The sequence below is a fragment of the Achroia grisella genome, unplaced genomic scaffold (assembly GCF_030625045.1).
Source record: "Achroia grisella isolate CSIRO2021 unplaced genomic scaffold, CSIRO_AGI_Agris_v1 utg777, whole genome shotgun sequence".
NCBI lineage: Eukaryota > Metazoa > Arthropoda > Insecta > Lepidoptera > Pyralidae > Achroia > Achroia grisella.
Genome location: NW_026713017.1, coordinates 1 through 101,078, shown reverse-complemented (window position 1 = coordinate 101,078; position 101,078 = coordinate 1). Strand labels below are relative to the sequence as shown.

The following is a 101,078-nucleotide window of genomic DNA, read 5'->3' as shown; positions in this document are numbered from 1 at the left end:
TGTTAATTAACTGGCGTAGACTTTGTACGAAGTCATCTCCCTATTTATAAAGGTATAAAGACGCTGTCTCACCTATTTCTACCACCAAATACTTTGCTTTGCAAGCTATATTACTTGAAAGGATAGACATCGCTGTGCAATTACATGATATCTAAGTCCTCAGGAATGCAGCCCCCGATCTAGGGGAAAGCAACACGGGGCCTATGCCCTAGACGGCAAGTTCTAAGGGCGGCACGTTAGAACTTGGTAGATAAATATACAATCATCATTTTTCACACACCTTTGACACCTTGACCACTGACAGACGTCAAGAAAACTATCTGTGTTCAATGCAAATTGCAAAATTGAAAATGTACTGTTAATATAGCCACTGTAATTAACAGAAATACTAATTGGACAAATTATATATTGGAAAAACATTATATGAATATTGTAAAAATGTTGGCCGTAGGGGAGGGCGGAATTTTAGGGTATCGGAATTTTTTTGTTTTCGCGCCCCGCCTTGTTACAAAGATCCTTAAGATATGAAGGTAGCAAGAATGATAAATAATTAACTTCTTCTCAATCTTCATGATTTCTCTCTTATCAATTTAAGCAGTCTGCTGAACAAACACGGGCGTCCCATGACTATGTGATATCCGTAATAAGTAAGTTTGTCATCAGATAGGATTGCCTTTCCGGTTACACAAAAAAAGGTTATTTCATTTAACGGTTTTTTTATTTCATTAATTAGTAGGAGACTCGAGAAGCTCTCGAATAAATATCGAAAGGCGTCGATTGCTTATTAATATTCATGACTTATTAATGATTTCTAATCGCTTCCATCATACCAGTGGCATATCTACTGTAAAGGTTAACATTCGACGATAAGATTATGACGGAATTAATTGGACGTTCATCAAACTCAATTTGAGTTTATGCATATTTTTTACTAGCTGTTTACCGAAGTTTCGTTCACACTAATCTTTTGTTCCCGTTGGAAGTTCAGAAATTTCGTAGTCAATCGTAGGTGTTAGTCATCCAATAACATTTTAATAAAATACAAATCAAAGCAAGTCTAGTAATCCCATAAATTGAACTGGCTTGTTCACGACAGCAAAATAGGCTGTTTGGACTAAAATTGAAATGGGTATAATCTACCTTCGTATTATGTACTCTCCTGGCTACTTTGTGTCTGGCAAAATCGGATAATCCTGTCAGATAAAGAGATTTTCATCAATACCTAATCGCTAGACCGTTGTGGTTTAGTAGTTTGCTACTAAACCAGCGGCGTAGATCCTGAAGATCGTGACTTTGAATATGAACCATATTAATAACTTTGTGTATCATTTTCTATTTTTGATTGTCTCTGGTAATGAAGAATCGAATTCAAATTGAAATAAACCGAAAAACGGCGATAGACTCATCATCTGTTGTTGGTTTTAGATAGCCTACCCTAGACTAGACCTAGCGGAACGTAGGGCAGGAATACAATAAATGATAATGTTTATGGCAAGCTTAGATTAACTTAGAAGATTAAAATTTGTGACGGTTATATTATTTTATTACACAAATTTTCACAATCTTCTCGTTCTATAATTCTATTCCTATTGAATTTTTTTTCTATTAAAAATCCATTTAAAATACTGTACCTAAGGCTGGCAACGTTTTACGATAGGGATGATCAACCACGGTGAATAAACATCAATTTTTATAGGGAAAATGTGGATGTTAATAAACATTAATATTTTCGATACCTACTCGATAGCATCGACAAAATAAAGATAATATCGATATAGCTTAGCCTATAAAAAACAGATTGAAAAGATAATTTCTGAGAAAGTGACTTCTAATGTTCTTGTTATGTCCTCCAAACATACTATGAGAGAGACGAACTTAGCTTTCCATAGATTCGCTGTCTGAATATTGAGTACATCGTGTAGTAAGGAGATGACATCTGAACAGATCCCAAGACTTGTGACACGGGTTTTAAACCTACACCCGTGTCACAAGTCTTGGTATATGCTTACTTACTTTTTTTGCAGTGTCTACAGCAAATACTGGAAATTTACTATTCTAACTTAACTTAACTATTCCTAAATAATTATTTTTTATAATGAATGTATATATACTATGTATATCTATTTTACGATTTCAAAATCATTATTTTTCTAATGTCGTACAACCCTATTTCTCAATTTCAAATACTTCTGAAGGAATAAAACTGAAGTGGTTTAACAGCCCCATAAAATTCAAGTTTCCAATATTTTCTTCCAATGCGATTATCAAAGGCAAACAATTAAGTAATCTTTATACAATTTTATTCGAAAAGAGACAAACTGTTTATCTTTTTAACGACGAAAACGAGTGAAATCGAGCATTACAACGATACAATTCTACGAAACGGCTTTAACTATTTGGATGGTTTGTACGTTAATAATGTTTTACTGTTCCAGTTTATTTACACAAGTGCCTGGCTTGAAAGAGAGAGACTTTAGTAGGAAAACATGATTATTGTTATTTTCTATTGTTTATGCTAAACTGTATACATGATTAATTCATACATTCTTTCTACGGATCATAATGGAATGGTGCAGCCGCTTGCACTAACGGTATATGCTGGCAGAGTAGGTACTTACCAAATAATAGGAATAAAAAAATATGGCAATAAGGATAAACAAAAATAATTCCCCACTGCTATTATAGAGTCTTGTCTAGGTCAATTTATTTATCTTAATATAAGTGTCCCCATTTTTTAATATTGTATTTGCAAGCCTACCACTAGTTCTTTCATTATAATTTTATCGATTTATTATCGACATTTTCTATCAGCTCAACATTAGTCAGAAATATAAATATTCATACAAAGTTTTTCAGTGTCGACTAGTTATACATTCACATCACTTAGACGTCGGGATACCCACGATGCTTACAGAAAAGAATAGAATTACAATTAAAATTAAATATTAAAATTATTAAAGTATAAATATTTAGAAACCGTCAAACCAAATAGCTGCCCGAGGGCAAGAAGTGTTCCATAATTAGCATACACTGAAATAATACCTCAATACAATTTTATTCGTTTATAAGAGCAAAAGCACTTCGCTCTTTTCATGAAATTATTCGTTATATTTAGGCTAATAAAAGTGTACTAATCGCAAAATATCTATAACTATAATTAAAAAATTGTCTAGTATAATATTCCATAAATATATTTATTAATTAAAAAAATATTAAGTTATTGCCATCGAGTTTCTAGTAGTACTAGTAATAGCATGTCAAGTCGATCCTCACGTTAGCGTACCACTCCATATTCATCCAAAAAAATTGTTTATAACCCTCCCCAATAACAGGGCTATTAAATTTAAAAAGGATTTTCCATAGATTAGGAAATTAAAATAGTTCTTTGAAGTTTTCATAAGTGTAGATAGAATTAATTCCGTATTCAAATATATATTTTTCAGTTTTATTTGACGATCCTAGATGCAAGTTCTTTAGAACTCTCAAATAAATAAATTATTCGAAATTCAAAGTGCATTTATGCACGGTGCATCAGCCAAAAAGTCCCCAAAGACAAGATTACGTGCTGCGAATAATTATAGGGCAAACTTGACAGCATAGGTGTACCACCCGAAATCTGTATGCAAACGCTAAAAGCATATTGGAGAATCTTCAACTAAACAGATTCTCGAAGCTTCCTATTTTTGAGAAATTGGGAGATTTAATTTTCAATTTTCAACCAAGGACGAGCCAATTCCGTGTTTATGTGTCAAGGTGTTCCTTTACAGTATCGGTTCCAGGAAATGAACTATATCTCTTATTTCTCTTATAATTGTTTACTTTGATTTTTATGTTTTATTTACCAAATTATTTTTTAATTAATAACTATATACCTATATATTGTGTACGTATACTCATATAGAATCGATCTTAAATAATACAAATTAGCGAGGAGCAATCCCGCCACCTACAGAATTTAAGGTTAGCCGCTGGACCGTCGAGATTGTCAAATACTTCCATAGTTTCAGTAGTAAAATCAATACTGCAAGTGTTACACCTACCTACATACTAAACATTTATGACGTTAGAAACAAAAGTCATTTTAATAGACGTAGAAAAGCGCTTCATAATAAACTGGAAGTACTGAGTAGCGCGGTGTAGAGGTGTAAAGATCGACGCACATTACCGTCAATATTAACGTAACTTTTATATAACTGGAAGGATAAGTGGCACCCTTCGCTTATACACATATGCGATGGCTACTATTTATGCTACGATGGTGGCAAACATGCATACGGCCCACCTGGTATAATACGCCATATGGTAAATGGTTACCGTAACCTATGGACGTATGTGACACCAGGGATGTCACGTGCGCGATGCCGACCATTCCAGAAAGAAGCAGCTGGCTTATAAGATATGTTTCGATGATAAGTTTAGTGAAATTTCAGGTATAACTTCTTAGTTCTTAAATAGCAACGCATGAGTGGTATCACAGGCGTAACATAATGAAGTGACTATTAATATAGTAAATCAGGCTTTAATACTAATAAGTTTATGAAAAATAAAAATATTTAACTCCCTGGATGTTTCGACTAGCTTGCACTAGCTGATGTCACGAGCTGACTGGAGTACAGCAATGTCAATATCGATAGGATAGCAGTTTTTTCTACTACCGTCACTTCATTGTCCAATGAAATATATGCAACATTCTACGCAGATGATAATTTTATGTATCCGGTTGTAATAGGATATTTTTTTAATTTCTGTTGCCTCCCGTACCATTGTCAATAACAATGGAGATCGTTAAAGACTTTAGGCGCATGCAACTCAACCTAGTGTTTTATTTCAGCATTCAACATCTTGATGATCTTTATTTTATCATGAGGTGGTCCGTCCGACGGAAGCTTGCTTGCCATTCACATTACATAACAATTGTAAACATGTCAATTCTTGCATCTCGTTTATATCGCCACAAAGAATATTTTTTTCTAGAAAATTTTAATTATATTAAGAATTTGTTCATGTAAGTGTTCAATTTGAACATAAAATAATTACAAATATTTTGTAGCATATAATTTTCTTTGTAACAGCAATAATAAGACAATATTAAAAGTTTTATTCAAACTGACTTGTTCTCTCTTTCTGTTTCTAACTGTTAAGCTATAAAATATGTACTCCTGTAATCATTATCATTACATAGTATAAAACAAAGTCGCTGTCGCTGTCTGTCCGTCCCTATGTATGCTTAAATCTTTGAAACCACGCAACGGATTTTGAAGCGTTCTTTTTAATAGATAGAGTAATTCAAGAGGAAGGTTTATGTGTATAATACATGTACACCCGTGCCAAGCCGGGGTGAGTAGCTAGTTTAATTATAAAACATACAGTTCAATAGAAATTAAAGTTAAAGTAAAAGTAAAATTTGTTTTAATTATCCAACGTAGGTACTCTCTATTATTTCGAGATTCTTTTTACCTGACATAAATGCCAACGTCGGCGTAGTAAATGTTAAATAATAATTTTTAGGACGCTGACATTTTATGATGAAATCTCGTTTGAACCTTCGTCACTAGTTTCTCAGACCCATCTCAGGTTAGGTAACTTTAAGTAAAAACAAGGATCGTATGACAGAATAGATGACAATCTCCTTTTTATACAATCTGTTAGACGACCTCTAGACTTTTACATTATACATATATAGTGAACTAATTTCTCCCGGCGACTTTGTTCGTATAACTAGGATATTTGATTGGGTTGATTATACAGTAGCTTATGTCTTTTTCATCTCAAAGACTATAGTTATAGCAAATATCGTTAATATTCATTAAACACCAGCTGAAGCATATGTTAACAAGCATAAATGCTAACTTATTTCAACACTATAGGTGTTAAATAAATTTAGCTTTTGTTTTCGAACTATTCTAGTGCAGGGAAGGAAGAACCTGCGAAAGAACTTATGAAAAAGGGTCTGAAGAGCACCTCTTGTCTAAGCAATGCGACTTTGTTACGAATGATGAAACCATATCAAGTTCATTAATTTCCCGTACATGGTTATAAAGTATTAACCCTGAATACTGTTTACGATATAATAATAATAACCCACGACAATTCACGCAGCGCCATACAGTCCCAAGCTTAACTGATGTGCACTAGACCACCAACAGAAATACTTAATACATTTTTTTAGTAAATACATATATAATATACACAGAAAATAACAACACAAACGATGAATATGATTATATTCAAGAATACAAATGATTGTACGTGCGAGGAATCAAATCCGCGACCATCAAGAAGGAAAACAGTGTGGTGAAGATCATTGAGAACGTCAGGTGTATCTAAGCTATTTTTCTTGTAGATTTATCTAGATGTGCAGTGCGGAAAATAGTTACAACACGGAAATGAATGTACGATATAAAAATTTTTACCAAAAGTTCCGGTAGTAAAATCACATTGCGGCGACGTGGCTTGTTACTTATATAAAACAGAATTAAGTAACTGGTTTACTGTAACGGGGAAAAATTTCCCGTTCTGTAACCCTTTTATGAAACTAGGAAGTAGTAATACTCAAAGGTAAATGAAATTTTTATAGTGTTAATCGTATTTATGGAAACACTATTCCAGATAACGTCCTGTGGAAGACTGTACGAAGTCATTTGCTTGGATACTTTTGTTTCACCTACTCCAGCCACGAAGCAGATTGCTCCTTAAGATATATTTCGGTTAAAAGGTAAGAGAAGGCAGGTTGGAGGCGGGGCATTTTACTCTTCTAGAAATTGAAGACGTTTAGTCTTCTAGAAGTTGAAGGCGTTGAGTACACGTCATATATAACGTGTTCTCATTCGTACTAACCATTTACTATTTACTATCAAATAGGTCGTAATTTTCTTTGCTATTCAATTAAAAAGTAAATACCCTCATCTAAGAAGGTAGAAGATTGTTATAGGCATTACTGCTGCCAAAAATCTGGAATCAAAAATCTGACAAATACACAAACTGCATTAATAATGTAAGTGTCTCAAACTGCTTCTAGAAATTGCTATTAGGCGAGAATTTGTTCTGGTAAAATGATGAGCAGGATCAGCAATAAAGAAAATATTCTACAAGAATCTATAAAGATTCTGCTTTATTCTTTTAATTACAAATACTTGACATTTATGGAAGCGCTTTTCTCTTAAAATTAAATACCAAGACGACATTTTTTGTACTTTTATTAAATACATAATAGTAGACACCTAAAGAAAAATAATTAATTATGCAACAAGATTCTCATTGAACTTTATATTTTATTATTATAAAAGTATTTGAAAGTTCAAAAGCAAAATATGAGGTACACGTAAAATATTTCCGCATATCTCGAGCTATATAGCTCGAGTAATGCAATATTATATACAATACATTTACATATATAAATGTCGTAAGTATTGTATCTAATATTGTTATCAATTGCCACTGTAATAATCCCTTTTGATTTAAAAGGTATGATGTTATAGAAATTTATCTTTGTAATAAAGAATAACAAAACAAATTAAAATAATATTATAGTAGTAGTCAAATGTAGTCGTAGTAATATGTATGTGTACAGAATACTTTTAATAAACTAATTATTTTATTTGTAATTCATTTTAGAGTTTTTCTAATAAGCTTTCTCCTATCTTTTCTATCTACAAATAAAATGTAATTTATTTTACCATTTGTTATTTTAATTTATTTATTCCCAATATCATTTCTACTATCAATGTAAGGCAAGGCTTCATTGATTGCGTACCTTTTTCACCTTGAAACTAACACAGAACTGCGCTCTGCGAAGCCCAGATGGTTTCATTAAGAAAGTTTCGCATCCCGACCAACAATTCAATAATTCCACACTTACTCGTATTCTATATGGTATAGAGTTTAGTATACATATGTAGATACACAAAAAAAAACAGCGTACAAATAAAAACTAATTTAAATTATGACAAAATTAGTATACTGATTGCTTCGACAAGGAAGGGTTTACATTAATTGTTTTTTTTATACCACAAAGATAGCAAACACATACGGTCCATATGATGGTAAACGGTTACCGTATCCTATGGACACCTGAAACACCAGGGGTAAGCGTTGCCGACTCTTAAGAAGCCCTATGCTGTAGTCTCTTGAGAAAACTTCGGCAGATAGTTCGTTCTACAATCTAAGTGTATGCGGGAGTAAGCTCCTCTGAAACCGCACTGTCCGAGACCACTTATGTTTCAGCGTGTGGGGATGAATTCCCTGTCCATAGCGAGCGGTGGATCTTGAAACAATAGTACCTAATTTTATACCAGTCGAAGTAGTTACTTTTGAAGTAATTACTTTGTGAGATAAAAGATAGGCTCTGTCGATTATATAATATATGAATAATTAAAATATAATATATAAATTTTAATCTGTAAGGTACTTCAAGCCAAATTTCATTAAGAACTGTTTTGCTGTTTAGTTGTAGAACAGAAACAAACTGATGTACAGATACACTAGCAAGTTTTAATATTAATATAGATATAATTAATCTTTATCTATACGCCCTTTGGCAAATCATAAACAAGGTTTATTATAAGAAGTATATTTTCTTTGTTTATGTATTGTACGCTTCGGGCGGAGCGAAGGTAGTGACCCTACCTCCTTTGATAAAATATCTTGTTCTAATTATACCAACTTATAGCACCTACCTAGTTAACTAATATTACACAAAATAGAAAACAGTTAGTTTAAATATAAACAGTGTAATTTATTTTTATAATTTAAAAAAAAATCTTCGTTTTAATTCCAATTCGTTTATATGTTAATAATAAATAAGTGTCTATTTCTCAAATTTATATTATGGGTATTAGAAAACTGATAGATATACTAAAATACACTTTTTTGTAAATACCTACCAATTATACAAATAAAACATCCAGACCAATGCTAAAAATCATACTCAGGAATACAAATGTTACAAACATTTGTGCAAGTTGAACCCGCGATCATCGGAAGTAAAGTGGTGTGCTAAATCGCTAGACCATCAAGGTCGTCAGGTATGTTTCATATATACCTGACTATATATATGATATAACAAGGTATCAATCTTATTAGAGCAATTGATACTGGAATACTGGAATCCAGAATACTGGAAAAAAAAATTAAGATGCATTTTCTGCTGAAGCAGCGAAACTTCACAAGGTACACTTAAACTTAACAAGGAAGCAAGTTGCAAGTCGATATATTTGCTTGTTCACGTCAATGTACGAAGGCCGCGCGTCCTTCGGGGTGGATATTTATAGAACGTAATAAGGGAACAAACAGCCTTCTGCGTGGGAAGCCGTATATTTTTAGTGATGGCAATTGTCGATGAAAATGAACAGTTTTATTAGCCATTTAATTTTTCATGATGATTTTTAGCAACAAAATAAGAAAAATTCCGCTGAATTTTCCGAGTTGGGTAAAATATTTTTTTTACTGTGTTATTTTATTATCTATCTTGTATTTCAGCTGACTACCAACAGATTTACATTTTGTATGCTTTAATTGTGTGTATATAAAACTCAATATCTTCAACAAAACGGTAGCTATTATGATGTAGTCTTTTTTTACAGTCTATAGTTTTCACTGTGTTTATTTTATAGAATATGTTATGAAGTTTTTTCTTGTAGTGTATTTTTTGTATATTCTCTGTAAAGCTAGTTATGTTAACACGATATCAAAACTGAATAGATTTTTATTGTTAGTGTTGCTATGTTAGACCTACAATGAGAGTCACTGGCAATTTTTATATGTATATTCTTTTTATCCATATTCAAAATATGATGTTCTTTATATAATTTATATTTTATAATACTTCTGTCACTGCGCTCTGCAATAAAAGACGTCTGTTAAAACATCTATTTTCATTAATTTTTACTGGTTATGGGCAAAAATGCTTCAACCTAATACCCAATCTATGGAATCTCAACGCGCGAATTCATAGGGGTCATCATGCTCGCTGGCTTACCAGAGGAATACAAACCCCTAATCATGGCACTAGAACATTCGGGAGCACGGATCACGTCAGATTCAGTCGCTACAATGCTTCTCAAAGAAGACCAGAAGCGTGCAACAGCTGGCGAATCCTCAACAAATGCCCTGATGTCACAGATGTCAAAGAAAACGTTAAAATTACAGTGCAAGTTTTGTAAGAAATTCGGTCACGTTATATCTAATTGTAGAAAACGCAAACAACATATTAAAAATAAAAACAATGTAATTACATCACAAATTAATACAATTACAGATATAACATTTTCATCTTCTTCGTCATTTCACGCTCATCCCTCAGGTTCCCATTCCAAGGTTTCGTGGTTACTGGACTCCGGAGCAACTTCACACATGTGCAACAACAAAAACTGCTTCCTGGAAATGTCCACAATTTCGAAGCCAGTCTATACTGCCAACAACGATCACATTCCTTGTGAAGGCACAGGTACTGTCAGTTTGCCTCTATCTAACGATCTTAGTTCTATTTCGAATGTATTATATGTTCCAAACTTAGCGACGAATTTATTGTCAGTCAGCAGTTTAGTAAGTAACGACTTAGTTACTGTATTCTCCAAACGTGGTGCAACAATTTTACGTCGACAGGATTGTAAAGTATCAGGACATATAGTAGCAACAGCTTCTAATTATAATAATTTATATAAACTTGATATGCCCTGTCAGACAAATTTAATAAATAAAACAAACAGCGTTACTATGGCATCGACATCTTGGACATTTAAATGCCAAATCCTTAAATATTCTTAAAAATAGAAAAGTAGGCATAGAGTTTTCTGATAGGTTTAATGAAACCTGCATACCGTGCTTACAGGGGAAATTAACAAAAAGACCATTTCCGAACTCATTTAGTAAGTCGAGTGAATTACTGCAGTTAGTCCATTCTGACTTATGTGGACCAATGAGTACACACTCATGGGGTGGAGCCCTATATTTACTTACTTTTATAGACGACTTTAGTAGAAAAACTTTTGGATATTTTTTAAAATCGAAAAACGAAGTTTTTGCAAAGTTTGTCGAGTTCAAACATTTGGTAGAAAACCAATCAGGTCACAAAATAAAAATTCTACGCACAGATAACGGTCGCGAATACGTGAATCATGAAATGAGCACCTTTCTGAAGGAAAACGGTATTGTGCACCAAACCACAGTCCCGTTGAGGCGTATACGGGAAAATGGAGTCTCTGAACGTGCGAATAGAACCATCATCGAAAAAGCGAGATCTATGCTTGAAGATTCCAAGCTTCCAAAAGCATACTGGGGAGAAGCTGTAAATACAGCCATTTATCTCAAGAACTGTTCGCCTACACAAGCCTTAAATAACAAGATTCCTGAAGAATTGTGGACAGGTACAAAAATTAACCTTTCTCACTTAAGAATATTTGGTTGTGAAGCCCACATTCTCATTCCTAAAGAAAAACGGACAAAACTGGAATCAAAAACTCAATCTTGTATTTTTATAGGATATGCTACAGAAAGCAAAGACTATCGTCTTGTAGATCCCCTAAATCCTAGAAAAATTATAATTTCTAGAGATGTTGTCTTTGTCGAGGACATAAAACTAGCACACAACAACACGTATCATGCACGCACAAAGCATATAGACATTAAACACCACTTCATTCGAGATTCACTAACATCTCATAATCTCATTCTCAAATACATACCTACTACTGACATGATCGCTGACATTTTAACGAAACCTTTAATGAAACTAAAACACTGTAAATGTACCCATTCATTAGGTTTAGGTTAGCTATCTGTATATTGTCTTAGGTTAGGTATTGTATATAGGAATTTGTTAGTGATCTATGTATATATTATTGGTGTTAGGCTTTTGTGTATAGTGTTTAGTTTTACTGTGTACAGTTTTAAGTTTTGATATCATTTTACTTCTACAGAGTGTTCTCATTGCGGGGGAGTGTTAGACCTACAATGAGAGTCACTGGCAGTTTTTATATGTATATTCTTTTTATCCATATTCAAAATATGATGTTCTTTATATAATTTATATTTTATAATACTTCTGTCACTGCGCTCTGCAATAAAAGACGTCTGTTAAAACATCTAACTATTTTCATTAATTTTTACTCTATCGACAAAATTCCCTGACATCCTGAGGTCATATTAATATTATTACAATCGATATCTAGTTGGTATTTTGTGGGAAAAAATTGTCTTATTATCGGTAATTGTTATTATAGATGTGAGTATAACTAACCTTCGATTTTTCTAATAAAATCAATTAGTCGCTCTTCGGTAGTACTCATCAATTGTCAGTGGATATATTAGTTATGTGTATATAATAAATATAATATTGTAGCAAGTTATAGTGTAATATGTAGATGGTACGGAGTACGGGCGCCTAACATCTTTGTTCTCGGGATGACAATGACGTCACATGACTCCTAATGTTCTTTGTACAGTTCTATGCATATAATGTGTCACTACCGTCAGTTCGCTTATAATTCCAGTTACAAAAAAAGTAATAAAAATATAATATCTAAGGAAACTGACACAGCACCTTCTAGTCCCAAGCCAAGTAGAACTTGTGTTATGGGTACTAGACAACTGATTAAATAACAAAGCCAGATGGATACAAACAGTCATACCCATGAATACAAATATTTGTACCAAGCGAGGAATCGAAGCCGCGACCATCAGAAGTAAGGCACTGTGCTAAATTTTGACCACCCAAGCCGTCTATATCATATTAAGATTAATATTAAGATATAATCTAAAATTCCATAACAATATTCATAAAACTGCCCAAATTTTGCATGATGATTATGAAGTATTAAAAATTGTTTCCGTATTTCCAGCATACTCCCCAAAAGAAAGTTTTTTATAAACACATTCCTATATATATATTATCCTATCCACGTATTTTGATTGTATTGAACTATGGGGAGGGGATTGTTGGTAATTGGGTACTTAGCTATCAATTTCCTTGTAAAGAACATCCACGTGATCGTGATCGGTCCCCTTTGTGTAAACAATTCTGGTGAATTCTTCATTATATCCTACTTATGTAGGCTACTACTACTTACGTTACGGCTACTAATTACGTAGTATATAATGAAGAATTGCTGATTTTATTTACTCTTCCGTACTTCACTGGCATGGGCGGTACTGTGCTGTTGGCCGATGCAGAATGATCATTGGATCATCAATTCAATTAAATTGGTCGTACGTCTAGTTCATGTGCATATGCTCATTCTGCATGTAACATACGAGTATATGCAGAATTAAACAACTACATGCCTGCCATCATGCCACCATCCCAGTTAGTATACTAAATTATACATACTAATATCATAAATTTAAAACTGGTTCTATGTTTACTTATTTTCTTTCAAGTTTCCTCAGATCTTAAAGATTATTGACAGAAGGAAACCATAGCTTTTATATAGTACCCATAATACAAGTTTTGCTTACCTTGAGACTAGGTGGCACTGTGTGAATTGTAAAAGCTTATTATTATTATATCCAAAAAAGCAAACGAAGTCTCGGGAAACTGCCAGTATCATCATGTATCACTTTTTTTATGGAATATACTATCGTTGTTTATTCATTCAAGGACATACTCTATGGCTCGGGACCGCAATAACAAAAGCTCAGGAAACTTCATGGTCACTTCACACTTGTTATTTTTGTCGTGTTTGGTTTTAGCCACAAAGTTTGGGCGTACTTTTTCATGGTTGATCTCATGTATTTCATTATATCGTTCTCTGAGTATCTTTTACAATTTATCTTTATACGTTTTTAAATTTCTTAGCTAATGAGAAAAACATAGAAACAGAAATAATCTGTATTCAAATAAACTTAAGTACAAGTACTTTTGAATAGTCACATTTCTTTTCATTCTACCAATCATTCGGAACGCAGACTCATCAAAAGAAGATGAATGTATTTAAAATTAAAAATAATATATATATATTAGAAACATGAAAACAGAAACTTCAGCATAGTAACAAAACACACACACATCTATGGTATTACATAAATTATTTGTAATATTTACACGTGTTTCGCATTACACGTGTTTAAATATTAGAGGTTAATTTCATTTTCCTAAACAATGAATCCTTTCCAATTTGGCGAACACATATAAGTGCCCAAGCAAATTATTTACCTTCATTGATTTAATAAAAACATAGTAAATAATGCGGAAATTAAGATAAACAATGAATAAAAAACATACGATGAGAAAGAACATTCTCATCGTATGTTTTTTATTCACATATTCATTTTATTTTATCTAAATATTATGGATAGGTATATACACTCCTTAGTAAGTAGATATTCTCTATCACATTGTTATATTGTTGTAAAATGCATAATTGCTATTTTTCGGTAAATAATAAGAAATATTAATAAATAATAATTGTTAATACCAAAAAAAAAATATTTTAAAGGGTGAAATTCACAAAATGTTAAATTAATAATTAAAGTATAAACTATCTATGTCCATACTAATGATATTAATGAGAAACTTTGTCTGTACGTTAATTACCATTTTATGACAAAATTGATGAATGGAGTTTAATGAAATTTGTTGCGAAGATGAATTGAAAGAAGAAAGGATATAAAACTTTATCTCAAAAACATCTGGAAGCACACAAAGTCAGGGATAACTGCTAGTAATATATAAAACAAAATACTGTTCGAGAAAAGCATTAAACATAAATAATTACATTCAAAGTTACTCAATTGGAAGGTCGCAAACAAATAAATTCAATATTTATTACATTAACGACCCCAAGAAGGGTTGGTAAAGGTATTCCATTCCTTCAGTTAATCGATTTACGAGGTCGTAAATTCAATTCTTAGTCATTAAAAGAGGGACGGGCAAGGGTATTAAGAAAGAAAAGTTAAAGATCAGAATTCAAATTTATTGTTAATACAAGCCTCTGCCTGTGACTTCATACGGACGACACGATATAAAGTAGCGCTCTTTAACTATATCAGGGATGTTACTGACATGGCAGTAAAATTAGAGGGTACGTGTAAGTCCTCCAGAATGGCAACTAAAGAGTTTTAATGTCCAAAATGTATGTCTATAAATATATATTTTTTATACATAAATATACGTATACTTAAGTAATATAGACATATACAATATTAATGATAAGAATACGTATTTCTTTATTGTTTTTTTTTAGAATCGATTCACCGATCGATCATCCGATCGATCAATCCTCCTTGTCTCATACAAACGAGAATCGAATTCACGATATCTTGAACCGAGGTTCAACCTGTTCATGATACCAAACGCAATCAAATCAAATATTTATTCATATAGTACCTTTCGTCTTCTCATTCCTCGTTTTTCTATTCTATTCATGAACGTTATATTTTTTTATTTCTATCCCTACCTTAAGAGTTCAATTGAGAAGAACTAGTCATAAACTCAACTGGTACATTTTTTTTTGTTACTATTTTTTTATTGTCAATCTTTAAATATTACATGTATCAGTAAACGAATAAATAATTAAGTGTTCATGTATTACATGTTATAAATAACACATGAATATTCGTTTACAGATAAATTTTATTTAATATCACACCTTTGCAGCCCGTAATATCACCGCTATGTTTTACCCATCCTAAAACTTACTGAAAACTCAGCTTACAAAGCAAGCTAATTGCAGCTGAAATACTTGTAGGTGAGATAAAGGCAACTATGCTGACAACTACTTTAGAATAGAATCGAAATAATCTTTATTAAACTAAACTTAATATATTCACTTTTGATAGTTATATTTTTTTTTATTTTACCACTCATTAGGAACGCAGACTAATCACAAGAAGAATATAAACATACATGTTGCTCTTTTAAATAAATGTTGTTTAGAATTACATTTATTATTTATTATTGTATTAGAATTACTATTTTAATTATTTTGTTCGAATACAGTGTGTATTGTATTCAATTCAGTTGTATTACCAAATATCAAAGATGATATAAATATTTAAATAGTTACTTGAGTAACAAAATAAATGAGTCATAGTTATCAGAGCAGTCCCAGTTTGCTAGACTTAGTCGAGATACTGTAGAACACTATACCAACAATTTATTGAGTCAAGTGAGCTTTCAATTAAAGATTACAATGTAATTGTAATTATATATTCTAATTATTTAATATTCCTACCATTAAGAATTGATAAATCTTAAGGATTGCTGTATCTACGCAACGGTTGAAAATACTGGAAATAAAAATTGGAGGCATAAGGAAAGCAAACTGATCTGCTCGCTTGTTCTAAATTCATCTTTATTATTTCAGCATTATGAAGTAAATTCCAATGTTTCGAGCAGTATGAGAGGACCCTAAATAAGACAAATACAACATATCCTGTTACCCGGTCCCCTTGTTAGGTACAACTCTGGTGTCAAAGTGTTCATTACTCTTAGCGAAAGATGTTTCTTGTTAGATGAGAGTAGGGTAACCAGGCCACAAGTATTTTCCTAACGTAATTCCGGATTGTTTTAATGGAAAATAGTAACTATATTTATCCGGTCATAAATATATTCCATTTCATTAAAATTTGTTGAATTTTAAATGATAATTTCCAAATTTTAGTCTACAACATAATATTGTTAGTTGCACTAGTGTTACTTACTCGCTAGCTGTACCACGCTGTCAGGTTGACCGGGAGAGATCTCTTTTAGAGATAAGTCCACGTTTGCTCACTTTGTCTATATTTAAATTTACTACTGTATTTCAGAGTGCAAAATATACATATAAATAGAATAGAAAATCATTTATTCAAATAAACTTAATTTAAGCACTTTTGAATAGTCATAACAATTTGTTTTTTTATCTACCACTCGTTCGGAAAGCTGTCTCATCACAAGAAGAACGAGCAAGAAACTTGTGTGTTGCTCTTTTAAATAATCCTTGTAAGTTTACATTTACAAGTCGAAACGTGTGAATACAAACTACCAACAAGCACTAATTTTTGGGTCAAATATAAATATGCAATAAGATTAAATCAGTCGTAGTGATAAGAGCAGACCAGTCCCTACAAGCAGCACTCGTTCACGAGTATGACGGATGAGCCAGCCATCACTGCGCTCGACCATATTTTAGGGAGCCCATTAACCCGGCCCACCACGCCGCCACATGTCTGGACATTTTAGTGAGCATGACTACTCATTCCACACGACCACGTCACAGCTACAAAAATTACTATATGGTAGTTACAGTATTCGCACTTTACATAAGGATGCATGCGGCAATCAATACAAAAGCCGCTACGCTATCATATATCAAGAAAGCAGTATGAAAATTAAAATTATAACGTTGTCCGCAAATAAACTTATTCTTGCTATATATTGCTATCATCTATAAATTCATCTATCTTATAATAGGCTTTTTTACATAACATTTGTTTAATATAAGATTTGAATTGCCTCTCTGTAAGATTTAGCGTAGACTCTGGCAGTTTATTATAGAATCTTACGCAATTACCATAAAATGAATTACTAACTTTGTGTAGACGGCATTTAGGTAAAATTAGCTTATTTTTATTGCGTAAGTTTCTACTTGTACAGTCTTTAAGTTTCTTGAATATAAAAAATATTGATTTGGCCAATTTATAATTAAGAATGATTAATTAATAGAGATATAATGAAGATTATACCTCGATGCGTAATATTTACATAAATGTGATAGCAGATATAAATTGTTACATAGTTGTGAGTAAAAAATCGTATGGCATGATATTTTCTTCATATTGTGACATTTTTTAGTTAATTTAAATTTTTAATAACTACTTTTTAACACAAAAAATTTATATAAATGTAAGAGACAAACAGGAAATGTCATTATTTATATGGTTACCGTAGTCGAGATGGACAAAGTTGGGAAAAAACAGGTCGTTTACGGTGTCGCGCTTTAATTGGAAAGTGAAGTTTGTTTGATCTTGTAAACTAACATTTTGAGTTTAACTGGAGCGATATTATGATTAAACATTAATTAATATTTATTTATTTATTTGCTTATTAGAATTATATTACTTACAACACTTACTACTGAAGTCTTTTTTACGAAAACATTAGTACATACAGTAGTATAGTATCTTTTAATATTTATTGTTGCTACTGTAATAACGTACTTACCGTTATTACTAAAATTGATTACACACGACTTTAAAAATTAAGGAAATTAATGTGTATTTTTATGTATTTTTTTTGTATTTTCTTCGTGAAACGGTTTTCAATATTCTTTCTTTTATTGAACATTGTTAGTTCTTGTGTAATCCCATATTTTAATCAAGATCTGGCATGAAGTGGTAGTATTTGAGTTATCATTAATAATGTGACTCTGAATACTTGTTTCTGAGCTTTTATGTAGATAATACTTATTAAGCTCAGTTATTATTATACCTGTGGTATTATACTGTGTACCTGTATAATACACTACACTGTCAGCTGCTTCCATTTGTCCGCATTTAAATCCGAGCAGACTGAATCATCGGCGATCAGCGTCTTTGTTACTGACTACCTATTATTGCATATTGTACAATATCTACCGTATATATCATGGAGAGTATTCAGAGGAATTGTTAAGATTAATGCAAGTTACCTTTAGTTATGTGATGTGATAGCAAATAGTTATGTGATGGACTATTATAAGGAATTGTTAATATAATGCTAGATGCGGAATTTCAACATCACATAACCAGTTAGAAATAAAGTTACCATCCTGATAATCTGAATGAATGGCGGTTCTTCGTCTACGAACTACTGCTCTAGCAGTATTGCAGAAACCTTTTGCCACGCACAATAACATTATAGAATCACTTTTCAGCAATAGTATCGATATGAAATTGAAATCTTCAATACCCCTGCTGCTTGATACACTTTACCTTATAATTTGATCTAAACGAGAAAAACTTTCAGTTCAATTGCCTTGAGGTTTATTTCGCCTCTTATGTAAAAATAAATGCAGTATGTTAAATTCCCGGTCAATTTATCATAATGGGCTGAATGACCTGACGTATTACCCATTTTGTCATCCACCAACAATTCTAAGAAGAAATGTAAGTAAGTTGATTCAGTAGAGTTAAAAACCACTAGATTTGTCTATAATCGAAGGTTTGAGAGAGTTCCTTCATACCAACAATTTTCAAGATTTTGATTTTGTTCATATAAACATATGTCTCATAAAAAGCTTAATTGGAAATAATTACTGCCCTTCAACCGGTTTCTGTTTGTATCCAATGGATAGCTGGTAGAGAATGTTATGTGGCATTAAGCTCGCCAATTGTAGGTACATTTGTTTTAGATAATACCATAAAGAATAAATAATAAATAAATAAGAAATAAAGTAATAATCTGACAAACGTTATTAATTGTATTTCACAATTTTTTTTTTACTAAATCGAAGTTAAGTATATTTCCAAAAACGAAACTGTACCAATACTTGTTGGTCCTATACAAGAACCAAAACTTCGGACATTCCAAACAATGTCAATGAACATTATTCCTTTGATTTAATGATCTCTTGAAATGAAAATTAATGATCTCTTGAAACTATAACAAGAATTATGTTTTCAATTTTAAGTTTAAATATTGACGAACATGTTTTGAATATTATGTTTATTAATTTATTCTCTTTTAAACTCTTTAAATAATAATTAAGATGCAAGTTTTAAAATTACTTGCAACGATACGATAGTTTTATGAATTAGTGTAATAATATTTTTATATATTTACACTATTACTTAAGGTCGTCGAGTTTATGTTGAATACATACATGTTCCGATCCGCGATTCCGTCGTAGATTCCTGTAAAAGCGTCGCACTTCCCTCTGCAAATCTAGTCAAAATTATTAATTCCTAATACAGAATATCGAAATTATATTAAATGCGATAATTATAAAGTTATCGTTCTCGATCTGAGGGGATAGGTAAGTAATAATGATCTAACGTATAGTTTGCTATGGAGTTTACTTGATAATGAAGCTGAAGGTCTGTTTTGGGTAATGTACTCATATACCTAAGGATTATATGACATATATTTTAATAACGGTAATACGCCTTCACCATCTTGATAAATATTATATTAATATTTGAAGCAAATACTTTGTATGGGGTATGTTCTTCGTGCAATTTTCGTAAAAAAGAAAAAAATCGCACACTTCTAATTCGTATAGAGAAGGAGTGCAGAATACTCTATTACTATTAATACTACTATTTTTTTAAATTATTTATAAAAAATACAATAATTAAATGAAAAAAACATTACATACACTACCATTTATACTAATATATATCTCAAAACAATTCACCCAGTATCATCTAGTCTCAAGCTAAGCAGAGCTTGTGTTATGGCGAAACAAGTGAAATAAATACATAGATACATTTTTTTGTAAATACATACATAATACACACCAAAACACCCAGACCAATACAACTATACTCATGAATACCAATGTTCATACCGTGTGAGGAATCGAATCCGTGATCATCGGAAGTAAGGCAGAGCAGCAACCGCTAGACCACCAAGGCTTATCTTGAAGGTGGATGAATTAGTAAATTATTGAAGAAAATATTTTTTTTTTTCTTCAATAATCTCTTAATTCATCCACCACATTATTTTGCATATTCACTAATTACGTCAGCCCCCAAGCAAATGACTTTATTACATGTTTCGGTTGAAGGTTAAATATGACAGATAAATTATAGGGTACGGAGGTATGACATCTTTTTTCTCCGGAATGACAATGCATGACGCCTATGTATACATATATATATATATATATACATAGGCATCTTGTTGCCATATACCATCAACTTGGTTAACATAAAATAAAATAACATTCAACTTGTCTTTATTTGTTATTGCTATACCTTTTTTTTAATTGTAATATAGTAAACGACTCGTAGAATAGACTATAGACGAAAAGCAGTAGTACTTTATAATATGCTTAACATATGACGCTAAAAGATAAATAAAAGAAATAGATAAAAATGTTAACATTTTATTCGTAAATCAGTATAATGTAACTTACATTGACTTATTTAGTGTTACAGTATAAAGAACATTATATTAAGTACAACTGTTACCCTATTCTCATACAAAAATATTACATCTCATGCAATGCAACCAACTCTTGTACTTTCATTTTCTTTAATTCAATTGTCAATTCTAAGAAATGATTTAAATTGAATAAATATATGTAACTATAGAAATTGCACAATATAAAACGAACATATTTAATATGAAGCCTCCTTTACACGATAACAAGTTTGCATAACCAATATTTTGTGGCCAGCAACAGGGGGTCTAATCTGGAATTACGAATCCTAATGTTCAAATCCGAGCGACACTTTACGAGTACTTGCGTCATTAAACTCAAATTATTAGACTAACTGAAATTGTTTGATGAAGGGTAGAGTAGTGACACTTTAAAATGTTATATAAGGTCTAATCGAAACGGTGCTCAATAATTTAAGACTCCAACGAGTAAATCATAAGGTACATTTTATAAAAATGTAATACAGATGTATATTGTATTATTTCTTTCTATTTGAATATTTAATTATCATTATAGATTACTTCTTTATTACTTATTAAATTTAAATTAAAAATTACAAACGGGTGTTTTACTGCTATTAATACCAAAGAGAAATATCTATATCATTTATCGACACAGTTTATACATAAGAAAACAGAGCATAAAATACTCAGTACTAAGCATATATAATTTTCACTATATCGACTAGACCATATATATATTAGTAACATTAGGTATAAAAAATAATTCAAATCTAGAAAATTATTACAATTATTTCTAATAAAAGCGTTCAAATTTTCGCATGAAATTCAATTCAGATTTGTTATTTCATAGTAGACCCCCAGTATCCTAGCAAACCACAGGCTATTAATTTATACGTTAGTGGTTTCAGCACCAGTCAATTGTGTTGTAAGTTTCGATTACCACAGAGTAACAAACACGCCCAAGTTACTGGCGTCAGTAAGCAGGCAAGTGCGCTTCATCAGCGACTGCATGTTATAATCAAAAGTCATCAGACGTCAAAAGATTACTTTACAGTTCTTTAGCCAGCATATTGGTAGCGCAAAACCGTCATTGTGTAAATCTGACATTATCAATACAAATTACGGTAACATAGTTAATATTTGTAACATATAGATTTAGTTATAAATTGTATTTGTTCAAACTATATAACCTTCATAATCATATATCATTATATAATATATTTTAGATTTTTAATATAATGTTTCTCCCATAATAATAGGTCAAAATTTAATCCTCCAGAACAGAACTAAACTCATGTTTCTTGGATTTTCACTCTGCTCCAGCTCTCTGATGTTCTAGAAAATCGAATATTAAGAATAAAGGTAACAATAAGAATCTTATTTTTCATTCTACAAATAAATTGAAAATATTGTTAAAATACAGATGTTACCAATCAGTAATAGAATAAGTTTTTTTCATTACAGCTATTAATTAATTTTATATTTTTTTTAGAAAAGAATGATGACAGTTCGCAGCTTTTAGAAAATTCTTAGTACGTAATACGAAAGACGTATATTTAATGTTATAAGTACAATTAAGGGTTCAATTATTTTTTTTATTATTTTCTTTTAAATTGTACTTAATATTTAGCTCATTTTATTATTTTGCTAAACGTCAGAAGAGTAATACAATTAATTATATCTCAACTCACCGTTCATCACAATTTTCTTTTTAAATAATTCATTAATCCCATTTCCTTTGAATCTAAAACGACCTAATCAGAATATTATCCATACAGAATATTATTCTAATTAAATGTGGTAATTTAATTATCCTCTTCATTATTTTGTAAAATGTACTCTTGTGGAAACCTTTTAAGATATCGATAAAAGTAAATATTAATTATAACAACTCTGTAACGTACAGATATTTATCAGCATTTTAACTACCTTTCAATCAGTACAATCTACAATAACTGCAATTAAAGTATTTAAATAAATAAGTTATAAATTGCTAATTAAAATAAATTACATATATTCATTAAATTGATAACTAAAATTATTTTAGTCACAAAATTGTATGGTAATAATATTTTGTAATTGCAAGCAAATAAAATGCGATATACAATATTAATTACAATAACAGCTTACATCTGAGTATATATTCGATATTTTTTTTATATTATATTAAATTTTAACACGATTTAAAGCTTCCATTTTATATTACAAAACATGTAATATATTTAACGAATTACATTCATCGTATTGTGCAATTAATTAAAATTAATTAAAAAATAATTTATTTCTGTTCATAAATACACAATTTGTTGCGACCATATATATCGCTGAATTTTTTTATAATAAATATGTATTTCTTTATTCAAAGCCCGCATTCATTATTGTCCGACACTAAACTGAATACATAAGATACATTAGATTTTTTTTTGTTTTTTTTAATACATGCAAAAGTAGTTCAGATTTGAATATTCATAAAATGCATTTCACAGTTTGTAATACTTAGTTAGTTGATATGACGCTTATCTCAAAAGTACAGTAGCGACTAGGTAATAATTTATTTTTTATACCAAATACATTGTAAAAGACAACAACTATTATACAACATTTACGATAATTATGTATGTACATGACACGATCAAGTCTTGAATTTGAAATGTGCGTATTTAGATATATAAGTATAATATAAATATAAAGTGTATAGAAGTAACAGTGTATATAGAGGTATAGGTAGTAACAAAAATGGGAGATTAGTGAAATGTTATAAAGGTAGTCAATGATTCATGATTAATTACTACTATTGGATATAACCAAATGCTACACCTATGAGAAACCATACACAATCTCATAAGGTGGATTTAGACCAAGCAAACGCATCAACACTCTATCTAAAATCCTCAAATTTTAGAGTATACATGCTCAGAAATAGCCAACAGTACTCTAAGAGCTTTAAAACATTTACTTACCCAAAAGTATACGCAAACAATTTCGTAGATGCTTGCTCCATTACTCCATTAGTCTAAACCTACCTGGTCCAATTTCCTAGCTCTTTTTCGGTGCTCACCCTTACATAGTCTATATCCACCTTTAAACAAATTTCTAAGGAGTAAATTCTTTTCTCTACTTCAACATATATAATAGTCTAGTCTAGATTTAAATCTCTACTTGCAATATCACGTAACATTCATTTTGAATCGTCTACAATAAATGGACATACAACCATTATCTCCTAGTCACATTTAGTTATATTTTGGCATCTTGAGAGCATCTAAGCGATGACATCTACTAGTATCACCTTGATTTTAACCAACAAGATACTTCGCGTACTGGTAATCGTATAACACTTTACATATTTTCCTTTCCGTCTCTTCATCTGAAATAGAAAGAAGATGATGAGCAAACGCTGAAACATTTCAAAGTGAATTTAGGGGATGTGGCCTTAACTTCTCTAACATTAATAGCAATTATTTCAGCATACAACACAATAATTAATATGACGAGAATTTTAAACATAGCAATATAAATAGAAATACATATATATGTATTATATATAAAGGTATACTGTATAGAAAAACTGCAATGGAAAAAAATACTATAGTCTGTGGTTAAGTCTGCTTATACTACAACAAAGTTCTAAAATGTACCATATATTTTACCTGCCTGACCTAACCACAGGGTATAGTAATTTTTCCTATTGCAGTTTTTCTGTGCTTAAAATATCACATAATTCCTATGTCTACTAATCCAAATAATTCTCTATAAAAACACCACATAATTCATACTCGTTGTAAAAATGCAGTAGCAAACTATAAAACCGGGCGCGTACAAATAAAAAAGAAATCTCAATCAAATTAAACCCGAGCATTTTTTTAATTACATTAATGGCTGCGAGAGCTGTTATTCTATAATTTTTATATCAAAGAAAATCTTAAAAAGACAAAGATAAAAAACAGCTTGTTATTTCAGGAAGATTAAAGTGTTGAGCAATTAACATTTTCCTTAAAAACAGGTCACTGTCATTTGTTAAAAGATAAAATAAAGCCTTTCGGAACTGTCGACTCATTAGCCACTTTAAGATAAATGAAACAGGTTAGAAGCAGAACGGTTCTCAAAGTTGGTTTTATGTTGACGGTTACGCCTACTTTATTTTTTTTAATAATAAGGTTAAAGTTATTCTATTAAATCATTATCATTACATTGTATAAAACAAAGTTAAATCTTTATAACTACGCAACGGATTTTAAAGCGGTTTTTTTTAAATAGATAGGTGATTCAAGAGGAAGGTTTATATATATAATACATGTACACCCGTGCGAAACTAGGGTGGGTAGCTCGTTATTTATAAAACGAATTATCAAATCAAGCAACTAAATTTCGTTCTAGTAATAGAGAGACTAGAAATTAATTAATTAATTAATACGACTTGTAAAACGTATTCTATAAATTACAAATGAATCATAAACGTCGATAAAGTATTATCGACATTTTATTTTGTATGAAACATTATATTTCATCTAACTAAATACCACCATTATGGAGTTGACTGAAAATTGAGAAGGACAAGGCCAATCATGATTATGTATACTCCCAGATTAACAAAAGAGTCAAGAGGGGACACTAAACTACGATTTTGTTCTAAAACATATGAGATAGTCAAGTATTACCATCATATCATTACGATTGATATTAATTATCAATGTCACAAGTAATGCCATAATAATTAATTCAATTCTGTCATGTTTTTATTTATTAACATCGATTTCGCCACTTTATTTACCTAAAAACGAATATGGTTTTAATTTTGACGAACAATTGAAAAAAGTTTACCAATTGATAAAGTAATTTTTACATGTACAAGGTTTTTTTCGAAGTATTCTAATGCTGTGGCTGTAGCTGGCATTCATCGAGCGACACTAGGGGCGAGTGCAGAAGGGCACTCCAAAGCCGTGGAAGTAGATTCTTATGTAACGGCTGAAGGCCTATTCTGACGGATAAGAACAAGTATAAGTGAGTGTGTTTGCTTAATGTATACAATACATTTTCACTGTACAACTTCCATTTTTAAATAAAGTTCCCTCTTGACGTTTTTGTTACTCTGTGTATAGGGTAAACATCGCTCTCATTACGTTGGTATATTAATTATTTAATATTCTTTGACGTATATTGATTACACCATTAATTATCCATACAATATCGACACGTAATGAATCGAGTCCTCGTACAATATAGATAATAGATTTAAATCCACGTGATTTATTAATATTTCATACTAATTAAAGCAGATTATTATTTGGAATAATTGGCACGTGTAACAAAATGTTTGTTAGATTAATTTCGAATCAATAAGGAAAATGAAATATGAACCTAAAAACAATACTTTTAATAAAGTCTTATGATGAGTTAGATATCTTTGGAAAAGAATGAAGAAAAGAAATGGGACAATTATCATAAAATCATTAAAAATCATCTACAAAACAAGTTTATTAAAGGATCTGAAATTCCTAATTATAACAACAACTAGCTTCGTTTAGCATGTAGTATTTCCTACAGATATTACAGATTTTTGCGTCATTATATGTTGTAGTTACTAATACATACATACATATATTATATTTATTTATTATTATTTATATCGGTAGACTCGCCCCCAGCGATTAACATATCCGAAATATGATTATGCCAATTGTTTCGTTCACCACAACATCGACAGTTGATAATGTATGTAACTGGCGAAAAGGGGATTCTTAGTATGAATCACCTGTCTGCCTCTATGCGGTTCCCCCTGGAAACCAAGTCATTTCATCAGGTTGAGCTAACTAACCTGACCTCATTTTCATTTTATCACCCTTCACTGGTGCCCCGCCAGCGTATACTGTTTGCGAGACGAATGCCCCAATCGATTGTCAATCATTAAAAAATGTATGTAACTACATACCTTTTTTATCTTTATGTTTCTCTGCCCAAAGGAAGAGGTTGCTTACCGATAAAACCCCCTTTTAAATCAGTCTATGTAAACATATTATTATTATTATTAATTAATTTCTGTATCTGGTATAATAAACTTTATAAACAAATAAACTCGTGACGTATACCGTCACGACTATTATCCTGTATGAGGTAGACAGAGACGTAATAATTTATGTATTTACATTATTTTTTATATGAGGCTTAGACACCCTATTCCGGGTGACTATAATTTTTTTAAATAGTCGTACCTTCCATTTAAGCAGTTCAGTGCTACACTCTGCTGATCGTTCGATGGTAGCGCGACGTTTGCTGGTGGGCTCTTGTTCAAAGGATACCACTGGGCAACTGGCTTACGAGGATTGTCCAACATCTCAAGCCAGTGGTCGCGGCCTATTCCAATCAGACTTGACCCTATAGCCGTGCAGCCTATGAGTTCATTTGGACTGATCCTGTTAAAAAAACATGTTAAATATCAATTAAAAACGTATTTATTTTTTGCTAAAATTATCTAATCGTTGATTTTACTTCTTTATATATCTAGAATTAAAGATATGCTAATGTTCAATTGCAGTTCTTAATTGTATGTTTTAATTATATTTTTAAATTTTGATATAGAAAATTGTTTATATTTTATGTCTGTTTATTACGACATTACTTGGTCTAATATAAATGTAACAATCTCTTCGCCTCTCTCTCCGTACTATTACTATAAATGCTAAAATATGTCTGTCTGTCTGTTATCTTTTTACAATGCAATTTTACGTGAAGCACGATTGTACACCATTGTAGACTAGGATAGACATATGCTATCTCAAAAAAGCAAGTCCAAGGTAGATAAATATTAGTAACTATAATGACTACTAAGTGATCATATCATCTTTGAATATTACATAAATGATCTTAAAATATTGATAGAAACAATCTCATTTAAGTCTTTTAATGCCCTTCACTCGCTTCAAAACTTCACTAATGGATATTTCAAAGAAACAATAGTCTGACAATGATTGATTTACGTACCGTTTAGTACAACATTACGAAACCAATGAACATGAATACAGTTTTCTTATCTATACGCGTTCTCTATGAACACTATATTAATGTACTATTTATGGAAATTTAAGATGTATTTTACTTGATCATCGATATTAAGTGGCTTATAAGTTTTGTGAGCTTTAAAAGCTTTGACTACACAAGTTTCGCAACTTGTATATTATCTGTCAGTTTTTTATGTTATTGTAATGGTAAATAAGCTCACGGCTCAGCTGATGGTAAGTGACAACCGTCATTTACCATCATTACGTACCACCTACCCTTAATGCTATTATGCAATGCAATATATTATGCAATTCTGAACCAGAGATAGACTATAAAAACTCGTCTGCGTATCTCAGTCCTACCTATTTCAGCATTTCAGCGGCTGCTAAAAGAAGCAGCTGGCTTTGAAAACTTGTTTCCGTTGTACGGATTAGGCGATTACACATTGAAAATATTGGATAAGAGCCATAATAGGATATTTTATTCTTCTAGAATGACAACGCATGAGTGGTATATAAGTGTTGTATGATAACGTGATGTCCCAACGGACATAAGGGATGTATCATCATCGTATTCATGTACATAGACGAAGGTTACCAATTACCACCACCAGCTTGTAAGTCATTTCAATTACATAAAAAAGTATCTAAGGTATCATGCCTTAAAGTATACCCTGTAATTACACTGCCACATCCATTTATGTATTGAGTAATACTACACACTTGTCATTAGCAGAGATTACAATAAATTAAGTCACTTGTCTTACTTTACGGCTTCTTTTAATTCTTTTTATATCTATACACATGTAAAATATAATTACTTTGAAGCTATTTACTGTATGCTATAATTCTGACTTCTCAAATATTTTCTTTTATCACATAGGGAGACATAGATTAAGGAGCAGCAAGTGCCTACCTGATGGTAAATAATTACCACCGCCCATGAGCACTCTCAATATGAACAATACCAAATATTTTGCATTAGCTTTCTATTTTCAGATATCGTTATTTAATATTAAATTTTTCTAATCGCATAAGTTTCTTATTAGCTAATATTAGATTATTATTGTCTAATCACTAGTAAAGAAGTTATTGCGTCGTTAAAGAGATATTCATCTTACTCCAAATGCCGCTGCAGCCGTGTTTTAATCAATAGATATTTCCAAGCCAATATTTCTTTTGATCATATCTTATATATCCACATAATGGTAATATTTAACTTATCTATGTGAAGGAAATTGTTTTAATATCCTACCAGAGAATACTTCTCTTCATTTTAATATTACCTAGAAATGGAATATGGCGTCAACATTAATTTCCGGTTGGCATTGTTTGTGTTATAGAGTTTCGTGTAAATCTAATTCTAATAAATATGCAAATATTATTTTGCACTCACTGGCTGTAATGCATTTTGTAAATATATTTCTGAAATTGAGTGTTTTATTTTTATTGAGAACAATAACAGCTACTTAAGGTTTTATTTCAAATACACGATCTGCTCTTTTATTACAAATTCGAAGAACTTTAGTATTATTTTCATATCCATAATATAATATAACATAGAGGTAGAATGAAAGAATTAACATTTGATTATTTATTCAAAATAAAAATATCATCTATAAATCTGAATAGAATTTTTAAAAATATATTATAAAAAAAATCCTATTAATAATCTTGACTATAAGATTATTTTCAAGTATGCTTTGGAGGTACCGGGGAAGAAAATAAACTGACTCAACTTGTACTTAGGTTATGTAGTGATAGAGGAGTAAAGAGTAATTAGCATAAAATATAAAATGTTCATTTAAAAAATGTGTAATTATTTTTATATATACTGTGTTTGATTATATAAAGATAGCTAAAGATCTTTTCTTGGTAAAAATCGAGTATTGAAATACTTGAGGGTAAACAAACTATGTTTAAGTATTTTATTTAAACATAGTTTGTTTTAGAATTACACGTTAAACGTTGGTATTAGTTGCCTTATCCTTTGGACAAAATTTCGTCCAGTTTGATAGAATACTGGAAAATGGATGAATGGAAGCCAAGTCAAGTAATCATTCAGCAATGCCTACATTTCGCTGGAATGCGACGTGGCAGGGGACGAGCCATCATTTAGTCATTTCTTGTATTATTTTTTTTATTTTATATTGGTGTTTCCTTTACAAATATTATTAATAATATAAGGTGAGATTATAATAAAAATGGACACAAACTTTTTGGTTTCGGCCAAATTTGAATTCACGTAATATGGGTGCAATTTAGAATAGTAAACCACCAATAGTAAACCAAAGCGTCACTACGCTCAGAGTAGTGACGCACAGGCTGTATTATTTAATTATTAATATATTATATTTAAAGATAACGAATTGTAGTAAACTGTGTCCTTGTCTGCCCGTCTGGATTGTGGTCCCAGATGGTATGTTCTCTAATTCTACAAGAAGCTATATAACATAATAAAGTTATTAGCGTTCATTGTTATATTATCTACAATCTATTTCTTTTATATACCTACTACACAGGTTTATAATGGCGGTTTTTTTTATCTAATACGTTACGTAAAAACTTTGTACATTTTTACGAAAATTGAGCGGACGGAGGAGTATGAAATATAATAATTATATTTATTTATATAGACCATTGGGTGACCACTATTAAATAAAGTAATGTAATTATCAAGACTATTTCGTACCAGTACCAGATGACCGATACCAAAGTAAATCGCGTTAAGTCATATAGACTGACTTTGCGGTGATGCAAACACCGGTATCAAACAAAATTACACAGAATCCCTCCTAGGACAACAGTAGTGTTACTTTTTATGTAATTGGAATAATAAACAAGCAAGACGGCACACTTGATGGTAAATGGTAACCGTCATAAATCCATGAACGCCGCCACGGACACTGCAATTCTCATTTGTTACCATTTCAGATGACTAATAGCTCCGTTTCCTGTAATTTTACTGCTTTATTTCACCCTTCAACCGAAAAACATGTTGCAAACTGTTTAATAGGTGACACAAAAGAACCCTCGCAGACGACATCGTACAAAATTTGCCTAAACAACAAAATATTATAAAAAAAAAACCAAAATCCTACTCACATGTCATAATCAATAACTTTAACAAGCAGAGTCACGTCAAACACATTGTCCGCAGGCAAATCGAAGACCAAAGCCTCGTTGTAGACAGGGCAGAGTGTATTCTTCTTTACTGTAGTCTTCTTCTTCTTGATGCGCTTGCCTTGGCAAATGAGGCAGATCTTCACGTACGGATCTAGAGCAAAAAAAACTGTTTAGAATACAATATTTTTGTTTATGTTCAACTTTTTTGTTTACAAACCGATTGGAATAAAATATACATGTTTCAAGTGAAGAATACCACGAATATTTTGATGAGAACCGAGACTAAAACACAGACTAACAGACAAAAATACTAACAATTGTTCTTTATGTTCAATTATATTGATAAAATCACCTAGTAGTTATCTATTACAATCTGTCAGACAAGAGTTGGCCTTCAGCCGCTCCATAAGTCCATCCTATCATTCGGTGAAGCTGTAAAGGCTAACTGCGGACAAAGACTAGTCTTGTTCGAAAAAAAATAGGTATTTAATGTACAGACAGCGAACAGTTTAACATACATATATATGTACATATATTATATTATAATACAAAATACAAAAATACAGTCAAATTAAAAATCTCTTCAGGCTGTGGGTTGAAAATATTACAAACAAAAGTATGACGAGCCGTAGGAGTTGAAAAGGCCATAACTGTCTTAAAAATAATAGAATAACAACGCCATAAATTAACATTCAAACCCAAATATAATATATTGTACACTAATTATATAGATTACAATAAAAACAAGAACAATAAGATGAGTATCCCGGGTCGTAGGAGTTCAAAAAGGTAAGAACCCACGGCCGTCCACGCATTTCAAACGACAAGCATAAGTAGTATTAGTATGATTCACGATACAACAGACATTAGTATTAAATATTAGTTATTACATGTTGTTACTCAGGAGGACTAAAATATTATACTATGCCTATATACCACATGTCATTATAATTTTACTGCCAGATCTCACAAACATACCACCAACATAATCTCCAATGAGCAGGATATTGTCGACTGCATACGGACCAGTAGTAACCTAATAATGAGGGTGGTACAGCTGAAATCAAGTCACATAGCTTGTTTCAAGGCATTGTGGACCAACATGCTACATTCATAAAGGAGGATTACTGACCAAAGGGCGTAGTGTATCGGAGCTACCATGGCAGATTGACGTCGCCAATGCCGTGACTATAGAGGCAATTTGTATTTATACTATTATTTCAAATATATATTAGTTTAAAAGATATGTATTATATAATATCGGCCATTAATAGCCTGAATAAACAAAAAAAGCAATGAAATTTAAATAAGTGTGGCAAAAGTACCTCACCTATACAGTCTACATTATTGAAGGTCTCGGTGGTCTTGCGGTTTAGAAAACCTTTTTAGTTCCGACGGGGTGATAGGATTGCGGGTTCGATTCCTTGCACGATACCAACATTTATATTGATGATTGTTTGTATCTGTTTGGGTGTTCTCTTTGTACACATCTATATAATACGTATTTATAAAAAAAAGTATCTATGTCCTTATATCAGTTGTTTAGTACCCATAACACAAGCGCTGCTAAGCTTGGGACTAGATGGCGCTGTGTGTTGTCCAGGGATATATATTATTATATCTATATTATTAGAAATACTATAGCAGTCTATGTATATACTGTTATGGTATTTCTGAATATAAGTAAAATAAGTAATTTGTGAGTTTCACTCTGAATTCAATATAACATTTTCAATACTTTTTTATATTAAAATTCAAGTCTACTTTCTCCAAAGGCATAATAGCACAATGAGTTGAAAGATGCAAATCGTTTTTCCTCTGCGATACAACAATACGCTGTAAACACAATAGGAATGTAACGGTTTAGTCCGTTTTTTAACAGACTGTAGCAATCATACGGTCGATGTATCAAAGCCAAAATGCTACGTCAAAGGTATCTCATTTTTTATATCCATTTGTATATATCTATACTTCAACAAAAAATACTATGTCAGCGAGCCAGTCAGTTTGACTAAAAGTTTCTGAATAAAAAATATGAAAATGTTGGTTTTCTAGTGATGGTTACATTCACACGTGTATCAATGGCTGGAATAATTATTACCCCGGAAGACTTTGTAAAAGGTCGTCTTTATGCCTTTGTCTCGCTCATTTCAGCCGCCAAGCAGCTTGCTTTGAGAGATATTTTTCAGATAAGGCACTAAATTAAGGCGTATCCTTTATCAGGCATGACAAAAATTATATGCCTCAGTGTCCTTATGCGTCAATCACTCACAAGTGACTGAAATTGACGTTTATGTGTATATTTTTTACGTTATCATAAGAAAATAACAAAATTTATATCTTACTGAAAATGGCAATCTCACTGAAAACTCATATGAGCATCAATAGGATAAAATAACACGAATTCTACGCTCTTGATTAAATATTTGTACAAATTCGAAGAGCAATTAAGGTTTGTTTATATCGCCTCATTATATTTACTGAAAACGGTAAAACAACATTACTTTTACAATAATTAAAAACAATGCTAACAGGAAAACTCTATAGAGTTTAGAAGATAATTTAATTACGGAATAAGTAATTTAAATTCTCTTATATTACGAACGACTTTAGTGTTTTTATGTAACTGCAAATAACCTGACGTTCTCCCTAATACTTAGTTGTCACTGACTACTCGTCACCAAGTTATACATGAACGGCCATTATATCATCTTGTGGGGCAGGGGCATTCATGCGTTAGCTTTCGAAAGGACTAAGGTCATGCCTCAATAACCATATCACTGCCTCATCTCACATTCCTCCGAAATACATCTTACAGTCGATAAATTGTTAATTCGTGCATAAAAACGACTTTAATTTTGACTTATTGCTATAGTATCTAAGAGAAGTACCGCTTTTTAAGACCGTGCTTATAAGAACAAAACTTACATTTAATCTATACTAATCTTTTTTTTTTATAACACAGGGGACAAACGAGCATGCGGCTCACTGTATCGTGTTTATTAAACTATAATGCGACGAAATCTTTATTATACAATTAAGCATTATACATTTTTTAATACTCAAAGTAAATACAACATTCGTTACAAAAAACTACTTTCTTCGTAAACATTTTATCGCAAATGAACACTTGTATACTTTTGTATATGCACAGAATTATTATATTACCAGTGTCTTGGTCCTTGCTTTCAATTCTATTCATAAATTATCGAAAAGCCATCGCCCTTTTGCATTGCTGTAAATTTACAAGCATTTTCATTTGCGATAAAATGTTTATGAAATTCTGCACCCAGTTTCAAAGATTGACTTCTAACCTTTATCGTATTATTCAGTCATACAATACGGAACCATTTTCAGGGTTCCCTGCTTAAAATACGGCTATTAGCCATAATTTATAGGGATAATATTATTCCAATAACGCAGGCATTCGCCCCACTTGTGTGACATTAAAAGGCCGTTTGTCACGTCTGCATTCGCAACCAAGAAAAGTAATTTCCTTCTCAAGCGACTTCAAAACGTGTATGTTACGTGATTATACTCGTATCGTGTTTTACTGAGCAGGAGATTAGCAATTACCAATTATATATTTCTCTTATGGATAATGGCGTCAAAAAATATTCGTTTACATATTTTCTATACCCAGTATCTTTAATCACTAAAGATTTAGGTATAATAAATACCGAGCATAGCGTAACGTGAATCATAACATAGGATTCCCCGGAGTTAGGTGAAGCAACGACATACGTAGCGTTCTGGGTAATGATTAGATTAGAAGGGCGGATGATCGGGCCCAGTGCCATTCCTTGGGAAAGAACTATGTCCAACAGTGGACTGCAAGCTGATTATGATGATTATAAATACTGAGCAAATTATCAAAAATGTATGTACAATAAAAATGTAACTGATAATATAAATAACATGAGAAAAACTATTACTGAGGGACTTTCATGAACGTATGAATTAGTACGACACGAAGTCATGACTCAGCTAGTTATTGAATACGATATTTTTCTATTCTAAATGGGTATCAACTTTATAACTAAAATATATACAAATTTTCTTGCACATAGTTTTGGAAAAAGAAAAAAAGTTTAGTAAAATGAAACGATATCTTGGTACCAAAAGTTAAAAATCTAACGTACCTGATGAACCATTGATGTCCATTGCCTTCAGGTTTCTACCTTTAATCACGGTCACGGTAAGCCGCCCAGCCGTGGGCAAATAACACAGTGACAACATCAACTCGCCGAGGTCTTTCTTTTCCTAAGGACAAAGTCAAATAACATTCAAACAATATAAAATTTTACATAATTAATTAATAAAAATTTGAGCATGTCAAGTTTTTATAATGTTATTTATTTATTATTTATATTACGAATGAAATGGAATTCTGCATCCGCATGCGCAATCGTATGTATAAAAGTTCTACTCTTCCGATATTCGTTATTAGATTGTTCCGTTCGTAAAAAAAATTAAAACAATACATACTATTGCGGCGGAGCCCCTGATAATAAAGCCCCTAAGCCTTCTCTGTCCTGGTAAATCCGGGCCCGATTGAGAGTAATTTTTTTTAACTTAAAATCCATATGTAAAATTAAATTCTTTAAAATACGTCCTAAATGATTGATATCCTGATAAAAAGCTAGAAGGTAAGAACTGTATAAATCATTCAATGAAAATTGTTACCCTAACGACTAAGGTCACATAATATTCATCTTGACGAAGGTCTATTTCAGAAATCTGACCCGAAGGGATTTATAAAAGGCATCCGCAAACGAGGGACGGGAATGCTCAATATTCGATGTAAAATTTTTGATTAATGATATGTTCATTCAAAATATCGATTCAAAATAACCGACAATACAAATTCTTGCGTATTTTAATCAAATTTGACACAAATATATATATAGACTCCGAAGACAGACATCGTCTATACTAAATCTCAAAAAAATCAACTTGTATTTTTATAAGTCCGCGTTAATAAAATTTTGCACATAAATTCTGAAAATAAATGCAGAAGAAACTGATGTAGTTTCTTACCTGTGGTGCAGCTAAGATATTCATTGTATATTCGATCTCCTGGTGCAGATCAGCTGACTCCAGGAGACCTTTCAGCACCACGTGGCCAATCAGGTCATGACGGCTGAACCGGTCGAAGTCATATACGGAGAACTGAAGATAGCGTTGGCGAAGTTCTTCATAGGGTACGCTGTGGAGGTAGACACAAGTTAGATATATTTTCATAACCCTCTATATGGATTTGATGAAGTCTTGGCCGTACGTTAACTTCTAAGCTTCAGAGCTCATGTGGTCGAATCTGGCCGACATATTAACTACTTCAATGCATAAATACACAAATAAAGATGGACATGGCGCACTTAACACCCCGAGGCATTACTCGCCCTCCCGTTCTACAAGGGTTGAATTATGCAATAATATTTTTCTATCCTCGAAGAAGTAGCAAATTTGTCCATTCAAGTGCTTTACAATTGGCATTTGCATGCATAGCATCAGTTGAGAAAAGTTAGCTAAACTTAAACGTAACTATGAAATAAATAATCATTTAACACAGATACATAATTGAAACAATTTCAATATTCATTGAATGTGTTGCCAACATTATGAAGTCTGTTGATTCATATCATAGCATTATATATTATACGCGATAGTTACCAATTTTCCTCAAAGAAGCCTACAGATGTTTTTCCATTCCAAAACGTATGAAAAAAGTAATATTAAGAAAGTTTACTTTGGGTCTTTCATTCTCACAATTTAGATCGTTTGTAGGTGAATGAACTTTCATTAGAACTTCTAAAGACCTGCCGGTGACAATCGGGTATATTTATGGTTTTAATATTCAAATCAGTTTCTGTTCTCATTTCAATAGAAAAACTTCAAATTGTTTCTTTTTAATTAAAACAATCACAAATTTGCCGACGTTGTATATCTTAAGCGAAAATGGGAAAAAATCAATGTGCAGCCTCCACATTAATTATTCTACGACTAATAAAGTTATAAAATGTAGTCGTGGTTCAGCGATTTACTTTCCACATTTAAACTCCAAAAGTCATGCATTAGAAATTTTTCCATACGAATGTCGATCATGATCACGATCATGTCACTATCATATTTTTATTTCTCCCCTCTCTCCGGTCTATTACCGGAGAATCAGTGAGAAATAAAAATATACGCTTAAGAAACGCACATATAACAGATAAAATTAATAAATATCAGGAGCTTCGAAATAATAGAATCACGGTAAATATCCACTTTAAATATAATCTACAATTGTGAAATTGTATATCTTGTTTGTCTACTTCTATAATAGAATAACTGGACCTTATCAAAGTTTATGCAAAGAGATTTAATCTAATATATTATTATATCACTTGAAGAGTTGGTCCTAAACTTAAGGGCACTATTCTAACAGTTTAGACAACTGTATTTATCTTGGGAAATGTTAAATAGGAGTTAATTATACGACATTATTTGATAAATTAATGAAAATACTCCTAGATTCTAGGCAATAATGATGAATAATTGAAGGCAATTGGTGCGTACTATTCACGGTAATATTATAAAATTACGTTGTAGTTATACTTCAGTACTCGCTCTATCTCTATTCAGAAACCTTGCATCTCCTCTCGTCCAAGCGCGATAGCAATACTTTCAATCGAAATTTAGCTCTAAATATTTACGTTCCGCTCCACTTGGTTTACTCTTTTATAGTAAATATATAAATACTTTTTCGGTATTCTGAAAATTCATTATTATTCTAATATTTTGCACATTTTCATATTTTATATTGCTTTTGATTATTCAATTGAATAATCTAAAGAACAGACCTTTTTTTTAATGGAAATGTAATTTTTCAATTGCGTATAATTCTAAATCATACTTGATTATAGAAAATCTGACTAGTGTGAAACTTTGATGAGTTGCCTTATTCTATGAAAAAAAAATATCGTATTTAATTAGTTATTTTACAAAATTTTCATAGTAGTAGCACGTTTTATATTGAAAGGAGTACACGACATGCAGTCTTAAGAATTTCATTAAAATCAACTGTCTATATCTTTTACACATGCCTCTGCTTTATTTTTTATTGTTTATAATCTGATTGGAATAAAACAAATACTAAATTTTAAGTGAAGCTTACCACAACACATTTGTGAAAACCACAATGATATAGGTTCAGCTGTTTCCGAGATTAGCACTCACATCTATATATATTTTTATATTCCACCATCTAAGTATATTTGTTCAAATGTTTGGCACAAATTTTGTCTTATCCACACCAAGAACAAGTTTTACATTTAGAAGTCGACTAATGGCCCGTCCCATCTTCGCCCTGGCCATAACTTTCTGATTTTTGTATATATTTACATAACGTCTATATCACTTTGGCATACTTTGCCTTTTAAACAGTAAAATAATTTCTTAAATCCTAGCAGTTACTTTGGATATCGACTATAGTAAATATCGCGTTTATATAAATTTTAACAAAACCAAATTAATCTATCGTTAAAAGAAGTATATACATATTTGTAAGGAATACAAAGTAAGAAGTAATGCAAGTATATAGGTATTTATTTTATATAACTAATTCCTTTGATAAAAATGCAACAGCATAATCTGGTCACTACGTTCTCCCCAATTTAATGAAAAATATAATCTGTATTTTATAATCATGTATAAAGTCATTTGAAAATAATAAGAACAGAGTTTCTTGTCGGTTCTTCTTATCTTGAAAGCACTTCATACTGGCGATATATTTGACATATCATAAGAGTCTATAAATCTACATGAATGATAATTTGATTTAATTTAATTTGTATTTCTAGTATATGAATATCATATTAATTTCATACATGCCAAAACAAATTAATATAAATTGACTTTTCTATCAGATCAAATTCCCAATTATTTACAGCTAGTTATTACATAGAAGATATTGAAATTTGAGTAAAAGGACTAGCAGTAATTAGAAATATTGGTGTACGAAATCATTGGAGGATATTTCAAGAGGTTCGTAAGCCGATCTAAAATAATAGGTTTGAACTGACCCCTCCCAGATATTATCATTTACATTTTGAAACCCTTAATGTAATATTATATCTAATTGAATCATAGCTTCAAGAGTTTCTCAATTTATCTGTAATATAAACTTATCAATATTTCAATGTAAACAATTGAACCCGTCTCGGCCTTGTATGGATTCAATTAAATAATAATAATAATAATAATAAACTTTATTCATAAATGCACGGTACAATTAAATATAGTTAGCCCTGGCTTTCGATTTAGGTGAAACCTGTGTCACGAAAGCCAGTTCCCTCCAACATTCTGTAAACATTTTTTGGTACATCTGCAGTTGTGTACATAAAGGAATACAAAAAAAAAAAAAATGTATAAAGAGACGCTATTCTTTTTGACATACTAGATTGTACTGGACTTTTATTTAATACAGTGTACTGAGAAAAAAAAAAAAAAAAAATCAAAGCAATAAGTACTTATACAAGAAAAATGAGGAAAACAAAAAAAGAATAAAAATTATGGTGTCCATGTGTTTCATTAGGAGTATGGGTATGTGGGTAAGTGTGTGTATATGTATGTGTGTGTGTGTGTATATGTGTGTGTGTGTGTATATATGTATGTGTGTGTTATTTATATAGTTTATATAGTCATTCTTTAACTATATATGTATGCAATTACCTGAGTTAAATTTTAATACATTTTCTGTTTGGTCATAGTCTAGACTTTCTAACCAGGTTTTTAGTATGTTTTTTAGCACAGTTTTTTCATCTTTTTTATGCTATATAATTTGTTTACTTTATTATATAAGTAAGGCGCATGGAAATTATAGTGTCTCTGGGCAAAGCTTGTTTTGGCAAAAGGTACTGGGCAGCTATCAATTCTTTTGTTTTCTACTATAGTTAAGTTTGGTATAGTTTTCCTGTGGTACTTCATTATACAATTAACGATATACAACTTTCTAACGCTTAGAACTTTGGCATCCTGGTACAGTTTGTAGGTAGAAAATTGGAATGATTGACGAAGCATAACTTTCAATACTATTCGTTGTGCACGTTCTGCTATAATGAGATAGGTTTTACTAGCACCACCCCATGAGCAAATACAGTAGTTAATTATAGACTCACAGAGTGCTTTATAAACCTGGATTATAAGAGTTTTATGTGCAACCTCTCTAAGATTTTTAAATACGTATATTAGTTTTCTAATTCTTTTAGTAATTAACATTATATGTGGGTCCCATTTCAGTCGCTCATCTACCATAACACCAAGGTATTTTATATTGTCGACTCTTTGCATTCGAGTACAATTTTGACATTTTTGAGTATCACGATTGCAAGGAAATGTATGAATGATTAAGTTAAAGTTATGTCTAGGGGCGTTTGTAGCTGTAATATTGAAACATATAAATTTAGTTTTTGTTATATTCAATGTTAAAAGACTATCTTCTAGCCATCTGGTCACTTTTGTGAGTCCGCGTTCTGCGATGTCTCTAGCTACGTCCCATGTGTTTGCATGAAAGAGTACAACAGTATCATCTGCAAAGGCTAGAATATCCGCATTTTGTATCATGAGTTTACTGAGCTCGTTAATGTAGACCAAGAATAGACTAGGAGCTAAAATACTACCCTGAGGGATTCCGTAGTTGCAGGCTGTACTGTGGCTTTCGTATTTATCAACTTTGATAATTTGCTGTCTATTATTAAGATAATTTTTAAACCAAGACAGTGCTGCACCACGAATACCACAATTCTCAAGTCTGACTAACAATATTGGAATTGAGACGGTATCGAATGCCTTCTGGAGGTCCAGAAATACACCAATACACTTCTGTCCACTATCTAAGTATGTAGAAATTAATGTAGTAAGTTTAAGTACAGCATCATCTGTTGACTTGCCCTCTCGAAATCCAAACTGATTATCTGAAATAATGTGTTTTTTCTCGAGGTAATTCATCAGCCTTTTATTAACCGCTTTCTCAATTACTTTCGACATGGCAGTCAGCAGTGAAATTGGGCGATAGTTAGAGGGATTCATACCATCACCAGCCTTAAAAATGGGACAAACAATTGCTTTCTTGAATATGTCTGGAAATATTCCACTACCAAAACTGAGATTACATATGAATGAAATCGGTTCAGCTAAGACAGTAGCAAATTTTTTAAGAAAAGATGACGATATAGTATCCCATCCAGGGGCACTTTTAGACTTAAGACTGTTAATGATGCCTTTTATTTCTATAGGATCTGTATAAAATAAAGCTAACGAATCTAAAGGGGGATTGTCTATTTTTGCTATGTTGGCTAATTCATTATCTGTAACTCTAAGTTTCCTCAGAGTCTTATCTGCTAAAGTTTTGCCTATATTTGTAAAGTATTCATTTACCCTATCCAGAGACTCCACCGGATTAGTTTTGATCTTTAAGAGATCTGTACAAGATTCATTTGCTATCTTTAAATTACATACTTCCTTGACTATTCTCCATGTTTCCCTACCATTTCCACTATATTTTTTTAGTTCAGTTTCATAGTACAACTTCTTAGCCATTTTAATAATTTTATTGCATGTATTTCTATATTGTATATATCTTTGGTGTAGTTCTGTGTTATTAATATGTTTTTTTGTTTGTTTATATAATTTATCACGTTTGCGTATAGAAATGACGATTCCTACTGTAATCCATGGTTTTAAAGGGCGTTTTTTCTTAGAAATAATTTTAGTACTCGAATTATCTGTTATTAATGATTGAATTTTATTTACTAGATATTCAGCAGCAATATTAACATCAGTCATTTCATAAAATGTATGCCATGTTTCCTGCTTTAATATTTTATCAATAGTACTATAATCAATTATATTTTTACAATATTCAGTTTTCCTATTCAACATTATGTTTGGTTCGGCTATGTTTAATAGAATCGGAGAATGATCAGTTAGTTCATCAAACACTACTGTTTGCCATTTATTTCTAGTTTTTATAAAAAAATGATCGATACATGTTTTTATTCTAGTGGGTCGGTTTATACCCTGAAACAGACCATATGAAGCCATAAGGTTAATATAATCGTTTGTAAAAATGTTTACGTTTTCTGGCATAATATCAATATTAATATCTCCTGTAAATATTATATTATTTTTTGAGTTGATATTTTTGAGAACATTATTTAATGAGTTGATATAATTTGTTGGGTTATAAATACACGGTGGCCGATATGAACAAATTAAAACATAATCTTTTAAATTAAGTAGGAGACAATTCCCATCGCATATATTTGGTTCCACGACAGACAAAATATTTAAACTATCATGCACATATATAACCACTCCGTCGTTTTGATTTAGACTATTTTTAGTGTAGAACATATTATAATTTGTGACACCCTGTGGTACAAAATTTTCGTTTGTCCAGCATTCAGTGAGTACCATTACATCTATAGAAATATCAATGCTTGCGGCGAATACTAGAAATGAGTCTAAGTTACGATTAATGCTGCGTATATTACAGCTTAAAATAGATAGTGACTTCTTAGTATTTGAGCTGGGTACTAGCACAGTGGAGCACTTTGTTGGGTCGTGGAGATTAGTGCATGATATTTCATACGTACTATCGATGTCCGATAGTACGGATGTGGTTGCGGAATTAAAAGTGAATGTATTGGTATTCATACGAGTTCATTTGCCATTTTTTGTAAACCAACAAAATCACTTCTATTTTCATAGTCATGGTAATACTAAGCATAGTAATGACTATGTTTAAATTGTATAGTATTGAGGGCAGAAAAAATATTAAACTTAAAGTGGGTATTATCAAATGAAATATCAAGCTGGTACACATGAACAGACTAATTTCTTTTATTGTGCTATTTTTGTATGATTGGATTTCTGACAAATATAGGAATTTTTGTATGTATATATATATATTCAGTAAGTATGAAATGTGTATGTTGTGTTTTCGTGTATATTTATAACAAGTGGGACTATTTGTTAATTTTATTAGAAGTAAGGTTTGTGTGTTTTTTGTGTGTTGTTTTGGACAACTATGTATATTTTTATTATAACAGAGATTAATTACATAACAAAAATAGATAAAAAATAGACAAGTAGGTATAATTGAAAACAGACTTTTATAAAATAACATTATAATAATATTTAAAAATTAATGTAATGATGTTATGAAAGCTTAACACTTATTAATTAACTTATTAAAATCATCTTCGCACTTAATTTGTTTTGATTGTGTACCTTCGGCTTGTTTCACAAAAATACGGCCATGGTTAATCCAGCAAAATGCATAATTGTTTGTTTTTACAAAATCTCTAGCCAAGAAGTATAGTCTTTTGTCTTTATATGTTAGGCTTTCTGATATATATATAGGTTTACTCGGTCCGCTTAGCTGTAGATTGCTCGTATTAAACATGGCCTCTCTGTGTTCTTTATTATATTTTTTAGCATTTTTGATCATGTTGTTTCGCGTCAGGACACTCGTGAATTCTACTACTATGGGTTTGGAGTCGTTACTTTTGGAGTTTACACGATACACATCCCTTATATCTGTAATTTGAATGGGAATATTGAGAGCAGTACCAATTCTAGTAGTTAAATTGGCTAAGTCTTGTTTAGTTTCTGGTTTCTGCACGGGAATATTTTTAATCTCCACACAGCACGACCGGGAATTCCGCTCTATAGTTTCCAGTTTATATTCCAATGAACGTACATAATTTTGATTCACCAGTCGCTCTTCTCTTAATTGATTAATTTCTATCAATAACTCTTCATATTTATTACACATGAAATCCATTGTATTCCTAATTTCCAAATTCTGTTCTTTAATTTCATTTATGGAAGTTAACATTAATGCAAACTTGGAATCAATATCACTTTTGAAGTTGCTTAGCTCCTTATCCCTTGTATCCTCCCGCTTTCTTTTTACGTTACGCGTTGTTATCTTCGTAGGTGGACTGTCATCATTCTCGCGTGGCGAGTTAGAAATATTGGGCTCCGATCCATAAGAATGTAATGGACTTCCCTTATTGGTGTTTGACGGTGGAGGTGTCCGCTTTAACGGCATGTTGATCAAGATTAATCGTTGATTATAGTTATTTTGTGTATAAAACACAATCACTGGAACTAGTTGTACGTTATTAAGTTAAGCCGATTCACTGACAGGTCACTACAGAGATAATGTTCTACAAAAATGCAGGTACACATCACACAATTATTAGGTTCAATAGGTCGTTCGACTGAGTAGAAATCTAGTCATCTCTTTCCTTCTTATTATTATGCTAATGTCACCATCACTCTCTTTCTGAATATCACGTTTTTAATTAGTGTGCGAGTGCATTCTATATGTGAAAGCTTTCATATGTGTGTGTTTAAGTAGTTATCATTGTATGTAGGTTTCTTTTGCTCCGAAATGAATTATTTGTTTTTTATTTTTTATAATGTCTTTATGCAGTGAGAAATATATATAATGATTGATGTTTTAACTCACGCGCTCCTTTTGTTCGTCTCTGGTTGTAGTAGATTTGTTTTTGCACCTTATTACTTTGTTTTAGATTAAACGATATAAGTAATTTAGGTATATGCACGCACGTCTGTACACTACGGAAGTCCGGACGGAAGGGGGAATTACTGTAGGTCTCCCTATATTTTTTTAAATAAAACAAAGCCACCGTTACTTGCGGATAATGTAATATAGCTTGAAATGGTTGACAGAAAATTTAAAAAAAGGTTAATTTTTTTTTAGTATTATATCAGGGAAAATAATACTTTAATTCTTAGCGTTGCTCTGGTGTAATTGAAACTATGCAAATTTAGAAATTGTTGCACCTAAACCTTGCTTGAAATAATACCAAATATCCATCTAAATATATATTATTATGAGTAAGATAGGAGTAAGTAAGTAAGTGGGTTACGAATACGAATTAAAAATAAAATAGAGAGTGGATTATTTCGTACAAAGAAAGGAAATTTTGTAGAAGTAATGAGAAATACGATTTCGCCAAGGTGGACGTCTTACACACTCCATACACCTCAAAGTACAATACAACAAAGCAAAATCAAACTCACCTTTGCTCAGGAAATTCCCGACGTGTAGTATATAGTTTAATTGAAATGTACATTTACGAGTATTAATACCGATTATATGATATTTTCATTTTTATTACATTTGAGCGTCCTTCTTGTAATAATTCTTATTTTGAATTGAGTTATTTTTTTCTAAATTTGGTAAAGTTAAGTGGCTATACTTTTTTCTTAATACTGGTTAGTATTGTCGAACTCCCTTTAATCTAATCAGTGACCCAGTGTTAAACACTATCTTAGTATAATCAGGTGATTATACTAAGAAAGTGTTGAGAATACGGAACAGTAAGTATAGGATAATTACCTGAAGAGGAATGTTTCATTAAAGACCGGGTTTAAGTTCTTGCGATGGACTTTGGTTTGGAATTTCTTTTTGCGATCTGGAAGCAGGAACACTTTAATGTATGGATCACTGCTACCGGTTACGTCTTTGATTGGCAAATCGCGGGCTTCGAAAATCTGGAACAAATATATCATTGTATAAAATCTAAATATATCGAACCATAACATCAGAACCATGACGCAAGATTTCTTTATAAACTAAAAGATTTTTACATAATGAATGTAAAGGACAACAGGGAAAAATATAATTACACAAAAAACTGGACTTGGTTTTGACTTTTATCTAAAATAAAATGTCCGACATGAAAAAAATATTTTTTAATTTGTTTTTTAAACTTTCATTGTTATTCAAGAACAATTACGGTATTCTACATTATGTAATGTAAATTGATGTTCAATCACAACTTAGACGAAAACAAATATAAACCATACCAAGCTTTACTTATTTTCAATTGAAATATATTTTATTTTACTCAATATTTAATAATTAGAAATAGAATAGATACTATTTCATTTAATTTAGAAATATAAATTAATTTTGCAAAATTTCGTATATCCATTTTCCGGGAACTTTTAAATAATTAGACTTATTCCGGAAGACATTAATTCCTATCTGCCAAACTTTAATTCAATATGATTTTACCGTAAAGTATCTGGAAATTTTCAGTTTTGTTTTAAGTTAAAAATTCGTTGTTTAAATTAAATAGACGAGCTATCGCGAAATTCTATGAAGTCTGTGGTAATCTTAATGTAAATTATTATTTACATATTAGAATTTCGAACAGAATTATTGAAAGATAATTATTTTGGCGATAAGGCCGCCTTTTGTTAAAAACATTCTTACAGTAGATAGATGAATAGACATTAATGTATACTAGTTATGTCAACAGATTCGAGCACATAAAAATAAGTTAATAAAAGTAATATTGTTAAATATTTAACACACATATAACTAACTTATTTTTTATGTTACTTGTGATTGGAAATAAATGCAAAATGATGCTGAAATCTATAATATATGAGTGTATACCACATACCAATTGTGCTCTGTCTGTGTCTAAGACCAGTGTACACAAACGCACAGATAATGTTTATCGGTTAATAACAGACAGACTAAAATTCCAAAAACTACTTTTTTAATATTTAATACAATATTCAAGAACATGTTTTTAAATTGTTTTCAATTTAAAGTTATTCGGATCAAATTCCGTAAATTGCTTTTAGATACTAAGCCGACCCTTATCATTCTATACACACCTGTGGTGATTAATATGTGTTGATTAGTGGAAATACAAAATTTCTGTTTCGACTTTGCTGAAGTTTTATGTATTTATTATTCAGATATATCTGAAACTTTTTAAAATACTTGAAAAGAGATATTTGCGATATCTGAAACGATTTTTATTATAATTTATGAGGGAATGGAACATCCATTCAATCATAAATCCTCCTGTGTTGACCATGTATAATCTATATATGTTATGAATATCTGTACTAAGTAAATCTTTACTTTAATATGACTTCTATATTATCTCTTCAGTGTTTGAATAATGCTTCTTAATTTAAAACTGATGTCTGCGATTTAGTCTGCGGAGAATTAGTCTCTTATCATAAAAATAAAATAAGGACTATTTAATTAAGAAATTTATGAAACGGTTGATTGTACATAAAACTTTCAAATACTATTATATTCTCTTCAAGTATTTACAAAATAGCAATAATAGCCTATATTCTTGGCGTAAAAATATATTCAAATATATTTCTGTAACAAAAAATTTATTCAGTACTTTCGGCACGAAAAGGTAACAAAGACAGAGTTACATACGCATTTTTAATATTAGTTCGAGTTCATCATAGAATTTTTTGCTAATGTAGAATTTATACCAGCAGCAATATTGGAAAACCCCTCGAAAGTCATACGCACAAAAACTTGATTAACTTTAATAACCTCTTGGGATTTTCAACATCGTTGAAACTCTTAAAGGGCATTTCGTTGGAGCCCGGGAAATTGAGACCCAAATCTTAATCAGGGGTCGACAAACTTTGAGTGACACTGAACTGTCACAGGTGTGTAATATTTGATCGTCGACGACGTTGGGACCACGTTTAATAAAACCGTCAAACGTAAATTAGTGACTTGAAAAATTATACATATATTAATTTACATTCAAAATAAGCTAGTTTTGTTTAATTGTTTTAATTTTTTGTGCAAGTAATATGCACAAAAAATTAAAACATTTTTATGTCAGGGAAGATGAAGTAAATTAAATTGATTAAATACATTCGTTACATCAATGCATCTATGTTTCTATATTAACATAGAGCACGCTTCGGAAACTAACCGCATTATTCATCATCACCATGAGCCTACTGCAGTCTACTGCTAGACATACGATAGGCCTCTCTCAAGGCATGCTACTGGGCACGATCTTTACCCTTCTCGTTCAAATATTACCCGCAACTAACTGCGGGCGTGCTACACTTTGCTAATTCGCAGTCTCCACTCTAAATCACGCATTATTATTTATTATAAACTGTAATATGTAGGTGCAATTCATTTATTGATTTAATGTTTAGTTATATAGGTGCCTAATAAGAATATTTAAGATTATGCAACACAACAAATTTCTGTTATTATGGATTTCTTGAATACATACAGTTTTTTTCCTATTTACTATAATCAATTTTACTTTAAAATGTTGGAAAACGGCAAAATTAATGGAGAAGAAACAGTGAAGCAATAATTTATTTTAATAAAACATTATAGCGACACCAAAGATTTTATCGAAAATAAATTGAGTTACCTTCACAACAAGAGCTTCGACTTCCTGGTCGTATTTCAAAGCGAAGTGTAATTTTCCACAAAACTCTAACTCGGCACTATCCGTAGAGGACTGACGCACCAATTCGTTTTTGTACAGTTCCGGCTGAAAAGAAATGGTCATATTACACATAGTCATTGAAGGTTTAATAGTGTGTAGAAAATTTTAAATACGACAGTTTTAACAACGTAATTTTTTTTTTCAAATTTCAGTTACAAAAATCATTTATTCATATACGACATTATATCCGCTTATAAACGTATTATTTTTTTACATTTTTCCCTACCGTCCAGATCAGTACCGTAGATTCAATTGAGAAGAAGTGGCAAGAAATTTGGAAAAAAAATTTGAAAAGATAAATACAAATATATCCAGCATTCACTTTTTAGTCCTTTGATATAGCAATTAACGGTGTTCTGTACTCCATCGCTGGCCACTTAAAAAGTCACTTCTTTTTTCTATAAAAACATGTATAAAATTTTCTGTTATTTTGTGTCATAAGTAAAATATACCCAATATATATAATTTACGCTTTTTTGCATCTTTTTTTTAATATCAAATTTAATTAGGGTCTTTTATTATAATATGATAATGCCACTCCCCGCATCGATTTATTTTACATAATTTACGAGTATATGCGAGTAGCTTTCTGTGCATACTCGTAAAGAACCTACAAATTAAACATACAATAATATAATAAAATCCATCTCGAGCTGTATCACTGGCGTCATGATAACATGTGAGTACAGTCACCACACAACAGTTTGTTTGCTATTCCAATTTTAATATATAAAAATTTAGAGACACGGTGTTCTAACTTACTGAAATTATTTTGATAAAATTTCTATATTGTTATTCCAAAGTAAAAAGAGGCCCAACCCAAAAAAATCTGTATTTTTGACACATTTTTCTATTAATTCTACATTAAAAAACTCACACAAGCTAAATCTTTTACCTTTCTACCATCAACCACTATTTTTAATATCGATATTAATTTATGTTTTACCAGTACAGCTAGTTACATATAAAAGGCGAGAAAAAATTATCATTATCACTAAATATGTACACAGTTAGGCTGATCCGCTAAGCTTTATTGTAATGAGTTGAAATATACTTAATATCACTTTTAAGTGGTCTACGATTAATGTAATATTTAATTATGGTTACACTTGTATGTACACAAGTGTAACCATAATTAAATATTACATTAATCGTAACATTTTCCACAGAGATTTATGTTTTTACTACCTCTTTACACCATAGTCAAATAAAATGTGAACGTAATAAAGATGTAATGAAATGAATATTAGACCTGTGAATTAATAGCTACGAGGCATAAGACCATTTTTATTGCAAACCGTTAAAAATTTGTATTGTATAAGAAATTAACGGAATGATTTACCCATTAATGTATGTACAAATTGAAAAATCATTTGTTTATGTATTCAATATTTTTAACTGATATTTTCTTTTTTTTCTTTCTTCTTTGATATTTAAAATTGCAATTTTTTAATCTAAAACAGCACTTCCGGATCAATAATATAACAATAATGTAATGTCATTGCCTCTTTTACCCTTCAACCGAATTACAGCTTACAGATTAATTTGGTACCACAATAAAAAATATTAGACAACAGATTGGAACCAATACCTATTGGTTCCAATCTGTTGTCTGATACTCAGGTAAGTATGATATACTTAGAGACTGAAAACACCAAACTCTGATATATTTTATCCAGAATTTTTTTTTTATTGAAGGTTTTGGGTTATAGTCAGTTGTTAAAACCTGTAACACTGCAACCTATATAGATCTATTGTGCTCGCCCTTTTTGAAACTTCATTACCCAGGCCCGTCAGGAACGACAATTAAAGGATATTCTTAGGAGCGATATTTTTTCACCACAGGATATATTGTATACTTTATATAAGAGATATTTCGTTGTTGCATGAGTGGACTATAACCACATAGGATGTGTGTGTTTCCTCTTGTGCTTGACAAAATCCGCCAAGTTTTATTCAGTAACCAAAATATGTTTGAAAAACCACAATACCGAGTCTTAATTTTTTTTATATGGAATCCATCTGAACGCATATGTGTGTGTAAGAAGAAACATTTTTCTAAATAAGTTTACAAGTCACTAAATTCAGAGATAACAGACACAAAAATACATCCGAATTCTTCTTTTTTAAGCTGGTTAAAAACTGACATCTCTATAACTTTGTTATGTTCATATTTTCAGCTAATAAAACACTACTAGAGTGTGTATTGTACTATACTAGATTACATTAGCTGCATTAGGTGTTATCGGCCAACTTTATTGTATCATTTGTTTTACGATGTAAGTTCGTTCCCACGGGAACTGATCTTGCGAACTAACAAACAATATGTTTATATTGTTGCTCGTAAACAAACGGTATTAACCTTGTGCAGGTCGCGTAGTAAAGGACCCCTGAGGATTGCGATATCAATACACACTTGATTTTCAAATACTCTATATTTATAAGTTTTTAATATTATACCAATTTATGTTATTAGATTAATATATTAACTAGAGTTTTGTTCGAAAATTTCGAGTTCGAAATTCGGCGATAATTAATTTAAATTATAAGTTTGATTATTATTAAGGTTTTATTAATAAAGTCTATATGTGCGTGTGTGTGTCAAATACATGGTTTTGTGTGTAATATTTTTTTATGAATTTGACGTATTTTTTATGCATAAATTCTATATGAAATATAAGTGTGCGAAATTTCATACTCCTCCGTTCGCGCAATTTTCATAAAAAGGGGTACAAAATTTTCCTTCACCTATAATAATTAAGAATAAATATACCGTCGAGACAATTTTAAGATGAAGGTAATAAGAGTCATTGTCAACAATCGACATTTCGCTAGGTATATTTGAGTTCAGAACAGCATTGTTTAATGTAGGCTAGATTTGAACCTCTTGGGTATAAACCACTGAGCTACAACTGACTTATAATGATAGTTCGCTAAATAATAGTTTAGTATCATTTCATTATATCTAAGATATAGGTGCCGACCTAGAAATTTATATTGAAGAATAAATAATTGCTTGATTTAAATAAGGAACTGTACGAACATTTGTAACAGATATAATTTTTTTCGGCAAAATTTTATGAAATTCGATTAAAACAATATTATTATACTAATATAGGCGACGATTATTGCTTACCATCAGGCAGCCGTTAGCTTTTATGACATTCCAATAACATAAAAAATACTAATAACATTTTTCTGTATTCCTGTATGTATAAACTTCTTCGTACATAAATTATTTTCATTACAAAAAAATAAACATTAATACGGTTTGCAATGGCATCGATACAATTTAATTGCTTTAAGAACTTTATTTTTAATCAAATAAATTCATTGAAAATCAATTTCAACTAACCCAAAACATTCTCTACTCGTTCCAGCATTTTAATATATTCAGCATATCATCTACTTGAAATAAATTTTCATAATAATTCACCACCATGTATATTCATGTAATTTTACGGGATCGGTAAATTTTCTCCAACAATTCTCTCCAATACGCCTCAAAATCTCTATTATATACTTCAAGACATGTATTAATTACAAAGAATTCAAGCGTTTAATATTATCTCCTACAACATCCTTACTTAATATTATAAATGCGAAAGTAACTCTGTCTGTCTGTCTGTCTGTCTGTCTGTCTGTCTGTCTGTCTCGCTTTCACGCCAAAACTACTGAACCGATTTAAATGAAATTTAGTACGCAGATAGTCTAGACGCCGAGGAAGGACATAGGCTACTTTTTAATGCGTAAAAAGGGTTGTAAGGGGTTCAAAATGGAAATACAAGGTTATCTTTATGCTGTTGAATCCTTATTCGTCATCTTTTCATTTCACTAGCTAACAACCAATCAACACATCGCGTGCGTTTGCGCCATTCGCCATCTTTTCATTTCACTAGCTAACAACCAATCAACTCATCGCGTGCGTTTGCGCCAATAAGGTATCCATCACAGAGAACAAAACCACAGATAACATAATGTAAAACGAAAGATCTTGCCGGAAACATGACGTTGACGTTTAGTGAAAATATTGTTTTTTGACACTTTTTTATGATAAAATCGTATATCGTGTGTATGTGTTTTTTCTTTAAACCTGAAATTGGCCGATTGCAGACAAATTTGGCGATTTTTTTTATTAATTTGTTTTACGGCTCTGGATACAAAATTTAGCCCAATATATTTTACAATATAAATTACAAAAATTAAAGTCAATGTCCAATGTTAAATAATAATAAATGTCAAACGTTGTTTCCCTGTTCTGAACAACTTAAAAAAAAACTTAATAACAATCACATTTTTCTTCAAATTTTATTATTTACATTTTTTAAAGAATGTTGTGGTGTGGCACTATCCGAAATTAAATTATTTACCCATTTTTGTAGGTTATACAGAAATAATGTGTGGGTGTTTATTTAAAAAGCATTAACACAAAATTAATAAAGTATAGGTATTAATAAATATATGGTTGTTGTATCAAAATAGAATTTTCTTATTTTTCACTAAAATAAAAACTAACTGTCTTTTTTATAAAATAAATGACCTTTTTATTGTGCCATATATTATGGAACTATTTAAATTATTTAGCTGATTGTAAGAACCAAAATGTTGGTTTGTAGATTAAATAATAGTAGATTAATACTGTAAAATTATTATTTGTACGGACGATAAAAATATATTTTTGTGCTGCGACAAAAACTAATATTATAAATGTGAAAGTAACTCTGTCTGTCTGTCTCGCTTTCACGCCAAAACTACTGAACCGATTTGAATGAAATTTGATATACAGATAGTCTAGACCCTGAGAACGGACATAGGCTACTTTTTAATGCGAAAAAAGGGTTGTAAGGGGTTAAAATATGAAAGATTGTATGGAAGAATCGTATTTTTGAAGCTAGAAGCTTGAAACTTATTTTTGAGACTGTTGATTAAATATAAATAAAAATGACATTCAATGTTTGTAAAAAATTACCCTTAAGGGGGAAAAATAAAATAGGGGATGCAAGTTTTTACGTAAACACGTCATTTTTGAAGCTAGAAGCTTGAATCTTATTGTTGAGACTGTTGATTAAATATCCTTACTTCCTTACTAATATTATAAATGCGAAAGTAACTCTGTCTGTCTCGCTTTGACGCCAAAACTACTGAACCGATTTAAATGGAATTTAGTACGCAGATAGTCTAGACGCCGAGGAAGGACATAGGTTACTTTTTAATGCGTAAAAAGGGTTGTAAAGGGTTCAAAATGGAAATACAAGGTTATCTTTATGCGGTTGAATACTTATTCGTCATCTTTTCATTTCACTATCTAACAACCAATCAACACTTCGTGTGGTTTTGCGCCATTCGCCATCTTTTCATTTCACTAGCTAACAACCAATCAAAACATCGCGTGCGTATGCGCCATTAAGGTATCCATCACAGAGAACAAAACCACAGATAACATAATGTAAAACGAAAGATCTTGCCGGAAACATGACGTTGACGTTTAGCGAAAATATTGTTTTTTGATACTTTTTTATGATAAAATCGTATATCGTGTGTATGTGTTTTTTCTTTAAACTTGAAATTGGCCGATTGCGAGACAAATTTGGCCATTTTTTTTATTAATTTGTTTTACGGCTCTGGATAGAAGTCCTGTTTAGCCCAACTTAAAGTTTTACAATATAAATTACAAAAATTAAAGTCAATGTCCAATGTCAAATAATAATAAATGTCAAATGTTGTTTCTCTGTTCTGACGAACTTATTAAAAAAAACTTAATGACAATCACAATTTCTTCACATTCTATTATTTACATTTTTAAAGAATGTTGTGGTGTGCGATATCCGAAATTAATATATTTTTATTTTTGTAAAATATACAGAAATAATGTGTGGGTGTTTATTTAAAAGCATTAACACAAAATTAATAAAGTATAGGTATTAATAAATATATGGTTGTTGTATCAAAATAGAATTTTCTTATTTTTCACAAAAAAAAACTAACTGTCTTTTTTATAAAATAAATGACCTTATATATGTGCCATATATTATGGAACTATTTAAATTATTTAGCTGATTGTAAGAAACAAAATGTTGGTTTGTAGATTAATACTGTAAAATTACTATTTGTACGGAAACGATAAAAATATATTTTTGTGCTGCGACAAAAACTATTATTAAGCTTTCACGCCAAAACTACTGAACCGATTTGAATGAAATTTGGTATACAGATAGTCTAGACCCTGAGAACGGACATAGGCTACTTTTTAATGCGAAAAAACCTTGTAAGGGGTTAAAAGGGGGGTGAAAGATTGTATGGAAGAATCGTCATTTTTGAAGCTAGAAGCTTGAAACTTATTTTTGAGGCTGTTGATTAAATATAAATAAAAATGACATTCAATGTTTGTAAAAAATTACCCTTAGGTAAATAAAATAGGGGATGCAAATTTTTATGTAAATTCGACATTTTTGAAGCTAGAAGCTTGAAACTTATTGTTGAGACTGTTGATTAAATATAAATACATATGACATTCATTGTTTGTAAAAAAATTAAATAAAATAGTAAAATTTTTATGTAAATTGACATTTTTGAAGCTAGAAGCTTATTTTTGCGGCTTTTATTAAATATAAATACATATGACATTCATTGTTTGTAAAAAAAATACCCTTAAGGGGGTAAAATAAAATAGGGGATGCAAGTTTTTATGTAAACACGTCATTTTTGAACCTAGAAGCTTGAAACTTATTGTTGAGACTGTTGATTAAATATAAATAAAAATGACATTCAATGTTTGTAAAAAATTACCGTTAAGGGGGTAAAGTAAAATAGGGGATGCAAGTTTTTATGTAAAATCGTCATTTTTGAAGCTAGAAGCTTGAAACTTATTTTTGAGGCTGTGGATTAAATATAAATAAATATGACATTCATTGTTTGTAAAAAAATTACCCTTAAGGTGGTAAAATAAAATAGGGGATGATAGTTATTATGTAAATTCGTAATTTTTGAAACTAGAACGATGAAACTATTTTCATTGGTTCTTTTGGGGTAGATTTTTAAATACCCCACTAATGTTATAACTGTGAAAGTAACTCTGTTTGTCTTTCTGTCAGTCTTACGCTCCTCAAAATAAAAATTTAAATGAAATTTGGTACACAGTTAGTTTACACCCGGACAAAGAATATAGGGTACTTTTGAATGTGAAAAAAGGATTGTAAGGGGTTGCAACGGTATGTTGTATGGAAGAATCGTCATTTTTTAAAACTAGAAAGACTCATTTTTAGACATTCAATGTTTGTAAAATTTTCAACGGGGGAGGGGGTAGTAAAATAAAATAGGGAATGATTATTGTGGAAATTTGCTGTTTGTGTGGTTGTTTAGCTAGAACGATTAAACTTTTTTTTGTCTTTTTAGAGTTAGTTTATTAAATACCCTACTGATATTATACATGTGAAAGTAACTTTGTCTGTCTGTTTGTCTCGCTTACACGCCAAAAATATTGAACCGATTTAAATTGAAATTTGAAACAGACATAGATAGACTAGATCCTGAGTTTCGGACATAGGTTACTTTTTAATGTGAAAAAAATTGGAAGAGGATTGAAAGGGTAGATCCAAGGTCATATAGATGTTTATATATTTAAAGCTAGAAGCTTGAAATTTATTTTTTAGCCTATTGATAAAATATTTATTTTTATTTTTTATCATTTTTTAAGCTAAAATGATGAAACTTATTTATTTGACTTATATTGTGTTAATTGAGTTAAATATTTTTTCATTATTTACGCGGACGAAGTCGCGGGTACAGCTAGTACTTTTATAATAATAACTGAAAACTTACATAAATATTATAACATAAAGGGGGAGTTTTTTTATAGACGGTATAGGGAACACGCTTGCTCTATTTTTTTTAATGGATGAATATAAATTAATGTGTTTAAATATACACAACTGGGGCACCAATTCAGGATATGAGATTAAGTTAGGTCCATTAGATCACTGTAACAAATTCTATAAGAAGTGACCACGATAATTGCATTAAGTGAACACTTAGTTCCAGCGTGTGTGAATGAATTCCCTGATGGCGAGCGGTGCAATGGTAAAAGATGGCCGTAGGCATCATGTCGAACATTCCTCAGACCACAGTCGAGTAACCATAGCATATATCATTGTAATTTTATATTACAATGAAAATTTACATAAAAAATAATATTGTTTCAAAAAATTACAAGATTCATTCGATTCAAAATAGGAGTGTAAATTAATATTTTGCAACACGAAAAAAGAAAATATATTTCAGCTACTTATGTTAGTATCTTTTTGGGATTAATATTTAAAAAGAAATATAAATCTAATCCATCAAACCGGATACAAAAACATTGTAAACAATAAATCATCTTGAAGTTTAATAATTTACATATAAGTGGGTAGTTCGTGAAAAATTACTTTAATTTTTTTTTATATTGTTTACGCTACTTACCTGAGGTCACATTGAGATAAAATAAAATATTCTAATACTAACAACAAAGTTATTATATTTAGAGTAATTACTGTAACCCACATATTATTTCAGTAACTTTTCTACGCTCATGGTACGAGTAGGTAAAGTTCATGTTACAAAATTAAAAGTAATATATTATAATATAACTAACTAACAGCTACCACCACCCATAAATTAATTAAACCACAAATAGTGTAGAACAAATATACCTTCATAACTGTAATTCTAGGTTGGACATTCAGAAGCGTTGTCAACTGGTGATTTCTAAATAAACACAACTCATCGGTGTCGTGTGCACAATTCGTCGAGTACATTTGAATGCAACGTGGTAGGACTACCTTTGTCTCTAGGTTCACTTCGATATGTTAACAGTATTTTCATCACCGAACAGTCTATCAGAAATATAAATTGTATTAGAAATAATTTATATTTCTGTATCTTATGTTTGTAATTGATGAATAAAGCATTTATCTAACTATCTATCTAATTAAAGCAAACTCAGATTGCTATTTGTCACTGTTAGATGTTACATATATCGTCCAAACTATTTTTGGTGTCGTCCATGTTTTAATTTACTTTAGGGGATCATAATTCGAATTAGTAAACCTCTAGACAACGATGCTCTTCAACCAATATTATTTAATACTGTTCAGTTAATTTAAGTACTGAGAGCATAAAAGTGGAAAAAAATAAAGAGATAAAACGCCTAACTAAATATTCATTATGCCTAATTAATGACTGAGCAGCGTTGTCGAGTCTTTTAGCTGAATTGTGAAACAAAGTCGCTTCACCGGTGATTTTAGTCCGCAGTGTTTGCTTAATTTAATTAATACCAGCATTAGTAACAAAAAAATCGCTAAATTAAAAAAAAAACTTTATAAATAAACAATTTTGACTTTTAATAATCGACGGCCTCGGTCGGCTATACTTTCGATTGATGCGGATTCGATTCCCCGAACGGTAATTAAACGGAAAATTCCTCCATAAATGGACTATAAAAAATTTAAAATCTATCCCACTTTAAAACATTAGTAAAGATGTATCTATATTTTTAATAAAATAAAACAACCACCAATATTATTTACATAACTATGTCAGTAACTACGATTAAAAAATCTCAACTAAACTAAAAACAAGATATACCAACATTTTTATTTAATTATTAACTTTTATGACTGCGATGCATGAAAGTTAATATATTTTTATTAAAATATCAATCACAAAGTTTTAATAAATGTAGGATGATTTTTTTTTTTTTTTATGTGATAATGAAATGGTGCACCCGCCTGCGCTAACGGTTTACGCTGGCGGGGCACCAGTGGAGGGTGATAATATGAGCATGAGGTCAGGTCAGTTAGCCCATCGTGACAAATTCACATGTAATTTATCACGATGGTTTCCAGGGGGAACCGCGTGGAGGTCAACCTGACATAGTACATTGATAGCAATGGGGTCAAGAGTCCACATTACTAACAATCCCCTTCCCCCCTAACGTAGGATGGTTACTCTGCTTCTAAATGAATCCAAACATGTCATTAGAAGTGTGGGTGCCTCTGTTATTTCCGTTATTCTATTTAATAAATGGGTCAAGTTATAATTAAATTTGAAATAGTCATACATTATATATGTCATCCATAAACAGTTGATAATTAAACTTATATATAACGTGTCTACTTACTAAATTTCGTAGTCCAATTCATAAAGACCAATTTATGAAACTTGCGAACAGTAAGGTAGCCTTTAAATTACAACGTGGCTCTAAAATTACACTGTAATATAACCTAAAAACGGCACAAAAGGGCTGTAATTAAGAACCAAAGGACCGTGCTTTTATTAGCGGCGTGTTTTCTTTCGTAGTTTTTGTAATTACAATTTCTCAGAAAGGTACAGTATAAAGTACTATAGCTAGGTAGATAAATACATATTTTTTTTTATATTTTTACTATTATAATTTAGATTTTATATTGCTATTAATTACCTGTGTATTAATTAAATAAATAGTAAAATTAAATTGTTTGATGCTGTTTCATTTGTCTTATTATATTCTATAATTAAACTTTATTATTGAATATAATTTAACGCAGTTATCATCATTATAGTAGGCATATTCCTGGTCAATGGGCCAAGTGACCTGCCTTCAGCCTCATCCTATTTTCCACTGATGTCCCACTAGCATATAATATATGTCATTAGCATAGACAATAGCTTCACTCTGTCAAAATCCACAAAAAAATATGACGATCTGGTGTTCTTTGTAATCATCAATAGAGGCTATAGTTTTTGAGGCACTTTGAGAAATTCTCTTTTACCCGGTTTCAAGATCTTCCCCAGATTTCTTGATTGCGTCTTCCTACTGGTTTTCTACTAAATCCTATGTTAGCTACGTAAGGTATTTTTGTTTTTTTCCAACACAGACACAAATAGGTATTAAAAATATAGCGTTTGAGTTTTAGTTATGAATTTACCTTAATAAGCCCAATGGAAGAATCAGCTCTCTCAAGGCTGCAAATGCTGAACTGTATCGAAGGTAAATCCAGACGATGGGATAGCTGACGTTGAAACGTTTGGTGGCGAGTCGGCACTATTGGTAGCGTGGTTTGACGGAGAACCTATAACCAAAAGACAAATTTTGAACAAATTGAATATGACGGACACCAAGTTGTTCTCAAGTTATTTAAAATATATATTACTCAAAATTATATAATACTCAAACAACATTCTTAAAAATGTCAATATGAACAACGCTTATTTAAAAGAGCAATACACAAATTTCTTGCGAATTAGTCATGTGATGAATCTGCATTTCGAATAAGTAGGTAATAAGGTAGAATAAAAAATATGATTATTCAAAAGTGCTTATATTATGATTATTTGACTAAAGGTTATTTCTACATCTATTATAATATGGCAGAATAAAAAATGTGATTATTCAAAAGTGCTTATATTATATTTATTTGACTAAAGATTAGTTCTACATCTATTATAATACCATAGGTAGACTATAAAAAGTCGTGTTCGCTGCTGCAAAAAACTAAAACAGATGAGACACCCTTGTCTCATCTGTTTCAGCTGCCAAGCATCTATGAAGTAGTGTTTCGGTTGTAAGGTCAGATTATGCAGTGAAACAAGATAGGAAATGTATAGTTTTCTTCTAATGCCAATTGATTTTTATATATTTCGCACATAATAATTGACTGCAGTAACTGCAAAAATATTGAAAAATTATCTTAATATTTTAACTTCGAATCAATTTCTTACAATTTGTATTTTTTTTTTTAATTAATGAAGCCTATTACTAAGGTCATAATAAAAGATATTTCCTGTACTTTAGTCTCTACTATGTATGTATTTTTCACAAAAGAACCTTAATAATTTTCGAACTGATAATATAAATTAATTATAGTCAAATTGCGACCACTGGGCGATCATTGTTGAAATGTAAATTCGGAAAAACTATGGAAGTCGCAAGAAGACGTGATGTCAAAGGTGCTTTTCATGTACATGCTCGTATATAGCCCATGATTGCTACTTACAAAAATATATATGGTTATATAATTCTTCAATTATCTAAAAAGCCGACATAGCGACCGTGTACTGTAAAGAATCCACACAGTGAGAATAGCAAACCACATTCATAATACATAATACAGTAGTGACAGGGAGTTGGTTTAAAAGAAAATGTCAGCGTAAAAACGAGAAAAGGCAAACAACGTTGGTGCGGGCATGTGGAAAGAATGTCGTTTGAAAGGATAGAAACAGATATACAATTATATAATGAAAAGCACAGATTTACAGGGATAATCGTACAGCCTGCATTTAGAAATTTCTGCTTTACATTAGGAATATCAGATATAGTAGATAAAAAACTAACTAACTTAACATGGTTAATTAGTCAAATATTATTTAACTAATTGATTAAGCTAGAGTTTAGGTTTAAAGCATCGTGGCTTAGTGGTTTTCCCGAATCTAATCTAAGATGTCTTAAGTTCGAATCTGACCGACAGCAAAAAGAAAGTTTTTGTTTTAAGTTATATTTCCGATAGGCTCTCCGGTGAAGGAAACATCAATATCGTAACAATTAATCCTACATGACGGTGGCCTCAAATAATATATACCGAGAATATGGGCATGTGAATAGTTATGTTAACTATAAAATCGACAGTTGACAATGCTATGATATCCTATAATATATAATATTATATATACATATATAGACATATATATTTGTAAGATATCACGCAACAGTTATATATATATAAATATTGTGGTGATATGTGTGTAAATATTGAATGTCATTTATATTTGCAGCGCCAACAATTATAAACCCACGGTTGACTGGTAAATAAATATGCTAACAAAGGTCTTAACGCTCAAAGCAATCTCTAACAGACAACCAGCCAATGGAGTATAGGAGTAATGAATAAATTATTTAAATTAATACAAAATTTGTCTTGAAATAAAAGTATAACTATATTTAAAGTATATTCATTTTCGACAACATAACCACATTTTAATTAAACTACAGGATACGAAAGAGAATTATAGAGTATTCATATACGTACATAATCCTCGGTTTTTTATCAACAAGATCCGTGAAGTTGCATAAAAAAATCAACCTTCCAACTTGAGATATTAATTAAAATTTACTTGCAAAGTTGCAAGTTAGTGCATTAATTCTGCAAGCTAATAAAAAATGTTTGCGTAGTCTCTATAAATCATGCTTAAACAGCTATAAAACTTTTTACACTAATTAAGTACCTAACAAATAGTTACCCGCAGCTGCTTTCCCAAGTTAACTAATAAAGCTACGTTTTTCAAGATGCAAACATACATATAATAAAAATGTAAGAAATCGCTGTCTGTACATGAAAGATATTTAGAATAAAAAATATTATTCAGGATATTCATTAACGTAATAGAACCCAGAACCATTCATTTTAGATTGTTTTATTTCGTGTGTTTGTCTTACATTTGCGCGTACAGAAATTGCTTAATCGATTTCGATGCGATGATAAAACAAAACATAGGTCTTATTTTATAAGTTGTATTTTACTCAAATAAATGAGAGATCTGTACAATAAATTACAATTATGTAATACCAACGATTACAAGCGTAATAGCGAAAGATTTCGAAGTTAAGAAATTCTCTTTCTTAATAACTACTGGTATGTAAACCACACTTAGATACAAATGCACCCAGACATGTGGACTTGTCTAGTATTGCATTCACTATAAATTGACTATTCCTCTAATAAGACATGTCGCATAACAGTATAAATGGTATTTTTTTCTATATTTCATTAAACGCCTCATCTGGACATTTTTTTCAGCGTTTATGTTGAGGCTACTCGCTTTCCTTATTAAGTTCCCAACTAATACGATCTGACGTTGAACGCTAGTCCTAAGTTACTATTAAATGCTTATATAAAGTTCTTTATGATAACACTCTTATGACTTTGAGTATATTTTTTAATTATAACTAACTTTATGACCGCTTCATTTAACATCTATTAAAGTAAATTTTAGCTCATGCTAGCTTTATTATATTTAAGTATATACTGAAGTAGGTATAGAAGCCAGGAAAGGCCCGACTCGTAGATAAAGCAAGATCTCAATTCCATGCTATTTTATTTTCTACCGAGGAAGGACATTTAACTTGGTAGAAAATAAATAAAATAGCAGTGTATTACTACCGAGATAGAAATTAAACAAAGCCATTCGCGTGGATATCTCCATGTCACTACTGCTATTATTATAGCTGAGTTACAATTGAAGGTTGAGATATGGTAGTTACAGTCCTCTGGTACCGAGGGGAAAGGGGATTGTTAGTAATGTGGACTGATGATCTTATTGCTAGCAATGTACAATGTCAGGTTGACCTCCACGCGGTTCCCCCTGGAAACCATCGTGATAAATTCTTAGTGAATTCGTCACGATGGGCTAACTAACCTGACCTCATGCTCATCTTATCATCCTCCACTGGTGCGCCACCAGCGCAAACCGTTAGCGCAGGCGGGTGCACCATTCCATTATCATCCATAAAAAAAAAGTCCTCCGGTACCGTAACACAAGTCATATAAGGCGTGGTGCTATTCATGCGCAAAGGCGACGATTGTCACTTCCCTTCAACCTTTTCAGTTACAATAACAAAATGTAATATATACAAAAGAAATGATGTATCATCATTACATAGTATAAAACAAAGTCGCGGTCGCTATCTATTGTCTGTCCGTGCCTATGTATGCTTAAATCTTTGAAACTACGCAACGGATTTTGAAGCCGTTTTTTTTATATATATAGATAGATTCTAGAGGAAGGTTTATATGTAAAATGCATGTACAACCGGGCGAAGCCGGGGCGAGTAGCTAGTAGAAAATAAAGCGGTAAGCATTACAGAGACCATATTAAATATTACACACTTAATGACCTAATAAAAATATTTCTTATATACCGTATACAATAACTGTGTCTTTAAAAAGGGAGAAAAAGTTATATCCGATCCCTCACTTTACTAGACCGCAATCTTATCTATCTCGATTAAAATGCCTATTACATTGATATTGACTTGAAATGACTTCATCTCGCGATAAGTGAACGTTCCGAAGAAAAAGTGCGAACTTTTTTACACAAGTCAAAGATTTCCGAGAAAAGGTAAAACAAGATAATCTTCTTTTTGAGATACTTCGTCTGAAATTAATATTGTTATTACTTATATCAAAGCCTTTGACGTAATACTCTAAGCGAAATGATAGACTGGTTTTGTACAAGTTTTAAAATACTTTTGCCTGACTTTTCCTTGTAATTAAGAAGAAAATGGCTAAGCATAATTATTGTTGACCAAGACAACCCACGTGCTAAATGTTCTTTAAGATTATATCCTGACTTAATTACAATGATTCAAATTATAAAAGTCAAGTAAATTCTGCTTCATAAAAATTTAAGAGGGCGTATTCAAATACGATATTAAAATAACCAAGTAGTCGAATATAATATTTTTACTCCTCCTAATTTCAGATTCAATCCTTAAATAAATATAAACTGTTTTCATTTTGACATAATTAATATGCAACCAATAGAGGAGGAAACTCTTTAGATTAGAAAGGATATATATTATAAAACAAAAAGAGTAACGTAGTACAAAAAAATAATAATGCGTTGTACTATTCATGCAACCAACATAAACAAGCAAGAACCGTACAGAAAATTACAGCATTAAAAATTAAAATTAATATTTTAGTGACAACTACTTTTTTGTTATCAGTAGTGTCAATCAAGAATACAACCAATCTAATGGTAAATTGTTTACCATTACCGTAACCTTTGGACGCCGAATACACTGGTGGTACGTTGCACTATATGCACGTTGCCAACCGTTATGAAATCTTAATATACACTTAACCCTACATAATTAGCTGAAACTAATATTATTCTATTTTATTTTTATTTATTTTATTCAATTAACACAATATAAATATACAGCTAATTGTCAATAATGTATACATTATTATTTTGTTTATTATAGAAGGCAACGCTTCCGTGCACACATCAGCATCTTTATTTAAAAATAAGTTTAATAGATGCAATGCTCGAACAGTGGGATAATTACTAGCGTGGCTTTATGACCTCAATCTGACCATAATTAGATGCCCAGATTATATTTGTTTTTGTATAATACACAATTTGCCTCGCATACTTGATCCTAACTGGCACATAAGCGAAACTCCCACCCTCTACCAGATTAATTAAGTTCATAAACGGTCACCGGAGTATTTCTTTGAAATTTTCGCAATGATAATGCCTATAAGGCTTAACAAAGAACCATCATCTTAGTGAATGAAATCAGAGTTAGTAAGTACAAGTGTTTTATTTTCCATTATACTGAAAAGTCATTCATTCTTAAATGTGATTTTCACAGAAAATGTTGGGCAATTTTTAACCTAAAACTTTGGAGTCCTCCGGGAAAATTGTGAAGATAAAAAGTTACATAGACCCAAGTCGCCGTAAGTCGGGATGAAATATATTTTTAATTCATATTTTCGTTATAAAGGACTAATAGAGGACTATATTCAGACTTAGTAGCATCATTATTATACCTGTTCTCGTTGTTTTCACTTATGATACTTAATACAGATAAGACGTACATATAGAGAGATGACTCAAGTGTCTTAAATTAGAAGCATATTAATCGAGAGATCGGACGAAACGTGGTCTAAATGGTCGTGGTTTAAACCATTCCTAAAGTTAATACTTGGAATAAACCTAACATTATTATGAATCCAGATCTAACAGAGGACTACTTAGTACTACAGTTAAATCGTTCATTATGTATTCCATACAGAAATCAGTCACTCATGTCTGTTAGCGTACAATTACGTTCCGTTTTACCAGAAATATGAAAAGATCAAAAATAATATTACTTCAAATAAAAATGTATAAACTAAAAATAAATTTATTTCTATTTATCTATGTCTTCATTATAACTATTTCATTAATATATAATATTTGTTAATGTACTATTAGGCTGAAAATCAGTTTTAAATTACAAGTAGGAGTCCTATACGGAGAAAAGGAACGGCGGGATATTTTTATTGGATCAATTCGAATGGTGACTATTTCAAAGTCAAATGAGTGAAAAAATAACAAATAACGTCTTTTATATATTTTTATTATCGTAAAATTAGCTTTAAATATTTTTAGTTAATATATTTTTAATTTAGTTAAAATATTTTTCGAAAAACAACAACTTACAATACAATTTTTAAAATGGAGTTTGATTTTTTGCATTTAGACCACTGTTAAACTAGGGGCATCGCAGGTTTAACTTTAGACCATAGACGCATCACGATTTAGAGATAAACTTCATTTTGTAATAAGGAATACATTTGTGAATGGTTTATTATTAGTGCTAAACCAGGTTTATCTTTTTGTAATAAAAATGCGACTATTATTTACACATATACAATTCAAATTATCAAATAATAGTATTAATACGTTTTATTTATACTATTGAGTACCCGATATTTCAGAACATATTCGATTAAAATTTCAAAATGTCTCTTTCTTACTCTTCAATGGTAACCTAACCTAAAATATAAAAATGCCTATGATAAACCAACTTAATCTTAGAACCGGATTCAGGTTGCCTGTCTTCTACGTTTGATTCAAATATGATCAGAGAAACCTAGGCACGACAAATATCAATTACCACGACGAGAAATTACAGTCGCGCAAGTGTATTAATTTTGGATTGTAACTTCCAATAGTTGTAACTATGTTAACATTTTAACCGACGACAAGTTGATAGAATTTTATATATATACAATATAAAACAAACATTCAAATATATAGATAGACAAGTAATAGCAACTACCAAAATCAATCTTCTTCAGCGTATATCACATGAAACAATTATGAATATGAATAAGACGACCTCTACTGAGATTTTATTTTAGCACTGCGTTTATTGTTCTATATTCTATAATGTAAGGTGTTCTCATTTTCCAACATGTCCACATTTTGTGTGAGATGCAAACATTAAACGTCTTTGTGTATTCGTATATTTGCCAAGGATTTCATTGTGCATACTGCTAATGTTTAATGTCAAAGAATAAAATGCCATTACGTTTTAAAGTATTATTTTCACTTTTGGCATTAAACAGTAGAGCTACGTTTTGAATTTCTAATAACTTTCTATCTAATATTATGAAGGAGAATGTAAGTTTGTTTAATGTTACTGTTTCATGTATTTTTAATAGAGACGTAGATACAAAGTTAGTCTATATTTTACGCCGATCAATGAAGTCTATTCCAGCCGCGAGCAGAAGGTATATATTTAACAGAAAAATAAGCATGAAGGATTAATGAACAAACATTAGATATTCTTATTATATCAAAAATAATCGACAAAGTGTGATATTGTACATTTAACAAGGACATAATGGAGTCTTTGTGAATAAAATCGTGAAATCAAGAATCCCTCCTACCTTTGATCGAGAAGTCCTTGATATTGGGATGTTACACTAAAATTTTAATATTCAAATACGAAATTTTATCTACTACAATGTGACCAGGTGTGACAAAAGGAATTGTAAGTAAATTAAATTAAATAGTGTGATGTATATAATTTAGGGTTTTTTCCCTATTTAGACTGCTTCAAGCGATTTGGGTTGAAAGGTACGAAGACGTACTAACTTATTTCAATAGAATGGCAACTTACGGGGCCTGGGGGAGGGGTTGTTGTTTGAATAAATAACCCCATTGCCAACCTAGCAATGTATAATGTCCGGTTGACCTCCACGCTGTTCCCTCTGGAAACAAATGTGATAAACTCCTTGTAAATTTGCCAAGATGGGCCATCTGACCCGACCTGATGTTCATCTTATTATCCTCCACTAGTACTCCGCCAGCGTAAACCCTTAGTCCAAGCGGGTAAACCATTACATTATCTTCCATTAAAAAAAACAAGTAACGTACCTAACGTTATTTGATTATTTTATGATTATGGGCGTCACAATACCATACGCCCATGATACCTCACATATATATATATGTATAATTGTGTATGAGCGGTGCTGTTCTTGTATATTGAAAATGGTTGCTTTCAGATTGTTTACCATTCCATCAAAATAAAAAAATGTTAAGTGCTTGAGCGAGTAAATTTACAGGTGTAAGGACACCTTAGAATTATCTCATAGTATGATTACGTACTAGTATTTAGTAGCTAGAATAATATTATAGTTCTCCAGAGGTTACTGTAATAATTATAGTTCGTGAGAGCACCACTATATATTATATATATTAGCGTTGCAAGAATTATATTACATACCTAAACTACGATTGTACGTAATTCATTTTGTAAATATCTCTTACTTAGAATACCCTTATCTAAAGTAATATGACACATATGGGTAACTAGTTCTAACCCGCATCTTCGTTTAATCTTTGAGACAAATAGCCTGTTTCCGTTCTCAATATACACCTTCATGTTTTTATTAAGATCCGTTTAGTTTTATGAAAAAGTAGAAAGTCTCCCGTATTATTTGGTTTGTTACCAGTACTTCAATCAAAGAATAATCAGTCAGAAATATAAGTTTATATGCAAACTTTTTCGGTGTCAGTCAGATTTGAACTGACGACTTTTCGCTGTATTTCAGGGTAGCAATCCACTAGGCTACGACGCCCGCTTGGCTCACGACTAGGGTCAATACACTAAAATGAAGTCTAAAAATATAAGTTAAGCTAACCGTTAACCAAAACTCAACGTTCCGATACATTTAACACAAAAGAAGTCGATCAACTTGAATGATCCACAATGTTTGTATATGCTCCTTACAATAAGGTTTTTATATATATTATATAATATTAGTAATATAATTTATATATTCATACATAGAGAGACGAACTTCTTAGCATTCCATGGATTCACCGTGCGGGTGCCGGGTCATCGTGCGGCAGAGAGGCAAACTCCGAGCAGTTTCCTAGACTTACGACCCGGGTGTAGTTTTAAGGGGGAGGTGTAGGAGATGACTGGAATGACAAACAAGCCGACGACCCACTTGATGGTAAGCGGTAACTATAACTTAGATACATGAACAGCACTTTATTATGTGACACTCATTACCACTCCTGCGTTATCGTATTTGAAGACAGAGATGTCATGCCTCTTATTCTGTAATTTCAGTTATCTTGTTAAATAAAAATTGCTCGTTTTACAAGGTAGTACGGTCGAAACTGTCAACTATAACTTACAATCATGAACAGCAAAACAGTCGTTACAAAATGACTTCTTGTCGCCGGTGTCACGCGTTGTCGTTGTTAGACAAATACCCTAAATTGTCACTACCCTATCTCACCCTTCAAATCAGAACGCAGCTTTCAAACTAAACGGCTGGCAGCAGAAATAGGTGAGACAGATACCCACGCACACAATTTAGTACAAAGAATTCCTCTGAAATATATATTTTCTTACCGATACCTTAAAAATGTTCTCTCTAATACATTTCCCAATGCGACACGTGCGCTATCTATTGTAAGCGATTCACAATGGAGGTATATAATATTTATTAATTTAATATTAATAATAATAGAGACATGTAGGCTACCAACCTCCTTACGTTCACAATAGTCACATAACACAATACATCTACTGAAAAGTATATTTTTAAAACGTCAATTATAATCACCCGCCTACTAATTATTTATTGATCTAGAAAGATGTTTTATGTAAATTTTATTTGTTATTTTATTCTGTATTTTATCGATATTACAAACTTCGTTTTTTTATATTTAATCTTTTATTATTTTTACTCCTTCTGTTATCAACACGCCAACTTGGTTAGGTTATTTCATTTCATTTCATCAGACGTTTATTCAGAATTCGTTTGCAATAATGTTTGTACTAGCTGAAAATGACTCCCACTCAGCATTTCTACTGTTGTATGACCAAGTTATACCAAAGCGCTGAGTTTCAGACATTTGATATGAAGGCCGTCAGCATGTTTTTCATTATAGTTTTATAACAAAAAAAAGTTCAAAATAGTTCCTAAAATTGTGTGTCTCTCAAAAAGGTTGAAAATAATTCAACTACTATATTTTTTTTCTGTAAAGAATTTCAGAGGTTTTTACTCTGTATTTATTATTGGTTTTTAACTGTGTTTGAGGTGGACTGCTATCGACGGTTTTTTGTTAAATTAGATGAAATAAATCAGCAACATTTTTAGGTCTGAATCCAGTAACTAAAGTAGCCTTGCATATGTTTCTTAGTCAGTTTTATTCACTGAAGTTGGTGTACAAGCTGCCGCAGGATGTAGTTCGACCAAAGATCATTATTTATTCGGACGACGAACTCTCATAACTGTGATGTCGACCCCAAAACGTGTCCCAACTTCATCCAAAGTTATAGACATTCCTTTTTATTATTCACAAGACTTTTATAAGCTAGACCTGAATTCTGCTACTATGATTCTAGTGATGTTATAAAAGGAAAAGTTTGTTCACTATATTGGGATGTTTATTAGTCAATCATGCACAAATGGCTTATGCATTTGGATGAAATTTTTTGTACATTGTTATATATTTTTTTTATGCTTTACTATCTGTTGCACATGACTACGTCCGCCGTATTTAATAATAATATTTTTTTTTAATAAATAAGATTTCTTTAATAAACCTACCCAAATAGTCTTTTTTAAACTTTCGTATTTAATATACATTATTTATATTATTAACCAGGTCTTAACACGAATAATTTTATGGCGAATAAAAGTATTTATTCGCCATAAAATCGTCTCTCGACGTTTCGACTAGGTTGCCATAAAATTATTCGTGTTAGGATTATGCATTTAGTGAAAAGCTTTTAATTCTAAATTACAAACAGATACTCCAATTTTATTTATTTGTACAGATAAATTGTATTTTCTACTGAAATTTCAGCAAAGCTATAATATACCTACTCTCAACAATTCATCTCGTGATTTTTGTCTTTACTCTTCACAATGTCTATATATTCTCGCAATATACGTTTGTTTGAGTTTGGGTATTGATTCATTAGGATCCTATTAACTTAATACAAACTTTTACTTTCAGAGTTCACTGACATATGGTATCTTCAGAATTTATTTTCAATTATATATTTTTAGCGAACTCATATTTCTCAAGTTGTATGATAATTAAAACAGGATATCTTCAAATATTTTATATTTTAAATGTCATAGAATAGTAAAATTCATATAAAAGCGAAGTGTGTCTGTTGGTCATTTTTTCACGACTAAACAACCGAAATAGAAATGAAATTTTATGTAGGTAGATAAAATAACCTGTTTCAAACAAAGAATAGAATAGAAAATCATTTATTGAAATAAACTAAATTTAAGCACTTTTAAATAGTCATAACAATGTTTTTTTTTAATCTACCGCTCATTCGGAAAGCTGTCTCATCACAAGAAGAACGAGTAAGAAACTTGTGTGTTGTTGTTTTAAACAATCCTTGTAAGTTCATATTAAATTGTCGATGAAAGTTTTTATAGGAAAGCGATATCTCATAATAAAAATAAAAAAATATACAATGCGAAGTAATATCTATAAGCAAACTAAATATAAAGTATCAGCTATTTAAGATATTAGAATGAATCCGCTTTTGAAGATAGACGGTGCACATAAATGTTATATAAATCAATTGAAACCCATCTAATAGAAAGTAGAGTCAGATTATTTAACTATTATATAACACTACACACTAAAATATCTAAAATGTTATTAAACTTTACAAACGTTTAATAACATTTTAGATATTTTTTATGTTAAAAAACATGCGAACAATTTATTAAAGTTATTGTAAAACAGTAAAAGCCCTTTTTACTGAAACTAAAGATCACTTTAGTTGCTATATAATTTTTTTTCTCATGGTAAACACTTCGATTTTCTCATAAAATATATCTTTAAATTAAGTGAAATAATATTAAACCTATAAGAACACAGTTAAATTATTAATGTATAATGTAAAATATATGTGTAATGTAAAAATATATTTTAATACTTTTGAGGTTCTTGGCACAGAGATTTTTAAGCTTAAAAGGAGGCTTAAACAACTAGATATAATTAAGTAAAAAATGTGCCATCGAAATAAAGAATTTAGAATTTTTTAAATTGAATTAGATGTAGACATTGTACAAAGCCATTTACGCTGAGAAAGAAAGCATAAGGTAAGAAGAAAAAACCATTTAGTGCTTTAGAATAGCAAGGAATCAGGGATACTACCGGCATCGCACGATAATGTGAGAGAGAGATACGGGCATCACATTATAGTGATGCCCGTATCTCTGGCGTTTTTCATATAATATAGGTGACAGTTACCAGATACAACCAGGTGTACCATTGTACCACTTATATGTCACTCTAGTTACATAACAAAACAATTCAATTAAAAATTCAATAGAGAAATTAGCATTACATATTTTTTTTAAATAATACATTATATTCATGACCATCAAAAAAGAATGCAGGCGGTTACATCATGCTATTGTAATCCATGAAAAAAAAAATCATTAACCTTTTTTTTTTATGGATTATAATAGCATGATGAAACCGCCTGTGTTAACGGTGGCGGATGTGGATGATAAGATGAGCATGAGGTCAGATCGCTTGTCGTGGCAAAATCATCAGAAATTTATCACGATGGTTTTCACTGCAACCGCATGGATGTCAACCTAACATGGTACATTGCTAACAATGTATATTACTAGCAATTCCCATCCCTCCAATAGATTTATGATACTCATTCTATGTAAGGATGAAGATGTGATGTTTCTATTTTTTAAGATTTTCATATTAGGGTCAGATCATTTTAGGCACGAGTGCGCCATTACAAAAATGGCTATATTCCCGAAATAATCAACCTTAGAGCGCTTAAAGGTCACAGAACACTACATGCAAGGGAAATCTTTCTTATTTGTACAACAAAGGTCTAATATTGACCTACTGCGAACTTCGGTCGGTGACCTTACAAGTGTCCTTAGTATCCTAGTGTCTTACTGTCGAGAAAAAAGCGATTGGCGAATATTTTTTTATAATTTGTTTACATATATCGGTTTACAATAAATATATTAATAGTTTACTGTGACAACTAGTTCTTGTGTTGTTGTGTGTGGGTAGGATATTACTTTATACGCCTTTACGAGTATATGAAGCGTACGATCGTTACTTGTATTAATTTTTCAGTCAAAATAAGTATTTTATTATTAAGAGCTATGCCCGGAAATTTTATCTGCATGTAATTTATAGCCTATGTGTTATTCTGATGTAAAATCTATGTTACTGTAAAGTTTCAGCTAAACCCGTTCAGTAGTTTTTGCGTGAAATAGTAACAAACATCTCCATCTTACATCCAAAAATTAAGAATAAAATATTTGCACATCTACAACGGACGCTAAAAATAAATTTAACATAAGCTATTTGAAACCTCTATTATCACTTTGCTGGAAGACAATAATTACATAAATATGATTAAAATAAATCTTATTCCACAATATTGAAAATGATTTTTGTTATCAAATAGGAATATGTGTATATATTATATTTAAGAATCCTATCGCTTTTACATTTTATCAATCGATAAACAATTTGATCGCTTCTTCTTAGAGGTCAAACCACGGCTTTACCACTGAATTCGTTGATACGAGATGTTTGTAGCAAACACCAATTCGCTCTTAGAAGCTCGTATTAAAAGGATACTTTACACACTACAAACATGTGATGTGAGAGCGACCGATCCAGTAAATAGCTATGAAAAATAGTTGCTAGTGAGGAAAATATCGAGATAGGCTACGTACAAAATCGACTGCGTAGTTATACTATGGGCGTCTCATGGGCACGTAATATTCGTTGCACTTTTCATGTATATAAGTTTATATTACTTTATCTACCCAAAGGTAGTCTGGAAGAGATTGCTTAGACTGGCGTTATACTAATTTATGCGTACTTGTTATTTTAATTAATTTCTTTATCTAGTGCAGTAAAGAACATAATTAAATAAATAGGCGACTATTGCCACTTTATCTAATGTCATATATTGTGTCCACTTATTTACCATTCCTAACCCATAATAAAAACCAAACCCAAACGAATACCAAAACTGTAATGAAAAGGGTTACGATTTCTTCAGTTTAATTGTAATAATTCGTTTCTTAGAATCTCAATATTAATATTCCCCTCGCTATTGCAAAGGAATATATACCAATACGTAACATGACGTATTTATATGTATGATATGACAACATTCTTTTGTATTGCATAAGAAAAAATTCTCATAATGCAATACCAAGAACAATATGCTTACACACATTAACATTACGTATTTATTCGCAGCTTTATTACGAAGGCATTTAAATCAATTTCATTTGACCATAAACATTTATATCCTAAGTATTATAGGTATGTTACAATGAAATCATAATTTATACGTATAATTAGAAAATCACGGGATCTTACCACGTTTTATTTTAATTGAGTTCGCGATATTACGGCATTGTTACAACTGCCATCCGCATAAATCAGCTATACCGGATCACTTGATGGGATCGGGTCCCAATCACTGTATTGATTGATGATTGATTGATAAGATATCCAAAGAATGGTTAGAGATGCCATATAAATTTACACTATATACCGCGTCAAATTTAAAACAGTATGAAATCATAATTATACGTAAACTTGGAGCTACTTTAGAATATTACAACGGCTCACTAGCTGATTTTCTGTGGTTGCGTGTACCCTGTAATTTCACTGCCATACCTCACCCTTCTATTAATAAATAAAAAATAAAATATTCAACCAAGCTTACCTCTGTTGAAAATACAAGCACGTTAGGGAGAAAACGGCTAAAAATAAAATAAATAAGGTGACACGATTCCTTTGTACTCTTACCTCACCTCAAATATTTACAAGTAAAATGTTTTAAGTAAAAAGGTTTGATGAATTGGCTATATAACATCCATTTTATCTAAAACACCACATTATTATTTAATTGTTTCTAAAATGTGTTAATATGTATCGTTTTTTTACTAGAACAGACTTTGTAGAAAATATCCTATTTTTTTATTGAGGTATTTGGGCTATTGTCAGACCTGTAACACTGTGACCTGTATGGATCTATTGTATTCGCTCTTTTACAAAGTTCGCTACCTAGACACGTTCGGGATAAGAACTGAAGGATATATTCTCAGGAGCGATGGTTTTTATCTCCTCAGGATAAAGTGTATAATTTCCAAATATAGAGATATTTCTTTTAAGCATCTGTGGGCTACAACAACAACGTATAAGCAGGGCTTCTGCTTGGCAAAATAATAATAATAATTATTATAATGATCTCGCACAGCGCCATCTAGACCCAAGTTAAGCTAAAGCTTGTGTTATGGATACTAGGCAACTGATACAAATACATACATTTTTTTTTGTAAATACATACATATTATACAGAAAACACTCATACTGATACAAACTATTATACTCATGAATACAAATGTTTGTGCCGTGAGAGGAATCGAACCCACGACCATCGGAAGTTAGACAGTTCGCTAAATCGCTAGACCACCGAGGCCGTCATCTACTGTCCTCAGTATTTTTTTTCTATTCGATATTAATTTTGTTTACTTTCATGAAGGTTAAACATATATAAGCGGAAAACATAATGATGGCGCTATAATATACCTAATAATGAACGAATCGATAAACCTAAAAATATCTACAAAAGTCCTCATATGAATTAATTATATTGACATTGACTTTGATAGCCAGACGGCGGACTTTCTGTCAAAGTTGTTTACTTTTCTAACATTACCTAATATTAGTAATCTTGTTGAAGAGAAAACTTCGATGTTTACGCGGATTTAGATGGAATTTGATACACACATAAACCATATCGTATATAATGAGGTATTCGATACTTTTTATTCATGCTGCCAAAGCCGTTAAAAAAGTTTTTTTTTTTCTAAAACATTTTATCAAAAGCCTTATGTAATGAACTTGACAATACACAGCCATGTAATTATGTTTATTTCATACTAGTTGTGCCCGCAGTTTCACCCGCATGAAATTTATAGCCTATATGTTATTCTGATGTATAAGCTATGTTAATGTAAAATTTCATCAAAATCCATTCCGTAGTTTTTGCATGTAAACAAACATCCCTCCATACTGACAAACTTTCGCGTTCATAACATAAATATAATTCAGGATTATCTATTGTAAAAAAAACCATGCTAATTCTAACATGAGAATATAGAAACACTCCCTTAGCTTTGAACAATATTTATTTTTCTTTCTGTGATATTTAAATACATATCGAGCGTAAACAGGGTTGACAATGAGGATCCCCTTATATCTACGATCTTTGGACTTCGATACGAGAACATTTCCTTCCGTACAAGTTTTTATGAGATTTTGACTCATGGAAACAATTTAAAATGCGATGATATACGGGACTAATGAGCTAAATTGAAGTAATATCTCTTTGACTTCTTCATACGAGGCTAAATATTTTATCGTTGCCAACCCTACAAATGGAATACGTTTCGTGGAAGTCATAAACAATAACATAGTGTTAACGACTCACCTGTATGTTATTCTATCAAATACATTTTATTGAACCGGGTGTTATTTTGCGGAAGTTCAATACACGTGTCACAATGTGGGTGTGGACATGTTGACAGTCAGATTTTGGTCATTAATTGGGAGGGTCATACCTTTACTAGAATAGCTATTGGAAAACATCAAGCAATATATAGTACCGTACTAGAAGAATTAAACAATTAAAGAATTTATTTAAACCAAAAACAAAGTTATAACAATAACATATTAAACGTAAACAACTACATTAGTTTACAAAAAAAAACTGTGTTGCAGTTATTTGCACCCATCTCCGGAGCATTGTATACAATTTAAATAAAAACAAATGAAAATAAATGAATATACTACTACTGATTTTTTTGTTCTTTGTAATTGCAATGGCAAAATAAAAAGAGAAATCAGATCAGGATATTCATCTTATTAATATTATACACGCGAAAGTTTGCAAGTATGAATGGATGTTTGTTACTCATTCACGCAAAAACTACTGAGCGAATTTTGATGAAACTTTACAGTAATATAGCTTATACATCAGAACAACATATAGGCTATATATTTTCCGCGGGTGAAACCGTGGGCACAGCTAGTACTCTATAAAAGCTTATCCAAAACAACATCCAAGCATTATCTTAACATGACCCACGTGATTCGTAGTAAAAACAAGGTGACCGCCGAAACTGAAGAATTGTTTTCCATCCACAAAGTGTTATGGATGTTTGACAATCCATATACATTACATACATACATTGAAAGCATTCTGTTGTTATCCCTATATTACCTGAGCTTGTATAATGTTATATAAAATCTATTTACATATGTATATATACGTATATTTCTTCCGTACCGATACCAAGTGCCATTGTTGTAAGAAGTGAAGCTTTAGAGGTGAGGGTTTGAGTCATGATGAAAGTCTCACGATTACAGGTTTCATTTTATCTTCTTTTCCTTTTGGGTTCTACGCCTAATTTTCAATTCGTGAATATAACGCTAACTCGAAAACCTAACATTATATACCTAACCCTACCGCGATTGGTATAAAAAATTATGATAAAAAAGGTACTGTTATGGTAATATTAACTAATCAAAGTTTCGTTTATGAATGTGTATAAATAAATCTCTAGACAACTATATTGCTTAAATACAGATTCATAGCTTCAAACCCGTATAGAAATGGGATTAAGTTGACGTAACCCTTATTGTTTCAAGGGAGATTTATGAAGTTGGTAAGTTGATTCCCCGTACCGAGAGATTGGTTTTCACTTTTTCAAATTCAAATTCAAAATATCTTTATTCATGTAGGTCTATTACAGACTCTTATGATATGTCAAATCTACCGTCAGTTCGGAATGATATCGAGATGAGAAGAACTGACAAGAAACTCAACTCGTATTTTTTTCAAATAATAGTGGAACATGTTTATGATAAATACAGTTATTAAAATTCAAATTTGGGAGAATAGAGTGACCACCAGCATATGCTATCGCAAAGAACAAAAAATTTAATCAGTGTTCACAACCTGAACAGACCAGTCCTCACAAGCAGCACCCGTTCACGAGTATGACGTATGAGCCAGCCATCATTGTACTCAACCATATTTGAGGGAGCACATCGACCCGGCCCACCACGCCGCCACAAGTTTGAACTTTATAGCGAGCATGACTGTTTCAGGTTACTCCACTACGTCAATTATATTATTTACAGCATAGGCTGTACCGATCACAGTTTTCACCCATTACAATATTAAATTTACATTATTTAATTTACAATATGTCATTACAAAATTTATAATAAGTTTATTGTTATTACATTATCCATGTCAATGGGAAAAATTATATGCCTCATAACAAAAGTTAAAATTGTAATTAAGTCCACACATTGTAGTCATTTAAGTAGTCGTTTATTTTATAATAAGCTTTAGAGCAAAGTGTTTTTTTTACATGTATCTTAAATTTGGCTTCACTTAAATTTAAAACACTATCTGGCAATTTATTATAAAAACGTATACAATGTCCCATGAAAGATGTACTTACTTTTTTGAGACGATAACTAGGCATATTTAATTTATTTTTATTCCTTGTATTAAAAGCGTGTAAGTGACTATTTTTTGGAAATAAATTTAAGTTTTTGCGTACATACATAATATTTTCATATATATATTGAGAGGGAACAGTAAGAATACCTGTTTCTTTAAAGCGTTCTCTAAGAGATTCGCGACACGGTAAATTATATATTGAACGAATTGCTCTTTTTTGTAATATAAAAATTGATTCTACATCAGCCGCTCTTCCCCACAATATAATACCATACGACATTATACTATGGAAGTAACTAAAATACACTTTTCGCTGTTGCAGTATCAGTCAACTGTCTAATTTTTCTGATAGCAAAAGCAGCCGAGCTTAGTCTTTTGGCTAGTGTGAATATATATATATATAATACCAAGAAACGAAGTCTCATCAACAAAGTCCAAAACATGATGATTCATACTAACAGTTGTCGTTACTTGTTTTACATTTGGTAAAGAGAATTTAACACATTTTGTTTTCATTGAATTAAGCGCTAGATTATTTGATGTAAACCAGTTTAGAACATCCTCAAGAGCAATATTTATATTATTAAAATCCTTTGTATTTCTTTTCACTTTGAAAATAAGTGATGTGTCATCAGCAAACAATACTATGTCAAGTATGTTTTGAAACTGGTATGGTAAGTCATTTATATAAACAAGAAAAAGAAATGGGCCAAGTATAGAACCCTGGGGTACACCCATTTTTATAAATGACCCCTTGGACTTGCTTCCTTTAATGTCTACCACTTGAATTCTATCGCGCAAATATGATCCAATGAGTTCTGAGGATTTTTCTCTAATTCCATAATGCTCTAGTTTGCGTAATAATATCCTATGGTCAACGCAATCAAACGCTTTAGAGAGATCACAGAAGACACCAATGGCATCCTGTGAATCTTCCCAGGCACCGAAAATACTTTGTATTAAGTTAATGCCTGCATCAGTAGTAGACCGTCCACTCATAAATCCAAATTGCTGTTTATGAAATAAATCATGTGTATTAAAATGAGCTAACATTTGTGTAAAGTATCTTTTCAAAAATCTTACTAAATACTGGTAAAATTGAGATAGGTCTAAAATTTGATATATTGTCTTTGTCACCAGATTTAAATAGCGGTATTATTTTACTCACTTTCATTAGATCTGGAAAAACACCTTGATCAATGCTCATATTAAATATTTCAGTTAAATGTGAAGCAACTTCACTTATTACAGTTTTCATGACTCTAACTGACATACCCCAGATATCCTCAGTTCCTTTTAGATTGAGAGCGTTGAACGTTTTTATCACACAGGAGCAACTGATATGATGAAAAGTAAAGTCATGAACGCAAGGATTTATGGTATTTTTTAATAATGTTTCAGCTAAACTAGGTGACGAGTTTAAATTTTCCGTAGCTTTGAGAGGTATTGTTGAAAAGAAATTATCAAAAGTTTGAGCAACTAGTTCATTATTCAGTATGTAAGGCCATACTTTTTTGAATAACTTTGAATAATTTTTGACATATTCATAGAATATAGGATCACGCAAATATGATCTAATATCATATAATTGATACATATTTTCCCTACTTATATTGATACCTAATGTTGACCATTCAGCGTACTTAGAATTATTGACTTTAAGTTTCTTTACTGTAAAATTTTTATCAAAATGATTTTTTATTATATTGAAAAAACGATTATATGATATATTTGGACCACTGTACCACGCTATAAAATAATAAACAAAAGATGTTCCAAGAAATGGTTAACTCAAGGTTTTGTAAATACGCTTTGAAGAATATTATTACTGAAGATTCTTCGTTGGCAAAATATTGAATGATCGCAAACAAATTGGAACGCAGATAAATTCAGGTAAAGTAGACTTAAATTTTCTCAGCTTTTGCTGAATCAAATGCGGTACTTGAGGTATTAATGGGCCTGTATCAACATTTTTCGTGGATATGCTACAGCCTTATCGATATTATAAAATGTTTACTATGATTTCTAAAGATGACGGAGGAATTTAGCGCATCAATTAAAATTGATAATAAAAAGCTTAAAAATTTTGAATCCAATAAAGTAAATTAAATATCAGACAGATTTTGTCATTGCTCCAAATATACATTGTTTAAACACCGTAATTAAATAAAGAAGCAAATAAAGGTCTGAAAAAGATTAAGAAATCTACAAATGGCCGGCTAAAATTAAACAATTAAAGATAACATACCTTTTTTCCTTGATCTTTGTGCTCCTGGACATATTCCTGCTTCAATGGTTCAGTCTGTAAATCTGGCAAGGAGTGGCTGATGCGAATGGCTGCTTGACGAGATAAGGAATCGCAATTACTATCTTCTGACTCGCGTCTAGTCCTATAAAGAAAGAGAGCAGTTAAGAAGGAAAAGTCAAGAGATCTTCTAATGATAATAAGTTTATTGTGCAAAAAACTGTTACTAAAAATGAATTTCACTAAGTTTCTATACCCAGTAGATATATATAAAGCAAGCAGTTCTTAAAAATTATTTAACACCAAATATAGTGCAGTACTGAAACTATGCCAAGTCTGTATCTCAGACAACAGATCTTTGTACTAATAATAAATTGTTAGATCTTTACACGAATCATTTTATTATAAATAACATAATTTCGTCTGTCCATGGCCAGTTTTTCATTCATTCTTTTCTTTTTTGACTTCTCGACTTGGTTGTCCAAGTCGAAAGTGATGAAAAAAAGGGACGTAAGTACATTATTTACCATAGTTATTATTAAGACCCGATTAACTATATTATAAATACGTAGTAAACGCTATTAAAAAAAAATATCGCATCTCTAAGCCTATCTTTGTGCATATTCTACTGCATATATCACGAAAAGTATTATGAGGAATTGTTCGGATTAATACCAGCTGCTGAATTTCACCATCACACTGCCCTCCAGAAACTAAAATACCCTTACTTATCATCTGGATGAATGGCGATCGTCCACCGTGCATTTTTCCAAGAACATTTTGCCACGCACATCCACATTGTAGAATCACCCCCCACCATTGGTATTTCCAAATCGATACGATTTTGAAACGGCCGTTAACGCGCCGTTGCTCAAACTCAAAGATGTTACTAATAACATAATTTTAGCATAACACATCCAATATTAGATGATTACCATTATAGTCAAAATCATCTAATATTGAATATAATTAAATTAAGATATAATGCTACAATAGACTGCATCATGTTTGAATAATGCAATGTTGTGTAGCATTGTTGAATATCGGCTGTTAGGATCTACGCAGAATCTATTATTCGCTTTGGACAAGATCCCGCATTCTGTTTCCTAGGGACTTACGGTATATATGTTGTAAGGTATTATACGAGTATTTCACAGAATAATAAGTACACGAAAATTGTTATCCCTCGTCTGCATAGACCTTTATTATTAAGGTAAATGTAATATTCAAATTGGCCCACATTTCGTTAAGCATACTGTTGTAATTCAATTAATTCAATGAGATAGAAACCAACATATGTGAAACTAACCTTTAACCGCGATTTCCGTCTTCCTTTTTTTTTAATAAATGATAATAATAATAATAATAATAATAATAATAATCTTTATTAAATTCAGAAGGATCGTTACAATATTATTTATACAATAGGTACACATTCCAGACAATATCAATCCTTTCAGTATTTATGTGTAGTCCTGGCTTCTGAACTAGCATTAGGCGTATGACAGAAGCCAGTTCCTTCCCAATACATATACTTTTATTATAGAAGGATGAAAATTATTATAACATGATATATATAAACAATATTTTATCAATAGATACATATTTAAAAATCTAAATTATAAGAAAAACAAAGGTGTTGAAATAAACATAACATTTTGCACTATATTGTGTGTGTCTTATGTACAAGTATGATGTAAGTGTGTTTATATGTATGTATGATGGATATGTAGGTGAGCGTGCATGTACGCATTTGATGCGTGTGTTTAAGTAAAAAAAAAAATATATATCTGCAAATTAATTTTTGTGATGTTAACAAAGAATATTACTGTACATTTAATAAATTTTCCGTATCATCGTATTGTAGCTGATTTAACCATTGTTTAATTTTATTTTTAATTTGATATTGAGTCATACTTTTTGGGTTTACAACCTGACTAAACACATTGTATAGTTTTGGCGCAAGATACTGGTATTGTTGACGTGCAAATTCACTTTTGACCCTAGGTACAGGATAACGATTAAGTCTTTTATTGTTGTTTGATATAGATGATGCACTTCCATGGTATCTACGAATACATTGGTATATATATAGTTTGCGAACAGAGAGGACATTGGCTAGTTCATATACTTTGTATGTTGGATGCCTAAACGGTAGGCATAGCAGTACCTTTAGTACAGCTCTTTGTACACGTTCAAGTTCTAATAAATACGTCTTAGCAGCTGCACCCCACGAACAAATACAGTAGGTAAGTAGACATTCTACTAACGCTTTGTACAGCTGAATAAGTAGTTTATGGTCCGAAAGTATTCGGAGTTCTTTAAATAGATATATAAATTTACGAACTCTTTTGGAAAGTGTGGATATATGTTCTTTCCAATTTAATCTATCATCAATGACTAACCCTAAATACTTTACATTGAATGCTCTTTCAAGTATAGAACAATTACAAGATTTGTTTTCGTTTTGACTAGAGCGATTACACGGAAAAGAATGTAGTTTTAAACGTAAATCTCCTGGTGAGCCCCTGTTTGTTTTGCTAAAGCAGAGATATTTCGTTTTACTAGTATTTAACCTGAGTAAACTATCTTCTAGCCAGGCTGTGACCACACCTAGACCATCTTCACTGATATTAACCACATTATTCCAGTTAGAGCCATGGAAAAGAACAACCGTATCGTCTGCAAACATCTGAATGTCGGCACCGGGAATGTACATTTTTGACAAGTCATTAACATATATCAAAAACAATGTAGGGCCCAAGGTACTACCCTGTGGAACCCCGTAGGAACCAAAATTGAAATTACTATTATAGTTTTCAACGCGCACACACTGCCTCCTATTCAATAAATAACTTCTAAACCAATTAAGAGCATTGCCCCTAATACCAATATTTTCCAAGCGTGTGAACAAAATCGGAATCGATACGGTATCAAATGCCTTTTGTAGGTCTAAAAAAACTCCGAGACATTTTTCATTGTTATCCGTGTAACTAGTAATTTTATTAACAAGTTGCAAAACCGCATCATCCGTCGACCTACTTGACCTAAAACCATATTGATTGTCACCCAAAATACAATTTTTTTTCAAGGTATACCATTAAACGCTTATTAGTAAGTTTTTCAATAATTTTAGAAATAGAACTAAGTAGTGAAATTGGCCTATAGTTAGTAGGTAATTTTTTATCACCGGCTTTGTAAACGGGACAAATAACAGCACTCTTGAATACCTCCGGAAAAGTACCATACTCATATGTCAGATTAACCAAATAGGCAATAGGTTCAGAAATAATATGGCGGCAGCACTTTAATATTGACGATGTTATTTTATCAATGCCAGGCGCAGTACCTGTTTTAAGATTCAATATGATGCTTTCTACCTCCTGCGAATCTGTAAGATACAAGGACATTGTATTTAAGGGGACATCACAATGTCTTGCTTTGTTTGATAATGTATATTCGTCAGTATCAAGAAGATTTAAAGTTCCACCAGCCAGATCACAACCAACCGAAGTGAAAAAATTATTAACTGCATCAAGAGAGTCTATAGCAGACGATCTCAAATTAAGCAATTCAGAGGATGATGTTTTCCTTTTATGCGTGTTTCCCAAATCCTTAATTAATTCCCACGTTTTCTTTGCATTACCCTTATTCAATTCCAACTGTTTATTATAGTAGTCTCTTTTCAATGTGATAAGAATTTTCTTTAAAGTATTCCTATAGTTTCTATACCGCTTTTTTACCTCATCGTCATTGTTATTGTTACTTTTTCTCAATAATTTATGCATTTTATTTCTTTTTCTTATTGATTTAACTACCCCCGTAGATATCCACGGTTTTAAAGGTAACTTTCGCTTAGAAACTTCTTTTACAATTGTATTACAATTAATTATTCTTTCAAGTTTAGACGTTAAAATTTGTGCAGCTATGTTTGGGTTCTGTGTAGAATATAATTTAGTCCAGGATTCTCCTTCCAAGCATCGGTATACTCCATCTATGTCAATTCTGGTATTTTTAGTTGTAGCTTGTACTTTGGAATTATTAGTTGAATTAAAATGTAAGAGGATAGGCGAATGGTCTGTAAGCTCGTCAAATACAAATGTCTGTACATCAGATGAGGATTTCACCATAAAATGATCTAAGCATGTTTTGGACCTAGTTGGACAATTTATCCCTTGTTTTAAGCCATGCATAGCCATTAGGTTTAGATAGATTTCAGCAGTTGTACTTAACTTTTCTGATACTATGTCTATATTAACGTCGCCGGTTAAAATTATACTCTTATGTCGGCAAGAAAGTAATATATTATCCAAAGAATTTAGGTATTTAATGGGGTTCTTAAAACACGGTGGCCGGTAGGTACAAATTAATGAAGAGTGGTCTTTAAAATTAATAACAAGGCAGTTTCCCTCAGAGCAAGTTGGTTCAAAGGCTGTAACATCGATACCATCCCGAACGTACACAACAACACCATCATTCTGATTTAAACTATTTTTAGTTTGGTATATTACATAGCCATTTAATAATGGAGGCTGTATACTCTCATTTGTCCAGCATTCTGTAAGAACCAAAATATCTAATATTGTATCAAATTGCGAAAGAAATGCTAATAATAGATTTATATTAGAATTTATACTTCTTATATTGATAGTAAGAATCTTTAGTATACTACTTATAGAAATTTTTGGTGTAAACAGCCGCGTATACTCATCAGGGTCACTTATTCTAACACATGCTATGTGTCCGAAATTATCAATATCTTTGGTTAAATTTTTAGTTGGATTAAATTTTAAAACTAGTATGTTCTAACGTATCAGTACAGGGCTCCAAAGTTAATAGATAAATCAGGTTTTTGCATGACTTTATAATTAAATACAATACTATTTCTATGCCACTAATGTAGGTATACGGGAAAAATTCATTACGGGTAGAATTTATCATTTCATACTTATCAATATATATATCCAGCTGTACTAATGTATACAGAAAGTAACAATCTAAGCCATAATAATAATAATTATGATAATTTTCTATGCATTTAAAGTGTATAAGTGTAAATAAGTATACTGTGATTAAGTTATAAATATGTGATTGTATCTTTATACGTATATAAATGTGTGTATGTTTATTTAATTCATAGTGCAATTTGTTTATATAGTGTGAAAAATTAATATCTGTATATAAGTGGGTAAACAGTAAAAATGATTCGTTCATATACAGTCGCGCTAGTCACTTTTGCGTATTAAGTCGAGATAGATCTTCTTCATTGCGTACACGAATGGCAGGGCCGGCTTCAGTTTTACGCAAATATATGTTACCGTGTGTCGTCCAGCAGTAGCTATATTCTTTAGTTCGTGCAAGATTTCGAGCCAAATAAAATAGTCGCTTTATCTTTGGCGCGAGATTTTCCGAAATAAAAACCGGAATTGCTGGCCCCTTAATGTTCATGTTTTCTGTAGTAAATTGTTTCTTTTCTTTCCTATATTTTTTGTAGGAGTTAATCAGCAGTTCTTTCTTCTGGGTTGTACTGAATTCTACAATTATTGGAGTAGACGATGGTATAGGTGTTGCCATCTTTTTAGGCCTAGTCCTAAATATGTCTTTTATATCCTGTGTATCAATAGAGAGATTTAAAATATTACTAACATTTTTGATATACTTTTTTAGATCGTCCTTTGTTTCTGTTTGACTTTTTGGAATGTTTCTTATCTCTATGCTGGACGATCGCATACTGTTTTCGAGATTATCAATCCTGTCCTCCAAATTTCGTATATATATTTTATTTTCCTTTTGTTCGTTTTCCATATGATTAACTTTGCTTGTTAATTCATCATATTTGGTAGACATAAATTCTAAGCACTTAACCATTTCTACATTTTGCTCCTTAATTTCATTCATACCCTTCTCCATTGCTTTAAATTTTTTGTCTTGTTTTGCCATCCTTAATTTCTTTCATGTGTTGATTCATTTCATCTTTAGTTGTATAATCCTCGCCATGTTTTCGCTTTTGCCGATACGTCGCGCCCGCCACATTATTTTCTTTACTCAAGTCCGGCTCTGAATCATAAGAATGTGGTGGGGTGCGATCCACTGGCATTTTTTTTTTTTTTTTTTGATGATAATCTATGTACTTCCTTGTGATACAATCTACACATTAAATTGTATTAATTTTCATTCAACGAACAGACAGACAGACATTATTTAGATTTTGTAATATTTTTATTACAAAATTTATTACAAAATCTTTATTAAGTATGAATGTCTCTGTTAAAGAAATATTGTTAACTTTAACGCATATTCTTATTTCAGTTCAATAGACAATTTGTAAAATCGAAATTAGAAGTAAGTGAACCAAATTTGAATAAGAGATACATTAATGATTTCTTATGAACAAAATTATGATGATGAGACTTCAAATTCGATTGTCAATTGTGAAGCAATTATACGGAAAATTATGAAATCAAAACGGTATTGTATACTCAATGTTTTTCTATAATCAACTATCTATTCACAAAAAAATCTAACCACAATTCGCAACATTGTGATATTATATACTAACACACTAGATTAGACACTTATTGCTCTTATCTTAATCAATTGCGGTAACTACACTGCAACGTGGTAGTGTAATCAAATATTTAAAAATATAAATAAATTTTTGAACAATATAATGTAAATATGTGTAGTTTTTATTATAGTTATATAAATTTTTTTCTCGTTTATATTACTAAGTTTAGTAGATTGAGATGATTATGTGGCGGTTTTCTGTACTTTCAGCCAGCAATCTTTGAAAAGTCTATCAACCATTTTAGTTTTCTAACAAGTTATTTCTATATCAATATCAAGATATTCTTCCAATAATATAAGCAGAAAAAGAAAGAGGGAATACAAAAAACATCACTGTAAGAATATATTAATATAAAAACAATACAGTTGTACAAAAGTTACTTGTATTGTTGTTTCTCTTGTTATTCAACTAATTAATCATTGTGACATCATATCATCACACTAGTGCGATGACATTTTATCAAGTTGGTAGTTTTAGTAAGGTGCCATTTGATTTACATACTTAATATACGAAAAGCATTCTATCCACACTAATATTATAAATACGAAACTGCGTCTGTCTGTTTGTTACCTTTTAAGATTTAACGACTGAATGGATCTTAATCAAATTTGATATGAAGATAGACTGTATTACGAGGATACACATAAGCTAGCGTTTATCTCAAAAAAAAATATGGGAAGGGGTGGTAAGTTTTTTTATGTATGATAATGGAATGGTGCACCCGCCTGCGCTAGTGGTTTACGCTAGCTGTACATCAGAAAGATGATAGCATAGACATGAAATTAAGTCATTTTGCCCATCGTGGCGAATTTACCACTAATTTGACCATAATGATTTAAGGAGGGACCGCGTGGAGGTGGAACTGACATGGCATAATGCAAATTCAAACAGCAAAGACTATCTACATTACTAACATTCCGCTAGTTTTCATTAGGTCAGTCATCTAGTGGTACATAATACCTCAATGTCCTGTCTATATGATGACAAAGCTTTCCTAATGAGCGGTAGATTAAAAAAAATGTGATGATTATAAAAGTTCGTCAATATAAGTTTATTTCAATAAATGATTTCTATTATATATTCACCTGCCCATAATCCAACGCCACGTGGCGGCACACTGGTAGCCGACAGCGGCCAGAAGGACCGCGGCCATCGCTGCTAGAAGCAGGGCCGCCGCGTAGTCCACTGTGCTGCCGCGCACCGCCGACTGGCCCTCCAAGCCTTCCGGTGGCCACGCAGCTGTAAACAACATCATTTGAATGGTTTGTCGAATGCAAGAAACCTGAAGTATCATCAGTGTGAAGTGAGACACGGATGGCCTCCCTCTATAGCAATGGCATTCTCGGCGCTTCGTACTATTGTTTGTAATTGTGTCATTATATAATTAAAAAAAACGTATTAATATTAAAGCGTGGGTAATAATTCGTAACAACTAACAAGATCATTGAATATAGAGGGAAAGGCGCAAATAAGAAGTTTGCCACGTTAATATTATCACATTATTATGTTTTGAATGAGTTCATTTTATATTTACATACATTTTTATATTTATTGTCAGAAAAAATACGTATTAAGTATAGAAAATATGTATATAATTGACGTAGTATTTTTATCTAATATTAAAAGATGATTTTAAATTTAAATATTTTATTTTAAATATATACAAAAACAATATATTCTAAAACTAAAGACTAAAACAAGATTATACGTGAAGATAAACACTTCTTTTGAACTAAATGAAATATTCCATTTTAATTTAAATTTATTTCAAATGTAAGTTTTTAAAAGTCGTTCATTATTTCACAATAATTAGCCTAAAGTTTTATTTCCTAAAACCTGTCATTTCTTGGTATCCTAATTAAATAAATAGCCTAAATGTTCAAATTATATTGCGTACACTAACTTAGTACCTCAGTGAGTAAAGACAATGAGAGAATTTATATCTTTCTAATTAATATATAATCAATATTAGTTTGTTATATGTATTTTGAGTGCTTTTATCCCATTGTAATAAAACAAAATTACACCGACATTGCCGCAAAGGTGCGTAACCTTTATAGCAAAATTAAATCTTTTGACAATTCACTTGTTGTGCCGGGAAACATATTTGAAAGAACATTTCTGTAATTCTACAATATTTCAAGCTTACAGCAAAGACAAACGGCAAATGTCAAAGGGTAGAATATGTCATTCGTACTTTATCGCAAAATACCTCTGAACTTTCAAACGATATCTTTTGTGGGCTTGCACAGCATCTGGCAATCGATGTTTCTTCTGTAGCAATGGCGTCTGGTACCTACAAGTTATCTATAAAATTTATCTTTTGACTGTTCAGAATATATAATAGAAGTATATTAATAAAAATGTATCTTATCACGATTGCTAGCTTCAGCTACTATATTATAATGTTCACAAGATGTTGAACTCAAAACATGTGATTTTTTTTTTAATTTTTAATTTAACATTAACTTTGACTTTTTATTTTTATTTAAATTTTATTGCAATTATTAATGAGACGAGATGCGCAATATCTCAAAATGAAATTCATTACATAGTATAAAACAATGTCGCTATCGCTGTCTGTCCATAGGGACGGACAGCAATAGTAGTATGCTTAAATGTTTACAACTACGCAACGGATTTTGAAGCGGTTTTTGTAATAGAAAGAGTGATTCAAGAGGAAGGTTTATATATATAAACATGTATACCCGTGCGAAGTCGGGGCGAGTAGCTAGTAATAAATAAACGAATTAAAAAGGGCACGAACGTTATGTCTGGGGATAGTAATGAAAAAATAACTGACGTAGCATATCTATTAAATTATTTTAATTTGTCGTTGCTTTTTTTTTATTCTAATAAATTAGAGCTAGGTGGGAGATTTTATTCACACATTTCTACTTAAAATGTAAAATTACAATAAATTGTTTAAAACAGCACCACTCAAGTTTCTTTCTCGTTCTTGTTGTAATGTACCAGCTTTCCTAATGAGCGGTTGATTAAAAAAAAAGTAATGATTTATAAAAACTGAATAAATATAAGTTTCTTTATTATTTGTTTCTTTCAGTAAAAACTCAGAAATATAAATGACTGACCGATTAAAAAACCATCTTTGTTATCGATCAGTTTCAAACTCAGGTTCTAAAGCGCTGTAATAAACCACTAGGTCACGATGTCTACGTAAATTGATTAAAACTATTAATCTAAATAAATGTAAGAGGTCAAGTTGACTGTCGAACTAAATTCGAGAGCAAATAACCAGACGAAGACTGACCCTACCGCCATTCGGGTGGAAAATCTTCTGATACTACAAATAAGCAATGTTTACTTAGATGAATTGCATAAATTAATAAATAAAAAATAACAACATAAATAGGGAGCGCTGTGGCCTATTGATTCATCATTCCGACCTCCAACCAAAGATCGTGAGTTGAAATCTGGCCGACACTGATAAACCTTATGTGACAATTTATATTTCAGACTAACTCTCCCGTGATGGAGACACCAAGAGAAGCTTAGCTTGTATTATGTGTACTATAAAAGTAATATAAATATATACACGTATTTTTTGTGAACACATACAAAGACAACACTCAGACCATCATACTCATGAATACAGCTGTGCGAGGAATCGAACCCGCAACTATCGGAAGTAAAGGCTTGGGGAAAACCTCGAACTGTTTCATAATTTTTTAGTGGCTTTTCGATGTTATATATATTACTAACTTACTTGTATCTTCGTATGTTTTTTTGATCCCATATTAGTACCAGGGACCATACGGATGTTTAATCATGCGAAAAAGTAACAAACCTTTCGAACTAATTTGATTTGTCATTGGTGTTTCTATCACTAGAGAGTAATTCAAAAATACATATATAAATTGACACAAAAGGTTTGGTATTGGCCAAATACATATTGATGAGTTTTCCATTCAAGTCCACATGTAAACTACTGAGTCACAAAGCTCTCAGCTACCATTTTAAGTATATCAATACCTAATAATTATATTACAATATCTGACTACCAACTGTAACAACTTTTTGATTTATGGCGTGTAAAATGTAATTTTGTACCTAAATATAATACAACAAACACCAGGACTACACAAAGTTTCGCCATTTTAAGTTTAAATCTGTTTATTCTGGTAAATAATGAGCATACCGGCTGGATTTAATTGTGTTTGGAATAATTATGATAGATTAGGATTATTTTAAACTATCCTAATATTATAAAGAGATGATATTTGTGTGATTGGAAGTTTGGGGTAAAAAATATTTTGAAATTTCTTTTAGTGTTGGATAGCCCATTTATCGACGAAGGCTATACGATATATAGCATTCACAGCCTGTACAAGTACAATACAAGTAAACCTAGAATGTTGACCCGCACACCCGCTAGTAATATTATGTAGATATATAACCAAAAGCAATAGTGTGTCTGTGTGACGTACATCAATGCTAGTCTTCACCACTTGTGTTTCTCTCCCTATCCAGCCAAATCTAGTAGGAGCCTGCTAGTGCAACTTTAGATACACGTTCTAGTATAGAACTTACTACAGTTCTAGACAGGCCAAGATTTGTTCTTCTTTAGGATATATGAAATGATTACTATAATAATTTTATTTAAGAACCGTCAATATTTTATCACTGTTTTATGATATACAAGTACATTGTACCTATTGGCCACCGCTCGACTAGAGATAGAAGAGCATGTGAACAGTTATTACGAGCAGGCAAGTCTGTCTACTCACTATTTTAGTTATTCTACGTACACAGCTACCATTACTACTAGAAAAAACCAATAGTCGCAATAATAATAGAATGGAATCATCATTCATCTAAAATCATATTTAAAGAACAGTAAAAAGCATTTTCCATTGTTCATTGGTTTTGTAGGCATGATATTTTGAGCCGTGTAACAAATACATATTAGATATACATTCATTATTTTCACATTGTTTGTTTACACCGCGTATTTTGTAGCCTTGGAGACAAAACACACTTGAACATCTTAGCTATTGTAATTTTGATATTTCAAATTCTTCTTTCACCATTCCAGGGACGTTACAGACATGGATAATATTTCTATCTCTTGAAATACCATCAAGTGATTCAGGCACGAGTCTATTAAGTGTTACGCTATGGCAGACTTGTATTTGTTATTATTTAGAAGTTTCAGACTTAACGTATTTGTTATTATCCTTTAGAGGTTTTATAGTCCTTAATACGGCACGATATAGAGACCTCGATTGTTTTTACTATATTTGTTTATGTATGTATTGTTATAATATTTTACTGCTTGGTTGTTGCTATTTTTTTTCTATTGTACCATCCTGGGTATTCCAATATAATTTGTCTTAATAATAATAATATTATCACGGTAAACATCTCGTTTATGTATAAACTAGATATTATAATTCGTTGTTTAGGAGCAGAGACACAAAACAATAACGAATCTTTGAATTCTTTGATTTGGACTTTCGCTCCTAAACATCTTCATTCTGGTCCCAAAGTTGTTGAAATTGCTAGCTACTTATTATAAAAAAAATTAAAAGTTATGTCGATTATGTATGTTGAGTACAATATTTAAATTAAACAATTCTAAAAATAATTACTAAGAGGAAGGAATTCAGGACCAGGCATCGGCGTTCAAACAAAATAAAATCGAATTGCAATAATATAATTATGAAACGCATGGAACAACCGAAAATTTTCAAAACTTTTTTTTTATAGGGACTTGGAAAAAATCCAATTTTTTTTATATTCATTTGTCAGGGTTAATAAAACGCCGTTTTTTTTTTTTCACAGAAGAGGAAGTGGGAGCTCTTTTTTTCGAGCCAATTATAATGTAATCCAAATGTGTTAGAAAAAAACTAGAAATTAATAAAGTAAGCAAGACCTGCTATTGTTTAATAAAAAATATTATCATTATATATAAACAGTCAATTATAAAAAACACATAGTTGATTAAAATGTTTTAAATATAACCATTGTTTTTTTGGATGTAATAAAACTTAGAGTATCGCACAAAAACATTAAACAGTTGACGGTCCATGTGACGGTAAATGACAGTTGTCTATATACATGAACAACACCTGTAAGGGAAGTTATCTCCGAACTTCTCACATTTACAGAGTGACTAGTAGTATACAAGTAAATAACGTAGAATAACAGATAAACCTAAATGTATTTCTGAACAAAATAAAATAATATAAAAACATATTTATTACTATGATATAGATTATATCGTAGTAATAAATATATAATATATCATAGAAATAAATATTGAATATAAGTACAGATAATTTACATGAAGGCAGACAAGATGACAATACAGAGTGTATTTCTTTTCAAATATTCAAACATACTTCGTCTACCATACCAGACAGTCTAATCTATTGCACACCTCGTTTTAACAACACCACTAATATTACACTATCTCCTTCTATACTAAATAATTAACTTAATCATTCTCATTCTGTGAATTCACTATCAAATCAATACCACCATCTTCCATATGTAGCAATCACTAACAATTTTTTAGGACGTTGTAAAATCACACTATCTCACTTAATTTTTTTTTTCTGCTGTTTTTACTTTTTCGAATTATCTCTATCTTAATTATCTTAATCTTAATTACATAGTGAGTAGTATATTTTTTTATTTACGTTATATCATTGTAGATTACGTATATATTTATAATATGCGTATATATTTGATATATTACTATTATTATTATTTCTTTCATTCCACTCATGCGCCTTCTACTTTTCTCATATATCCAAAGGTCGTCAATATATGTCGCATTTCTAATAATAGCATATATTTAATTAAATTGATAGCTTATACATATATATGTACACACGTACATATACACACGTATATATACATACACACAGTTACACCAATATAATAAAACAATTAAAAACCAATATACTGTTAAAAGGATACCCTTTAGTATATTGCTGTAGCCGAAACTACAGTGATGATTTTCAGCGTAGGCCTTGAAGTCAACAATAATTTCAGCGAAATATTATAAAAAACCGGTAAATACTGACGCAAAATAAAAGAAAATTACTTTTTAACTTCATAATATTTTTCACCTAATAGAAAATATTTCAATATAAAAAGTCTTGACATGAAACCAGCGAAGTTATTACAATGTAAAAAGTGTATTAAAACCTGGCTACAAAAGTTCACTTACGATGAAACAGAAAATGTTATACGTTAAATACTATACAAAATATACCTACATAAAATATTATAAAAAAATTGGATTGTGTGATAATCGGCAAATAATGTTTTTTTGTCTTTTTTTTGTTGTTTATGTAATACAAATGTTAATAAATGAAAATAATGCATCCTTGGAAGGTATGTGACACCTGAGATACAGTATAATTCTATACTAGTTTAGGTGACACAATTATACCTATATGATTAAATGTATTTTCACACCTTAACTATGTGAAATAACCTAAGATTGCAATAAAATTACTATTATTATTAACCATTTACTCATCCCAGCTTCGCACGAGTGTACATGTATTATACATATAAATCTTCCTCTTGAATCACTCTATCTATTAAAAAACCGCTTCATAATCTGTTGAGTTTTAAAGATTTAAGCATACATTAGTACGGACAGACAGCTACAGCGACTTTGTTAAAACAAAGTCGCTGTCGCTGTCTGTCCGTTGTCCTTTGTTCTATATATTATATCATTACATAGGTAATGATAGGCAGCTACTAAAACAGGCAAATGTCTGATACATACGTTTGTGAAATTTATTGCGGTCGCAGTTAGGTATATTAGAACAAGTGCTCACTCTCCAAACAGCTCGTACCACGAAATGTGATTTAAATAATGGCCACTTAGTAATCGGCCATAAACGGTTTGTTCACCCCAAAAGTTGACGAAAGTTTAAGCGACACCCATACTTTATGGCGGTATTTACTCGTTAAAATTCAGTTTAGAAAGCCCGAGATGCGATTAAATCTTAACTTAACTGAATTGTTACCGCCCCGTTCATATTTTAAAGACTAAATGCACTGAATATATTTAATAAAATCCTAAACAGTATAATAAAAGTATATTAGAATATAATCCAGTCAGTGTAGCGATTTAATAGTCTGCGCTGCCTCTCAATGATAGCAGGTTCAATGTCCGCCCAATATATATCATATTTTTTTTGTACATACATACATAATATATATAACAAACAATTGTACTCATGACTATAAATATTTGCACCTTTGCGAGGAATCGAACCTGCGAGCATCGGATGTAAGACTAAACCGCTAATCACCGAGGCAGGCACAATGTCTTCTTCGAGTATCAAGAAATATTAAACGTTATTAAAAACTCAATACTTAGCTACGCTAGTAATAAATGCGTATTCTATACGCCCCGCCTAACTTTTTGTTTTGTTTGAAAGTCAGTTTAATACCGTCTAGCCTCAATAGCTGTATTTGAAAGGCATAGTTTCTAAAGTATACCGCAATAGAAACATTTCCCAAAGATTGATCGCTGTTGTCTGGTTTGGGAATGTAGGAATTAGCTTTTCGCAGTTATGATGAATTGTTCCCGGCCTTGATTGAACGTTATTTATTGAAAATGTATTGTGGACTTATACAACAATATTGACAATATTTTACAGATACATTCACATATGAAATATTTTTGCGAAGTTTAGCTATATAGCTACATTTCGCTGGATATATTTGGATGCAATATGATTGAAGACGAACCGGAATTACGACGGCGTGAGCCGAGGTTCCATCCGATATAGATGCCCGCAGATTAAAATCATATCCGTCAGGCAAGAATTGATTTTCACTCGCTCCAAAAGTCCTTCCGTTGCTTTGTCGCGTCATTTTCTGGTGAAGCTGTAAAAGCCAGCTATGGCGAATAGCTTTAGAGCGTTAAAAAAATGAATACGAATCTGCCGCCGCGGTATTTTGTATTTTTTAATGGATTTTATGTAATTAAATAAGCCAAAGATTTGTTAAGTATTTTGCGTTATTGTAAATATAATCGAAAATTAAAAAAAATACGTAATTGAGTTCGGTGGTATGGCGTTTAATCATTTATTAAACAACATTTATAAAGATTAGGTGTATGTAATTTGTACCAAACCAAATAGTACACGATATAAGTAATTGCAAAGAATATATTTCTCACGCTATTGTATTAAGTTAAGAACTGTAAAAATAGTTGTAAGTAGTAGAAACACATAAATAAACAAGTTAATGTTTACTATTATAGTATAATAACGTATAACAAGGTCGAAGTGTCTATAAAATGTGTTATTAATAATTATGATTATTTTTTAAAACAGTGATACATTATCCTAAGTAATTAAAAATAACTTTATTCGTACTTAAAAGATAGATTATACTTCAATTTAAGGTATAGAAATAAGATATATTTACATTACCAAGCATGAAAACTTTAGACACATTTTGTTAATAGACCTAATTATCTTGTTCTTTTGCTCGGTATAATTCAAGTAGATAAATGTACAACACAGTTATGTTGTCGTAGGTAATATCTAATATTATTTTACGATGTTTTAGGTTTACTCGAATAGTGCTTCAAGAATTAAATCGCCTGAGGTTAGTTATCGGGAGTTTGGGGATATTATAAACAACGACCCAGAGACTACAATAACAGATGATAATTGTAATATTTTGACCTCTGTTGTATGGGTGATTTTTAACATTTTATTATTTTTTTAATCGTTAATATTCAAAATTAAAATTTATATTTGCTACTTTTTAAAATAATTCAATATTCTTAATTTTTTTAAAGTTCCCCTTTCGCCAACAATGTCGTAGCTGAAATATTTGAATACAAATTTGATGACGTATCAATATTAGAATCATGTATTCAAATTAACGCAAACATAAGTGTAACTGCCAGGTATATTTTACAAATGTTACATGTTTGTAAAATAACTGACAAGCCCACATTAATCACTCAATATTTATACACAAGTAGAGCAAACACTCGTTTGATCTTTGAACGCTTTGTTTTGCGTCAAAAGCCGAGATTGGACGACAAAGTTCAAATTTTTCTTCAAACTTTGAGCTGGTATTCGTTCATTCTAAATGTTGCGTTTTTGTTAAAATTTGTGTATTTAATGCTATGTCTACAGAAAATGTTGGTATAAAAGTGGTTAAAAAAATCTATTGACGGCATACTTTTTCATTGTTGGATTGGCTAAAATACCAAAAATCTCACTAAATACATTTTGACAGAAAATTGTGTTAATTGTGTATTTGAAGCTAGCAAGCAGCATAGCAATTTTTGAAAAATATCTTTTGATATTTTTCATCATTACATTGACTGAAGTACTAAATATGACAGAAAACTATTTTCTTATAACAATATTTGCTAAAATATCAGCTAAGGAATATAGATATAATTGCAAATAGGCAAGTTGACTGACTGGCTTTTATTCTTCCGGGATGAAATAATGATGCTGATGATGAAGAGTGAGTCATCACTTCCATCGGAAATAAAACGTTATTGTCATTGATTAAACCACCAGCAATTTATTAAACACTATTTGTACAATTACGTATTTGTTATTTTTCCGATTTTATACAAAAAAGAGCAGTAATGAGAAGAAATCTTACAATGCCTTATCTCTATTGAGATCTCTTCCTGTGGGCCATCATATCAACTATATAACTGACTGACATGTAAGCAACATCAAATTTGAACTATTAAAAACGACAAAGGTCATACCATTTTAATTTACAATATTTATTTAGCTATAACAGGATAAGAATAGGCTTCACTGTCTTATCTTCTAGCAGTAACTCAGCAACTCAGGTAGTGTGCAAGGCTTGAGGCAGCATTCTGAAGCCACGCCTTGTCTCTTGCCTCTTATACCATCCAGAGCTCTTATCTTCGGCAATGTCAACCAGGGCCAGTCATGCATATCGATATCGTTGCTTAATCCCTCAAATCCACGTTTTGCGTGATCCTCAAATGGACAAAACATAGCCAAAGCTTCTGATAATTTTCTTCCACAGAAATATCTTGCTGATGTGGTCACCATTGAATTAACTGACGCGAATGATGCAATGATGACAAACGCACAGATAAAAATATTATATACCTTCATGATTTTGTATGTATTACGGTACAGTAAAGAGATCCCTATGGTACAGCAAGTTAACTTTAAATGTGCTTCTGATGGCGGCCGGTCTGATTTTATACTGAAAGTTCCTTATTAATATTCCAATATTTAAATTACGTACGTATTTAGACCTGTTTTCATAATTATTAAGGATATGTGACAATATTCCACATCGCGGGAGCATGTGTTTAAAGCCTACATTGACGATACATCTAAACAAAGTTTATCCAAACAGATTCCACCCATAAATACTGTTTTTTAAATTCCGCTAAAAATCTGATTTATAAAACTGTTTTATTGTTGGATAAGGCATGAAGATATGACCTTGGTCTGCTGTTTAAGGAAATAGTTTTTAAGTAAACTTAGTTCCATATAAATGTAGCAAGATTTTTATATTTTAAAAAATTTTTTTTTTATTTAATGAAACCACATATAAAAAAAAATCATTGACAATTCTGTTAGTACGGTTCCACTCCCTACCTTCCACACTCTTCCAGATTAGAGAACCATGTGTATTGCATTCTCGCATTTTAATTTAATTATATGTGGTTTTCTGCGCTTTTTAGTTGCATCGTCCATGCCAGACTTAAAATCAGATCCCTTATCCATTGATGGTATATAAGTTGGCAGGAAAGACGTCATCCCCTTGTACATAGGAACACATATTATAATCGTATGCTTCCATATTAATGAGCGTGGTAATAATAAACAATAATATGTCATCACGAATTATGTAGGTGGGCATAATAGTTATCGATTACTAAAAAAATATTTTTATAGGTATGATTTTATAGTAATCAAATCGTAATAAAGTGTTTCTTTTACGCAGTGATCATAATTATTATTTAAGGGTACATCCCTTAAACTATAATCTTTATTTGCTGGCAATATCCCACACCTCCTATCGACGTATATATGCGTTATTTGTAACCTCAAGTACAAGTATAAATTTATAATCGGCAATTTAAAAAGCTAAAATCATTATTAATAAAAAAGCTTATTATAAATAGCAAAATTAACATTAGTTGTAAACTTCATATAGAATATTATAAATGCAAAAGTATGTCTGTCTGTCTATTTTTTATCTTTCACGACTGAATGGCTGAACGTTAATGAAAGCTGAAAGATATGAAGATAGCTTGTATTACGAGGATGGACATAGACTATCTTATCTCAAAAAATCAGACGACGACGTAATTATAAGTAACAGCAAGTACTACAAGAATTTAATGAACCAATAACTATCAATATTTAAATCATAATTTAATTAATGCATAATTTATTAATACATAATTTACTGACAGTTTACAATCCCACACGATAGATTAGAAATCATAAAGTGAACATATTCGTGCATTTTCCAAATTCAAACTAAAAATTAAGGATCTGTGTCAAAAATCAGAGTAATATTTTTCTCATTTAAGACTTCTGGACATGACTGTCAACATTTTATATCGATTAAAACTCCCGTATTTATTACATTGTCCGTTTTATAGTACTCGTACATAACATTATTCAATTTATTATACATTGTATACACTCACAACCAATGAATTGGAAAACAGTTTGTGGCAGATTTTAAAGCCTATTTTACGGTGGTTCTGTAAAATATTTGTTTAATGTTTGGAGGGCAGTGACGCTGTTACATTGGAATATATTTATTATACTTTTCATTTTCATATAATAGCAAGCTTTTAAACAACATCGAAATTGCCAATTCGTCTGTTTTTCTTTTGAGAACAGATTCTCACTCTTCTAAGTCTTTAAGATACCTAAATTCTCTGAACATGTATATAGCAATGTACTATTTACCAGGTAAATAGTGATAGAGATTGCAGGACTTAATGATACATAAATTAAATAATGAGATAGATATTAAGTAAGAAAGGATACACAATATAGACTTGCTTATGTTAAACTACGGAATGGATTTTGATGTAGATCTAACAGTAATTTATATAATTTCTTCTTGAAGGTTTTGAATATATACATATTACTGGAACTTAGTAAATTTGTACATGACCCTGAATAGAAAATATTGTATTTCGTATTTAGTAGAATAGTAAAAAAAATATCTTTAAAAATAACTATCGTTTCGTTGGTTTCGTAGAAATGACATGTTTTTTGAGCCTTGTAGTAAACATATATTTGCTACAAGGCTGACAATGTCATGTATATTAGTTACCTTTAGAATTTCCATGTTATTTACTTTTACTGCGGATTCTATCCCTGTATACGTGTAGGAGTATGTACCAGTATGAGAATATCCGAGAATTTCAGATATACTCAGAAAATTCATATCCGATTTTTTAATTACTTTCCCTTCTACGAAGCTATATGTAATATTGGCTGTAAATACAGGCAAGCCAGGGTGACATAGCGAGTATAAAATAAAATTATAATAATAAACGAAGGTGTATACTCTGTGTCCATAAATTGCTCCCTTAAATCATAACACATTCAAAAGAAACTCATTTTGTGTTCTGAATTCAATTAACCTAACCGGTGTTTTTAGACCGGAAACTTATTTATCTTACACAGTAGCTGCGGAGTATTACCTTTATAGAATTTTTCTTTTTTTTCATTCAAATGAAGAACTGGAAAACTTTTAAAAATTCAATATGAAACTGGTAGTCACCCGCGAGTTTGGCTGCATTTCCAATTACTGCTTTTAAGGTCGTTTGTATTTAGTAGAATACGAGTTTTATTATTATTATTCTCTATCTCGCCCCCACTTAGATTATTCAGACTTCTGAAACACAGGTATTTTCTATACCTACCTCCCTTGAAGTCAGGGACTTCATAACTTGTTTGTAAAAATATGTGAAAGAAAAAAATAAATTAAAATTTAAAAAAATGTTTTATTATGTGTATTTATACAAATTACTGAGCACTCATCAGAGCATATTTTTTACACGTCATGAGTACGAAAGGATTTCTTTAAGCTATGTCTTAAACAACCCCGTTTATTATCTAAATCGGGGGGGGGGGGGGGGGGGGG

At 31.1% G+C, this 101,078-nt stretch overlaps 2 protein-coding genes across 2 annotated transcripts; both read right to left on the bottom strand.

Moving 5' to 3' along the window:
• Positions 1 to 24,192: 24,192 nt before the first annotated feature.
• LOC131850592 (synaptotagmin-10-like) lies at positions 24,193 to 88,182 on the bottom strand. The gene is made up of 10 exons (XM_059200881.1): positions 88,016 to 88,182; positions 80,366 to 80,507; positions 59,432 to 59,575; positions 48,411 to 48,533; positions 45,569 to 45,723; positions 36,187 to 36,355; positions 35,289 to 35,409; positions 31,126 to 31,297; positions 27,235 to 27,435; positions 24,193 to 24,392 (listed from the first exon to the last, which is right to left on the bottom strand). The coding sequence occupies exons 1-10, from the start codon at positions 88,180 to 88,182 to the stop codon at positions 24,389 to 24,391; spliced, it is 1,398 nt and encodes a 465-aa protein (XP_059056864.1). The 3' UTR covers positions 24,193 to 24,388.
• A 9,562-nt stretch (positions 88,183 to 97,744) lies between these two features.
• On the bottom strand, positions 97,745 to 98,062 carry LOC131850599 (bombyxin A-1 homolog). Its single transcript, XM_059200894.1, has one exon. The coding sequence runs from the start codon at positions 98,060 to 98,062 to the stop codon at positions 97,745 to 97,747; it is 318 nt and encodes a 105-aa protein (XP_059056877.1).
• Between the last annotated feature and the right edge of the window lie 3,016 nt (positions 98,063 to 101,078).

Excerpts from the sequence above, each read along its gene's own strand:
- LOC131850592 (XM_059200881.1), bottom strand. The coding sequence starts at position 88,182 with ATGTTGTTTACAGCTGCGTGGCCACCGGAAGGCTTGGAGGGCCAGTCG. Across the intron at positions 35,410-36,186 it reads ATATCTTAGCTGCACCACAG|GAAAAGAAAGACCTCGGCGA; the intron begins GTAAGAAACTAC and ends CTTTGTCCTTAG. Across the intron at positions 27,436-31,125 it reads AAAGTTATTGATTATGACAT|GATCAGTCCAAATGAACTCA; the intron begins GTGAGTAGGATT and ends TTTTTTTAACAG.
- LOC131850599 (XM_059200894.1), bottom strand. The coding sequence starts at position 98,062 with ATGAAGGTATATAATATTTTTATCTGTGCGTTTGTCATCATTGCATCA.